The sequence below is a fragment of the Chiloscyllium plagiosum genome, unplaced genomic scaffold (assembly GCF_037043375.1).
Source record: "Chiloscyllium plagiosum isolate Xiang-an unplaced genomic scaffold, Cpla_swu_hap1 HiC_scaffold_23, whole genome shotgun sequence".
NCBI classification, from domain to species: domain Eukaryota; kingdom Metazoa; phylum Chordata; class Chondrichthyes; order Orectolobiformes; family Hemiscylliidae; genus Chiloscyllium; species Chiloscyllium plagiosum.
Window position 1 is genome coordinate 45182695 of NW_028270161.1, and position 132879 is coordinate 45315573.

Consider the following 132879-nt stretch of genomic DNA (forward strand, 5'->3'; position numbering starts at 1 on the left):
GGAATTCATTGCTGCAGAAAGCTGTGGAGGCCAAGACATTGAGTATTTAAGATAGAGATAGATAGGTTCTTGATTGGTAAGGGGATTAAGAGTTATGGAAATAAGGCAGGAGAATGGGGTGACAAACGTATCAGCCATGATCAAATGGTAGAGCAGAATCAATGGGCTGAATTGCTTCATTCTGCTCCTATATCTTATGGTCTTAGGCAGCTACCTTCGGGGTATTCTTCTGGGTGAAAAAGATTTTATTCAACTCTCCGCTTAGTCTTCTACCTCTGACCTTAAACCTATGTAGTCTGGTTATTGACCCCTCCTCTAATGGAAGAAAAACCTTCCTATTCACCCTATGTCCCTCATCATTTCTTAGCCCGCTGTTAACCTTCGCTGCACCAAGGAAGATGACCATACGTTATCCAATCTTTCCTCATAACTCAGGAACTCCAGCCCAGGCAGCATTCTGGTTCATCCATAGCTTTTAAACTTTGCAATTTATTCTTACTAGATCTGATTTTCAACTTGTGTTTAACATTTTGAGCAGAAGTATTCACTCAGATAACATTAATGTATTTATGCTCTGTCACACAAAGATAAAACCAAAGAAAATGAATTATGAATAAATTATGTGGAGGGATTGGGTGGCCTGGGTAGTTAGCACTACCATCATTTCTCCTGCAATATAATTCTGAGGCCAGAGGCCAGATTACATAGTGGAGGTTTTCTCTCTCTTTGCTGCCCATTAGGATATCTTGTGACTTGAAAATGATCATCTGACTTCAATTCATATTGCATGCAAGGCTTTGGCACAAATTAAAGTTACATGCAAAAAAAAAAAGCACAAGAAGGAAATCTGTTAGGAAATCACAGCAAACCTACAGCGCAGACAGAAGCCATTTGACCATTGAGTCTGTACCAACCCTCTAAAGTACATCCCAGCCTACCATTTCCCATGGCTAACTGACATAGAATGCACATCCTGGGACACTCCAGAGCAATTTAACATGGCCAATCCGCCTAACCAGCACACCTTTGGATAATGTCAGAATGCCAACTTGACTTTGTGTGTCCTAAACGAGACCCTGGCTCTCTGTATCATACTGTTACACCTTTTGGAAGGAGAGTTAAAGCAAAGAGCTATGTGTCTGCTCAAGCAGGTAGGGCAACCCCACTGAAGAGAATGAGTGCATTCTCCTCGTGTTTCAACTAATATTGCTTCTTGCATCAACACCACCAAAAAAGTAGATGATGTCAGATATTTGTTGCTTGCATAAACATCTTGTGCAAAGTTGTCTGATGATTGTCCAATAACAAAGAACTGATTTTCAAATTGGTAAAGATACTTCATAACTGCAAGTTCTTGTTTGTGACCTGGAGGATTAAGGAGAATTGTCAAGGCTGAAACAAGTATATATTTTTTCTTGAATCCAGCTGTAATTCTGTCCAAGCTTTGTAAATAAAGTCTAGATCACTTCACCTTATTAAGCAAAAGAAAACAAAGCACAATTTAAAAAAAAATAGAGTTAAGTGCCTAATTACTCAGTGTATCTTTTTTTACACTTGTCTTATTGAGATTGAAGAGGTTACTAATAAATAGAACATGGTTTTGCATGTGAATACGCACATGTTTTTATTTAACAAAAGGAAACCTTGTTATTTCTTGTTTCATTTTAATCACAGCCAAATAGTGAAGGCAATACATCTAGGATTAAATTCAATTGCAACACAAAAACTAAATTGTGGAATGTGTCTGCAATCCAGTCAAGCACCGTGAGACATAATAGCCAGCCACAGAATATAATTCTTGCACAGAACTTCTGGCTGTCATTCCTCTTAGTAAATCTCCTTTTAAGAATTTACCCCAGTGACTGAAGATCAGCAGCAAACACTGCATATATTTATAGCTCAGCAAGATATTTTTAGAAATTCCCATTTATGTTGATGAGCCACAAGCAGTCCTTTAGCAGGAATTTTCTGACCTTGATGAATTGATCACTATAATAATAAGTACCACGTCTACAAGTTGATTATTGTGTTGGAGCCTTGTTGCTTAAGGGCAGATGCTGAAATAGACTTGTACCATATTTAATATACTTACAACGTTAGATAAAGATGTACAAAATTACATGGTGTCCACTTGAACTGAGCAGCTACACGGCAGTTCGAAAGATCTGTCAGTTGCAATGGAAATTGTCGCTATTTACATTTCTTCAATATTGACAGAAATCCCAGTATGCAGCATTCCTTCTGTGCAGATTCTATTTTAAGTCAAGCTTACAGAGTGCACATAAGCATGAGGAACACAGTAATCCAAGACCACGTGATGTCATGGGTTGCAATGGTGTTTTGTGTTCTATTTTCAGATACCCATTACAGCCAGAACCTTGAATGAGAATCTATAGCTAAAATGTCACACATTTTGCAAATTATACCCAATGGAGTCTGGCAACTTCACATCGATAAGATCTGCTGACCATGCCAAAAAGCTATTGAAATGAAATTATTTTGTAAGTATTTTAAAACCTTTAACAAGTTAGAATTGTTTTAATTATCCATTTAGGGAATACTGCAAACAGGGGCACCAGCTTGTACTGAATATTGTGTACAAAAATATATGCAACTGTGGTAATGGCCCTTATTTTAAAAGAAGTTCATTGATGTCAGAATGGATATCTTTTCTCCCTGTGTTACTTTATTTTGCCATGATAAGCAGATTGCAAATGTTAATTACTTTGAATTAAATTTATGTTTGTTCTTTAAGCAATTTGTCAATGGAGTTTTCAAAAGTTCAGATGTGCAGTGCAACTAAGAGCTTTTTAATAGTTACAACATAACAACAATGTGGTATTGTCAAAAATTGCTTCTGTTTTTCTATGTTTGAATCCCCTCTTGTTTCTAATTGTACTTTCCAGTTAGGTTATGTGGTACAAAAGGCACAAAGTAAATGTTCAATACAAGTTTTTTTAATCCATAGGACACATCTTTAAAAAAATTTACTTGTGAAATGTTGCTGACCAGCATTTATTGCCCTTCCTGATTAGCGCTTGAGAAGATGGTGATGAATTGCCTTTTTGAACCATTGCTGAACACAGACCTTGGAGTGCAGGCTCATAGTTCCTTGAAAGTAGAGTCGCAGGTAGATAGGATAGTGAAGAAAGTGTTTGGTATGCTTTCCTTTGTTGGTCAGAGTATTGAGTAAGGAGTTGGGAGGTCATGTTGCAGCTGTTCAGGACATTGGTTAGACCACTGTTGGAATATTGCGTGCAATTCTGGTCTTCCTTCTATCGGAAAGATGTTGTGAAACTTGAAAGGGTTCAGAAAAGTCTACAAGGATATTGTCAGGGTTGGAGGGTTTGAGCTATAGGGAGAGGCTGAATAGGCTGGGACTGTTTTCCCTGGAGCGTTGGAGACTGAGGGGTAACCTTACAGAGGTTTATAAAATCATGAGCAGCACGGATAAATAGACAAAGTCTTTTCCCTGGGGTGGGGAAGTCCAAAACTCGAGGGCATAAGTGCATAAGTTTAGGGTAAGAGGAGAAAGATATAAAAGGACCTAAGGGGCAACCTTTTCACACAGAGGGTGGTGCGTGTATAGAATGAGCTGCCAGAGGAAGTGGTGGAGGCTTGTACAATTACAGCATTTAAAATGCATCTGGATGGGTATATGAATAGGAAGGGTTTAGAGGGATATGGGCTAAGTGCTGGCAAATATAACTAGATTAGGTTAGGATATCAGGTTGCATGGACAAGTTGGACTGAAGGGTCTGTTTCTGTGTTGTACATGTCTATGACTCTCAGTCCATGTGCTTTAAGTAAAACCACAATGCACTTAGGGAGGAAATTCCACCATTTTCACTCAGCGATTGTGAAGGAATGGCGATATATTTCCAAGTCAGGAGTAGCTTGAAGGAGAACTTGCAGGTGGTGATGTGTCCATGTTTGTCCTGTTCTTGTCTTTCCAGATTGAAGTAATTATGGGTTTGGAAAGTGCTGTCTAAGAAGTTTTGGTGATTTTCTGCAGTGCATCTTGTATGTCAGTGGCAGCGAGAGTGGATGCGGTACCAATCAAGCGGGCTGCTTTGGCCTGGATGGTGTCAAGTTTCTTGAGTGCTATTGGTGCTGCACCCATCCAGGCAAGTGCGTATGAGACAAGTCTAGTTGAGTTTCTGGTCAATGGTAACTCCCAGGATGTTGATAGCTGGGGAACTCAGTGCTGGTAATGTCATTGCATGCCCAGGATGGTGATTAGTTTGTTTCTTTTTGGAGATGTTTGTTGCCTGGCATTTGCATGGTGTGAATGTTACTTGCAACTTGTCAGCCCAAGCCTGAATATTGTCCAGTTCTTGTTGCATTTGAACAAGGACTGTTTAAGCATCTGAGCAGTTGCAAATGCTGCTGAATATTATGCAATCATCAGCGAACATCCATCTTTCTGACCTTATGATGGAGAGAAGATCATTGCTGAAGCAACTGAAAGTGGTTGGCCTGGGACACTACCCCGAGGAACTCCTGCAGAGAGATGTCCTGGAACTGAAATGACTGACCTCTGACAACCACGACCATCTTCCTGTGTGTCAGGTCTGATTCTAACCAATGGAGAGTGTGATTCCAGATTTGTTCAGGCTCCTTGATGCCACACTTGGTCAAATGCAGTGTTGATGTCCAGGTCTGTCACTTTCCTCTCACCTCTGGAATTCAGCTGTTTTGTCCAAATTTGAACCAAAGCTGTAATGAGGTCAGGAGATGAGTGGCCCTAGTGGAACGCAAACTGGGCATCACTAAGCAGATTATTGCTGAGTAGAAGCTATTTGAAAGCACTGTTGATGACATCTTCCATCATTTTACTGATGATTGAGAATGGACTGATGGGTAGTAATTGGTCAGGTTGGATTTTGACTTGTTTTTTTTGAGGAGAAAGTGAGGTCTGCAGATGCTGGAGATCAAAGTTGAAACTTTATTGCTGGAACAGCACAGCAGGTCAGGCAGCATCCAGGGAACAGGAGATTCGACGTTTCGGGCACAGGCCCTTCTTCAGGAATCATTCCTGAAGAAGGGCCTGTGCCCGAAACGTCGAATCTCCTGTTCCCTGGATGCTGCCTGACCTGCTGTGCTGTTCCAGCAATAAAGTTTCAACTTGTTTTTTTTGCAATCAGATCATACCTGGGCAATGTTCCCCATTGTTGGGTGGAAGCCAGTGATGTAGCTGTACTGGAAGAGTTTAGCTTGGGGAGCAGCAAGTTCTGAACCACAAGACTTCAGTATTATTAACAGAATGTTGCCAGGGCTCACAGCCTTTGCAGTATCCAGTGACTCCAAGCATTTTTTGATGTTCCATGGAGTGAATTGAATTAACTGAAGACTGGTATCTGTGATGCTGGGGACCAGTGGCAGAGGCTGAGGTGGATCATCGGCGTGGCTCTTCTGGCTGAAGATTGCTGCAAATGTTTCAGCCTTATCTTTTGCACTGATATGCTGGGCTCTTCCATCATTGTGGATGGGGCATTTGTGGAACCTCCTCCCCCAATGAGTTGTTTAATTATCCGTGACCATTATGAATGGATATGGCTGGAGTGCAGAGCTTAGATCTAGTCCATTGGTTGTGGGATCGCTTAGTTCTGTCTATCTCTTGCTGCTTGTGCTGTTTGGCATGCAGTTAACTTGACCAGGTTGTCAGCACATTGTAAGGTACGCCTGGTGCTGTGCCTGGCATACCCTCCTGCATTCTTCATTTATTTCACCTGAGCTATTTTGTGCGGAAGGAAAGGTTATGCAAACTTACTGTCTGATACCTGGATAAATCTAAACCACAAAAGCATGCACGGTTGAACATTCCACATCACAGAGCCTCAGTCATTTTTGTTCTTAACATACTATTACCTTGCTACAGCCCAAGAGGCATTAAACTGAGTTATAGCAGATTATGTTTGAATAAGATGTCAAAAAAATTGAAAACTAAACTCCAATCCCAACATGCCCCCTCTTGTGTTTCACAGAACAATGACAATGGGCAAGCAGTTATCCTACCGCCAGCAGATGGTTGCCAATTTCGATACGCTATTGAGATTGGCAACCTCGCACTTGATCTGCATTGCAGGTGTGACAGCAAGAGGTTTGGTTTCCCAGTCTCTGCAAATCCAGGAACTGAAGTGAGGTGAGGGTGGCCATTTGAAGGAGTTTGATGTTTTCAGAGCACTGGAGTTGTGAATCAAGAGCAGCTTCTGTGTTTCCCCCTTTGTCCATTGAGCATATCCTGATCACACCATCCTCGCTCAGTGCACTTCCCACCCCAAAATATGTGAAACCCAATAGAGTTAGTGATCAGACTCAGCATTTGGGTAAAATGTGTAATGACTAATGCATTTCAGTTTTCCAGAATGTTGCTTTTGTATCGGTTTTACAGGCATTTCTTTCTTCACTTAGAGCTTTAGTCTCCTGAATCATACTCATCACTATTGCTTAACCCTTTCCAATGTATGAGCAGGAGAAAGTGAGGACTGAAGATGCTGGAGATCAGAGCTGAAAATGTGTTGCTGGAAAAGTGCAGCAGGTCAGGCAGCATCCATGGAGCAGGAGAATCGACGTTTCAGGCATGAGCCCTTCTTCAGGAATGAGGAGAGTGTGCCAAGCAGGTTAAGATAAAAGGTAGGGAGGAGGGTCTTGGGGGAGGGGTGTTGGAAATGCGATAGGTGGAAGGAGGTCAAGGTGAGGGTGGTAGGCCGGAGTGGGGTGGGGGCGGAGAGGTCAGGAAGAAGATTGCAGGTTAGGAAGGCGGTGCTGAGTTCGAGGGATTTGACTGAGACAAGGTGGGGGGAGGGGAAATGAGGAAACTGGAGAAATCTGAGTTCATCCCTTGTGCTTGGAGGGTTCCTAGATGGAAGATGAGGTGCTCTTCCTCCAACCATCGTGTTGCTATGGTCTGGCGATGGAGGAGTCCAAGGACCTGCATGTCCTTGGTGGAGTGGGAGTGGGAGGGGGAGTTGAAGTGTTGAGCCACGGGGTGGTTGGGTTGGTTGGTCCGGGTGTCTCAGAGGTGTTCTCTGAAACGTTCCGCAAGTAGGCTGCCTATCGCCCCAATATAAAGGAGGCCACATCGGGTGCAGTGGATGCAATAAATGATGTGTGTGGAGGTGCAGGTGAATTTGCGGATATGGTTCGACTACCTTTCCACTGACACCCTCCTTCGACTACCCTTCCACTGACACCCTCCTTCGACTTCCTTTCCCGCCGTACCAACCAGTACCCTTCCACTGACACTCTCCTTCGACTTCCTTTCCCACTGTACCAACCAGTACCCTTCCACTGACACCCTCCTTCGACTTCCTTTCCCACCGTACCAACCAGTACCCTTCCACTGACACCCTTCTTCGACTGACTGAATTGGTCCTCACCTTGAACAACTTCACTTTCCAATCCTCCCACTTCCTTCAAACCAAAGGAGTAGCCATGGGCACCCGCATGGGCGCCAGCTCTGCCTGCCTCTTCGTAGGATATGTGGAACAGTCCATCTTCCGCAGCTACACTGGCACCACCCCCCGCCTTTTCCTCCGCTACATCAATGACTGTATCAGCGATGCCTCGTGCTCCCACGAGGAGATTGAACAGTTCATCCACTTTACCAACACCTTCCACCCCGACCTCAAATTCACCTGGACCGTCTCAGACTCTTCCCTCCCCTTCCTAGACCTTTCCATTTCTATCTCGGGCGACCAAATCAACACAGACATTTACTATAAACCGACCGACTCCCACAGCTACCTGGACTACACCTCCTTCCACCCTGCCCCCTGTAAGAACACCATCCCATATTCCCAATTCCTTCGTCTCCGCCGCATCTGCTCCCAGGAGGATCAGTTCCAATACCGTACAACGGAGATGGCCTCCTTCTTCAAAGACCGCAATTTCCCCCCCGACGTGATCGACGATGCCCTCCACTTCATCTCCTCCACTTCCCGCTGCTCTGCCCTTGAGCCCCGCCCCTCCAACCGCCACCAGGACAGAACCCCACTGGTCCTCACCTACCACCCCACCAAGCTCCATATACAGCGTATCATCCGCCGTCATTTCCGCCACCTCCAAACGGACCCCACCACCAGGGATATATTTCCCTCCCCTCCCCTATCAGCGTTCCGAAAAGACCACTCCCTCCGTGACTCCCTAGTCAGGTCCACACCCCCCACCAACCCAACCTCCACTCCTGGCACCTTTCCCTGCAACCGCAAGAAATGCAAAACTTGTGCCCACATCTCCCCCCTTACTTCCCTCCAAAGCCCCAAGGGATCCTTCCATATCCACCTCAAATTCACCTGCACCTCCACACACATCAATTATTGCATCTGCTGCACCCGATGTGGCCTCCTCTATACTGGGGAGACAGGCCGCCTACTTGCGGAACGTTTCAGAGAACACCTCTGGGACACCCGGACCAACCAACCCAACCACCCCATGGCTCAACACTTCAACTCCCCCTCCCACTCCTCATTTCCCCTCCCCCCACCTTGTCTCAGTCAAATCCCTCGAACTCAGCACCGCCTTTCTAACCTGCAATCTTCTTCCTGACCTCTCCGCCCCCACCCCCACTCCGGCCTATCACCCTCACCTTGACCTCCTTCCACCTATTGCATTTCCAACACCCCTCCCCCAAGTCCCTCCTCCCTACCTTTTATCTTAGCCTGTTTGGCACACTCTCCTCATTCCTGAAGAAGGGCTCATGCCCGAAACGTCGATTCTCCTGTTCCTTGGATGCTGCCTGACCTGCTGCGCTTTTCCAGCAACACATTTTCAGCAATGTATGAGCACCCTTCTTTTGGGTGCGACTGCATTCCAAATGTGCGATAACCAATGAATTCTAAAGACATACCCTTTCTCAGACTTCTGTTGAAAATACTGGCTGACAGTGACACTTCATTTCTTTGTTTTGCCTCCTACAGATAACCAGTTCTGTTTCTCTGAACTGTTCCAACTGATGACTTGCCCATTTATTGCAGAGATATAAGTATTATTGAGCAAAAGTAGTGGTTTGTGAGTGTACGTGATTTAGGTGCCTGAGCACTCAATAGGTTCAATTCAATGTGATATCTTTGTTTTTTTTAGCATATTTGATACTTCATTTCAATTCTCATCCATTACTGTCAGACAGGTTTAAAAATGGACATCAACTGTATATTCTGGGACACATTTCACAATAATGGCTCTTCCAAACAAACTGGACAGTAATGATTCTTTTTTACCGTGGCCAAGGAAACAGTAATATGTAGGTTTAGGGTCCACAGTCATTTCAAGTCAGTGGTTTCTTATGAATTAACAGAAACAAATTTGCATTTATATAGCCTTTTCAGTGTATTTAACCACACTAAGGCACTTCACAGGAGCATTATCAAACAATGCTTTACACTGAGCTACTTAAAGTAATATCAGGGAAAATGATCAAAAGCCTTGTCAAAGAGACGTGTTAAAAGTAGCATAAAAAGTGGAGAAATTTAGCAAAAGGAATTCCAGAGTCTAGGGTCTAGAGGGCATGATTGACAACGATGAAGCAATTAAAATCAGGGATGCGCAAGGAATTAACGTATGTAAACTATTCATGAGCGAGCTGAAGTTATTTTTGCTTAAAGACAAAGGCATATTTATCCAGTAGTGAGCAATGGAGGAGACAGACTGATTACCCAGATGTTTTCATCCACAATGATGCTTTCAATCCAAGTGATGCAATTTCTGACTGCAAGAAAAGTCCATTGGTTTGCTTGCATCACTAGTGATACAGTCACTTGATAATAACAAAGCCAGATTTGTGCCTGATTTAATCACTTCTATATTTTCAGACTGGAAAAAGGTTGCCAATTATCTTTCAACAGCTACTTGACAAGTCCAAAGCTAGGGACTCAACAGCAATTCTCAGTTTTCATACCAAGGTTTCTTTGCTGCCATCTTGTGGGTTGAAACAGAAACATTCAAACAATGTTGCTACGCCCAGAAACTGTTTACAATATTAGCAGATGAATATTAATCCACTGAGATATTAGAGAAGAAATACTGAATAAAATGCAAGATTAACAGGTAGACATTTGAATGCCTCCAATGCTTGTAACATTGAAATATTGTAGACGGCTGCTTGGCACATTGATATGGCATTGCTGTGTGCACTATTATGGTGGAGATGTTAACCCATTTAAAGAAAAGCAGGTCAAATCCCACATTAAAATAGCAGACAAGGGAATGTCACATGAATGTGTTAAGTCTTTATTTAATGTAGCAAATATTTTATAAGCTCATATCAATAGTTGAGAATGCATTTTATAATCAATTTTAAACATTCTGAACATTTAGCATGCAGGATGTGTAGTTATAAGTAATACAAATACCAAATACAAAGACAATAATGTATACATTTAAAAATATACCATTTTCAAATTGCATTTGTGGATGGGGGATAAAGCAATGTCTGAGTTGTACCTCATAGTAAAAATATTGATTGGTTTCCTTTTACTCACTGATGTTATACTATATTTGCTTGAAGATTTTCTGATCGTGCTGGTGACAATCTCAAGAAAAGGGCAGAAGAATAAATGAGGTAATTAAGTCACATGCTAACCTTAGCTAGAACTGAAAAAAAAGTTGATATGTTTATTAGTTGAATACTGAAATCCCCAGCAACACATCAGATTTTTCTTCTCAAATTTTTTCAACGACGCCCCTATTTTGACACGGTCACTTTAAATACATGATACATTTTTAACAAGGCTGTAGTAGCAGAAAAGAAACCATAAATGGGAGTGTCCGAATTGATGGTAGCCAGTTCTACAGAAAAAATTGTCATACACTTGAGTGCTACATTAGTGTCACAAATAGGAGATTTACAAAGATACAGTTGGTACTACATTTAATAACTACAGTAGATTTGCAATAACATTTTGGCAGCAAATTGTGGTGACATTTTTGTTTACTTGTTTATATTGAACAAGTTGAAGAACAAAATCTGTTCTGGAAGAAATATGCTGCACCACAACTTTGCACACTCAGGGGCAACATTTTACAGGGAGGCGGATAACACATGAGCTTGACTGACTTACTGTCAGATACAACCATGGCCATTAACAAAGCATGATATCTCTACTTGTAAAATAACAAGCATGAGAGGTAATAACATCATATTTAGATTAAAAGCTCACTCTCAACATTCTTCCAAAAACAATCAAAACAATACTGTTTTGGTTTCTTCATAATCTTTTCTTAGAATACTTAAGCTAATATAGGTATTTTTGCAACAATTTTTTTCAGAAACATAAAATCGACAAAGACAAGGTAGCCTCAAAAATAGAGAGGATTCCTAACAACACTGTTAACAGAGTTGAGCAACTGTATTTATCGCAACATGAGTGATAGATGCAAAGTATCACTTAGATATTAACCACCTTAAAATTGTTAACCAACAAGAACAGCTAGACTAGTTGGGCTTTTAACTGTGTTTCTTTCTGTTGCTGCTACGAGACCAATTGAGTATTTCCAGCATACTTCATTTTATTTTAGATTTCCAGCATCATGGGATATCATAGCAATTACAGAAATGTGGCTCAGAGATGGACAGGACTGGCAACTTAATGTTCCAGGATACAAATGCTATAGAGAGGATAGAAAAGGGGGCAAGAGAAGAGGGGGAGTGACATTTTTAATAAGGGATAGCATTACTGCTGTACTTAAGGAGGATATTCCTGGGAATACATCGAGGGAAGCTATTTGGGTGGAATTGAGAAGTAAGAAAGGGGTGATCGCCTTATTGGGATTGTATTATAGACGCCCTAATAGGCACCAGGAAATTTAGGAACAAATTTGTAAGGAGGTTTCAGTTATCTGTAAGAATAATATAGTGGTTATGGTAGGGGATTTTAACTTTCCAAATATAGACTGGGACTGCCATATTGTTAAAGGTTTAGATGGAGAGGAATTTGTTAAATATGTACAAGAAAATTTTCTGATTCAACATGTGGATTTACCTTTGAGAGAAGGTACAAAACTTGACCTACTCTTGGGAAATAAGGCAGGGCAAGTGACTGAGGTGTCAGTGGGGACCACTTTGGGGCCAGCAGCCATAATTCTATTAGTTTTAAAATAGTGATGGAAAAGGATAGACCAGATCTAAAAGTTGAAGTTCTAAATTGGAGGAAGGCTAATTTTGACGGTATTGGGAAAAAAACTTTCGAAAGCTGACTGAGGGACAGATGTTCGCAGGTAAGGGGACAACTCGAAATTGGGAAGTGTTCAAAAATGAGATAACAAGAGTCCAGAGACAGACTGAAAGGAAAGGCTGGTAGGTTTTGGGATTGCTGGATGGCTAGATAAGTTCAGGTTTTTGTTAAGAAAGAGAACGAAGCATATGTCAGGGATAGACATGAGAGATCGAGTGAATCCTGAGAAGCGTATAAAGGCAGTAGGTGTATACTTAAGACGGAAATCAGGAGGGCATAAAGGGGACATGAGATAGCTTTGGAAAGTAGGGTTAAGGAGAATCCAAAGAGGTTTTATAAATACATTAAGGACAAGATTGTACTAGGAATAGAATGGGATCAGCAAGGCAGCCTATGTGTTGAGCAATTAAATGAGTATTTTGCATCAGTGTTTACTGTGGAGAAGGACATGGAAGATATAGAATGTGGAGAAATAGATGGTGACATCTTGAAAAATGTCCACATTACAGAGGAAGAGGTGCTGCATGTCTTAAAATACATAAATGTAGATAAATCCCCAGGACCTGATCAGGTGTACCCTAGAATTCTGTGGGAAGTTAGGGGAGTGATTGCTGGACCATATTGCTGAGATATTTGTATCATCGATAGTCACAGGAGATGCTGGAAGACTGGAGGTTGGCTAACATGGTGCCACAATTTGAGAAAGGTGGTAAGGAAAAGCCAGGGAACTATAGACCAGTGAGCCTGACATCGGTGGTAGGCAAGTTGTTGGAGGGACTCCTGAGGGACAGGATTTACATGTAGTTGGAAGGGCAAGGACTGAGTAGGGATGGTCATCATGGCTTTGTGTTTGGGAAATCATGTCTCACGTTACTTCTTCAAAAAACTCAATCAAGTTCGAAGAGGATTGATGAGGGCAGAGTGGTGGACGTGATCGAGATGGACTTCAGTAAGGCATTCAACAAGATTCTTCATGGTAGACTGATTAGCAAGGTTACATCTTGAGGAATACAGGGAGAACTAACCATTTGGATACAGAACTGGCTTGAAGGTAGAGGGTGTTAATTAATTAATTAGAGGGTGTTAGTGGAGGGTTGCTTTTCAGATTGGAAACCTAAAGACCAGTGGTGTGCCACAAGGATAGGTGCTGGGTCCAATGTTTTTCGTCATTTATATAATTTATATTTGATGTGAACATAGGAGGTGTAGTTGGTAAGTTTGCAGATGACACCAAAATTGGAAATGTAGTGGACAATAAAGAAGGTTACCTCAGTACAACGGGATTATGATCAGGTGGGCCAATGGGCTGAGGAATGGCAGATGGAGTTTAATTTAGATAAATGTGAGGTGCTGTATTTTGGAAAAGCAAATCAGAACAGGACTTACATACTTAATGCTAAGGTCCTGGGGAGCGCTGCTAAACAAAGAGACCTTGGCATAGTTACTTGAAAGTGGAGTCGCAGGTAGATAGGATAGTGAAGAAGGTGTTTGGTATGCTTTCCTTTATTGGTCAGAGCATTGAGTGTAGGAGTTGGGAGTATTGTTGTGGCTGTACAGGACATTGGTTAGGCTACTTTTGGAATATTGTGTGCAATTCTGGTCTCCTTCCTATCGGAAAGATGTTGTGAAACTTGAAAGGGTTCAGAAACGACTTACAAGGATGTTGCCAGGGTTGGAGGATTTAAGCTAGAGGGGAAGGCTGAATTTGTAGAGACTGTTTTCCCTGGAGTGTCAAGGGGTGACCTTATAGAGTTTTATAAAATCATGAAGGGCATGGCCAGGATAAGTAGACAAGATCTTTTCCACTGGGATGGGGAGGGGTAGGATTCCAGAACTAGAGGGCAAGATGTACGCTGAGAGGGAACAGATTTAAAAGGGACCTAAGGGGCAATGTTTTCACGCAGAGGGTGGTGCATATGTGGAGTGAGCTGTCACAGGAAGTGGTGGAGGCTAGTATAATTACAACATTTAAAAGGCATCTGAATGGGTATATGAATAGGAAGAGTTTAGAGGGATATGGGCCAAGTGCTGGCAAATGGGACTAGATTAGGTTATGATATCTGGTTGGCATGGACGAGTTGGACCAAAGGGTCTGTTTCCGTGCTGTATATCTCTATGACTCCCTGATTCTATCTGCTTCATTAGTTTACATTGCTATGCATCCCACACTTCTGGAAGTGTTACAAGCCATTGGAAAAAGAGTCTCGCTATTCCTGGGTTGCAGCAAATGCTCGGATTTTATTTTATTTTATTTGCACAGTGCTCCATTTTACTTGAATTTCGGACCAACATTGATAGAAAACTCTGGACTGAACAACAATCATTATTTATTTGAATTAATTAGACTGCAGCTGCAGGTAAACAGATTTAACCCAATGGTATATAACACTACTAAATAAAACTCTAATCTCCTTATGAGCTCCCCTCACACACACAACAAAAAGAGAAGTAGGAAAAATAGATTATCAGCAGGTCAGGTCATGGTCTTTGCTTCTGCTTCTGAAGTTGAGATGATCCTTCTTCATCTGATCAGGCCCTTGGTGTTCAGTTCTACTTTGAAAAACCACCACTGATTTGTTAGAATTACAGAGTGATTGATTCACTAAGGAAATCTCTCTGATTTATCCATTCAAAAGTCACATCTTGCTGCAGTTCTGCAGGAAAGGTAACCACATTTTTCAAGTTCAAATTGAGTTTTTTTATTGCAGTGAACAGGGAGCTTCTGCTGGGGAGAACAATAGCACACCTTCCTGTGTGTCTCTCTCTCAATGTGTCCATGTCTGTGCAACCTGTTCAATTGGCTGCGAATCGATCAGCTTCACCTTTAAACAGCTCCTCATCAGCTGACAGGCTGTACATTTCAGGAACCCACAAGCACAAAACAGGGTTTACAAAAGGTATCAAATTTCTTGCTGTGAAATTATGCAGGCATCCTTGTAAGGGATAGGATTTATGAACATCTGGATAGGAATAATGTGATCAAGGATAGTCAGCATGGTTTTGTGAAGGGCAGGTAGTGCCTCACAAACCTTATTGAATTCTTTGAGAAGGTGACTAAGGAGGTGGATGAGGGGAAAGCGGTAGATGTGGTGTATATGGATTTTAGTAAGGCATTTGATAAGGTTCCCCATGGTAGACTACTGCAAAAAATACGGAGGTATGGCATTGAGGGTGAGTTGGAGGGTTGGATTAGGAGTTGGCTGGCTGGAAGAAGACAGAGGGTAGTAATTGATGGTAAAGGTTCATCTTGGAGTGCCGTCACTAGTGGTGTTCCGCAAGGATCTGTTTTGGGACCATTGCTGTTTGTCATTTTTATAAATGACCTGGAGGAGGGGTTAGAAGGTTGGGTGAGCAAGTTTGCGGATGATACGAAAGTCGGAGGAGTTGTAGACAGTGAGGAAGGATGTGGCAGGTTACAGCGGGATATAGATAAGCTGCAGAGCTGGGCAGAAAGGTGGCAAATGGAGTTCAATGTAGCTAAGTGTGAGGTGATTCACTTTGGTAAGAGTAACAAAAAGATGGGGTACTGGGCTAATGGTCGGATACTTGGTAGTGTGGATGAGCAGAGGGATCTTGGTGTCCATGTAAACAGATCTTTGAAAGTTGCCACCCAGGTAAATAGTGCGGTGAAGAAGGCATATGGCGTACTGGCTTTTATTGGTAGAGGAATTGAGTTCCGGAGGACTGAGGTCATGTTGCAGTTGTATAAGATTCTGGTGCGGCCACATCTGGAGTATTGTGTGCAGTTTTGGTCGCCATACTATAGGAAGGATGTGGAGGCACTGGAACGGATGCAGAGGAGGTTTACCAGGATGTTGCCTGGTATGGTAGGAAGATCGTATGAGGAAAGGCTGAGGCACTTGGGGTTGTTTTCATTGGAGAAAAGAAGGTTTGGGGGTGACTTGATAGAGGTGTACAAGATGATTAGGGGTTTAGATAGGGTTGACAGTGAGAATCTTTTTCCATGTATGGAGTCAGCTATAACAAGGGGGCATAGCTTTAAATTAAGGGGGGGTTAGGTATAGGACAGATGTTAGGGGTAGGTTCTTTACTCAGCGAGTCGTGAGTTCATGGAATGCCATACCAGTAGCAGTGGTGGACTCTCCCTCATTATGGGCATTTAAGCGGGCATTGGATAGGCATATGGAGGATAGTGGGCTAGTGTAGGTTAGGTGGGCTTGGATCGGCGCAACATCGAGGGCCGAAGGGCCTGTACTGCGCTGTATTCTTCTATGTTCTATGTTTTATAAATCCCTGTTTTTAACAATAGTTCTTTCTCATTGCAGCCACAGTTTATAATGACAGTTTATAAAGAGACATGATCCTTACAATCTTCAATTTTTAAGGAAAGAAATGCCATTTTGTAAAATGCATTCCATTATAAATATTTGCATCGATTCACTCTTCTTCTCCATTTTAAAAAATGTACACAATCTTAGAATTTCTGAAGTTTTAACTTATTCTAACATTTTATATTTGGCATAATGTATCTGCAATTATATTTTCTATCTGTAAATATGAACATTTTTACATTAGATGGTTGTTACAAACAGCTCCATCTGAATAGTCTCACATTCTGTTTCTTAAACTTTTCATTAAGGTTTGTGGATTATGTTGAGCATTAACAAGTGTTTTCTTGTGTGATATAGACTGCAAAGTGTTGAAGAGTTAATAACAAACCCAAAGTCTCTGTTCTGTGGTAGAGTACTACTTCTGATACTGGTTTAGTTTCTTAGAGGAATACCTCACTTCTGTATTCCTGACTTATCACCCTGTGTCCAGACTGAGCTGCTCTCAAATCAGTAGCATTAATTGTAATTTTGAAAGATTTGGAAAAATGAGGGGTGACTAACATTAGTTCATTTATTATAATTGTTTTCAGTTACTCAAAGTCTGCTCAGCATGCTGCTGATAATATTATTTTTGCTTGTTTGCTTAATAAATTTGTTAAAGGTACAGCTATCATACTGAAATAATACAGAAATCTCAGGTAAAATCCATACATTCCTCAAATCTTAATGATTTCTAATTCTATTAAAGCCTTCACTTTCACTGTCCTTGGCAGCATGTCTCAAGTAGGTCACTCCTGCTTTTGCAAATCCACTTTTGGCTAAATTTATCACTAACTAAGTGTTCAACTTGTTTTATGTGCTGATCCAAATGCTTCTATAAACCACAATATCATCCAAATACATGAAGTAGTTACGAACTTCAGCTACGACTTGATTCGTGACCCACTGGAATATAGTTGGATGTTCTATAACCCAAATGGCATCACCCAACAATGGTATAACCTATTTGCTGTAATAAAAGTGGAAGTTTCTTTAGCCCTTGATGTTAGTACTTCTTCAATAGATCAATCTTAGAAAGGAATGAGGCACTGCCAACTCTATCATTGCAGATTTCCAATCATGGAATTGAGCACAAGTCTATTCTCATGACCATGTTCACCTTCCTATTATCTAAACAAAGTCTATTTGATCCATCTGCTTTAGGAACTAATACTACTGGAGAATTCCAGCTGCTTTGGCATTAGATTCAATCAAGTGATTTAGCAGCATGTACTGAATCTGTGATTCCACCTGAACTAGTTTTTTCTCATCTCAAACCCGAATGATTCAATTTTATTGGTTCTGATTCTCCTAGGCCCACATCATTCCTAGCTAATGTAATACATCCAGGTGTCTTTCTACAGATTATTTTATATTTTCCCAGTAGTCTTACCATGTCCTGCTATTATCCTTTCGCTTCTGGAATCGGGTGATTGGGCCATGTTCAAACAGTCCGCAGGTACCTTGGATGAGTACGCCACCACCATCACAGACTCTATTAGCAAGTGTGTTGAGGACTGCATACCGAGGAAGTCAATCCGGGTGTTCCCCAATAGGAAACCCTGGATGAATCAGGACATACAGAAAATGCTGAAAATCAGGCGTAAGCCTTCAGATCAGAAGACCCACTCAAATATAAGGAATCCGAGTATGACCTTTACAGAGCCATTAAGACAGACAAGGACCAATACTGATCCAAGCCAGAGACCCAGACAGACACCCGGTGACTATGGCAAAGACTGAATGACATCACAGGTTCTAAAAAGAAAGAGTGCAAAATAGCAAACGATGATACATCCTTACCACATCGTCTCAATGCCTCCTATGCTCATTTTGAGCAGAATGTTGGCAGAGAGGTAACACCTATTCCAACCAATCCTGCTGAATCTATCCCAACAGCCAGTGCATCAGAGCTCAGATCAGTTTTCCCTCATGTGAATCCAAGGAAAGTAATGGGACCAGATGGTGTACAAGGCCATATACTCAGAGCATGTACAGATCAACTGGCAGAGGTCTTCTTGGACATCTTCAACCTTTCCTTGCAGCAGGCCACTGTCCCTGCCTGTTTCAAGAGCACCAACATCATCCCTGTGCCTAAGAAGGCTCATGCAGCATGTCTCAATGACTACCGCCCAGTGGCCCTAACTTCGGTGGTCATGAAATGCTTTGAAAGGTTGATCATGGCATTAATCAACTCCAGGCTCCCGACTACTCTTGGCCCACTCCAATTTGCCTATTGGACCAACAAATCCACGTCAGATGCCACATCACTTGCCTTCACTACTCTCTAGAACATCTTGACACCGAGAACAGCTACGTAAGAATCCTACTCATTGACTACAGTCCAGCCTTCAACACTATCACCCCCTCAAGACTGATTACTAAACTTAGTGATCTCGGACTAAGCTCCACGCTGCAAATGGATCCTCAGTTTCCTTACCCATAGGCTACAATCAGTGAAGACTGGGGACAATATTTCATCCTCACTAACACTCAACACTGGAGCTGCCCAGGGGTGGAATGAATGGAGACTGTCAAGCTCCTGGGAATGGTCATCTATAACAAGCTTTCTTGGACTCTTATGTAGATGTACTGGTTACAATGGCCCAACAATGTCTCTTCTTGCTCAGGCAGTTGAGGAAATTTGGCATGACTGTGAATACCCTTGCCAACTTTTATAGGTGCGCCATTAAGAGCATTCTGTCTGAATGTATTACTACCTGGTGTGGCAACTATACCATTCAAGATTGGAGATGGTTACAGACAGTGGTGAACTCGGCCCAGACAATCTCAAAGGCCAACCTCCCATTTATAGAATCCATCTACCAAGTCCGCTGTCAAGGAAAGGCCGCCAGCATTTTTAAAGATTCATCCCATCCTGGCAATGTTTTCCTACAACCTCTACCATCGGGGAGAAGGTACAGAAGCCTGAACACATGCACCAGCCAGTTTCGCAACAGTTTCTACCCTACTATTATTAGAATATTGAATGGACTCACAAACTCTTAACATTTGCCTGAATCTAAGTTTTTTGATTTGGCGCTGTTTACCTATTATTTATTGGTCAATGCTACTTAACTCTGTGATCTGCCTGTATTGCTCACAAGACAAAACATTTCGCTGTGCCTTCGGTACACGTGACAATAAATTCAATTCAATTCAATTCAACTGTCCCAGTATTTCTGCATTAGCTAGTCAAATTACAGGAGTTTCAATCTGAGAATGATCCACCCCTCTTTCTACCTCACTCTCATTATCTCTGTCACTTCCTCCTACTTTTACCACCTGCCACACTTGCTCCACTTCATCCTCTTCCCCATGATAATACCTTTTCACCATGTTTATATAACAGAACCGATTCTTCTTCCTCTGATCATGAGTGTGTATCAGTTATGTCACTTTACTGAATCTAATTACTTTACATAGACCACTGCATTTTGCTTTTAGAAGTGCACCTTGTAAAGGCAACAATACTAATACTTCATCTCCCAGCTGCAAAACTCTAGTTGCTGAATGTTTATCTGCCCATTCTTTCATTATTGCCTAAGAAACTTTTAAATGTTCCTGTGCTGCCCTACTTGCACCTGAGAGTCTTTCTAGAAACACGGACATGCAAACCAACATTGAGAACTTCATTCAAGAACTAGTAACTAATCAGTTCTAACGGACCTCTAATCTCATGACCATAAACCAATTCAAATGGACCAAATCCAGTCGATTCATTTTGGAAGTTTCTGGTAACAAATAATAAAATATCTAATTATTTGTATATTCATGACCGTGTGCCTTAATTGTGGTTTTGAGAGTCTGATGGCATTTCTATAAAACTTGTATTTGAGGATAATACACAGTTGACTTTAATTGTCTTATTCCTAAATTGTTAACACTTTCCTGGTAAACCTTAAACCTGAAGTTAGAACCCTGATCAGATTTTATCTCAATTCATTGTCCATAATGAGTTAAAAATTGCATTAACTATTCCACAACTCCTAGCTGTAATTGTGCTTCCTAATCCTTTGGAACTGAGGTTTTATATCCATAATTGTGAGGAAACCTTGATGTCCTGCTTTTATTTTTGGTGACAATCCATTAACACTCAACTAAATGGTTCTTGAAAAATTGCGATAGGTATCAAAGTACTGGTCTGATCACATGTTAAAGTTTTCCTACCATCTGAAGTGTATAATATATTTTAAAGATGTCCTAGCTATGTAAAATATCTGTCCTCTGATGCTGTGTTTTCCATGCTTCTTTATGCCTTGTCATAAGAATTTCATATCCTATTCGTCGCGTCTCCCTTTGATATCTGGGCAGTACCACTATTCGATGAACAATTACCCATTTTTCATCTGCAGCTCTGTGAGGATGTCTTCACTTCCCCATTAAAACTTTGGTTTTAATATAGGGCACTCTGTAACCCCTTCAGCCTCAGCTTCAGTGTGAGTTGATTTGGCTAACTTACTTAACTCTGAACCTGCTTCCTGAGCCTCAAAGAATGTAGTTGTGCCAAACACCTCTTTAAACTATTCTCATTCTTAAATGGAGTTTCAGCGACCCTAACATCAGCACGACGTATTACTGTTGGACTGGTTTGTCATCACTCTGGTCACTATGCATGATGGCAAAATATCCAAAACCTGTTCCTGCAATTGATTGATTAATTTAGCCTCAACTGAATTTTCCATAATTATAGACAAAACTGTGATCTTCACACCTGCCAAATCATTCCCAGAAGCAAATCAACTCACACTCCATTGTGGTATGAAACCTAATATGAAACCAAAGTACCAAACCATGCTACCTTGTACCTCTTCACCTATCCCATTTACCAACACCTTGGCTATTAATGAACCCTCTGAAAGGAAAACTAAACTCTTCTCCAGAAAGAGAGTTTGAGTCACCCTGTATCCCTTTGAATAGTTATGGGCTTTGATTCGTCCTTGTGATAAAAATCCTTCATAACCCTTATTTACCCTATTTACTTCATCTACACTCACAACAATGTCTACCTTTGTGCCTTAGTTGTAATTAAAGCTAGCATCTGATCTGCAGCTTTCTCATTCTGAGTCTCCTTTTCGCAGTCATTCTTATGAAATCCAATAAGTCCCATGAGTTCCTCTATTAAGTTCCAGCATTCTGAAAGAAGGTGTCCCACTTCATTACAATGGAAACATCTTGACTCCTAACTTTTGCCTCCACCCTCAGTGTTTTCCTTTCTAATTTGAAGAGGAGACCTTGGGCATTCCCAGCTATCTGTTCCTTACCTTGGCTACTTGCCTTCCTTTCACCCTATTTTCTATCCCTTTCGAATTTATGGGGGTGACAGAAAAATGTCTAGTGTTATGGAATAACTGGATATCATCAACTAATTTTGTTGTCTGTCTAGTAGTTACAATCCTTTGTTCCTCAACATGGGTAATTTCTTATTACAGAAGGTATTGGGATTTAAATTTTTGTTAAGCGAATAATCTCTCTAAGAGTTACATATGTTGTTTCAGGTTCCAATGTTGTTATCCACCTGTAAAACTACTTTGTTTAAAACTTTCAAATTCAATAAAGATTTACCCAAGTTGCTTTCTTAAATTCAGAAACACCTCCGGGACACCCGCACCAACCAACCCCACTGTCCTGTGGCCGAACACATAAAAAGACACGATTCTTACAGCAAAGTTATGATGAACAATACAAAAATGATTGCTCAGTACATTTTGTTTGAGAGGGAGATGTGATAACTCACAATTCAGATGTGGAGATTTACAGTATGACGGAAACAATTTAAATATACAATATATGCTTATGGAATGTCTCGGAGGAAGGACTAATTGTGTTTAAACTCAAGCAGTTAATATAGTTAAACTTTTAAAAAAGTATATTGTTAATTTAAAGCAGGGGATCGTTGCAAACTCCTCTTTTTTTTCCTTCTTTTTATTACTTGAAAACTTCTTTTGTTAAGTGCTATTAAAGTTTAATTCATAAGGATCAATTGTAAATGCAATCTCCACATGCCAAACAAATAATATATGAATGTTGCCATGTATACATCTTTGCACTGTTCTGTTCTCTGAGCATGTTCCAACATGAGCGATGACCTCATATCTCCTCCCACACTGCACCGTTTCTCTCAACAGCCCTGCCATGATGGGCCCTCCTCTCCTGTCCCAGCAGGTCCGGCACTTTATTGCCTGCTTCCCTGGCTTTCTGCCATTCACTATCCCTTAGACACCCTGAACAGTTTTGCTCCCTATCAGGTTCTTGAACTCCATTTCTGCTCCACCTAAGTTAATGCCATGAGCAAGGTTACTTACATAACTCTTTATATCGGAGTCATTAATAAATGCATGAAAAACTGAGGTACTCATCTATGTAGCTGGGGGCACAACTAGACTCAACCAAACGATCGACATCTACTTGTTATCTTTACTCTGTCTCCTACTTCTGAAACAATTCCCTAATCATGTCAATATTTTGCCTCCGTTCCTTGCACTTAAATTTATGCTAATAATCTTGTGCGGAATTTTGTTAGTTATCTTTTGAAAGTCTATTTAAATAACACTCATAGACATTACCTTATCAACCACTTAGTGACTTCCACAAAAATTCAACTGGATAATTCAGATACGACTTAGCTTTTACAAATACACTTTAGCTCTCTCTGATCAGTTCCTCTTTGTCCAAGTGCTTGGTCATGCTGTCTCTAATGACACATTTTAGCGTCTTTAAAACAATGCACGTAAATCAAACCTGTTATTTACTTTAAGAAGTAAATGTTGTTTTCATGGATGAACATATCTCACAATTCATCATGTGAACACACTAGAATAAATTCCATTGAAGAGTGATGGCTTAATAAAAAATAAATCACTGGCAATAGTGGATTATTTAAAATTTCAACATTAGGTAGGGACCTCTGATCTGAAACAAATAAAAATATTTTTCAAGCACCATATCAAAAAATCATATTGTTCAATACATATAATGAATAATAATATTATGGAGTTCAAATTTTTTAAGTCAATCTCACTAGTAATTGGATGGAATGGTGGGACAGATGGTACAATATGGTATTTACTGTTTGAGGATGAAGTTGGAAAGGATGACATTTGGGGAAAAATGTGCTCATACCAAAGATGTTTTTCATCCTTTTTCTGTGACAGTCATATATTAAAATTTAAGATGCAATCAATAAATTATATTGCAGTATTATTTACAATAAAAATATTCCCGGTCACACATTTGTGCATGACACCGCTGTCAGTCACACTTCAGTAAATGACCCAATCAGCAGTAAGTATAAAACTCTCAATCTAAATTACAAAGCCTTGGTACTCAGTCTCAAGCTTTCTCAGTCTTATCATAGCATTGCTTATTGCATGAGATGATTGATATTAGAATTATACCTTCAAAATGACTATTGATCAAGCACTTTTCAAATGTATTGGTTACATTCAAAGTTAAGTAGAAACAAGTGGCAAAGGGCATCTGAAGTGTAGTCTACTGGCAGTACAGAGCAGGGGGTGAAGGATAAGATGGCCAGTACAGAAATATGATCACATAGGAGGGGACAAGCCTGAAGAGCAGAGTACAGTGTTGCAGGCAAAGGACTTCCATACTGACCAGGTCATTGGATTGCAGAACAGACATCATTGACCGAAGGCCTGCATGGGCATGTAGAAAGCTGAAAAAAAAACAGTTGGCCACTCTGTGTAATAGATCACTGAAGATTGTAGATTTTTGTGCTCGGGAAAGAAAAGTACTCAGAAAGTCTGCCAGCATAAAGTGAAGTAACTCAGTATGGTCAACACCAGAAAAGAGTGGGAGATCTGCTCAGTCAGTATAACAGAGGGTTATCAATGCCAAGAGAGAGACTATTCCAAGTGCCACCATTGCCAAAGTCCCCAACACAGGATGGCACACTGGTTAGCACTGTTCCCCCACAGCACCAGGGAACGGGGTTTGATTCCAACTTTGAGTAACTGTCTATGTGATGTTTGCACGTTCCCTCTGAGTCTGCATGTGCTTCCTCCGGGTGTTCTCCCATAGTCCAAAGCTGTGCAGGTTAGGCAGACTGACCATGCTAAATTCCCTATGTTGTCCAGAGATGTGCTTGCTGGGTGGATTAACCATAGGAAATAGAAGGTTAGAGGGATGGGTAGGTCTGGTGAGATGCTCTTCAGAGGGCCAGCGTGTACTCGATAGGCCAAATGGCCTGCTTTCACATTGTGGGGATTTTATAACCAAACATTAAAAACATACTCATAAGTCTGTAAGTGCACACGGATTAGACAATGAGGAATGAGATGAATTCTCTTGGGGGCTTCAGGATTTCAGCTATCCTGATTACACAGGACGGATTTTATTCAATAGATGATTAGTAGTAATAAAATTGATTTTAAGTTGAATACAAGGTCTGATTCTTTAAGATACAACACCTTAGTTGAGGCCAAGACTTCACTGACCATCTTCTAGTCATCCTTGGGGCCCCACAGGTATAACAATCAAAGTGAGAGCAGATACAAGCTAAGTTTTGCTGTACTGGGAGAAGGATCACCAAAGATGTGTATATCATCCCCAATCATTACTATTCTTTATGAAATGGAGATGGCCTTGGGTCTTTAAATCTTCTTCACATAGCAGTTACAGAAGATGGAAATTGGCCCAGTGCATCAGTCTACACTACGGATACTCCATCACTGGAATCACAAGAAGATGGTACCAATGTATAATTCCACTCAGAGAAGCAGAAAATGGTGGATTTAAAGGAGCCAAAGATGAAGGGAAGCAAGCACAAAAGGACACACAGCACCAGGTTATAGTCCAACAGGTTTAATTGGAAGCACTAGCTTTCGGAGCATCACTCCTTCATCAGGTGGTTGTGGAGGGCACAATTGTAAGGCACAGAATTTATAGCAAAAGTTTACAGTGTGATGTAACTGAAATTATACATTGAAAAATACCTTGATTGTCTGTTGAGTCTTTCATCTGTTTAAGCACCATGATAGTTTCACTTCTTTCATGTGTAAATCACAAAACGTTTTTTTTAAAAGTTGCATTCTCAGGTTAACTGTAACAATTGGGCGGCACAGTGACACAGTGGCTAGCACTGCTGCCTCACAGCGCCAGAGACCCGGGTTCAATTCCCGCCTCAGGCAACTGACTGTGTGGAGTTTGCACGTTCTCCCCGTGTCTGCGTGGGTTTCCTCCAGGTGCTCCGGTTTCCTCCCACAGTCCAAAGATGTGCAGGTTAGGTGAATTGACCATGCTAAATTGTCCATAGTGTTAGGTGAAGGGGTAAATGTAGGGGAATGGGTCTGGGTGGGTTGCTCTTCGGAGGGTCGGTGTGGACTTGTTGGGCCAAAGTGCCTGTTTCCACACTGTAAGTAATCTAAAAAAAAATCAAATCTTAAAAAAAACAATGTAACTCTGCAAATACAAGTTCACTCCACAAATGTATATGTATATGTGTGCATGTGGGTCTTTGTGTCTGTGTGTGTGTCTGGATTGGAGGGTTGTGAGTGTGAAAAAGAGTGTATATGTGTGTGTATGTGAGTGTAGAGTGTCTTAAGACTGTGAGGAGGTGCATGTGTGAGTGTGTGTGTGTGTCTGAGGTGGGGGGTTGTGAGTGTCTGTGTGAGAGAGTGTATATGAGTGTGCGTGGTGTAGAGTTTAGTTTGTTAAAGATTGATAGAAGCTTGGGAAAGTTGAAGGAAACTCAACTGAAGGTAAATGAGTTGTCGGCATTTCAGGCTAGGTGCAATGATTAACCACCAAGTAACACCAGCAACTTTTCAGAATTTTCTCCAGGCAGCAACATGCTTAACAATAGCTGAAAAATCTTGGATCATGGAATCAGAAAGAGATCTTCATTCATACATGTAAAGTGTCTCTAGGCCTCACCCCAGATTTATGAGCATTGAAATTTCAGGCTGGATGGTTTGTACCTCATCTCTATTTCTATAAACAAAAATCAACTGTATGTGATACATTCTTATAATGCAATGCAAAGAATGTCAAGATGAATGTGATGCAGTTACAAAAAATCTACAAATCACAGGAACAATCCACGAGGAAATAATTCAATGACCGTCAGCAGCCAGTGAAAAGCTGCTTAGGACAAAGGATACACTTAAAGGGAAATTGAATCAAGCTATGTTGAATGTTCAGAAATTATTAACCTTCATATTTGGCAGCGGGAGTAAGCAATTGAGTCTCATCAGTCAGAAACATTAAAACAGGTCATTCAATAACCAAGGAGAGGCCCACAATACAATACTTCTGGAGCTTGGAAGAACCTTAAAAAAGCTTAAAGTCCTGCATCGAAAGAGCTTGAACATACTACAACTAAAACGTTGCAGAAGTCTAACTGCCTAAAAGTAACTGTTTAACTAAAAATTCAGATATTAGCAGTTAGGCAGCACTATCAAGCCCCAGAATGTAAGAACTACTTACACAACACTTCCAAAAGTCCTCGTAGTGCCAAACATTGTTATCAAGCAATTGCTAGATATGCTCCGAAGTTGGAAAAGATATTCACTTTTACTGAAATAGTCAGGACACAAAAATCATTGTAAATTATTAGTTGAGGAAAACATTTTGTTTCAATTAAGGAATGATTGTCTTATATTTGAAAATAAATCCATGAGAAAGAGAAAATAAGTTTTTGTTTAAGTTTGCAGAATGTTCTCACAGGAGAGCAATCCCTCATTAATTACAAGAGATCAACTACAGAATAATTATGAACTTTTGAAGAAGTAATTCAAAGAAAATGGGAATATAAATATAGAACTTAAGTCTTCAACATATAGCCAGTTCAGATACTTGGCTAAGATAGGTAGATGATGTCTACTGGCTATCCTCTGTTGTCCAAGTTTCCATCAAGTCTACAGACAAGAGTGCTAAGCAAAAACTTTCTTTAGATCCTGATCCAGAAGTTTATTTCCTTAATGTTGATGGTGCATTCCCACTTTCTGATGAAGTTCCTGAGATGCCATTGCAATTATCTGCCTCTTGCAGAAGCAAGTGCCAAACTGCTACAGAGAAATTCCTACTCTAGGAGAAGTCTTAATTTCCTTGCTCACAGAATTGCCCTCAGAATATTCAATATCTTTATTTAATCCATTGGATTCATCCCTGGATTGGAATGCAAAATAGAAGTACAGAAGAGAGGGAATTTCATTTAATTGGTTTCCTCTTGAGATAGTTCAAATTCTGGAGATTGTTCCCTCTTCGAGCAGTTTTGCCTTGTTTGCGTTTTACTACTCTTACATCCAGGTTGGCACAAATGCCATTGCCCAGGGACTAGTGCCATGGGAAGTTGTCATCCCATTCCACCAATGTGGTCACCTTTCCAAGGAAAGGATAAGCAAGCTGTCTCAAAGACAGCCAAGAATATTGTTGGAAGTTATTGCTTCAATGAGGCTTAATGGTAGAAATTTGGATGAAAACTGTAAATTGCTCTTGAAAGTAACAATATGTGACCAGAAAAAACTTGGAAGAAAATGTAAAGGAAAAGGTTAACTATTCCATTACATTAAAAATAACTACTGAGCATTGCACAAGCAACTATGTCATACAGATTACGTAGAACATGGACCTGAGTCTGCTGTGCTCCAAAAATGGTTCTTGCTTACCACTTCTGTATAAAGTTATGTTTAATTTAGGCAGTTTAATTATTTGAATGAAAACCAATGTTTTTCCACCAATGCAATATTGATAAAGAATATTTGGTTAAAATATTGTGCAATCCGCTGTTAGATGTTGGTGCTGTTCAGTAAAATTCAGACCTCAGCATAAAGCCTGTAATGGGTTTGATGATTGGTACCAGGTGTGGTGAAGCAACACTTTTAGATGAATCATGAAGTACACAGGTTATTATTCAGGTGCCATGGTGTTGCAACATTGTAACTCAGTGTGAGGGTGATCAGCATAAGCAGCAGTGATGCGTAATATTATTGAGTGATGCAGCTAACCTCTCTTGATTGTTCAAGATCATCTTGTTTCTGTGACCCACCTCCGCCACATTCCACCTGGGGACCCTGCAGCCTTCGCAAACCAATATCAAGTTCAATAGCTTTAGGGCCTGAGCTCTTTCATGTCCTTACCCCTACCCGCACAACCAGGCATTGTTGTCACATTAGTCTGCTAATACACACAATCCATTGTCAGCCACTAACAGTCCCCATTAACAGCTATTCACCCTCCAGTCAGATCACTACTGACTCATTGGTTCTCTCTCTTTGGGCTCTATTCCCCCCTTTTGTTTACTCCTCACCCCTTCCCCCGCCTATCTTCTGCGTATAAACCAACACATTTTCCTAGCTACCCGAAGGGAGGGTCGTTCAACCTGGAACTCTGATTTCTCTCCACAGATGCTACCAAGCTTTTCCAGCAATTTCTATTTTTGTCATCCTCTGCTTGTGACCCTTTTTCAATAAAACTATTAACCACTGGGCGGATATTGTTAATGGTTTTTCTACCTTGGTAACTATTCCCATTTCCTTCAAATGCCTCATGATTATCCATTTCCTCACCTTCAACATCCTTTTCCCCACCAAGTTTTTTGAACATGTTGCCAATTTCTAAAGTCATGTCCATTTTTCCCTGAACTCTAATGTTGAAACATAACATTACTCATAATTATAAGGCGTGAGTCCATCTGCAGTGCTATTACCCTTCACCAATATATTTGAACTCATCTTTATCCTGAATCATTTTGAAGCTAACAATATGATACATAAATAGTTTTGAGGAGCTTAAAAGGTAGTTGTATTAATCAGTCAAATGAATCAATCCTATACCCTATAGAATGCCACCTAAGAATTCACACTAAACACAGTACATAGGAAAGAGAATGAGCGTTTTATTGTGCTGACTTATTGATCCCTTTGCAGACCATGTAGAACATAATTATGCTTAATTTTCAATTAGTCTGGGAACACTAATGACTACAATGCTCCAGCTCATCTGTAGGTCTCTGTCTGAGGCAGAGAACAGCTGTGTTATCACATCTACATGAAATTAGTGTCATGCAGCAGGGTCAGAGAATATAACCTGATCCACAGGCAGGGCAGATTGCTCTCTTGATGTTGTCTAGTTTTTAAATTATTTTCATCAAACAACTGCATTCTATTTCACTTTGCCAGCGTGACTTCCTCTTATTCCAGATCTGCTTATCATCAAGACAGATACTCACATTCTGCTGGTATTCCTTCGATGTCTTCACTTCCTTTTGCTGTGCTTTCCTCTGAACATCTTGTGCTAATATCACATTCGACTAGGGAGCCATCCCTGTTTTATAAGTTATGCACTTCACAGGTAATTCTGTTTCTTCCCACATTTCTGTGTGTTCTTGCCTTCCCTCATTAGCTGCACCTTCTTAAACACTGGTCAATGATTTTTCACTTAGGATGAATAGCTAGCCCTGTCTGCTCTCTCCACTGATGTTGACTAACCTGCTAAGTGTTTCCAGTACTTGTTAAATTTGCAACAGCTTTGACACTATTCTGATCTCCAACTACTGTATTGTAGGGGGTGGTGGTGGACCAGTATGTGTTACTCATGAGTTTTACTGTTTTTTGCTTTTGGATCTTACTCTCCACTTAGACCAGCAACAAATCATATGACATTCTGCCAAACACATTCTTTAGATCAGTTTAACTGCTGGAACCTATCAGCCTGTTGTTACTGATAGGTTGTAAGACAAATTTGTTACCTTTCAATGCTTCTGGACACGTACAAACATTGGGCTACACTGATGGACGAAAGCCAGCTTGAAGTCCCTACACCTCCTGTTTTCTTTCTGTTATCTGTTGTAATTGTGATTTGACATTGTGTAATCTCCAATCTTCCTCTTGATTCAGAAATCCTTATTCGAGGAGCTGGCTACAGTAGAAAATTGTATATCATGTGGAACATATACAGGACCACAAGGAAAAATTAATCTGAATTTAGAATTTATTAGGCTTGTATATTATATTAGATATAAAATGCTTTTGTTGTTGGGTTGAAATCCTTCATCTCCTTACCAAAGCCGTGCAGGGTTAGTAGTGCAGGGGTTATTAGGGTCAATGAGAGTGAGTGCAGGCAACAGTGCAAATGGGAGAATATGAGCATTGGTGGAAATGGATGCAGTAGCAGAAATAGAGTGAGTGTGAGAGATGGTAGTGGCACTCACCCAGGGGAGTAAGAGCAGATCATTGACCTTCTTCCTATGCTGCTTGGCATTTCTAGTTGAGATCACAGAGACTGCTCTGACTTGAGCAGTGAACTCAGACTAAGCCAACAGGGTCTGATGTCATGGCCTCCTCTGCTGGTCCTGGGGAAGAGGACATTCCTCCTCTGTAGCAGCCCTGTCTACCATAGCCACCAGGTCCCTGTCCACAAAGCTCGATGACAATTTTTCCTTGTCTGCTGTGTCATGGGTAAATGTTGCTAACTGTGCAGAGCAACTACAGACTGCCAGAGCTTTACTGGAGACACAATGGAGTTTTAAACATGGTGCCAATGCCAGGATTCCTGGGATATCCTAGCAGTGGCAAGTATATCCATCTATAGATAGAGGGAGAAGCAGGTTAGCTTTAGGCAAGAGTGGAACCATCGAAGTGTGGTACATAGTTACTTAGGCTTGCTTCTTCATTCTTACTGTACATTCTGCAAGTTTCATCAATGCTTCATCTTCTTTCAAATACATAACAATTACAAGTTGCTTTATGATCAGCATTGAATTCACACTGGCTTCTTCTTGGTAGCCAAGCATATGGAGTAGATTATAACTCATACATATATTAATGTCATTATTTGTTTTCTATTTTTATTATTGTTCTAAGTGTATCTGCCTGCTGAATAAATATGTTCATCTAGAAAATCCATGGGCATTGTATTATTAAGGTGAAAGTATCTCACGGATTCTTCAAGGTTCGAGCAAAATTAATACAAGAAGACACATGCACTTCGAAAAGAAAAAAAAGTATTAGTTTAATCTACTTCTAAGATATTAGAGACATATGCAAACTAATGAGTGCATCAATTAGCTTAAACTACATAGTATATGTATACACATAAACAAGTGAGTCTAACAGTGCCTTCTGTCAGTTCATAGAATCCCGACAGTGTGGAAGCAGTCCATTCCACCTATTGAGTCCACACCGACCCTACCACCCAGACTTGGCACCCTACTCTATCCCTGTGATCCTGCATTTTTCACAGCTAACCCACCCAGCCTGCACATCTTGGATGCCACAGGGCAATTTAGCATGGCAATCCATCTAACCTGCAAATTTTCAGACTTTGGGAGAAAACCAGAGCAAACCCACACAGACACGGGGAGAATGTCTAAACTCCATGCAAACAGTCACGTGAGTGTGGAATTGGGTCCATGGCGCTGTGAGACATCAGTGCCAACCACTGTGCTATCTTGTGTTGGGGATATTGGTGATGGTGGTACTTGTAGCTCTATCTCAAATTTCACGGCCTGATCTCACAAACCTCCAGCCCAATGTGAAAAGCCCATGATCCCTGTCTCATAAACCCAGTCTGATGTGGAATGTCCCTGTTATTAATACCATTGAGAATCTAAGCTTGTGTGCTGAATCCCCATTTTGTAATAACGTCTGTACTTTTCCAATCCACAAGCGGACTGTTCCCATCAACCCTTAAGGTCAGAAGATTCCAACTTCACTCCCTGCCAAAGAAAATCAAACAAGCTGTTTTTGCATCAGGCCTGTGTTCCATTTTATTTCAATTGCTCATTGCCAAGCCCAAATAACTCTTAATGGTCTGGTTTGATGCTATCATTTTTAAGTCCAACTTTACAAGCCAGTCATCAAACTCCTATTTAAACTCTACTGGAAGAGTGATAGAAACCTAAGACAAACAGAGCTATAGTTAACATCCACCATTATCCAGTCAGAGTTACAACTGATGGCAGCCCTGTGGAATCTATTGGCTATTAAATTTCCTGAGAAATGAGTGCAGTTGATGTTTTGACCAGACGTTGTGCATATTGATCATGTTTTCCTGCGGGCACTCCATTTTTTGTTGTTATGAATGGCACATTCACTCTTGGCCTGTCCCATCTATTGACCCCCATATGAAGAAGTTTCATTAACAGATAGGAAGGAACTGAGAAGGAACAAAAACAAAATGAGTGGACCTGGATCAGTTTTGAACCTTCCAACAAGCTATAAAAAAGGTGCAAAACATCTGGTGAAAGCAGATAGATTGGGCTGCCTCTCAGTCCTGGGATGGACACTGAGAAACAAGATGTATAGTAAATAGATTTTATTCTCTAACTACATTCTAATCTTGACGTGAAAAAACCCGTTCATTTGTAAATTAATATGACTCTCAGTGCTCAATTTTAAGAATTCTATCTGTTTAAATATTTCACATCGTAAGCTTGGTTGAAATTGCACCAATTATTTCCTCAGGCAAATTTGTAAATTTAGAAAAATCCATCTGGAATACAGAAAGGAGCAGTAATGTTTCTTCCAGCAGATCTGTACTGTATAAGACATCTTCTCTGTTCAGTGTAATGAAGTCTGGGGAGAGCTGGAGTGATTGGAAGTGATAAAATCAACGTTGAAAATGCACTCACCATTCTGAAACCGTTAGCAAATGCAACCTGTTATGTGGGAAATTGGTTTCCAGACGTGAATACAGTGCTTCCTCTTAAAGGGAGCTATAAAAGCTTTAATCAATTTAGTGCCTTGTTTCATTTGGCATTTTAGCTACTGTGCACCTTAAAATCTTAGCTAACTCTCCACTTTCAAATTTTACAAACTGACCTCACAATTGAAAGCATTTTCCTGCGTTCATCTGAAAAATTTACTTATTTATGTCTTATGTTCTTAGCTTCATATTCCAGCTAAATTGGGATAAATTAAATAAAAGTGCTGTATAATTAATGCTTAAACATACTTAGAATTATAGTGATAAGGTCAGAAATCCCAAGAAAGTGATTCACTTTAACAAAATGTGGACATCTTTTAGCACAATTCAAGTGACAGCCACAAAAAAAATCCTCATCTATTCAAAGCCCCGACAGATTCCTGGGAAATTGAAGACAATAAAACACTTTGATCATTGAGCTTTGTTAAAAGTGTCTGAAAAGGTCTCCAAAGATTAATACTGAGGAAGAACATAACAATCACCAACCACAATAATATAATCTTCGAGGAGAAAGTGAGGACTGCAGATGCTGGAGATCAGAGCTGAAAATGTGTTGCTGGAAAAGCGCAGCAGGTCAGGCAGCATCCAAGGAGCAGGAGAATCGACGTTTCGGGCATGAGCCCTTCTTCAGGAATGAGGAAAGTGTGTCCAGCAGGCTAAGATAAAAGGTAGGGAGGAGGGACTTGGGGGATGGACGTTGGAAATGTGATAGGTGGAAGGAGGTCAAGGTGAGGGTGATAGGCTGGAGTGGGGGTGGGGGCGGAGAGGTCAGGAAGAAGATTGCAGGTTAGGAATACCGTACAACCCAGATGTCCTCCTTCATCAAAGACCGCAATTCCCCCCCAGACGTGATCGATAATGCCCTCCACCGCATCTCCTCCACTTCCCGCTCCTCTGCCCTTGAGCCCGCCTCTCCAATCACCACCAGGACAGAACCCCACTGGTCCTCACATACCACCCCACCAACCTCCATATACAGTGTATCATCAGCTATCATTTCCGCCACCTCCAAACGGACTGCACCACCAGGGATATATTTTCCTCCCCTCCCCTATCAGTGTTCCGAAAAGACCACGCCCTCCATGATTCCCTCGTCAGGTCCACACCCCCCACTAACACAACCTCCACTCTCGGCACCTTCCCCTGCAACTGCAAGAAATGCAAAACTTGTGCCCACACCTCCCCCCTTACTTCCCTCCAAGGCCCCAAGGGATCCTTCCATATCCGCCACAAATTCACCTGCACCTCCACGCACATCTGGGACACCCGGACCAACCAACCCAACCACCCCGTGGCTCAACACTTCAACTCCCCCTCCCACCCCACCAAGGACATGCAGGTCCTTGGACTCCTCCAACGCCAGACCATAGCAACACGACGGTTGGAGGAAGAGCGCCTCATTTTCCGTCTAGGAACCCTCCAAGCACAAGGGATGAACTCAGATTACTCCAGTTTCCTCATTTCCCCTCTCCTCACCTTGTCTCAGTCAAATCCCTCGAACTCAGCACTGCCTTCCTAACCTGCAATCTTCTTCCTGACCTCTCCGCCCCCACCCCCACTCTGGCCTACCACCCTCACCTTGACTTCCTTCCACCTATCGCATTTCCAACGCCCCTCCCCCAAGTCCCTCCTCCATACCTTTTATCTTAGCCTGGTGGGCACACTTTCCTCATTCCTGAAGAAGGGCTCATGCCCGAAACATCGATTCTCCTGCTCCTTGGATGCTGCCTGACCTGCTGCGCTTTTCCAGCAACACATTTTCAACAATAATATAATATAGACTAGTGGAAAGAACAGCTTAAGATCTCAAAGGAGTAAGACTTAATGTCTGATCATCCGCAAAGTCACTTAAATCAATGTTTATCCTATCAATGTAACCTGTAAATGGTTGCTGCCATGCAATAAACTTGATATCTGAAGGAGAGTCTTCTGGTTAAACCAGGAAGTGTTTGTTTTGCTCTCAGACTAACCTAGGTAGACTCTAAGCCATTCTACACCTGACGGGGATGATGGCAGGGTTCTGTAAGGTATAGTGAGCCATCATGACAATACGATATGCACACATGGTGAGCAGCAGTGTATGATCTTCAGACTCAACTTTGTGTTGAGTGCTCATACAGTACAATCAGTAGCAGGGAAGAGCTGAAGAAACCCTCAACAAGGACAAATACTGCTTTGAATGGTAAAAGCATGTTAGATCAATTATCGGTTGTGTTGCAAGAGGAGAGCATGTAAGTTGCTGAAGAAGGAGAATTAGTCATCCCAAAGCAGATACAGGCAACAATATGAGATATTGGTCTTTAAGGACAGTCCCAGTTTGGTGTTCAGTGATGAACCAGCCGACATCAGGGGCTCAAGAGCAAAGTGTAGAGCTTCTATGGCCAATATAAAGCTTTGAAAATGACAAGAATATGTGTCTGACTGTTCCCTCAAATCTTACTACTGGAGCACTCTCGCATATGTAGCAGTTTGAGAGGGAAAGGTCTTACAAAGCTGGCTACTGAGGGATAAGGGTTATCCACTCTGACCATGTCTCATGACACCATTGTACAATCCTGGACTGATGGTGTGGAGCAAGGAAACAGTGCTGCTCATATCTTGAGCAAAGCCAAGGTGGGGCAGACAATAGAACTGCTGAAGGTGTGGTTCCACTGCTTGAACCCTCCAGTATAGATGAAACATAATGTGCCCTGTCATCCTGGCTAGCAGTGTCCTGCCAACTGAAACAAATAAAGAGGCGATGAGCTGGATGCTGAGAACTGGGAGATTGGGAACAGTATTTTGAAGAGGAGAACAAAGACATTGCAAAGGGGCCATGCTAAATTTTCTTATAGTGTTAGGTCCACTAGTCAGGGGTAAATGTTGGGGAATCGGTCTGAGTGGGTTACTCTTTGGAGGGTCGGTGTGGATTTGTTGGGCTGAAGGGCCTATTTCCACACTGTACGGAATCTAATCTTATCTAATCTAATCTAATCTAATCTAATCTATCAATGATAGAGCTCATCTGTATCAGGCATTAACAAGCCAGAGAGGATCTGGTAGACACCCCACTCCAGTAGATGGGAGCTGGGTGCAGCAACTATTAGGGAATGTCGAATAGTTATTGGTCACAATGCCAGAATGTGGTTTGTATTTTTTTGTGTGTGTGTTTGCTGTAAGTGGCTGTAAATAAAAACTTATGTTTGAAATTATCTGACTGCAATGTGATGTTCCCCCACTCACCAATGACAAGATGCAGGTCTCCAGGGGACAGAGTAGTGGGGTCTTAGAGAGGATGTCAGACAAGATGTACCTATGGACAGGTAAAGTGTATGGCCTGTTGATTAAATAGCCACTAGAGTGAGAGAATAGGGTTGTACATGCGAATGAGTGTCAGCCAACATTTCTCCACCCTCACTAACCTGCCGTGGCAGGTGGTGAACGTTAAGTTCACTTAATAAATCTGGAATAGAAAGAGAATCTCAGCAATGAGCATGTGACATAAATATAGTAAGATGTAGTGAAGGACAGGGACTGCAAACTATTCAGAGGCTCCAAAAGAAGCACTGAAGGTCAGAAACGAAGGGCATAAGTATTTCAGAATAACAGAATTTTTACAGTGTCAAAGGAGGCCGTTCAGTCCATCATACCTGCACGGGCTTGTTAAATCAGCATCATTACCCTTTTAGTGCAATTTTTCTGCTTTTACCCCATATCCTTGCACATTATTTTTATCCATTGTCCTTTTGCATTTTCAATTGAACCTGCCTCTACTACATGTCAAGGTATTCCATGCCCTAACTGGGTGGAAAATGATTTGTTTTTCATCACTTTGTGTTTCTTTTGCAGATCACTTTAATCTATGCCTGCTTGTCCTTTTTCCTTTTACAAGCGGCAATAGTTTGTCCCCATCTACTTGATCAAACCTGTTCATGGTTTTGAAACCATCTTAGTCTCCTTCTTTCCAAAGGAGAACAGTTCTAACTTCTTCAATCTATCTTCATAATATCTCTAATGTATTCACAACCTTCCTGTAATGTAGTACTCAGAACTCTGCACAGTATTCCAGCTGGGGTTTAATTAACCTAAATGCTCTCGTACTCTCTGCCCCAATTAATAAAGCTGAGTCTCCTGAATGCTTTACTTACTGTTCTCTCTAAGTATCCTTCCACTTTCAATGATCCATATATATATATATACATACATACACATACACCCATATTCTTTGGTCCTGCAAAACCCTCTTAGAATTGTAGCCCCTATTTTATATTGGCTTTACGTGTTCTTCTTACACCTCACATCACCTCACATTTCTCTGCATTGAAATGATCTGCCACCCATCTACCCAGACCACTAACTTAGAACATAGAACATAGAAAATGACAGGACAGTACAGGCTCTTCGACCCTCAATGTTGAGCTGACCTGTGGAACCAATCTGAAACCTATCTATCCTACACTATTCCATTTTCATCCATTTGTTTATCCAATGCCCTTAAAGTTGGCAAGTCTACTACTGTTGCAGGCAGTGCGTTCCATGCCCCCACGACTCTCTGACTAAAGAAACTACCTTTAACATCTGTCCTATATCTATCACCCCTCAATTTAAAGCTATGACCCCTCGTGCTAGCCATCACCATCGAGAAAACAGGCTGTCACTGCCCACCCTATCTAACCCTATGATTATCTTGTATGTCTCAATTAATTTATCTCTCAACCTTCTTCTCTAACGAAAACAGCCTGAAGTCCCTCAGCTTTCCCTCATAAGACCTTCCCTTCATACCAGGCAGCATCATGGTAAATCGCCTCTGAACCCATTTGCAAACTTTGAAAATGTCCCCTGCACAGCTAGATTTGGATCATTCCTGGTCTAACTAGAAGTATCTCCTGTAGATAGCGGGGGCTGAACCTTCCTTTTTTTGACTAAGTGTAAGTTGGGCTGAATTTTGTGGAGAAATCCCCACCACAAGGTCCAGTGAGATTTCTCGCCGTATCTTACCAATTTTCCCTCATTGACTACCCACCTCACCCCATGGCATCCCTCACAGATGAATCTAATCCCATCTTACCATGAGCTTTTCCCAGGACAACTCATTACTTAGCGACTTGCTGAAAGACTGCGTCCCTTGCTCATTTGGAAGGCCACATGCATATCGAAACACGTTGGCAATTCAGTTTTGGCTCAACACCATCAACATAATGGCCCAGTAGCCCCACTATTCTCTGTTCCTTTGAAGTCTCTGAATGCCCTTTGCTACACTATTATATTTAGATCACATGTTCATTCCCAACACTCATTTTCAATTCTGAATGTGCTAATTGAATTCAAATATCACCAGCTGCTACAATAGGATTTGAACCCATGTCCACAATATGTGAACCTGGGCCTCAACAAATCCAGTGATATTAACACTGCCTTACTCTGTATACTTGATTAGATTAGATTCCCTACAATATGGAAGCCGATCATTTGGCCCAACAAGTCCACACCGACCCCACCGTACTCTCTCCCCCTCAGTGTCACAGCTGGCCTGGGCTTTTGGTAAGTTTCTCTGATGGTGTTACTTTGGATTCTGATATAGCACAGAACAGAGAAGGGAAAACACCAAGTCATTAGATAGCTGGAGATTGCATATGAAATAGTACTTAGGAGCTAAGCAGCAATGTTCGCTCTTAGCAACTCACAGTAGAATTAGACGGGAGAGTAGATCAATTTCCTTGTTTACCTCATACTGCAAGCAAACAGGCAAAAGAGACACAAACTTTATGAGACTGATGGCCACTCCAAGAAATTTCAGGTGCAATATATTCAGAAGCAACTTGAAGAAAGCAGCTGACCCTGAGCAGCCACTGAATGCAGTTGATTTACATACATTTCAGAAAAATGTTTCGCACAATCAAAACCCCAGCAGGCTGTGTATAGTCAGACAGTACACTTACTCTTTTAACCACGTTAAAAATCATACAACACCAGGTTGTAGTCCCACAGGTTTGTTTGGAAGCACTAGCTTTCGGAGCACTGCTCCTTCATCAGGTGGTTGTGGAGTATAAGATTGTTGGACCCAAAATTTATAGTAAGGTTTATAGTGTGGTCTAACTGAAACTATATATTGAAAAAGACCTGGAATGTCTGTTAAGACTCTCATCTTTTAGAAAGAACACGTTGGTTTCAGTTCTTTCATATGTAAATCGCAGAACATTAAAAATTACATTCTCAAGTGAACTTTAACAATTGGTGTCATGTCGGCCCAGATAATGCATTGAAGGTGTGAGGTGCCCTGTGTGAGACTGCCTGTGCCACAATGGTCAGACTGATTCTAATCTAAAAAAATGGATTTACAGAATCTTACATAGATTCATGCAGTTTTTGATCAAAGTAAAATGTAATTCTGCAAATACAAATTCACCCCACAAACTTATATGTGTATGTGGAGGTGTGCGTGTTTGGGAGGGGGCGCGGGTTATGAGTGTCTGTGGAAGAGTGTGTGTATGTGTGTGAGTATGACTGTAAAGGGGTATAAATCTGTGAGGGGGTGTGTGTGTGAATGTGGGAGTGAATGTGTGATTGTATGAGATCAGTGTCAACGACTCTTCACATTGGGTCTGCGTGAGTGTATGGGTCTGTAGGAGTGTGTGTGTGTGTCTGTAGGAGTGTCTGTGTGTATGTGTGTATAGTGCAATGGGGTCACTTGTAGTGTGACATGAACCAAAGGTCCCGGTTGCTGCCATCTCCATGGGTACCACACTTTTTTAACTACACTCTAAATACATGGCTTACATGAATGGACAACCATTACCCATTACCTGAAAATCAATGTTGGAAGATTGACTTTTAGATCTGCTTGCCATCAAATCAGTATTCAGAGTCAATGCTCTGTGTCCTGGGCTAATGCCCAAAACCATCATTTTAACTCAGAGACGGAAATGTTACCATGAGTTTGCTCACACTCAATACACCCTGTGCTGGTCTGTTTCCAGTCACCACTTACTCAGGACTGTCTGGAGCAAGGGCATATCTTTGCAATTTTCTGAGTCAGATAGAATGCCAATTCCTAAGCCAAAGACATGCTGTGCTCAGCGTAACCTTCAGCACCCTAATGTTGAAAAGGTCAGTTTACCACCTTTTTAAATACTTTCATTGATCTAGTCTCCACAGTTCTCAGGGTAGAGAATTCACTCCCCTATGCGAGAAGAAATTCCTTTGCATCTCAGTTGGAAATGAATGTCTCCTTCTTAAATGATGAGCTGCATTAATGATTTTTCAATCTGAAATAACTCCATAGAGGCCAGTATCCTGTCATCCCAGCACCAAGTCACTCTTTATTATCACGTGGAAAATCCTTGACACTGATCCAGCTCCCACAGAGCCAGGTCTCAGAGTGAACAGAACCTCTGATACTCCTCTTTATATCTGTCAGCCAGGGCTCTCTGATTGGGACAGATTAACAGCCCCAAATGAGTGAATTCATATTCTCTGAAGTCCATCTGGCTGACCTTGTTACAGTCACTACACAATCTATTGACTTCCCAGTATACAATGCATTCTGGAATATTTCAAATGAAAGGTTCAAATTGCTTAATCAAGCCTCTTCTTTGTTTTTAATCTTCTTAAACCCTTACTGGACATGCAATCTGTGATTGGATCATCAGGCTGTGGTCACAATGAAGACCAGCCCAGTCATGTTATATACTGTTGTCTGTGGTTGTGTTGAATATTGTCCTGAAAGAAAGATCAAAGTGACTGTAGTGCAATGTGCTAAGTTTTTGAGGCTGTTGTTGTTGAATAGATGGCAGCGTGTGTAAAGTGTGAGATGTGGGTGTAGGCTGCCAGCAGTGTGGTGCGTGAAGGTGAGGATGAAGCTTGGTAGGTGAATGCAGCAGTGTGTAAGTCTAATGGCCTCTTTGTAAGGATAAAATATATGACCCTGATCACTTGTATGAGGCCATTGACTTCCTTGTAGCACTACATTCAAATCATTCGGACAACACAGATGCCATTGACCATTGTCTACAATGCCTTCTAGTTTTGGTCATCATCTGCACCAAGGCCTCCAATACTACATTGTTGAAACTTGGAGGATGCTTCCTTCCCTGCTGTGCCATTTCTTACTGCTATTCTTGGACAGATATGTTCTCCAACTCCTTCAAATTCCTGTTCAATTTAGAATTCCTTTAAGAGAGAAGTGAATGGATGCATGAATGAATGAATAAATGAATGAATAAATGAATGAATGATTTCATTGTCACACGTACTTCAGAGTGAGAAAAACAGTAAACTACTGTGAACAGCTTTTCTATTGTAACCATGGTCCAGTGCCATTTTGAATATTTTAAAAATAAAAAAAAGATATAGCTTAAAGTTTGAAATGGTGCAGGACAACTAAAGTGGCGTCAACCTCTCATGATTTTGTGCCTTGTTCAGATGTGCAGTCATTCAATGGCATGTCTATCATGGGTTACATGCTACAATCCAAGTAATGACCAGACACCACAACCTTTACATGTTACCAAACATGACTAATCATACACCGAAGACCACATTCTCATTTCCTGGTCTTTCTGAACTTCAAGGCAAAGTCTTTCATCTGTGTACTTCTGTACCTCCTGCCTTACTCTTTTTAAAATAATTGATTAGTAATGTTTTTTCTCAAAGATTAGGACATGCACAGCAAGATTAATAACAACTGTAGGTGCTTCTCGTTTGCAAAGTAACAGAAGCAAACAAAAACAGAAAGTACATGAGAAACTCAGCAGGTCCAGCAGAGAAAAGAGTTAACATGTCGAGTCCAGTGACCCTTCTTCAGAATTGGACTCAATGCATTATTTATTTTCTCTTCATCGATGCTGCCAGACCTGCTGAGTTTCTTGTGTACTTTCTGTTTTTCTTTGCTTCTGCTACTTTGCAAACTAGAAGCACCTACAGTTGTTATAAATCTTGCTGTGCATGTCCTAATCTTTCAGAAAAAACATTACTAAACCATTATTTAGGAGGCTCAGAAATACACAGATGAAAGACTTTACATTGAAGTTCAGAAAGCTATGGAGAAACTCAGCAGGTTCAGCAGAGGAAATGGAGTTAACTTGTCGAGTCCAGTGATGCTTCTTCAGAATTGGACTCAATACATTAATCATTTTCTCTCCAGCGATGCTGCCAGACCTGCTGAGTTTCTCCATAGCTTTCAGTTTTTGTTTGTTTCAAATTTCCAGCATTCATAGTTCTGTTTTATTGTAATGTAACAGGTTCACCAATTGCCTTGAGCTCTGACTGCCCAAGTTAAAATTGAGTCTCAATGTCTCCCTGACCCTGCTTTCCTGGTTCCTGTTTAATGAACTGCTTTTGAACATACCTTTCCATATTACAGCTCATTTACTAACTGCAGAGCTTTATAAAAGCTTGACAGAACCATTATACTGTCAAGAGAAAGCAGACATGTGAACGGACTTGGATAAGATGTTGCAAAAGTTTAGACTTCAATCTCTGTATTAAACTAGGCTTCTACTGCCTTTAAAAGTCTCATTGCCTTTTTTTGGCTAGCTTGAGAGTGAAGGTTGGTTAACTGTTGAAGGAGGGTGCAAGCAGAGAGTTAGATTGGGGTGGTTTCCATATACTCTTGATTAACATTTGAATTATTCTCTACTTTTATTGATTATATTCTCTAATCCTAATCTTTAGGTTTCCGACTGCAGCCTGACATGTTTGTCTAAAATAAAAATAGCTGTTACATCTTATCACACCCACCAAACTCAGAGGTTGGAAAGTTACCTGCAACTTTCCAAAAGGAGACAGGAAAGGCAGCAGATACCCAGATAATCATTGAATTGAGTCTTTCTGTACTTGTGGTTACAAAATAAAATACAAGACTGCCACTACAGAAAGCCACGGGCAAAGGATATTGTCAAATCAAAACAGTGAGTGCATAGCAAACTACTGCAGATATTAGCATTTTAAATAAGTATTATATACAAGAGGGAAAGTTCTCCAAAATCAGCAGGTGTTTGTATGAAAAGATTCTTTGACTGGAAGTAGGACTCCAATAGGGTAACATTGCTGACTGTCTGCCATACGGTACCTTTGAACAGAGTCATAGAATCATAGAGATGTACAGCATGGAAACAGACCCTTCGGTCCAACCTGTCCATGCCGACCAGACATCCCAACCCAATCTAGACCCACCTGCCAGCACCCAGCCCATATCCCCTCCAAACCCTTCCTATTTATATAACCATCCAAATACTCCACTTTCAAGGAGCTATGAACCTGCACTAAAAGGTCTCTTTGTTCAGCAACACTCTCTAGAACCTTAGCATTAAGTGTATCGCCACAGTGGGAGAGCAGGATTAGTGACCTTGCCTTTGCATTTCAAGTGATTGACAAGAATGGAAGATTAAATAGCTGGGTTTGCTCCTGTAATAGCAGAGAACAAAATATTAATGTATGAATAATAACGGTGATGTCTCTCTGCAACAACTGCACTGATCAGGTCATATTCGAGCACACCATCCAACTAATCAGAACACTCATCACAATTGGAGTAATGCACTGGAGCACACAGGCGGGAGAAAGAGTCTTAGCACAAGAGATAAGAGTAGACTTTTCTTGTGGAATCTGTCATCTTTCAGACAATCATATAGTGTTATTCAGGGATTTGCTACAGTGATGATATCTACTATCAAATCACTACACTTAAGTTAGGTTGCCAACACATTCTATTATCTCTTACCAATATCGTGCAACTACCCTCCACACCTTCCCCAACACACACACACACTTTCCAGTCTTTTAATGACAGACTGCAGAGCTCAGGAATCTGGCCAGATTTTTTTCATTTCTGTCTCTATATCTCCAGTGGAGGAGGGAAAAGTTAGAAGAAATGGTCAAATTGGATCCAGGGGAACGAACCATCTCCTCCCAAATTGTTCCAATAGCTCATCATTATCCTATAGCTGTTTCTGAGACTCTACTGTGTGAAAATTTGTTTCTGATTTCCTCCATGATAAATGTAGCCATACTTCAGAATTATCTCATCAGCTGAAAACACTTTAACCATTCCAAGGCTGTAAGTGAAATGCCGTATTATTTTGAAGTTGGAATTTATTTATGGTGTACACTTAAAGCTGCCATACAGAACAACATTAGTAGATTGAGGTGTTAAAAGGTTAGAGGGGAAAGAATAAAAGGAACCTGAGGGGTAACTTTTTTACACAGAGGGTGGTCCGCATATGGAATGAACTGCTAGTGGAAGTGGTTGAGGCGGGTACAGTAACAACATTTAAAAGGCATTTGGACAAGTATGTGGATAGGAAGGGCTTAGAAGATATGGACCAAGTGCAGGGAAATGGGGTTAGCATGAATGGTCATTTTGGTCGGCATGGACCAGTTTGGGCCAAAGGGCCTATTTCCGTACTGTAGGGCTCTATGACTCTATGTAGCACAAATCATGGAGTCAGTTGTGTTGGTAAAAACAGCTACAACTGTGTTCTCGCTTGTTTGTAGCTATTTCTACATTGAAGACCCACATATCCAGCCAAGAGCACAGAGTGAGTCAAATCTGTGCTGTTTATTTCTTTTGTTTGCGGAGCTGAATAAAGATCTGGAGTTTGCTGCCAGGAATTTCTCATTCTGATCATGTGAGCATAAATAGAGGAGGAGAAGTTTCTATCATTGCATATCATGGCCATCCAAATCAATAAGGGTACATCTTGGAAACCTGTCCCTTGGGAAAGATCAATAAATCCAAGAAGGATACCTGTTTTGAGGTTGGTCAATACTTAGAACACCATTAGAAACAAGCTGAAAAGTGCCACCGATGAAGAATTTCAGGATGTTTGGAGGAAGATCCATGAGACCTCTCCTCTGTCTTCTTTGAAAGCTCCTCCTGAAATAAAATTGACAACTATGCTCTCTTCATTGCCATCCCCTTCAGTCAAGTGAAATAATTAACCTTCCTGCACAGTGATGTCATGCAGTATGTGACAAGATACACGTTTTGCACATTTTTATTACATTGCATTACAAATTTCTGCCAGATTTGTTCGGGGTCAGAAAATGAGACTGCTCCATCATCCTAGTCCTGTAGATACATTTGCCACCACCCCCCCCACCCCCATTTGCAAATGCCATACTGAAACTCATTATCTAATCATCAATCACTAATCGCTTTATGTCCTCTGATCTCATTATGAATGCAGCATGTGAGCTTCCTGGATAGTAAGCAATAACAAGCTGAATAAAATGATCAGCATTGCACACTGCAGGCGATTGATAGGAACCTGTTCACAGTATCAAAATCACAGGGATTTACGTAAGAAGGAGCCATCACATGTACATTTCACCAATTCTCCTCTGTTTCCCTGAGAAATCCCTCCAGAATTAAAGTGTACACATTCTTGGAGTTGTAGGTTCCATTGAAAGGGTTATGATCTTGTAACCTGGCCTGAATAGAGCATGAGTAATCTTTGCTCTACAGCAATAAACTGCCGGCAAATTCATGCAACAAAGCTAATCTAAAATCAACCAGCAGCAAATAGGTTAATGGTAGCTTTAATTTGTCACAGATAATACTGGCTCTGTCAGTGTTTATTGGAGATTACATCATTTAAGGCATTGATGGAGAAATAAACTTTAAGATCTATAAACGATGCAGAGGTGATGTCTACTTCCTAGTGACAAACGGCTTTAATTCAAAACATTAAAATCCTCAGTGTTCCTTTAAAATGATAGGACAACCAAAAACTTCATTCTAGAAAAATTATAAAAGGGTGCAATAATTTAATGGAAGACAATCGCCTCCTCGCAGTGTCTGCTTGAATGATACCATCATGTTGCTCATCCTTCCATTCATATTGTAATGTTGTTTCTCAAAGTTGAGTTTGGCGTCCTTATTGAGGAAAAGTAGTGGGGATGATCTGGCTGTATGTCCATTTGAACTTATTACATGTGGCTGAGTAGGCTCAAGTCAGACAGTTATCAGGAGTGGAAATCCTGTAACAGTTGAATGGTCACCTTTTAAGTGGGAATGTTATGGTAGGTCACTTTATCCCGTTCAGTCTTTATTCAGATCCAGAATCACCTGTGCCTCTGCAAACAGGCAGTATTTCAAAGCAATATCCAGCACTAAGCCTTCAAGGCCATAAGGTTATAGAAACAAGTTGCATAAACAAAGGACACATTCCACTTATAGCATCTATTGTCAAGCGGTTTGAATAAGAATGTTCTGTCAGAATTCTAACAATGAGAAAATGGAACACCATGTGAAATCTGTTCAATTCTTTCTTTTATAATTCTTCAGTCATTTGTATAGCAGCTTCCATTGGATCTATTCTACAGTGTAATACACCACATATCAAATCATAGTGGTGTTAATAAAGAACCTGCAGTTCTTTATTATTTTTGAAAGAATAAAGCTTTTGAACATTTACAATAAGTGACTGATCCTTGGACTTGAAACATAGATGGATGTGGATTTGTATTGCCAAATGTTTCATTTGGGTGGATGTTACGGTCCCCTCTTGACATGGTTTCAGTGGGGGAAAGGGAAGCACAGAAAAAAAGTGTGGAGTGGTTACCTATGTAAGGGTCATTTTCTTTTAAACTGCTTTGTTGAAAAGGCAGGAAAGAAATGGGTAGGGAGAGATGAAGGGTTCCTGATGAAGGGTTTTTGTTTGAAACACTGATTCTCCTGCTCCTTGGATGCTGCCTGACCTGCTGTGATTTTCCAGCACTACACTCTCGACTCTGATCTTCAGCATCCGCGGTCCTCACTTTCGCCTGAGTGGAGAGAGACGTCATTCCCCCAGAAGGAAGAAAACAGTAAAACTTGCAAATGGTCCAACTCATCTCATATACCTCAATATGGAACTCCAGTAAAACCTGTGTACTCATTTCAAAGTATTATTGTTTATTTTTTTTCTCCTAGCTGGAGTGTGCCCTAAACAGATTGGGATTAATCCTGGTATCAAGGTTAACATTTCAGTTGTCCTTCCCTGTCTGGCCTCAAAAATCCTTCACCCTCCTTCATTAGGTAGCCTAATTCCTACTCTTAAAACCCAAGACTGACCTCACTCCAGTCACCATCTCCTATGTGGAAATGCTTACAAACCCTGCAGTTTCCCACTACTGAGTTCTAGTGTTACTGAGACTGCTAGAGTGGTCAGCCAAACAGATTGGGCACAAGCTCTCAGGAATTACAGGAATGCAGGAAAGGTTCCAGCGGATTGGAAAAAATGCCCTTATTCAAAAACAGGAGGGGCCAGAATGTAGGAAACTATAGTTCAGTTTGCTTAACATCTATTATTGCGAACTGTTTAGTATCCATAACGTAGGAAGCAATAACAGGCTATTTGAAAAGATCAAAGCATAATCCATCAGAGTCAGTATGGCTTTATAAAGGGTAAATCATATTTGATTAATTTGCTAGAGGTCTTCAAACTTGAAGCAAGCAAAGTGGATAATGGGGATCCTGTAGATGCAGCATATTTGGATTTCCAGAAGACATTTAAAAAGGTGCCGCACAAAAATGTTAATACACAAGGTAGAATTAGGGGTAATTTATTAATTTGGATAGAAGGTTGGCTAATAAATAGAAAACAGAGAGTAATGATAAATGAGCCTTTTTCTGGTTGGCAAGATGTAACTAGGTTCTGGATTAGTGGTGCTGGAAGAGCACAGCAGTTCAGGCAGCATCCGAGGAGCAGTAAAATCAATGTTTCGGGCAAAAGCCCTTCATCAGGAATAAAGGCAGAGAGCCTGAAGGGTGGAGAGATAAGCTAGAGGAGGGTGGGGGTGGGGAGGAAGTAGCATAGAGTACAATAGCTGAGTGGGGGAGGGGATGAAGGTGATAGGTCAGGGAGGAGGGTGGAGTGGATAGGTGGAAAAGGAGATAGGCAGGTAGGACAAGTCCGGACAAGTCATGGGGACAGTGCTGAGCTGGACATTTGGAACTAGCGTGAGGTGGGGGAAGGGGAAATGAAGAAACTGGTGAAGTCCACATTGATGCCCTGGGGTTGAAGTGTTCCGAGGCGGAAGATGAGGCGTTCTTCCTCCAGGCATTTGGTGGTGAGGGAGTGGCGGTGAAGGAGGCCCAGGACCTCCATGTCTTCGGCAGAGTGGGAGGGGGAGTTGAAATGTTGGGCCACAGGGCGGTGTGGTTGATTGGTGCGGGTGTCCCGGAGATATTCCCTAAAGCGCTCTGCTAGGAGGCGTCCAGTCTCCCCAATGTAGAGGAGACCGCATCGGGAGCAACGGATACAATAAATGATATTGGTGGATATGTAGGTAAAACTTGTCCTACCTGCCTACCTTCTTTTCCACCTATCCACTCTACCTATCACCTTCATCCCCTCCCCCACTCACCTATTGTACTCTATGCTACTTTCTCCCCACCCCCACCCTCCTCTAGCTTATCTCTCCACCCTTTAGGCTCTCTGCCTTTATTCCTGATGAAGGACTTTTGCCCGAAACGTCGATTTTACTGCTCCTCGGATGCTGCCTGAACTGCTGTGCTCGTCTAGCACCACTAATCCAGAATCTGGTTTCCAGCAACTGCAGTCATTGTTTTTACCAAGATGTAACTAGGGTTCAGTCTCTAGGCCATAACTATTTACAATCTATATTAATAACTTGGATACAGGGATTGAAGGTACTATAGTCAAGTTTGCAGATGATACTAAAATAGGTGGGCATATAAGTTGCAACAAAGAAATAAGGTTAAGTGACTGGGCCAAAGTTTGCTGGATGGAGTTTAATGTGGACAAGTGTGAGGTTATCTATTTTGGTCAGAAGAATAGAAAAGCAACTTATTATTTAAATGGAGAGGAACCCCAGCGTGAAGAGGGATCTGGGTGTCCTCATGGTATTTAAATACAGCAGTTAGTAAGGAAGTCAAATGGAATTTTTGGATGTATTGCTAAAGGAACAGAGTATAGAAGTAGGGAAATGTTGCAACAATTGTACAAGGCATTTCTGGGACTGCAACTGGAATATTGTATACAATTTTTGTCCTCTGACTTGAGAAGGGACATAATTGCATTGGAGGCAGTTCAGGGGAAGTCATTGATTGATTCCAGAGAGGGAGGATTTGTCTTATGAAGCAACAAGTGAGCCCATTCTCTCTGGAGTTTAAAAGAATGAGAGGAAGTCTAATTGAGGTATATAAGATGCTAAAGGGGATTGACCAAATAGATGTAGAGAGTATGTTTCCTCTTGTTGGGCAATCTAGAATGAGTGATCATAGTTGTGGGATCATGGTGGCAGATTTGAAGCTGAGGTGAGGAGAAATTAATTATCTCATATGATCATGTATCTGTGGAACTTACTAACCCAGTGTGGTGGATGCCAGTAAATTTAAAGAGGGGCTGGACAGTTTCTAATTAGCATTGGGTTGAAGAATTATGGACAATGGGCAGAAAGGTGGCATTGAAGCCAAGATGAGATCAACTATGATCACATTGAATGGCAGATCAGGCTTGAGGGGATGAATTGCCAACTCCTACTGTTGCTCCTACTTCTTATGTTCTTATATTCTTCCTGCCCATTGAATGGGTTGAAGGTCAACCCTCAGTCTGTTATCCCTGTCTCCTGTGTCTTATTGCTGCAGGACTGGCTTCTTAAAAGTGAGACTGTTGGATCTGACTTTCCTGTTGGGCTTGGGGTGAGTGAGGTGAGAAGTGTTCCCCCTTACCTCACATCATGAGAAGTCATTTTTTCTGCCCTCATTTGTCTGAATCATTTAACTGTGTCAAACTGAGAACTCTACACTTGTGTTAAATGATGATTAAAATGTTCTAACATTAAAATTTTAAAATGCGTTAAGTGGAAATGAGACTTTCAGTAGTTTTTATCTCCAGTTTATAGAAATCCTAATTTATGATAAAGGAGTGAAATACCTAAAATCTCAATTCACTGACTCAGTTAGATTGACCAATTGTATCATAATTTCAAAATAATACCAATGGCCCTGATAAGAATTGGGTTTACTTGTGAACTCAATTCTTATCAGGGCCATTGGTATTATTTTTATAAAAATGACCAACCAGGATTAAATGGACACACTGCCACTAACTGATTTCTGGTGATAACAGAAGATAGTAACCATAAGGTAACAAGTCCATTCGTTAGGCTTTTGGATACAAACATTCAAAGCTCATTACTTAAAAATAGCATTTTCAACAAGCAGCATTATTTATGCTGGTCTAAGTATCCAATTCTGCTAGTGTATTGACTCTAAATTATCTAAACGTGAATCACACTACACATACTGTCCTTCCCTCCATTGTCAGTTGTGACCATTTCTAGACATTCTTGGTAATCCAGGGACATACACTTTGTGGAAAGTAAAATTTGGCTGGTTTTACTTTTTGCCTGTATTTCGAAATATCCATTCATGTTTTGTAGCCCATTTATTTCAAGGAACGTCACTGTAGTAGTCAATATTCCTTCTTAAATGTACATGAATAAGCACATATTGCCATTTTATATGATTTGATAAAATATTGTTGAATCCAGTTACAGAGATTTTGCATGTTTTATCTTCATTTTGACATGTTCATGAACTCTGAAAATGGAGAGGTAGGGATAATATTTGTTTACTAAGAATTGTCTACTATTGATTGACCTGGAGTACCTGCATAACCATGGGGTCCTACAGTCCATTGACCAAACACTAATGGGACTTGTTCCTCAAAGAGATTTCATCACTTTTCTTGAATTTTGACTCTTTCTTCACCTATCATGACAGTTCATCATGACCTCTCACTGAGTCTAACCAGACTCTATGGGTCTTAGAGTGTGAACTCCAGGAATGAAGATGTGAAATCTAGATATTGTTTAATTGATAATGTGTAGACTAAATGCATTCTTCCCGAAGAAGGACTAATGCCCGAAATGTCGATTCTCCTGCTCATCGGATGCTGCCTGGCCTGCTGTGTTTTCCCAGCACCATATTTTTCAACTCTGGTACTCCAGCATCTGCAGTCCTCACTTTCTCCTAAATGCATTAGCACTGTAAAGATTTCCAAAACATCCAACTGTTAACCTTATTGTGTTGAGTAGTCAATCATTTTGATATCCTATCGTCAATATAAAAGCTGCTCAGTGGCCTGAGCTCATTTAATTGTCATTTTAGTTTTTTCATAATTATTCTACACTGACTTATACAAACATGCAAATTCCTGCTCCCCAATTCCAACATTAACTTTTGCTTCAAAGAGATTGAACTACCCCCCTAGTCTCTGGATTTATGCTGAAAGTATGGACCTTGAACAACTGTGGGCATGGACTTACCAGTTAAGGGAGACAGTGCATAGAGGTAGTGTTAATGTGCCTTCATCCAGAATTCCAAGTAACTATGTAACCATTGTCAGTTGTCATAAAAACCTGTTTGGTTCACTATTATTCTTATCTGGCCTAGTGTACATGTGACTTCAACACCACAGGTCCTTAACTGCCCTCTTAAATGAATGTACCAAAACACACAGTCAATTGGCTTCCAGAGGTTCTTTAGCAGACCAGATTAAAGAATATAGAAAATAGGAACAGAAGAGGCCATACAGACCCATCAAGCCCGCTCCATCATTCGATACAATCACGGTTGATCTTGGATTTTAACTCCACCCACTGCCCAGATTCTTTGAGAGACCAAAAATCTGTCTATCCCAGTCATAAATGGTGATGCATCCACAATTCAATGGGGCAGAGAATTCCAAAGTTTCATGATCCTTTTGGTGAAGAATTTTCCCTCCATTTCAATCCAAAATCTTAACATGCAGTTGTGCTCCTTAGTTCTGTGCTCCCCAGTGAAGGGAAGCTCCGGATGGAGTTTTCCCAGCCACTGAAAGGTGTGGACAATTACGAGTCAGTTGGCAAAATATGGCAGCACAGAAAAATTAGATTGCGACATCGATAATAAAGGCTTGATTTACCACCCATACAATGAGATGAGCATTGTGCTCGTGAGCGGCAATAGAAATATTTTCATGCATAAAGATCTCACCTCATTTATTCTCTGCCCCATTGAGTTATGGATGCATCACCATTTATGACTAGAATAGACAGATTTTTGGTCTCTCAAAGAATCTGGGCAGTGGGCGGAGTTAAAATCCAAGATCAACCGTGATTGTATCGAATCATGGAGTGGGCTTGATGGTCTGTATGGCCTCTTCTGTTCCTATTTTCTATATTCTTTAATCTGGTCTGCTATTTCCCCAGGCAGTGGAGATAAACTAGGTGCCAACAATTCCCATCAGGAAAATCTAGACTGCAGCTTGCCAGTCTCTTCTCTGAGCCAGAATTCCTCAACACCTCAGGCAAACTCCATGGGTAGTGACCATTAACACCCTCTGTCCTTGGAGCTTGACAATGGCAAAGCACCAGCCTTACCGCCTATCACAGCATATCTGGGACTCACTTTTAACATGGTTCAGCATTTCAGTACTGCACTTTGGAGCTTATGTTGCAATTCTCCTGCCATCCTGCTTTGCATATGACAGCTGGAACCCATCACATGCACTGGAACAGAGTGCATCTTAACCTGCTAACTTGCTTTCTTCATCCTCAGTCATTTTGCACCTACTTGGATGCTCACAGCATTCCTGCCATGCCTCGCTGTGCCTTTCGTGCAAACAGATAGTTTTGGCAATGATGAATGGTCAAAGGGGACTATGATCAGTCAGAAGGCTAGTCAGGAAAGCTGACAACAGGTCCCAGGTTGTGAGTAGGATGGACAGAGGGCAGGAAGGTTGAGTAGTTTGGGAGATGAGGTGGATGAGAACTATTGAGAGATGGTGTATGCAATACTGAGTATGGTGGATGCTGGTCTTTGGTGGGAGATGGGTGCTGTAACAGAATTAGTAATCAAATTCATGAGTATCAAGTTATAGAGGGAAGTTTTTTATGGGATATGGCCATCGCTGACTAGGCCAGCATTTATTGACCATCCCGAATTGCCCAAAAGGCAGTCAAGAGTCAACCACATCGCTGTGGGTCCAGTATCACATGTTGGCCAGACCAGGTAAGGATAACAGTTTCCTTCCCTAAGGGCATTACTGAACCAGATGGGGTTTTCAGATATCCAGCAATGGCTTCATGGTCATCATTAGAACTCTTAACTTCAAACCTTTCTTAATGGAATTCCATCTGCCATGGTGAGAGTTGAACAGGCCCTCAGGACATTACCTGGATTTCCAGATTAACGATCTAGCAATAATACCACTAGGCCATTGCCTCCCATTCAGTTGGTGGCACTTAGCCTTGCGGTGGCTGGAAGTCATCAACTTTCTTGCAGCATTCCAGCACACATCTGCAAATCATGGAAATCACACTGACCCACATGGCTACTTCACACACACTTTGACATAATGTACATTGGAGTTTAAATATAGCAGAGCAGCTGCAGTGTGAATTACCGAGAGATCCCAGTGGGCCTTTCACTGCCGCTGAAAAAGTTGATTGATTGTGTGGCATTGGCATCATAGAGGCCTGGTGCATACCTAATGAGATGAGTCATGCAGAATGGCATGAACTAACTCGCTAGAGTTCAGGAACAGAATCCCTACCTGATACAATCCAAAATCAAAATGCGAAAATGCAGCCTGATGTCTCAGTATCTGCCTTCAAGGCAGGCAAAAGTGAGGACAGCAAATGCTGGAAACCAGAGTTTAGATCAGCGTGGTGCTGGAAAAGCACAGCAGGTCAGGCAGCATCCGAGGAGCAGGAAAATCGATGTTTCGGGCAAAAGCCCTTCAACAGGAACCTCAAGCCTTCTCAAGCCAGTTCACAATCTTAACTGTTTCAGTGACATCACATCTTGTTTTTGTAAACTTTGGAGACTACAGACCCAATTTACTCAGCATCTCATTATACGACCTTCTCATTCTAAGCAACAATTCTAATGAATCTTCGCTGTACTGCCTCCAAATTAAGGATATCCTGAGGTAAATATCGAAACCAAAATTGCGTACAATTTTCCAGGTATGGTCTTATCAAATATTTGCACAACTGGAGCAAGACTTCATTATTCTTGGACTTTAATCCACTTGCACAGAAGTCCAACGTGTTGCTTGCTTTCCTAAATGTTGCTGTCTGCAGGCTAACATTTTCTTTTCCTTGTACAAGTACACCCAAATCTCTCTGATCTTCAATGTTTAAACTTTTAACACCTTTGAAAAAAATTCTGCTTTTCTATTTTTAAGACCAAAGGTGAATAACCTCAGACTTACGCACATTAGACTCCATCTGTTCACTTTGTCACCCATTCACTTACCCTGTTGGTATCTTTTTGCAACCTCTTTAAATTATTTAGTTTGAATTATTTTCACTAGAAATAAAAATGAATTGCCATTTGAAAAAACATGGATTCATACGTTAATGCAAGCACTGATTTAATAAACACATAACAGAATGCATGTTAACACCCTAAAACTATCTTCATTTACCTTGCAAAATGTGCATTGCCTTGCCAGTACTGTCAGTGATGTCACACTGTCCCAATTGCTCACAGTTATTGTGCTTATTTGGATGTCAACATATTTTTAATTGGCAGGCCGTTTCACAAAGTGTGCATACTTTATGCTTGCACAATATGAACTTTTTGGGGGTGTCAGACCACAGCCAATGGAAAAAAATGATTTAATAAATGAGAACCAGCGCAGATTTGATAAAGGCAAAATGTGTTTCACCAGCTTGATTGACTTCTTTGATGAGCTAATGGAGAGGGGGTATAAATGTTGAGCAGTGTGTACTACCTACAAAATGCATTGCCAAGATTCACCAAAGATCCTTAGACAGCACCATCCAAACCATGACCACTTTCATCTAGAAGGACAAGGTCAGCAAATACATGGGAACACCATGTCCTGCAAGATCCTCTCCAAGTCGTTCATTATTTTGACCTGGAAATATATTGCCATTCCTTCACTATCACTGGGTCAAAATCCTGGAATTTCCTCCCTAGTGGGGTTATGGGCTTATACATCACATGGGCTGCAGCAACTCAAGAAGGCAGTTCACCACCTTCTCAATGAGCAACAAGGGACAGGCAATAAACGTTGGCCAACCAGTGATGCTGACATTCCATGAGTGAATAAGAATTGTGCAGAGGAATTTTGAAAAGTTCATTTATAAGGATTCACATAATAGACTTGCTAGCAACGTCTGGTGATTTCTGTCAGTTGTATTTTCAAAAGGATTTGTATTAATTTTTATCTTTTTCTTCTTTCTTGGTATTGATATGTCTTATGCACTTTAAGATAACAGCACCTTTATGTTTATTGAGAAGCAACATCCTGACAACAGATTGGCTTTTGAATTGTCCTAATTGTTTGCATTAATGAGTAGCCTGTGGGAATTTCAATGACTGTGTTTATAGGCATCATTTTCTACAGGATCTGAGATTTTGATATTTTCTTATTATTTAGGATCAAGAGGTAAGGCAAAAGCTTTTGAACCAGAAAGTAAGTAAGCTTTCTATTGGCACCTGTGCTAAAATATTTTCTGTTTTCAGAAAGCATCATAAATTGAACCTTTCAGGTATGGCAGTAAGCCACAGATTATGATCAATTATGTTATTGTAAAATTACTTAAGATCCCTTCGTCAACTTGCATCCCCTTTATGGAAGTTTAGTCATCAACTTGCTTATTCAGATTAACTTCTGTTAAAATATGGAAGTGGATCTTTTAATAATGCATTATGCATTTATACATTCACACTTTCAATTATTCCATCTGTGGAATAAAAATATTCAAAAACCAATAGTAATATATTGCTGACTTTGATAAATTATGATCCTAACTGACAAAGTAAAATCCTTTAATTTTCTTAAAATATTCTGCTTATAATTTAAATAAACTTTAACAATTTAAATGCTAACTAATTCCTATCACATCTTTCAAATATCAGTTGCATTTTTAAAAGGTTACACTATCATTTTGTTCCAGAAGGTTGTAAGTTTATTTGTCACTGCAGAGACTTAAAAACATAATTGATGTTTCAGTAAAGGACTGAGTGAGTGCTGCACTGTCAGAAGAGATATTAAACTGAGGGTCTTGAGCTAATGCAGCTATTCATTTACATATGAGCACAAATTGTCACAGTTTGCAAGAATGACCTCATATGAATTGGCTGACATCATTCTCTATCCAACAGTGACTCCAAAAGGAATCCCTTGTTTTTAAAAATCCTAAAGATGTGAATGATGATATCTAAATGATCTATTCTTTACTACGGAAAAAAAGAACAATCAGTATAAAAATGACAAGGAAAATGAATGAGAAACAAGAAAGCAACATATTTATGTTCAAAAAGCAAAGTATGGATATGTGATTCCTGAGATTACTTCCATAAATTCTCTTAACAATATGGATATTTCTGATGCTTACAGGACAGAAAATTAAAAATGCTCCTCTGTCTATTTTGTACTTTCTTACTTTGTTCAATTTGTTCTTTGCATTATGGTTTTATTTCCTTATTACTGCATCACCAAAAAAAAGCATAATCTGAAATAATTTTTAGCTAATTCACAATACTGAGGAAGCATTCAGCTTCGGTATCATGCAGTTTCAGTAAAATAATCACAATTTTCTTGTTCTAATCCAAGTCAGACTGGCAAGTGGCATTGATGCTTCCCAAGAGCATCACACTCAGTGTGATGCATTCAGACAATCTGAAATCACTTGCCAGTCTATGTATCTACAGCGGGAAACTACTCCTAATTCAGCTCTTAGTTGACAATGCCATTGACACAAAGGATAGAAAAAGAAAGCATGGGGAATTGAAATGTCACATTGTTAAAGTGGGCGTTTGGAGTGATATAGGTTGTACCTGGCTATACATATACAATTATGAAGACAAGTTGAAAACAAAAGAGGAGATATGTTCAGAACAGAAAGAAAGGAAAGATGAACTTTGTTAATTTTTTGAGACAATGCGGAGATTTAACTTGCAGATTTAAGGAAGTCGCCATCAGACTCGTGTGTGGAGAGCAATCATAGGACTGTAATTTTCCCTGAATTGGTCAATTGCATGTAATGGCCTCCTGCTGCTCCCCACCTGATCCACGAGTTTTTGCTCTGACCCCACAGGGGTCTAATCACTCTGCTCAAGACAGGGGATTGGAGGCTTACTGAAAGAACGCTGAATAGCTGGCCTTTTTTTAATCAAAGCACAAATAATTTTTTTTTAAAGTTATGGAATAAGCTGCTACATGTTGCTTTCCAACGTAAAGTTTCCTCCAAAAGCCAGAATTTGTTTTTCCCCATGTGAAGTTTTCTAGAAGTGTAAGCTTAAATCTAAAACAAGACTCTGATGGTTAACAGTGGTGAGTTAAGTCTAGGATGAGACAAGTCATGATTTTATTGAAACCAAAACAGAAATTGCTGGCAGCATCTGTGGAGTCAAATCAGAGTTAATGCTTCTGAAGAAGGGTCACTGCTCCCGAAATGTTAACTCTGCTTTCTCTCCACAGATCCTGCCAGACCTGCTGACATTTTCCAGCAATTTCTGTTTTTGTTTCAGATACCTGGCATCGCAGTTGTTTCTTTTTTTTTGTCTATGATTTTATTAAATTTTGGAGCAGGCCCAGGGGATAAATGTGTACTCTTGCTCATTTCAATCATGTTCATAGAATCGTAGAATCCCTACAATATGGAAGCAGGCTATTTAACCCATTGTGTTCACCCCTCCACTCTATCCCTGTAACCCTGAATTTCCTATGGCTAATCCACCTAGTCTGCATATTCCCAGACACTATGGGTAATTTAGCATGGCCAAGCCACCTAACCTACACATCTTTGGACTGTGGGAGGAAACCGGAGCACCTGGAGGAAACCCATGCAGACACGGGGAGAATGTGCAAACTCCACACAGACAGTTGTCTGAGGGTGAAATGAGCAGATGAATTCCTAAGGTATGCAGCAATGTAACAGCATTTTCAGAGTCATATGAGAGTTGCTGCTCTTGGAAGTTGAACTAAGAGTGGATTAGGACAAGTACGTAATTAATGTAATTAAATACTGTTTGAAGAAACACCATGAAAACTGGCCTAAATTAATCTGAATAGATGAAGCCAGTCCAAACCAATCAGCTTCTTTTATATGGGAAATCCCTTATTTTGAAACTAGCATCCCTTAGTCTAGACTGCCCCTTGAGAAGAAATAACCAGCATGTTAACCCCCCTCAGAATCATTTTTTATATATAAGATGATTTTGCATTCTTCCAATGTCCAATGAGTATAGGTCCAAACTACTTGATCTCTCCTAGTAAGAAAAAAAACCCCATCTCAGGAATCAGCCTCATGAACCCACTCTGAATTGCTTCCAATGTATATTGTCCGGAGATAAGGTGACCTAAAATGCACACAATACTCAGAGTACAGTCTCATCAATACCCTTTATAACTGCAGCAACTCCATACCTTTATTCTCCATTCCCCTTGCTGTATTAGGCCATTCCCCTTGCTGTATGTTGATTTTCCTAATCACTTGTACTTGTTAGATGTGTTAGGACATCTAGTTCCTTCTATACAACAGCATTCCACAATCTTTGTGCATTTAAATAATATTCTGCTGTTCATTTCTTTCTGACAAAGTGGAGAACTTCAGGTTTTCCCACATTATGTTCCATCTGACAGATTTTTGCCCACTTTTTTGGGCTATGTCTCTTTGTGGACTCTTTGTATTTTCCTCATAACTTGATTTCTCACCTACCGTCATATCATTAGCAACATTAAAGAATGCCCCTTGACTAAAGTCATTATTAAAACTCAAAAATATGTGCCTAAGGCCTAAAAATTCTATCCTGTTTCATGATCATCACTTTACAAATATGCATTAAAATAAATCCATTATTATAATAATGGCAAATATGGATGATCAATATTCAACTACCATCTTCTGAAGTTAATGTCTGAAACCTTTATGGACTAAAGCTGTAATCACTAGATCAAGTACAGCCAAGCTCTTAAAACTATCAATAAACAAAAAAAAATGTCTGAGTCAGAATTATCCTAATTAAAAATAGCACTGAAAGACAAATCCAAATCTCCTGGTTGTTTCATATCTTCCTGGTAAGTTACACACCACGATGAAAGCAGATCACCCAGATAGGAAAAGAGAATAGTGCCAGACACTGGATTCCACAAATTTCAGGCAAAAGTTCTTGAACAACAAGGCAAAGAGGGAAAAAGAAAATGAATTGATAAGAGGAAGAAGCTGGAAACCTCGCTCTCGTGGCTCTCTTTACCACAAAGTCAATCAACTTGGAATAATGACCGTATATTGAGAAGTTAAGGTCTACAAAGTTTTCCACTGCTGCAGAACATGAGTCAACAATTAAACCATTAACCTCAGACTCTGCCACCTCAATAACCCTAAGGACAATTAAGCTGAGTCTTATTCCTCTCTGCTTGTACCAGGCATTCTCCCTTTTAAATTTACAACCTTAACTTTTTGTTTGTATGTGTGTGTTCATTGTCACACTTTTATTAGTTTTGGGTGAGTAGGAAAAAGAATCCTCTCTGTTACACTCGAGGAAACATTGTAATTTGACTCCTTCATTTTGATTTAATTAATTACTTTTAAATGGTGTGTGACAGCTAAAAAAGAAACAAAACTATTCGGTGTGAAGAGCGAGATTGGATCCAAAAGAGAGGAGACGTAAGTGTCTCATATTGTTGTAAGGCTATAATGAAAAAGACCTGGAATAGTGGAAGAGGGGGGTAAAAAGTTGTTATTGTTATTATCATTTCAGTTTTTGCAGGAAATCCCTGAATCCATATCATAGCTGCTGATTTTGTTTTGTTGGAACACAAGAGAATGAATGCAAACCCATTTCAACCAAATACAGGTAATCTTTTGAAAACAATTACACTTTAAAAGTATCAATTAGCTGCAAAACAGTTCAAGATGTCTTGAGATTGCCGATGAAGCTAGATGCAACAAGAAGTTGTCTGCTAAAAATGCCTTTAAAATAAGGAAATGAGGAAAATGCTTTCTAGGAGTATTATAAAGCAGACTCTGAGCCCCTTCCTGAAGAAGGGCCTGTGCCCGAAACGTCGAATCTCCTGTTCCCTGGATGCTGCCTGACCTGCTGTGCTGTTCCAGCAATAAAGTTTCAACTCTGAGCCCCATAAGGAAATATTCAGTCAGAATACTAAAAGGATGGTCAAACAGATATGTTTTAGGGAATACTTTAAAGGAACAAAATGAGTTATCAACCTGGATCAGGATAGAAAACAAAATCCAGAGTTTATGGTCACCAAATGACATAACAATTATAATTCTGGCACACCTAGAGAGAATTAGAGAAACAGAGATATTTTAGACTATTGTGGGTTAGAGAGATTACAGAGATACAGAGAGGCAAGGCCATGAAGGAATATTCCATGAAGGCCTGAAAACAAAAGATTCAGTCTCTCCCATATTTAAATAAAGAAAACTTCTGCTACTCCAGTATTGGATGTTGGATGAACATGCTGACAAGTTAGAAATAAAAATCCTTTCTGTAACTGGACAGCAGATGGTACTAAACGGTTCATTAAAAGTAGGAATATCTATATTTCTCTTGTATGCATGTTGGATTGTAAGTCAGACATTGAAAAACACAATTGCCATTAAGTTATTAGGGTAGCTCCTCCTATATTGCTTCACTGCATGTAAAATCACTAGCTCTATGGTTGTGTCTCATGTGGGGCATTCCTGGCCTCTGCTTTCCTAACAAGATCAATTATGTCTGAATGAGTGATGCAGAAAGAGAAAGAGCGGGAGCAGCAGGAGGAAGTGACGACGACCAGAGGGGCAGCCGGGAAGGAAAGCAGTGAGTATAAATACTCACCCTTCGACGCCAACGGTCATTTTGAGTACGAGCAGCAGCTGAGTTTAAATGAACCCAGAAGGCTACAGCTAAGGTGAGACAGTTTGTTTTAAAATTACTTACCGGTAGCGGGCAGCGGTGTTTTTTTCTCTTCACTGAAAGAGCGGGAGCAGCAGGGGGAAGTGACGACGACCAGAGGGGCAGCCGGAAGCTGGTGTAGCGTAAGCTTACCTGGGTAGGTTTTTTTATCCTATAAAAGCGCGCAGGAGAGGAACCCGAGGCACTACAGAGGTGGTCAGTAGGTAAGTGCTGTGTTTTGCTTGTTCTATTCTTTAGATCTAGTTTTTTTTTTAAAAGGTTACTTTTAGAGGGATGGCAGTGAAGGCAGTGCAATGTTCCTCTTGCAACATGTTTGAGGTGAGGGATGCCATGGTCATCCCTGCTGATTGCATTTGCAGGAAGTGCACCCATCTCCAGCTCCTCCAAGACCGTGTTAGGGAACTGGAGCTGGAGTTGGATGAACTTAGGATCATTCGGGAGGCAGAGGGGGTCATAGACTGGAGCTTTAGGGAAGTAGTAACTCCAAAGATTGCAGATAGATGGGTGACAGTGAGGGGACTGGGAAGAAGCAGCCAGTGCAGGGACCCCCTGCGGTTGTTCCCCTCAAGAACAAGTATACCGTTTTGGATACTTGTGGAGGGGACGACTTACCAGGGGTAAGCAATGGGGTTCAGGCCTCTGGCACGGAGCCTGTCCCCGTTGCTTTGAAGGGAAGGGTGGAGAAGAGCAGAGCAACAGTTACTGGGGACTCAATAGTTCGGGGCACAGATAGGCGGTTCTGTGGGGGCGAGAGAGACTCACGTTTGGTATGTTGCCTCCCAGATGCAAGGGTATGTGACGTCTCTGATCGTGTTTTCCGGGTCCTTAAGGGGGAGGGGGAGCAGCCCGAAGTCATGGTCCACATTGGCACCAACGACATAGGTAGGAGGAGGGCTGCGGATGTTAGGCAGGCTTTCAGGGAGCTAGGTTGGAAGCTCAGAGTTAGAACAAACAGAGTTGTTGTCTCTGGTTTGTTACCCATGCCACGTGATAGAGAGTCGAGGAATAGGGAGAGAGAACAGTTAAATGCATGGCGACAGGGATGGTGCAGGAGGGAGGGATTCCAGTATCTGGATAACTGGGGTTCTTTCTGTGGAAGGTGGGACCTCTATAAACAGGATGGTTTACACCTGAACCTGAGGGGCACCAGTATCCTTGGGGGGAGGTTTGCGAGTGCTCTTGGGCGGCGTTTAAACTAACTCTGCAGGGGCATGGGAACCTAGACTGTAGCTTTAGGCTGCAGGACCTGGAGTGTAGGGAGGTTAGGAACATGGCATCAATCTCAAAGGAGGGTGCCTGTAAACAGGAAAGTGGCTTGAAGTGTGTATACTTCAATGCAAGAAGTATACGAAACAAGGTAGGTGAACTTGCAGCGTGGGTTGGTACCTGGGACTTCGATGTTGTAGCTATTACGGAGACATGGGTAGAACAGGGACAGGATTGGCTGTTGCAGGTTCCAGGGTTTAAATGTTTTAGTAGGGTCAGAGGTGGGGGTAAAAGAGGGGGAGGTGTGGCATTGCTTGTCAAAGATAGTATTACAGCGGTGGAAAGGACGATGGATGAAGACTCGCCATCTGAGGTATTTGGGCTGAGGTTAGGAATAGGAAAGGTGAGGTCACCCTGTTAGGAGTTTTCTACAGGCCTCCAAATAGTCCTAGAGGCGTAGAAGAAAGGATTGCGAGATTATTCAGGAGAAGAGTGAAAGTAATAGGGTGGTTGTTATGGGGGACTTTAACTTTCCAGATATTGACTGGGAAAGCTATACCTCGAGTTCGTTAGATGGGTCAGTGTTTGTCCAATGTATGCAGGAGGGTTTCCTGATACAATATGTAGACAGGCCAACAAGAGGTGAGGCCATACTGGATTTGGTTCTGGGTAACGAACCAGGCCAGGTGTTAGAATTGGAGGTAGGTGAGCACTTTGGGGACAGTGACCACAATTCGGTGACTTTTACTCTAGTGATGGAGAGGGATAAGTGTGCACTGCAGGGCAAGAGTTATAGCTGGGGGCAGGGAAATTATGATGCAGTGAGGCACGACTTAGGATGCATGGCTTGGAAAAGTAGGCTTCAAGGCATGGGCACAATTGATATGTGGAGCTTGTTCAAGGAGCAACTATTGAGTGTCCTTGATAAGTATGTACCTGTCAGGCAGGGAGGAAAGGGTCGTGTGAGGGAGCCGTGGTTTAATAAGGAATTGGAATCCCTTGTTAAATGGAAGAGGCCTATGTAAAGATGAGGCATGAAGGTTCAATTGGGGTGATTGAGAGTTATAAGGTAGCCAGGAAGGATCTGAAGAGAGAGCTAAGAGCAGCAAGGTGGGGACCTGAAAAGTCCTTAGTTGGTAGGATTAGGGAAATCCCTAAGGCTTTCTATAGGTTTGTCAGGAATAAAAGAATGACTAGGGTAGAAATAGGTCCAGTCAAGGATAGTAGTGGGAAGTTGCGTGTGGAGGCTGAAGAGATTGGGGAGATACTGAATGAATACTTTTCGTCAGTATTCACTCAGGAACAGGACATTGTTGCCGATGTGAATATTGAGTCACAATTAATTAGAATGGACGGCTTTGAGGTATGTAGGGAAGAGGTGTTGAAATTCTGGAAAGGGTGAAAATAGTGCCAGAAGACTGGAGGATAGCAAATGTGGTTCCCTTGTTCAAGAAGGGGAGTAGGGATAACCCTAGTAACTATAGGCCGGTGAGTCTCACTTCTGTTGTGGGCAAAGTCTTAGAGAGAATTGTAAGGGATAGGATTTATGAACATCTGGATAGGAATAATGTGATCAAGGATAGTCAGCATGGTTTTGTGAAGGGCAGGTCGTGCCTCACAAACCTTATTGAATTCTTTGAGAAGGTGACTAAGGAGGTAGACGAGGGTAAAGCGGTAGATGTGGTGTATATGGATTTTAGTAAGGCATTTGATAAGGTTCCCCATGGTCGGCTACAGCAAAAAATACGGAGGTATGGCATTGAGGGTGAGTTGGAGGTTTGGATTAGGAATTGGCTGGCTGGAAGAAGACAGAGCGTAGTAGTTGATGGTAAAGGTTCATCTTGGAGTGCAGTTACTAGCGGTTTTCCGCAAGGATCTGTTTTGGGACCATTGCTGTTTGTCATTTTTATAAATGACCTGGAGGAGGGGCTAGAAGGTTGGGTGAGCAAGTTTGCGGATGATACAAAAGTCGGTGGAGTTGTTGACAGTGAGGAAGGATGTGTCAGGTTACAGCAGGATATAGATAAGTTGCAGAGCTGGGCAGAAAGATGGCAAATGGAGTTCAATGTAGGTAAGTGTGAGGTGATTCACTTTGGTAAGAGTAACAAAAAGATGGGGTACTGGGCTAATGGTCGGATACTTGGTAGTGTGGATGAGCAGAGGGATCTTGGTGTCCATGTACACAGATCTCTGAAAGTTGCCACCCAGGTGAATAGTGCAGTGAAGAAGGCATATGGCGTACTGGCTTTTATTGGTAGAGGAATTGAGTTCCAGAGCCCTGAAGTCATGTTGCAGTTGTATAAGACTCTGGTGCAGCCGCATCTGGAGTGTTGTGTGCAGTTTTGGTCGCCATACTATAGGAAGGATGTGGAGGCACTGGAACGGGTGCAGAGGAGGTTTACCAGGATGTTGCCTGGTATGGTAGGAAGATCGTATGAGGAAAGACTGAGGCACTTGGGGCTGTTTTCATTGGAGAAAAGAAGGTTTAGGGGTGACTTGATAGAGGTGTACAAGATGATTAGGGGTTTAGATAGGGTTGACCATGAGAACCTTTTTCCACGTATGGAGTCAGCTATTACGAGGGGGCATAGCTTTAAATTAAGGGGTGGTAGGTATAGGACAGATGTTAGGGGTAGATTCTTTACTCAGTGAGTCGTGAGTTCATGGAATGCCCTGCCAGTAGCAGTGGTGGACTCTCCCTCTTTATGGGCATTTAAACGGGCATTGGATAGGCATATGGAGGATAGTGGGCTAGTGTAGGTTAGGTGGGCTTGGATCGGCGCAACATCGAGGGCCAAAGGGCCTGTACTGCGCTGTATTTTTCTATGTTCTATGTTCTATGCATGGCTTTCTGCTAGACTCCATCATCCATTTCTAATCACTTTTCTGGCTAAGGAGCGACTCAGTCATTTATAAGGATCATTTCTATGTAACACTGTTTCAGAAAGTGTCTGAGAAAATTTTATCTAATAAGCATTATGATTAATAGCTATGTACTCTTTATTTGTGTTAATGAACCATTTAGTGATAGGTTTGCTGCCTTGTGTAGTTAATTCCATCTCTGTTAGCTGCTCCATCAATCTAGAATTATACCCAGGGGACTTAATTTCTTCAAAATTAGGTATTAATTTATTAGTTTGTGTGGTCTCTAATCCCACTGAATATTAAATGTCTATTTTTGGTAACAAATATTACACATTATTCCAAATTTTCAATATGAAATGGGATTGGAGTCCACAAAACAAGCAAAATCTTTAATTTTGAATTTTTTTTGTGAGCAGACAAACAAGTCCCTTAAGAATCCTGTATGTTTCAATATGTCAGAAACAATTGCTTATCATAACTTCTGCTCAGTTCTCCCAAGTAGTGTCAGAATAGTTATTGAGTATGTAGTGCAATACATTTTTTTTTAATAATTGTGCAGTTGGCATTCTTCTGCATATATTGGTGGAACTGCTGGATTCTCAGTTTTATTCAGTTGCTGTGATGTGCTGTATAATTTCCTGAATACTGTGACCACTTGCCTGGAAGTCAAACATTGACCCCTATATATCATCTCTGATTCCTCCAAGCAGCATCTTGATATGGTACAACTGTTTCCATGTATGCCACTGACTGGCAAGAAGGAAGCAAATGTACTGTAGCCAAATTTGCAGACTAGAAAAAAGGTGGAAAGGCAAGCTGTGAGAGGGATAAACTCTCAGAGTTTACTGAGAGATTAAGTAAATGGGCCAACAATTGGCAAACAGAGTATAATGTGGGAAAATGTGAAGTTGTTCATTTTAAAAGAGAGAACAAAATAACAGTATTATTTAAATGGCAAAAAACCATAACACAAAGGGGCTTGTGCACAAAACACAAACAGCTGGCATACAGGTACAATCGATAATCAGGAAGTCTAATAGAATGTTGGCCCTTATTTTAAGGTGGCTGGAGTATCAGTGCAAGGAAATCTTATTACAACTGTACATGGTCCTAGGGAGACCACATCCGCAGTGATGTAAGCAGTTCTGGGCCCTTATTTAAGGAAAACTATCTGTTAATTGGAAGTAGTTCAGAGAAGGTACATGAGGATGACCTCTGCTATGTAGAGACTGTTTTATGAGCAACAACTAAACAGGTTGGAACACAACTCACTGCAACTTAGAAGAATGAGAGTTGACTCATTGAAACATATAGGATTCTTAAGGGGCTTTTCAATGAAATGCTGACAGGATGTGACTCAGGACAGAGGATGTATTCTCAAAATAAAGGAATGTCAGTTTATAGTGAGATAAGGAGCACGTTCTTCTTTCAGAAGGTGAATCTTGGAATTCCTTGCTACAGAGAGCTTGCGTATGTTTAAGGCTAAGATAAATAGATTCTTGATCAGTAGGGGAATCAGAATTATGGAGAAAGGGCATGAAGATGGATGTGATGAGCGTTGGATCAGTAGGGCAGAGCAGGCTCAAGGGGCTGAACTGCCTACTCCTGTTCCTATGATTATATGGATACCGAAACTCAGCTCCAGCGAAAGCTGCAAATTGGCATTGATCAGGCTGCAATGGGTAAAACTTGGTTCAGAGTATTACTTTGATTTTAAGGTGAAATTAGGATCCATCGGAACTTTGAAAATATGGATCTTGAGCCTAAAACCTTTCGGAATCTTCTGAGAATTTTCCATGTTGCTTGCCCAGTTTGAGAATATGGAACCCTACCAATATGACTTTAGAAAACATTTGATATCCACACCATTAAAAGTCTAAAAAAAAACTATGCCTGACTCAATTAAGTAATCTCTGTCCAGTGACAAAATGTTAAATCCAAATATTAACCAATGTTAGTTATTAACATGAACAATATACATTATATTCAGATGAAAATCACTCTGCTGTAGAATGTTAGAGGAGAATGGCTGCAAGATCTCTTGTACAAGCACACAATCAAGGACCAATACTTGTTTCATCATTTTCTTCTCACCATTTGCAATCTTGAGTACAATGAAAATCTTTTATGGTGAAACTGTGTTTGGTGCATAAGACATAACTGTGACAGGAACCAGCAGATTCCCCGTTACTGACAGTTGAAGAAAATGATAAAGACAGCAAGTTAAAGTGCAATCATGGTAAATGCACAGCTCATCTTGAATCTGGTGCACCTTTGACATTAATTTCCAGGACTTCCTAATCTTACTGCTGCAGAATGCAGCTCCTGTAATAAGGAAACTATAATGCAAAGATGACGCATTATCAACTTCAGGTTGCAAACCTTGATCTTAAACCGATTATACACACCATAAAAATATATGTTTAAATACAATTATTAGATTCAGTCAATGCATAAAGAATTAAAACCTCCACCCATGTAGGTTGATTGATCTATTAAGGGCAATCCACATTACATGTTAATAATTGAGGGCAAATTTAACCTCAGCTGTCATTGGCAGTATCAAATTAGTTACACATTTTCCATTTCGTTATATATTTTCCACTCATTTCGAAGTGGATAGCAGATACAATCCCACAAATTTCTTATTGGGAAGCTTATGTTAAAGCAGTCCTAGCAGTTCTGATCACATAGCATTAATGACAACATATGTAGCAAGTTATGTTTTCAGATATACATTTTTGGTGAAGAAAATGCAAGATCAACCAATGTCTTTGGTTGTATATCCTATTACCTTGAAACCTGAGGAATTATCATTAAATTGCTGGGCTAAAAGTGAGTTCCAAAGATTTCTGGTTAGCAAGTGTACATGACTGTCATTATTGAAAGGATAATTATCATCAGATAACTTTACTTGTAGTGAGATTATTATATCCACCCATGTTAGTGAAAATGTGCACAACACCCTAGAATGCAGACAGTGTTAAAGTGAGTTAAAAAAGATTGTCATTTATCTAAATTGCCTGCTACTCTGCAGGACCATATGTTTTTCAGCAGTCATCAGTGGTGATAGCTCAGTGTGTAGCAGGTGGGTGTGGGAAAGCCAAACATGAAGGATGATTTCACTGGCAAGACCACAATATCACTATTGTTCTCCTACAGTCTTTGTGGTTTCTGCACTATTAATGAGTATCACTATTATTGAGTTAGGTTGAGCTATGACAAAGGTGTCCATGGATATAATATTACTATCAAGAGCTATCCAATTAGTCCCACTCAGGTGCTCTTTCCCCACATATCTGCAACCTTTTAATCTTTCAAAGGAACAAAGCCACATATTCTTAACACAAGCAGAGCCAGACTGTAGTTATGTATTCTGAATTTTTCCTTTTTCCTCTTGTCATCCAAACACAACAAAAACAACGGAGAAACTTTGCATCTGTGGAGAAACAGAGTTAACATTTTGAGTCCAGTGATCCTTCGAAATGTAACAATGGATTCACCGGCTTGATCAATCAATCTAGATACTGCATGCTTGGGTGAGCCAAGACAAAATTGCCATCTGCTGGAAACATAGTGTCAGGTTTATTTGCAAATAATTGCAGCATTATAAGAAAATAAAGATACACCAAGTATTGCAGATTTACCTGGTCAAGTGACTATTAATATCTAATGCTCTTTGAAATGTAAAGCTTCCTTACCATCACAAAGCAAACAGATGTGCACACACCCCAAAATGTTTCGTACAATCTTCTTATTGACTTCTACAGATTTTCTGATACTCAGAATGTCATTTAAATTAGATAGTCAACTGGAATGTCCAGCGGAAAACTTAATTGCAAAAGTGTTTGACTTTAATTTTATGTCTTCTCTTTACTAAAATGACTCATTTATTTCCATCTTTGAATATGAATGTCTGCTTTCAGGTTCTCAGATAATTAAGGTGAGAAATTGCCTTGCAGATGTTGCTGCTTAAAAAGAGTTATACACTACATGATCTGAAAGATCATGAATTGATATTGTCTTGATGTCAAACAATCCAACCAGATGTAATGCCATGATTCTAAATGTATCAAAATAGCCTCTTCCCTTGATCACTCTGCTAACAAGTGGCAAGCTGCAAGATGGACCTTGTGCTATTGTTAAATTAACAGCCGGGCATCCAATATGATTTAAGGTCAGCTCGTCAGTACTTGTTCAATTGCATTGTTATGGAAGTACCCTGGAGTGTTCTTGTAGATGTGAATTCCTGGGTTTTCAGATTGTGTTATGTTATCCTCAGTGGTGAGGATGGCACAGTTTTGTGAAAGAAGTCGGACTTTGTCTATACAAAGGGAATGGTAGGTTTAGGTACAGCTGTGGCACTATGATGGAGTCTCTGGGTCAGCAACTGGACAGAGAGATAGAACTGTGCCTGAGAAGAGGGCAATCTTTTCTTTTAATTTCAAAAATAAACTTTATTCATAAAATTATTTGGGTTTCTTTACAATTGGTCATGCCATTCTTGTGCACACATTAAATTGCTTTACATACAGACATCAACATTTATTTTTCCTATATACAAGTCTGTACATTTACTATCCAGCTCTTCTGCTGAGGCTTCAGCGAAGCCCAAATGACTGCGTGGGCCCCCTGTTCTTCTTAGGCAGGCAGACATTACACGGTGGTCTTTCCCCTCCGTGCCTTGGCGGCAGCTGCCCCAAGCTTCAGCGCATCCCTCAACACGTAGTCCTGAACCTTGGAATGTACCAGTCTGCAACACTCAGTCAGAGTCAACTCCTTCAGCTGGAAGATCAACAGGTTTCGGTCCGCCCAGAGAGCGTCCTTCACCGATTTGATGATCCTCCAGGCATAGTTGATGTTCGTCTCGATGTGCGTCCTGGGGGACAGATCGTAGAGCACGGAGTCCTGCGTCACGGCACTGCTCGGGACGAACCTCAACAAACACCACTGCATTCCTCTCCAGACTTCTTCTGCGTAGGCACATTCCAGAAGGAGGTGTGTGACAGTCTCGTCTCCCCCGCAGCCGCTTCGAGGGCAGCGTGCGATGCGGCTGAGAATCCGGGCGTGCATAAAGGATCTCACAGGCAGAGCCCTTCTCACCACCAGCCAAGCCATGTCTTGGTGCTTGTTGGAAAGTTCTGGCGATGAGGCATTCTGCCAAATGGCTTTGACAGTCTGCTCAGGGAACCGCTCGATAGGATCCGCCCTCTCCTTTTCCCGAAGGGTCTCAAGGACACTACGTGCTGACTTGTGGTCAAAGGTGTTTTTCTTCATAAATTTCTCCACGAAGGACAGGTGATACGGAACGGTCCAACTACTCGGAGCGTTCCGCGGCAGCGAGGCCAGGCCCATCCTTCGCAACACCGGGGACAGGTAGAACCTCAGTACGTAGTGACACTTGGTGTTTGCGTACCGGGGATCCACGCACAGCTTGATGCAGCCAAAGACAAAGGTGGCCATCAGGGTGAGGGTGGCATTGGATGTATTTTTTCCCCCGTTGCCCAGATCTTTGTACAGCGAGTCCCTTCGGACCCGGTCCATCTTTGACCTCCATATGAACTGGAAGATGGCCCGGGTGATTGCAGCGGCACAGGTTCTGGGAATAGGCCAGACCTGTGCCACGTATAACAGCAATGACAATTCCTCACACCTGATGACCAGGTTTTTTCCTGCGATGGAGAGCGACTGTAGCTTCCATCTGCCCAGTTTCTGCCTCACTTTGCTGATACGCTCCTCCCAAGACTTGGCGCATGCCCCAGCCCCTCCGAACCAAATACCCAGCAGCTTCAGGTGGTCGGTCCTGACCGTGAAGGGGATCGAGGATTGGTCGGCTCAGTTCCCGAAGAGCAAGGCCTCGCTCTTGCCTCGCTCTTGCCTCGCTCTTGCCTCGGTTTACCTTGGCCCTCGAGGCCCGTTCGAACTGGTCACAAATGCACATGAGTCTGCGCACGGACAGCGGATCCGAGCAGAAAACGGCGACGTCATCCATGTACAGGGAGGCCTTAACCTGCAGACCCCCGCTGCCAGGAATAGTCACCCCTCTCAGCCTCGCATCCTTCCTGATGGACTCGGCAAATGGCTCTATGCAGCACACAAACAAGGCAGGAGAGAGGGGGCAGCCCTGCCTGACTCCAGATCTGACTGGGAAGCTATCTGATTCCCACCCGTTGATTGAGACTGCACTACAATGTTGGTGTAGAGCAGTCTGATCCAATTGCAGATTCCCTCCCCAAAGCCCATTTTGGAGAGAACATCTCTCATATACGTGTGTGATATCCTGTCAAAGGCTTTCTCCTGGTCCAGGCTGATCAGGCAGGTGTCCAACCCTCTGTCCTGCACGTAGGTGATCGTATCCCTGAGGAGTGCGAGACTCTCAGCGATCATCCTGCCCGGCACAGCACAGGTTTGGTCAGGGTGAATCACCGACCCTAGAGCAGACCTGACCCGGTAATCTGCATTCAACAGTGAGATTGGTCTCCAATTTTTGAGTTCCTCCCTCTCCCCCTTCCGCTTGTAGACGAGGGTGATGATGTCTTTCCTCATGGATTCACTCATGGTACCTGCCCGAAGCATACTGACATACACCTCCAGCAGGTCCTGGCCAATCAAGTCCCACAGAGTGGAATAGAGCTCGACCGGTAAGCCGTCGCTTCCGGGAGTTTTATTCTTTTCGAAGGACTCGAGGGCCTTGGTCAGCTCGTCCAGAGATAGCGGCTGGTCCAGCCTCTCCCGTGTTCTGTCGTCTAAGACCTCCGTGATAGAGGACAGGAACGACTGGGAGGTCGCGCTGTCGGTCGGCTTTGCGTCATACAGACTGGCGTAGAAGGATTTACTGTGCATGTCTGCTGCTTCAAACCCACCAGAAGCAGGTCAGCACAACCAAATGAACCTCCAATGTCCTACCACGATCCAGCGATAATCTCCAGCAGCTCTGACGACTTGCAACTCGACCCCTGTGGTTTCTCCCCTGCCAGCACACGTCTGCTGCATTGAACCTGCAGCACTCGAGCAGAATCTCTTCCTCTGGTCCTCAGGAACTACACATATTCCGAGCCAAAAGGCCGAGATTTGAAGAAGAGGGCAATCATTATACCACATTCTCCGCCAGCCAGAACCAGAACCCTCTATGCTCCTCAAAAGGAAAATAAGACTGCCTGGCAGGTCAGCCAAGGCATCCACCATCACAGTGCAAATGTCCATCAGTGCTCTCCCTGTATGCTGTCTCATTAAGCCTTCATCTGAATCCTCCACAGCTGTCCTTGTCTGCTCTCTCACCCTCCAATAAACTGGGAAATGAACAATCTTTTACTCAATCTGGGCATACGGCATGCATGCCCAGATGATTTACCATCTGAGCCTAATTGTAGACTAGACTCTGGGTTACGTGCAGTGCCAGTGTCTGAGCTGGTGACAATAGACAATAGGTGCAGGAGTAGGCCATTCTACCCTTCAAGCCTGCACCACCATTCAATATGATCATGGCTGATCATCCTTAATCAGTATCCTGTTCCTGCCTTATCTCCATAACCCTTGATTCCATTATCCTTGAGAGCTCTATCCAACTCTTTCTTAAATGAATCCAGAGACTGGGCCTCCATTGCCCTCTGGGGCAGAGCATTCCACACAGCCACCACCCTCTGGGTGAAGATGTTTCTCCTCATCTCTGTCCTAAATGGTCTACCCCGTATTTTTAAGCTGTGTCCTCTGGTTCAGGACTCACCCATCAGCGGAAACATGTTTCCTGCCTCCAGAGAGTCCAATCTTTTAATAATATTATATGTCTCAATCAGATCCCCTCTCAGTCTTCTAAACTCAAGGGTATACAAGCCCAGTTGCTCCAGTCTTTCAGCGTAAGGTAGTCCCGCCATTCCAGGAATTGACCTCGTGAACCTACGCTGCACCCCCTCAATAGCCAGAATGTCTTTCCTCAAATTTGGAGACCAGAACTGCACACAATACTCCAGGTGTGGTCTCATCAGGACCCTGTACAGCTGCAGAATAACCTCTTTGCTTCTATATTCAATCCCTCTTGTTATGAAGGCCAGCATGCTATTAGCCTTCTTCACTACCTGCTGTACCTGCATGCTTACCTTCCTTGACTGGTGTACAAGAACACCCAGACCTCTCTGTACTGCCCCTTTACCTAAATTGATTCCATTTAGGTAGTAATCTGCCTTCCTGTTCTTGCCACCAAAGTGGATAACCATACATTTATCCACATCTGCCATGCATCTGACCACTCACCTAACCTGTCCAGGTCACCCTGTAATCTCCTAACATCCTCCTCACATTTCATCCTGCCACCCAGCTTAGTATCATCAGCAAATTTGCTAATGTTATTACTAATACTGCAAGTACCTGATCAAGTGAGGAGACCCTTACTGTTGGGGCAGGTGATAGTTCTTAAGGTAACAGAAAACAGGAAATCAGAAGGAGATGGAGGGAATCAAGGAAAGAATGATGAGGTGGGAAGCAAGAGGTCCATTTCCACACGATCAGAAACTAGTTCATCATCGCAGACAAGAGGGTAAAGTTGGACAGGGGTGTGACTAGGGACATGGATCAGAAATATACATCATCCTCATGTCTCAGTGATCTTGGGCTCTAATGCAGCTAGTGCCTTGATCTGGACAACTATCTCCACCTTAGAGATTCAGAGATGCAGTCAACTTCATCTCCCACCAATCTTGACTTTCAATTGTGTTCGCTTGATTGCTGGTGAAATAGTGGAAAATCAGTGGCTGTGTAGTATATTACACTTGCATTGGATTGACCAGTGAGAAAACTCGGTGCTTTGGTGGGTGGGAGATGTAATATGGAAATGTATTCAATGAAAGTGTTCCTTTTTGTAAGATGATTAGAATTCATGTTGCATTGCTGCCAGGCTCAGAGAACTGATATCCCTGGCTAGCTGCTCCCAGTCCCTTCTGGGATTGATCCAAACATGTGGAATCGTAACCTTTTTCTTCCTGTTCACTTACATCTCTAATATCTCCGATATCACATCTGCCGCTATGCAACAGAAGAAGGTAAATCAGTAACTACTGTTGTTAGAAACTGTAAGTTTTATCAGTATTGTTTGGTGTGACAAGTGGCTTTTGGCCAACTCACAAGCTTCGATTAGTTTCTTATGAGAATTTGATACATAGGACAGAAACGTCATCTCTCCATTTTTCTTTATTATATTTTTCCTTAACCAGTTTCAGAAGCGCAATTGGAATTCTCACTCACCATTTCCTCTAAATACAAATAAGATATCTGGAATGTTGTGTTCCATAAGTGTTTTTCTTGAGTTCACTGAAACTGTGTAAAAGTACTTTTTCATGTTATCATGTTTGGGCACCATGTACCTAGTTACAAAACCAAGGTGGGTGGATAGAGTCAAGATACAAAAAAAACAAAAAAACAGACATTGCTGGAGAAATTCAGCATTTCAGGTCCAGTGACCCTTCTTCAGAAACATTGACCGCTTTCTCTCCATAGATGCTGCCAGACATGCTGGGTTTCTCCAGCAATTTCTGTTTTTGAAGCATATACTATGGATAAGACAGGAAGATACAGTATTTTGTGTGAAGGCAGGGTAAGAAAGGTTTTCCTATCCCTTACTTTATTTTCAAATAGGCCAATGGGGGAGAAAGGCTTCTTAGGAGATGAAGGAATTCTCAAAACTACCTGAATTTAAAACATTGAGACTAGCTTCACGGGAATGAACAAGTAATGAAACCTCTTACTCCTCAACAGGCTGTAAAAACTAACAAGAACAGAGGTAGAGGGGAACAATATTGAATCGAAGTAATATAAACCTTTGGTCTAGAATCTATGATACACTAAAGAACCTAAAAAAGGAACTAAAGGAGCAGGGAGTGCATTAAGTCAAAGGACAAAAAAAACTAGGACAAGCTCCTGAAGCTCTGTTATACAAAAAAGAGCTTAACTTGAACAGAAAATTATTGTTCCACAGCCAAAAACCAACTAGACATTTGTAAAAAAAACTTACAACTCCCTGCTGTTCAAAATCTACCCACTGAATGGATAGGCTTTTTCACTTTTGGAGATGACCAGACAAGGATTCTCCTTTAGGTAAAAACAATGACTGCAGATGCTGGAAACCAGATTCTGGATCAGTGGTGCTGGAAGAGCACAGCAATTCAGGCAGCATCCGAGGACAGGCAAAATCGACGTTTCGGGCAAAAGCCCTTCATCAGGAATAAAGGCAGAGAGACTGAAGCGTGGAGAGATAAGCTAGAGGAGGGTGGGGGTGGGGAGAGAGTAGCATAGAGTAGAATAGGTCAGTGGGGAAGGAGGTGAAGGTGATAGGTCAGGGAGGAGAGGGTGGAGTGGATAGGTGGAAAAGGAGCTAGGCAGGTCGGACAAGTCCGGACACGTCAGGGAATCGTGTTGCTGGAGGTTAGAAACTAGGATGCGGTGGGGGAAGGGGAAATGAGGAAACTGTTGAAATCCACATTGATGCCCTGGGGTTGAAGTGTTCCGAGGCGGAAGATGAGGCGTTCTTCTTCCATGCGTCTGGTGGTGAGGGAGCGGCGATGGAGGAGGCCCAGCACCTCCATATCCTCCGCAGAGTGGGAGGGGGAGTTGAAATGTTGAGCCACGGGGCGATTTGGTTGATTGGTGCGGGTGTCCCAGAGATGTTCCCTAAAGCGCCCCTGGTGCTCACCTTCCACCCTACCAACCTTCGCATAAACCAAATCATCCGCCGACATTTCCGCCACCTCCAAACAGACCCCACCACCAGGGATATATTTCCCTCCCCACCCCTCTCCGCCTTCCGCAAAGGCCGTTCCCTCCGTGACTACCTGGTCAGGTCCATGCCCCCCTACGACCCACCCTCCCATCCTGGCACTTTCCCCTGCCACCGCAGGAACTGTAAAACCTGTGCCCACACCTCCTCCCTCACCTCCATCCAAGGCCCTAAAGGAGCCTCCCACATCCATCAAAGTTTTACCTGCACATCCACTAATATCATTTATTGTATCCGTTGCTCCCGATGCGGTCTCCTCTACATTGGGGAGACTGGGCGCCTCCTAGCAGAGCGCTTTAGGGAACATCTCTGGGACACCCGCACCAATCAACCAAATCGCCCCGTGGCTCAACATTTCAACTCCCCCTCCCACTCTGCGGAGGACATGGAGGTGCTGGGCCTCCTCCATCGCTGCTCCCTCACCACTAGACGCATGGAAGAAGAACGCCTCATCTTCTGCCTCGGAACACTTCAACCCCAGGGCATCAATGTGGATTTCAACAGTTTCCTCATTTCCCCTTCCCCCACCGCATCCTTGTTTCTAACCTCCAGCAACACGATCCCCTGACGTGTCCGGACTTGTCCGACCTGCCTAGCTCCTTTTCCACCTATCCACTCCACCCTCTCCTCCCTGACCTATCACCTTCATCTCCTTCCCCACTGACCTATTGTACTCTATGCTACTCTATCCCCACCCCCACCCTCCTCTAGTTTATCTCTCCACGCTTCAGTCTCTCTGCCTTTATTCCTGATGAAGGGCTTTTGCCCGAATCGTCGATTTTGCCTGTCCTCGGATGCTGCCTGAATTGCTGTGCTCTTCCAGCACCACTGATCCAGAATAAGGATTCTCCTTTAGTTTTATTGTATTTGTTATGAATATCACAACAATAGTAAAGGCGATTATCCGTCAAGGTACACAGATTGACAGAAGACAAACTATGTGCTTTGTCAACTGATGGTGGAAACCTTTAAACAGAGATCCTTTGTATAGAGAACTCCTTTGAAATCCTTTCCACCCTGTCAGAAAATGAATAGCTCATTTATCTCAGTCCAGTATCTTGCGCACCAACAAGCAATGGGAACTACCATGAGCATGAAATGTAAATGGTGAATTGCTTAAAGTTCTTTTTCTATGTGAGTGAGAAATGCCGCAAAGTAAATTCCAGTGCTGTTGCATATTAAATTACCCTTGGGAAAGGGACAAACTGTCTACTGATAGTTGCAAGTTTGAATAAATAAAATAAGACAAAGACAATAATTTAGGAGGTTTGTTTCTGAGGTTCCTTCTTCTGCTACAACATTTCTATGAACTCCATGTAACATAACACAAATATTTTTAGTGTCCTGGGAGTGCATTTCCCCTTTTTTTTGGCAGTGTTTTTCTTATCGAGACTCATGATGAGTGATTGCCTAAGGCCCTTGACAACCTTTCTCACACAATTGTCTATCCCTCAGCTCGTTAACTACAAATTCAGCCTCTATGGTGCCCAGCTCATGCAGTTGTGCAGTAGGAAAGGCAGGAGGGTTTGCTGCAATATTCACACCGCTGGTCCCATGGTTAAAACACAGTTCCACAGCACTTCATACTTGGCTAGCCCATTCTTACATCATCTTCCTTCTCACCTATCTGCTCCACCCTCCTCACCGACCTATCATAATCAACCCCAACTGCATCTACCTATCGCCTTCCCAGCTACCTTCCCCCAGACTCACCACCCTCTTATTTATCTCTCAGCCCCCTACCATCGTCTCCTGTTTCTTGATGCTGCCTGACCTGCTGTACTTTTCCAGTGCCATAGTTTTCACTCTGACTCTCCAGCATCTGCAGTCTTCACTTTCTCTCGCTCCTACAACTGAGTAACAGCCCCGAAACGGAAATGTACCCCAGTTTGCTGACCGAGATGAAGAGGTGCTGGTGGACAGGGTGGTCAGAAGAACGACAGAGATTGTGGGCAAGGTCAATGTGGTATCTTCTGGGATCCACAAGGGTAAGGCCATTACTTTTGTCTGCCACTCACAGGGACACCACTACTCTCTAACTTTGCCACTGCACAACCTTTCACCAAGTCTCATGTACTGCACTCTCACTTTTGCCTGCATCAAGTTTGCACCATGGCTTTCCCCCAATTTAATCCTCCCAAATTACTACCTTCTGCACCTTGAATTCACTCAGTGGGGCCTCCTCAACAGCTCTCCTGCCACTGCATCTCTAGCAATTGCTCTTCCATCCAGTCACATCATACTCAGTCCCTCCTGTTGTGGCATGGTAAGAAAACATGTCACATAGCCAGGCCGTGAGAGTCAAGGCACTAGACCCCTCACTTCCTCCAAGGAGTTGGCTGGGGTAAAGGTTACCATTCATGAAGGGATGTAGAGATCTTCACGAGAAACCGACCAAGTGAGCTTCCTGTGCTGCACTGCTTTGCCTGCCTCTTTACAACACTGCTAACTTGCTCTTAGCCTAAACAAATGTCCATCTCTTTTTCACAACTAGTTCCCTCTCTTCTATTGTGCAGGTAATAGTAAGACTCAGTGTGAATGATTGCAGGAAAGGGGCAGGATGCTGCCTATTCTGAGATCTATGTCTACTGCTGAGATGAAGGCACTTCACCCTCTGTGAATACCCTGGCAAGCCTTTCACCTGCACCCTTCACCATATCAAAGACTTCCTCCTCAGTGGGTTCCCTATCTAGATTAGACTGAGGAAGAAATGCCCCAGATTGCTGACACTCAGAGGATTGTGGAAACTAGGCACTTCCTCAGCTCCAGGAAGAAGTTGATTCCATGGTCTAGGCCATTCGTGATTTCATCAAAATGCTTAGACAAGTTATAGGAGTAACGGGCAGGTTTGTTAGAGGCAATCAGTAAACTGGATTGAGAGGGAGGAGCCCCCCAATGTTATCAGTTCCATGTTGATTCTGTCTTGCATGCATTTCACTGCCTCCTTGGACAGGTTGGTCACTGCCATGAAGGCCCAGTCCAGCATACTCAGCGTCTGCCGGATACCTACAAAGACCTGCACTCTTTCTGTTTAGCCATTCATACACAGCACCAATGACAAGGCAAGAAGGGGTTGAGGGACCTTGAATTCTCAAAACTTGCCACTTCCTCATGCACTATGGTGGAATGGTGTTGGAAAATCCAGATCAATATTATACAACATGGGACACACTGTTTGACTTGGTTGCTTGTAATGGTTGGCAAATTTGCAGATTCTGAAGGAGTTGTAGAAAATAATGAGGAGCCTGGAACTTCTCATACCCAAATGGTGCCCACCTATGAGGATAAAACTGCTATAATTAACAGCTTGACTAATGATGAGGCCAGTACTAACAGTCAATGTGAAGGCATTAGTCCCAAAGGACAACTTTATTTATTCATGCATGGGATATGGGCATTGCTGCCTGTCCCTAGTTGCCCTTGAGAAGGTGGTGGTGAGCTGCCTTCTTGAGCCGCTACAGCCCACCTGCTGCAGGTTGACCTACAATGTCCTTAGGGAGGTAATTTCAAGATTTTGACCAAGCGACTGTGAAGGAATGGCAATATATTTTCAAGTCAAGATGGTGAGTGGCTTGGAGTGGAACTTCAAAGTAGTGGTGTTCCCATGTATCTACTGCCCTTGTCCTTGTAGATGGAAGTTGTCTTGGGTTTGGAAGGTGCTGTCTGAGGATGTTTGGTGAATATCTGCAGCACATTTTGTGGATATTACGCACTGCTGCTACTCAGTGTTGGTGCTGGAGGGAATGGATGCCAAAATTGGGTACTATAATTTACAAGAATGGTTTAATCATTGGAGAAAATGTGACTATTATAAGGAGAGCAGGGGAGGCTATGATGAAATATAAAACCTGCAGAAACGTATACCTTGAGTTCATTGATTGGTGGTTAGATACGTCAAATGGGCTCATGAAGTACAAAACTGGAAGACAAGAAAACACTGTGAAGGCTCAAACAGTAGAAAGAGGATAAATCAGTAGGGAAAAATTAAAAGAGAAGTAAGTTTGTATTGTTTATTGCCCATTTAAATCATAGGTAATGGGGCCATGGAAATATTTTTATGGTTGAGACAGGGGTAGATTCTTGTTATGCAAGGGAATGGAAATATAGTGGGAATGTGGAATTCAGAAACAAGCAGATCTGCCGTGATTTTATTGAATGGCAGAGCAGGGTAGAAAGGCTAAATGGCCTATTTCTGTTCCTCATTCATATGTTTCAACATAGAAAAGATACCTTCCTTAATTCAGAAAATCATGTTTTTCAAAAATCTGATTTTTGCACAGGAATATAAATGTCATAATGTTACTTTCTTTAGTTCTGCGTGTGAATATTACCTTAGAATTTATTGGCAAAAATAGAAGGAATGTATAATTTTTAATCATTAACTTCACTATATTTTGGTTAGACATCTCCAATTTGTATGATGGTTGAGTAAGTATCATGTTATTTCAGGGCCATTAAAACAGTCAAGTAAATTCAATTTATTGCTTTTGCTTGTTGCAGGTTATGGTGAATATTATGACTGTTTACAACTTAAACTCTTCATTATGACAGGTTTATGGCACTTACGTATTATTATTATTGAACATAGACTTGATGGGAAAATCTTATCATTAATTGAAGAATAGTTTCTGCATGACAGTGATTGTTACAATAACATTCTGAACATCCTTTAACTCGGACACCTCCTTAAACACAAAAATCAGAGCACTTACCTCCAAAATCAAAAACACGATTCCTCAGAGGATATCTGCTCGTTAACAAATACATGGCAATCAAATATTCCATGCTCAATTTTATGGCATCATAATCCTGGAATGTTTGCAAATCTATACAGTATTGTCATTAATCAAAGGGTGGTATACAAAGTCATCACAATAATTTGAGAGCACTGCTCAACACAGGCAAACACTAATGTTTCAGCTTTGATTTTTGTGGTCAAGCCCTGGTGTGGAATAGTAGAATCTAGAATCTTCTGATTTAGAGCTGAGTGTGCAGCTAACTAAGTCATAGTTAGTATAATGGATTATCCTCTTTGAATGTATTAATATGATGCCTAAAACTTTCATATACCTTCTCATCAAACTCGTCACTGACATTTTTGGTTATGAGGTCAAACTTCACAGACCATAAGTAGCTGCTAGTGTTTGATACCTAAAAAGGTAAGTAGATACTTTAAAAATAGTTTTTATGTAGGACTTTCAAAAGCTGATTGGGTGCAGATGTTCACAGGTAAAGGGACGGCTGAAAACTGGGAAGCTTTCAGAAATGGGATAATAGGAGTCCAGAGACAGTATATTCCTGTTGGGGTGAAAGGAAAGGCTGGTAGGTGTAGGGAATGCTGAATGACAAGAGAAATTGAGGGCTTGGTTAAGGAAAAGAAGGAAGCATATGTCAGGTATAGACAGGATAGATGGAATGAATCCTTAGAAGAATGTAAAGGCATAGGAGTACACTTAAGAGGGAAATCAGGAGGGCAAAAAGAGGACATGAGATAGCTTTGGCAAATAGAGTTAAGGAGAATCCAAAAGGTTTTTACAAATACATTAAGGACAAAAGGGTAACTGAGGAGAGAATACGGCCCCTGAAAGATCAGCAAAGTGGCCTTTATATGGAGCTGCAGGAGATGGGGCAGATACTAAACGAGTATTTTGCATCAGTGGTTACTGTGGAGAAGCACATGGAAGATATAGAATGTAGGGAAATTGATGGTGACATCTTGAAAAATGTCCATATTACAGAGGAGGAAGTGCTGGATGTCTTGAAACGCATAAAGTTGAATAACTCCCCAGAACTTGATCAGGTATACCCTAGATCTCTGTGGGAAGCTAGAGAAGTATTTGCTGGGCCCCTTGCTGAGATACTTGTAGCGTCAATAGTCACAGGTGAGGTGCCAGAAGACTGGAGGTTGGCTAATGTGGTGTCACTATTTAAGAAAGGTGGTAAGGACAAGACAGGGAACTATAGACCAGTGAGCCTGACGGCAGTGGTGGGCATGTTGTTGGAGTGAATCCTGAGGGACAGGATTTACATGTATTTGGAAAGGCAAGAACTGATTAAGGATAGTCAACATGGCTTTGTGCATGGGAAATCATGTCTCACTAACTTAATTGAGTATTTTGAAGAAGTAACAAAGAGGATTGATGAGGGCAGAGTGGTAGGCGTGATCTATTTGGACTTCAGTAAGGTGTTCGACAAGGTTCCCCACGGGAGACTGGTTAGCAAGGTTAGATCTCATGGAATACAGGGAGAACTAGCCATTTGGATACAGAACTGGCTCAAACATAGAAGGGTTGTTTTTCTGACTGGAGGCCTGTGACCAGTGGACTGCCACAAGGATCGGTGCTGGGTCCACTACTTTTTGTCATTTATATAAATGATTTGAATGTGAACGTAGGAGGTATAGTTAGTAAGTTTACAGATGACACCAAAGTGCACGTGAAGAAGGTTACCTCAGATGACAATGGGATCTTGATCAGATGGGCCAATGGGCTGAGGAGTGGCAGATGGAGTTTAATTTAGATAAATGCGAGGTGCTGCATTTTTAGAAAGCAGATCTTAGCAGGACTTATACACTTCATGGTAAGGTCCTGGGGAGTGTTGCTGAACAAAGAGACCTTAGAGTGCAGTTTCATAGCTCCTTGAAAATGGAGTCGCAGGTAGATAGGATAGTGAAGAAGGCGTTTGGTATGCTTTCCTTTATTGGTCAGAGCACTGAGTATAGGAGTTGGGAGGTCATGTTGCGGCTGTACAGGACATTGGTTAGGCCACTGTTGGAATATTACATGCAATTCTGGTCTCCTTTGATTAGATTACATTACATTACATTACAGTGTGGAAACAGGCCCTTCGGCCCAACAAGTCCACACCAACCCGCTGAAGCGCAACCCACCTATATTCCTACATTTACCCCTTACCTAACACTACGGGCAATTTAGCATGGCCAATTCACCTAACCTGCACATCTTTGGACTGTGGGAGGAAACCGGAGCACCCGGAGGAAACCCACGCAGACACAGGGAGAACGTGCAAACTCCACACAGTCAGTCGCCTGAGGCGGGAATTGAACCCGGGTCTCTGGCGCTGTGAGGCAGCAGCATTTCCTATTGGAAAGATGTTGTGAAACTTGAAAGGGTTCAGAAAAGATTTACAAGGATGTTGCCAAGGTTGGAAGATTTGAGCTATAGGGAGCGATTGAATAGGCTGGGGCTGTTTTCCCTGGAACGTCGGAGGCTGAGGGGTGACGTTATAGAGGTTTACAAAATCATGAGGGACATGAATAGGATAAATAGACAAAGTCTTTTCCCTGGGGTGGGGGAATCCAGAACTAGAGGGCATAGGTTCAGGGTGAGAGGGGAAAGATATAAAAGGGACCTGAGGGGCAATGTTTTTATGCAGAGGGTGGTGCGTGTATGGAATGAGCTGCCAGAGGAAGTGGTGGAGGCTGGTACAATTGCAACATTTAAAAGCCATCTGGATGGTTTTATGAATAGGAAGGGTTTGGAGGGATATGGGCTGGGTAAGTGGGACTATGTTATGTTGAGATATCTGGTCGGCATGGACGAGTTGGACCGAAGGGTCTGTTTCCATGCTGTACATCTCTATGACTCTATGTGGAAGTGGTTGGGAGCACTTCAAAGGATTGTTGCTGACTGTTGTCCCATACCTGACCCACATTATCTCCACAACCTCTTCCAGGATATGCAAGTTAAATTGGACCCATAGTGACTAGAGACTGTCTCTGGAGGCACACAGTGCATCACTGTGGTTATTAAAATGATTTAAGATTGGCTAAATTAGCCAAGCCATGGCTTCTGATCCTTGTTGCAAGAACACTAACGTTTTCAGGCCTGAAAACAGATAGACACCAATTTCTATTCTCTTGAATATAAAGATTCATTGGGATAAGGGTGAAGATGAACAGCTTGTGGATGTGTGTGACATGGAGTTAGGAGAAACTGACATCAAGAAGATTAGAGTGGGAAAGGCAAGTCCAGGTCTAGTTATACCCATATTTAGTACACTGCCAGGCAGAGAGAGAGAGAGGTGAGTGAAAAACAGAAGATTTAAGGCTTAGCAGTGTATCCATTTAGCCTAGTTTGCATCCATAATGAATCTAATCAGCACAGACTGAACCTCAATGACAAATCAGATCAGCTCTGACTGAGATTTGCCCATGAACTAACATAGCCGAGTCTGAAAACCACTGTGAACTCAATCAATCTAAACTGTGAGTTAAGAGCCGAGGTTAAGATTTAGCAAAAGCAATTTGCACTTACAGAACACCTGTAACATAGCAATCCTGTCCTGAAGAGTATAGATAAAATGGGTTTAACAATTTGAGGCCGCACTGCTACAGCAGATTGAGGAAATCTGGATTAAAACACAGTCCTGAATCTCAGCCCTACATTGTGAGACTCAAGGGCTGGGAGACGTAATAAGCTATATCTGAGATTCCACGGCAATTATAATAGAATGGATTAAGATGAATGGCAAAAAGGTTAAACTCAAAAACATAGTAAAGATATTGAGACACTTATCTATATGCTACAGACAAAACAGCAGCTGGCCCTCAGACAAAAGCAAGGGAATGCAAAGATAGCTGAAATGGTAAAGCAGGAAATATATCTGACTCAAGTGAAAACAATCCAACTTTACTGGAAGTGAGGCCAGACTAGAAAGCTTCAGGTTTGTGTTCATTCTCAAGAACGCTTATTCAGAGCTCTGTGGATGAGAGGATACCTCAGAAACATTGGTTGGTGCTGAAACACGAGACAGAGTATCCTTTGTAAATTACACTTTCTGATTTGTGTATTGTGAATGTGAGACAAGAAACAAGGAGAGAACACGCGCAAAAGTTTGGAAGCAGGGTCATGAGTTTTAGAAATATTCTTGGAAATGTTGCTTATTGTCAAGGTTTTGCTACACTTGCCAACAAAACAGAAAACACATTATTTCACAATTCCCAGGACACCAGAACCAGAAATTCATGAACTTTGGGAATTGAGGGCAGACGATTAGCACTAAGACCTACTCACAGTGGGGAAGGCCAGCAGTGGTCAGGAATCGAGAATTTGTTGGAGTTGTCTTGACTTTGACACTATAATTGCAATTACATTAGCACAACAGCTGCAGATTTCCAAATCCTTTGAACCAGGCAGAAGTATTGACGACCTCAGCTGGATATAGCAAAACTTTTATAGAGTCACGGGTGAAGATCAGAATGGATCTCCTAAAGAAATGTCAGAAACAAAACAAGCATAATGATGGAGGCTCCACATGAGAAGACTTACCCTCCCCTCACCACCACGCAACCCCACCCTTCCCCAGCACCCCCAATTCTCAATTAAAGTATTCCTAAAGGTCATCATGCTAGCTGTTAGGATTTGTCAAGAAACATTGATGGGAGGAAAAGGCCAGCCTCTAAAACCAATGTGGCCTGGATCAAAGTGACTGAGGAAGTGAGAGACAGAATTGCAAGACATTGAATGTGGATAGAGCACTAAAAACAGTTTTGGACTCTTAACATGGACACACTGGTTACAAAGGCCCAACAACGTCTCTTCTTCCTCAGGCAGCTGAGGAAACTTGGCATGATGACAAATACCCTTGCCAACCTTTATAGGTGTGCCATCGAGAGCATTCTGTCTGGATGTATCATTACCTGGCATGGCAACTGTACCATTCAAGATCAGAGACGGTTATAGAGAGTGGTGAATGTGGCCCGGACAATCACAAAGGCCAACCTCCCATCTATGGAATCCATCTACCAGGCCCACTGTCAAGGAAAGGCTGCCAGTATTCTCAAAGATCCATCCCACTCTGGCAATGTTTTTCTACAACCTCTACCATTGGGGAGAAGGTACAGAAGCCTGAACACATGCACCAGCTGGTTTTGAAACAGTTTCTACCCAACTGTTGTTAGAATACTGAATGGACTCACAAACTCTTAACATTCACCCGTACCTGTGTTTTTATTTTTTGCTGCTGTTTACCTATTATTTACTTATCTCTGCTACTTAACTCGGTGATTTGGCTGTATTGCTTGCAAGACAAAGCTTGTCACTGTACCTCGGTACACATGACAATAAATTCAATTCAATTCAAAAGAGTTTTGATGCCCTCGGCAACGCAGAGGCAATGCTACATTCTGAATTCTCCAATATCTGCAGCATAGCACACCTCAGATCAATCAATAAAGCTTTCAGATTGACCTTGTCCTCCGTCTTGAAATAGATCTATGTCTTCTCCTGAGCAGCTGATACATTTTATTGACATGTCATACCCATACCTCACAACCACTGTCCACAAATGTTATTATACTCTCTTCTACACAGAATGTACTTTTCACTCATAACTCTCTGTTCTCTCTCTTTGCAGAATGGGGAAAGCAGTTGTGTAGTGTTTTGACAATAGTCTTGTAGTTCAAAGAGTGAGGATAAGCTTGTGGGAATGTGGGTTTGAATCCCCCCCCCATTTGTATTCAATTAATATATCTGGAATTAAAATCATCTAATGGTGACAGCAAAGCTGTTGTCACCTGGTTCACTAACATCTTTTAAGGAGGGAAATCTGCTATCCTTACCTAGTCTGGTGTACATGTGGCTTCAGTTCCTCAGCAACATGGTTGATTCATAAATGGTCTCAGCAAGCCATTCATTTGAATCTAATCACTCAAAGTCTCAGATAGACCATCTAGCAAGGCACCAGAATTAGCAATGGCATACACAGTTTGACTAACTGTACAAAGACCTCCTTGTGAACCTCTAGGGACTTGTATAAAACTTAAAAGAGTTTTTCCACAAACTGGATAAACAAGAATCTGATATAGTCATACCAGTTGGGTTCAATCTTACGTTTTTCTAGTTGCATTGATCTTGCTGGAGGGTTATATGTCATGAAGCCTAGCAAACTTGCTCATCTCCGCTTAGCAAAATCTGCCACATTAATTACTTAGCTGTCCTTAGATACAAAGAATTTGGTTAGAAAGGTGTGCCAATATAAGCCTTTCCTGTTAATTTACTGTTAAATTAGTACTCCCTCTCTCTCTTTCCTATCATGGCCTATTTATTATTTCCCATATTAATGTATTTTTTCCTTTTCCTTGTCTCTATTCTTTTATTTATTGGATTTCTCTTGGTCCCTGGTCCCCACTGTTTAATTTAAAAGTTTCTCGACTTTACTAGTTATGCAGCTTGCTAGAGCACCAGCCGAGCACGGATCAAGTGTAAACTGTCAAATAACCATCAGGTAACTACCAGGGAACCAGTTTTAATGATGTTCGCTGAATGATAAATATTGGAAAGATGTTAGGAGTTGAAAGCTCCTGAGTAGTTGTATGATTTGTGCCCATGAACTCTTTTCCATCCACAAATGAAGGCAGATAAGACTTTGGATAAATGGCACATTAAAAGATTGATATTCCTCAGTATTAGGCTGAAGTCTCAGGAGTGGATCCTCAACACTCAAATTTCTGATGCAGAGATGAGAAAGCTAAAATAGAGTCAACATCAACATCTAGATACTTTGGTCCATGATATCATATTGATATGTTCTTGCAAATTCATTTTAACAATCATATTTTTACTGCAGGTATTGATTGTTGACAAGATGCACTGTAGTAATACATCAAGCCTACTTGAACAGCACATTGCAAACCCAGGATCTCTACCGAGGACAAGGGCAGAATATGCATTGAAGCACCATCACATGCAAGTTCCTTCCATATCATACCCCATTCTGAATTGGAACTGTACTGCCATTCCTTCACTTTTGCTGGGTCAAAATCCTGGAGCTCCCTTCCAAACAGCACTGTGCATGGACATAACCACCACGGACTGCAATGGTTCAGAAAGGCAGATCAGCATCACCTTCTCAAGGACAATTAGGGGTAGCCATAAAAATGCAGGACTGGCCAGAGACATCCAAAGGCAGTGAATGAACAAGAAAAATCCAAAAATATTACAGGGGTATTTTATTGTTAAAGTAGCATAAAAATATTTTGTAATCATTGGAACAGATTACTTTTGGAGCTACCATAGATAACATTTTAATTGTGTTTTGCCATCTAACTCAATTATGCTTTATTGGTTTATTAATTATCTTCTTGAGGTTTAGCAGTATTCAAAGTAATTTGCCTTTTTTTTAGGCTTGATTTCTTCCCATTCCTTTTCTTCTAAGTTTTAATTATATATAAAAAAAGAAACATTAACATCACTTTTGATTGTCAGTTTTTTTAAAGTCCATTAATGAACTAGTCTGGGACATTAACTTGCTTTGAGATGGCCACAATAATAGCATTCTGTATAGTGTGTGTGAACTTTCTGTCCATTCCCCAGCATTTTACTGTTGCCATAAGTTTAATATCCTATTCACCCAAATTTCCGTTTACTAACCACATGATATATTGCCTCTGCAGTTAGAATCTTTTCAAATAACTCTAAGAATTTAAGCTCAAGAGACTTGGAATGTTGATTTTCGGTCAACATTCCTTTCAATTATGCATGCATGGATCTATCTGAAGGTGAATACCTTTCAAACTCCTTAATCTTTCATCTAGATTTTTGTAAGATACCATGGTTTATTCTTGAATGTAACAGCTGATAGACATGATCTGTTTCCCTAAACTCAGGAAACAATGTGAAACTTGTTAGGTTATGAGTGCAACTAATTTTTAAGAAGCAAATGTCAGACTTGAAGATGAGAATGCAATTTGTAAGATTTGACTTGTAATTAGAATGTAACACATACCTATTGGCCAAATATTGTTTAGAAGTCAGAATGTCTAAGAAAATAGTTCTACAATACTAAGTGGCAGGCTTTTAAAATGAATTAGTATTCATTATAAGAGTAAATTCGTCAACGACAGCGCATCGAGACAATCATTAGTTAACAACTTTCAACATAAAGATGGAACTAATATGCAGCAATGAGGAAGCCGCACCATTACATTAACACCTGCTCTGAAATTCTGATGGTATGTTATTTACTTGTAATTAAAAGTGAAATTACATCCACCTTTGAAAAGGGAAAATGATTTATAGAATGTATTAATGAGTGTGAAACACCAGTCTGGCAGAGATGGAATGGTACTGCAGACCTGTTGAAAATGTTAATTTATATGTTGTAACAAACCTCCTTGAAGTGGGTAGCAACTCTATCTCCAAGATAGAAGCGCTGGGTTCAAATCCCACTTCTGGATTTAATAGATGAGGGAAATGTGTCTTTAACATGGCCAAACATGGAGTGCCATCTTGCAATTCCTTCCAACACACACCAATTGCTGCTGATAATAGCAGGAAAGATACCATAACTATCCATAGCTCCAAGGTAAAGTAAAGTTGAGTATAGTCTTAGCAAACAATAGGGCTACTCTCTCATTAGACAGAGGTAATTGGTGGTGGTTTAACCTAAGGATCACCATTCTTCAGAGATTCAGGACAGTCCTTTAATGGTAACCTCAGCTGATGTGGAAATTGAATCCATGCTGCTTCTGTCACTCTGTATCAGCCAACTGAGTTAACTCGCTCCTGCCCCAACATCCCCATCCCAGCTACAGGGAACAACATATATATGAAGATTAATACTGTCATAGTAATTTGAACACCTTGGTTGGATGGAAGAGACCACTGCTGGTTGAATCAACTGGCTGGGTAGTGAATGTGGATCACAATGATGCTGGCAGCATTGGGTTCAATCCCCATTCCAGCTAGGTTGGTTTTGGAAGCTGCCTCTTTGCCATACCCATGATGGAGGTCATAAGATTGTGGTGTTGGGATTCACGTTTGTCTTTCATTATAGAACAAAAGAAGCAGAAAAAGCCTATTTACTTTTGGTCATGGATCAGAAAGTTACCTTGAGAAAATACAATTTAAAGATACCTTAAATTACATGAATTGAAAAGTAATGGAATGTTTTCACTGATACAAATCACAAATACAAGGAATATTTTTTATAAACTGCTGAATGGATACATTATTCTGAGTGGTTAAATAAATTCTTGTTATATATTACTTTTAAGAAGAAGCACAATTCTAGAAAGGTAAGGAACAATCATGGAAAGTGTCCTGGCAATTGGACAAGAAATCTGATGTATGAAATCATGAAGATTGTCCTCCTTCAAAAAGACTAACTTGATACTGAATATTTCAGGCATGACTTCAAAGGGAGAAAGTGAGGACTGAAGATGCTGGAGATTAGTGTGATGCTGGAAAAGCACAGCAGGTCAGGCAGCATCCGACAAGCAGGAAAATCGACGTTTCGGGCAAAAGCCTTCATCAGGAATGAGGCTGGGAGCCGAGGGGGTGGTGAGATAAATGGGAGGGGTAGTTAGTCCGGGGGGGGGGGGAAGGTGGTTAAGCGTGCGATAGGTGGATGGAGGTGGGGGTAACGGTGATAGGTCAGACAGAGAGGTGGAGCAGATAGGTGGAAAGGAAGATTGTCAGGTAGTACAGGTCATGAGGGCAGTGCCGAGTTGGAAGGTTGGAACTGGGATAAGGTGGGGGAGGGAAATGAGGAAACTAGTGAAATCCACATTGATGCCATTGGGTTGGAGGGTCCCAAGGTGGAAGGTTAGATTAGATTACTTACAGTGTGGAAACAGGCCCTTTGGCCCAACAAGTCCACACCGACCCACCGAAGCACAACCCACCCAGACCCATTCCCCTACACCTAACACTACAGGCAATTTAGCATGGCCAATTCCCCTGACCTGCACATTTTTGGACTGTGGGAGGAAACCGGAGCACCCGGAGGAAACCCACGCAGACACGGGGAGAATGTGCAAACTCCACACAGTCAGTCGCCTGAGGCGGGAATTGAACCCGGGTCTCTGGCGCTGTGAGGCAGCAGTGCTAACATTCTTTCTTCAGGTGTCGGGTACTAAGGGAGTGGCGATGGAGGAGGCCCAAGACCTGCATATGCTTGGCAGAGTGGGAGGGGAAGTTGAAGTGGTCGGCCATGGGACAGTTGGGTTGGTTGGTGCAGGTGTCCTGGAGATGTTCTCTGCAAGTAGGCGTTGTGTCTCCCCAATGTAGAAGAGACCGCATTGGGAGCAACGGATACATTAAATGACACATGTGGATGCGCAGGTAAAACTCTGATGGAGGTGGAAGGCTCCTTTGGGGCCATGGACAGAAGTTGGGGGGGGAGGTGTGGGTATAGGTTTTGCAATTCCTGCGGTGGCAGGGGAAGGTGCCGGAAGGGGAGTGTGGGTTGGTGGAGGGCCTGGACCCAATGGGAGAGTTGCAGAGGGAATAGTCTTTACGGAAAGCAGATAGGGGTGGGGAGGGAAATATCTCTGGTGGTGGGGTCTGTTTGTAGGTGGCAGAAATGGCAGAGGATGATGCGACGTATACGGAAGTTGTTGGGGTGGAAGGTGAGAACCGGGGGGGTTCTATCCTTGTTGCTGTTGGAGGGGTGGGGTTTGAGGGCGGAGGGGCGGGAAGTGGATGAGATGCGTTGGAGGGCATCATCAACCATGAGGGAGGGAAAATTGCGGTCTTTAAAGAAGGAGGTCATCTGGTCTGTTCTATAGTGGAAATGGTCTTCCTGGGAGCAGAGGCAGCAGAGATGGAGGAATTGGGGATAAGGGATAACATTTTTACTGGAGGCAGGGTGGGAGGAGGTGTAGTCCAGGTAGATGTGGGAGTCGCTGGGTTTGTAGAAGATGTCAGTGTTGAGTCGGTCACTGATGATGGACAGAGAGATCCAGGAAGGAGAGGGAGGTGTCTGAGATGGTCCAGGTGACTTAAGGTCAGGGTGGAATGTGTTGGTGAAGTTGATGAACAGTTCAACCTCTTCATGGGAGCACAAAGTGGCACTGATACAGTCGGTGTAAGAGAGGAAAATGTGGGGAATGGTGCCAGTATAACTGTGGAAGATGGACTGTTCCACATAACCGACAAAAAGGACAGGGATAGTTAGGGCCCTTGCAGATTCCCATGGCTACAACTTTCGTCTGGAGGAACTGGGAGGATTCAAAGGATAAATTATTGAAGGTGAGGACCAGTTCAGCCAAATGAATGAGAGTCTCAGTGGAAGGGTACTGGTAGAGATGTCGGGAGAGGAAGAAATGGTGGGCTTGGAGGCCCTGGTCATGGCAGGTTGAAGTGCATAGGGACTGGATGTCCATGGTGAAGAAGAGGTGTTGGGGGCCAGGGAAACAAAAGGTTTGGAGATATAGAGGATGTGTGTCGTGTCCTGAACATATGTGCGGAGTTCCTGGAGCAGGGGGATAGTACAGTATCAAGGTATGTGGAGATCAGTTTGGTAGGGCAGGAGCAGGCCAAGACGATGGGTCAGCCAGGGTAGTCAGGCTTGTGGATCTTGGGTAAGAGATAGAAATGGGTGGTGCAGGGTTCCCAAACTATGAGGTTGGAAGCTATGGGTGTGAGATCCCCTGTGATGATAAGATTGTGTATGGTCTGGGAGATGATAGTTTGGTGATGGGAGGTGAGGTCGTGATCGAGGGGGCAGTAGGAGGAGGAGTCTTCGAGTTGGTGTCGGGCTTCAGCGGTGTAGAGGTCAGAGCGCCAAACTACCACTGTGCCCTCCCTTGTCCGCTGGTTTGCTGGTGAGGTTGGGGTTGGAGCGGAGGGAGTGGAGAGCTGTGTGTTGTGAGGGTGAGAGCTTGGAGTGGGGGAGTGGTGGGGTAGACAGGTTTAGATGCTCAATGTCCCAGTGACAGTTGGAAATAAAGAGATCAAGGGTGGGTAACTGACCAGCACTGGGTATCCATGCAGATGGGGTATGTTGGAAGTAGGCAAAGGGGTCCTTGGAAGGTGGGCGGGAGTCTTGGTGGAAAGAGTAAGCTCGGAGGTGGAGGCAGTGGAAAAAGTGTTCGATGTCACAATGCACGTTGAATTCGTTGATCCAGGAGCAGAGCAGGATGAAGATAAGGCCTTTGCTGTGGACTGATCGTTCATCCTCAGTGAAGGGGAGGTCTTGGGGGATGATGAAAACTCAGCAAAGCTGGGAGCTAGGACTGGTATAGGGCTGGAGCTGGGAGTGGGGGGCGGAGACTGTAATTGGAATGGGCTTGGTAGCAGTGGGACCGGGGGTGACATGATTTACGGAAGTGATAGTCCATCCTTGGACCTCTGTCCAAGGCCCCAAAGGAGCCTTTCACATCCATCAGAGTTTTACCTGCACTTCCACACATGTCATTTACTATATCAATTACTTGAGAGCAATGGACACAGTAAATGACATGTGTGGGTCTCCTCTACACTGGGGAGACAGGATGCCTACTCGCAGAGTGCTTCAGAGAACATCTTTGGGACACCCGCACCAACCAACTCCACCACGCCATAGCTGACTACTTCAACTCCCCCTCCCACTCCACCAAGGACATGCAGGTCCTGGACCTCCTCCATCGCCACTCCCTTACCGCCCAACGCCTGGAGGGAGAATGCCTCATCTTCTGCCTCAGGACCCTCCAACCCCACGACATCAATGTGAATTTCACCAGTTTCCTCAATTCCATGCCCCCCCCCCCACCTTATCCGAGATCCAACCTTCCAACTCGGCACCGCCCTCATGACCTGTCCTTCCTGTCCATCTTCCTTCCCACCCATCCACACCACCCTCCTCCCCGATCTATCACCGTTACCCCCACCTCCATCTACCTATCATACTCTCAGCCACCTTCCCTCCAGCCCCACCCCCTCCCATTTATCTCACCACCCCCTCGCTCACAGCCTCATTCCTGATGAAGGGCTTTTGCCCGAAACGCCGATTCTCCTGCTCCTCGGATGCTGCCTGACCAGCTGCGCTTTTCCAGCGTCACACTCATGACTTCAAAGGGGTCAACCGCTCCTACATGTAAAGATAAAGTTGATTACTTTCTGTTGATAGATGATCTCACATTAGCTCACATTGAAAGTCATTTGCCGAAAATGTTATGATTTACTTCATCTATTAATAGTCATGCATCTGCATCTAATAGTCTTACCAGACCAGATGGCTAATCTCTGATTAGAGAGAGACAAATGGTGTTGGTTTAACCGAACAGTCACCAAGCCTCAGGTGAGAGGAGAGGTTGAAAAGGTAACCTCAGCCCTCTGAATATCTAAATATGATTAGGTGATGCCAAATATCAAACCCCACTTCTGGCAGGTTTTAACTATTATACATCTTCCATGCCATAGGAACTTGTAATATTTATATTAACCAATCAAACAAATTCTACTTAGATTTGACTGCTTCAACATACTGCTTTTCCAGATCGCTAATTTTCAGTAATTTTAGGAATATTGGCTGCGATATATTTCTATTCCCATCAAGCCTTTTCCATTATTTGGTGAGGTCGTGTAGTATGGCCTATCCCCATATCATTGCCTTTGCCCATAACCCTTAACACCTTTGGTTGACAAAAATCTAACATTACACGTTTAAAATGAACAATTAATCTAGAATTGCAATCTTTGTGTGTGGAAACAATCCCTAAATTTTCTCCAGAAAGTTCATGCAGTAATTGTTAAACTGTACCCCTGGTCCATGACGTTCCAACCAGCAGAAATAATTTCTCTTTATGTATTGTGTCTGCACTCCTTTTGAAAACTGGGATCAAACTAACCCCCAAATACTCTGGTTTCTCTGATCTGTCCGTTTAATTTATCCATTGGCATCCAGTTCTCATTTGCTAATCTATACTGCACTTGCAAGATTCTCAATATATATTTTCTATGGCCTGGTGTCCAGATTGTTTGCAACATGAGAGACATAGTCAAACCAAGTTTGTATTGGAGTAGTATGATTTCTACTCCCTTGTATTCTAGTTCTGTAGATACAATGCTGAGCCACCCATTAGATTTTTTGATTATTTTCTGTTGATAGATGATCTCACATTAGCTCACATTGAAAGTCATTTGCCGAAAATGTTATCATTCACTTCATCTATTTATAGCATTTACATCTAACCACTTAAAATGTTGCCCACCTTAGTGTCTGATTTCTGATAACATACAAAGCAGCTCCTTACCCTAGAACAATTATTTATATATTGGCTGAAGATCCTGTCAATGGTGATAAATGAAAGATACATTAACTCTTGGATCCTTTCTTAGGTCATTCAATATTTCTTGGCTGCATTAAATTATCCAAGAAGCAGAGATTAAATGAATTTTTAAGATCAATTTTACTTTAGCTTGCAGGCTACTTAGAAGAGCAAATTTAATTTTTAATGAGCATTTTATAATTCTAGATTCTAGCATTAATTGAAAGATGTTCCAAATACTGTTGGCAGCAAAAAAAAACTTGAATGATGAGCTTAGAAGCCTAAGGCCAACGTCTGTACTCACAGAGACAGAACACTGGTGTAAATCACGTATATTATACTTGACAACTATAGGCCATTTTCATTAAGAACATTAAGCAAAGGGTCATGAATCTGATCATGTTTTAAAACTTAATGTAAAAATATTCCAAGTAGAGTGTAACTTAGGTTTGAAAGAAATGCTTAAGCTTTTAAATAGATTTCAAAAAAATAACTCACATTCAACTCAGTGGATATGTGCACAAAAAGGTGACGTAAAATGTAGTGTAATATGCAGCTAATCTTAACAATTAACCAATGCAGCACAAAGACTGCCTATTTCAATCTACATAGCATCATTAGTTTATGCGCTACTTACATGCTGCTGAAACCGTCATCCACACACTTGCATGGATTCACAATTCTAATGCATTTCCTGCAGCATTTCTTAAATCTGTAAACTTGACATTATCCAAAGCTCTGCTGCCTGTATCCTAACTAGCATCAGTAATCTTGCTCACATATTACCCTTGTGCTCACTGATTCACACCAACTCTCAACATGATTTTTTTTAAATTTTAAATTTCCAGTTTTGTTTTCAATTCCCTCCACAGCTCATTCTTCCCTGTCCCTGCAGTCTCCTATGCTCCACTATAAATGGTCATGTTTTCAGCTTCTTGGAAGTTTAGCTCCGGAATGCCCTTCCTAAATCTGCCATGTTAAGGATATGGTCTAATAATTAAAAGCTCATTATGGATCAATTAATTCCATGGGTTAGTTTATTTTAAACAATAAAACACATTATTAGCAATGAAGCAAACATTATAGGAACTAACTGGTTTCTGTGTGTGCAACTTGCAAGCCAGAACAGAGTAAGGCAAGTGGGACTAGTTTAGTTTGGGAAACTTGGTTGGCAGGGTCAAGTTGGTCCGAAGGGTCAGACTCTATGACTCCATTACTGGCAGGCAGAGTTGCAGCATTGTATACACAGAGCATATGGAGACCTTAAAGGTGAATTCTTTTAAAGGCAAGGTACATGTAGAACATAGAATACATAAAATCCCTACAGTGTGGAAACAAGCCATTCAGCCCAACAAATCCACACTGACTGTCTGAAGAGCATCCCACCCAGACTCACACCCCTACCCTATCCATGTAACTCTGAACTTTCCATGGCCAATCCACCTAACTTAATCATCCCTGTACACTTTGGGCAATTTAGCATGGCCAATCCACCTAACCTACACATCTTTTGACTGTAGGAGGATACCGATGCAGACACAGGGAGAATGTGCAAACTCTACGTGGTCACCGAGGGTGGAATTGAAACTGGGTCTTGGCTCTGTGAGGCTGAGCCACCGTGCTGCTCCAAAAATGTTTCCAGAGAATTTTGAATTCGAATTTCTACAGCGTAGAAGCAGTTCATTCAGCCCTTTGTGTTCACGCTGAACTTCTGGGAGAATCCTGCCCAAATCCACTTCATTCCTGTATCTTCTATGGCTAGTCCATCTAACTTGTACACCCCTGGACACTATAGCATGGCAAATCCACCTAACCTTTCCTCTGAGGAAACACACACAGACACAGGGAGAATGTGCAAACTTCACACACCATCACCTAAGGAATTGAACCTGGATCTCTGGTGCTGTGAGGCAGCAGTGCTGACCACTGAACCACTGTGCCATTTCCTTGCCATGTCTGTGTTCTTATTTTCCAAAAGAAAGTTTAACTATTTACAATAACAGGTGAGACTATGGGCTGAATCTTATTTTTTTGGAGTCCAAATTGTGTTGAGATCTTTGGAGGGATTTCAGTCACCCTAGTGAGCTTTCTCACCATATCTCACCAAATGCACATCATTAACTACCCACCCTATCTGGGTGGCATCACTCATGTCGGATTCTAGCCCCACCTTACCACATTCCATTCCCAAAACAACTCACCGCTCAGCGGATATTCATTGAGAAACATGAACTTACATCCGTGCCATTATTCAAAGACCGCAATCTACTTGGGCAAGCATTGGCAAGCCAGCTTTGTCCCTCAGTGACACCATCATGGCACAGCAGCCAAGAAGCAATGCTGCCTTTGGCACATTGCTAGCATGATTGACACTCCCTCACACATACATCCTCATTCTCTCATCCTTGTCCCTACTTAACCACCACTCCGCACACTATACCTATCTGTAGCTACATCCTGTCTAAATGCACTCTCCACTTCTGCTCTACTCTGTCTCACTATAGACCCAGAGCTTGTCATTATCTAGTAGAGGAATATCAGACTGGCATGCAAAATAGCAATGTAAACAAAAGCTTTGATTTACAGAAAGCAAAAGGGGATATAAACTAAAACAATAGACACTGAGGTTTGCCCAGAAAATGTAACCCAGATTTCAGCCTCATGATCAATGAGTATTTTATAGTCCATAAGTGTCTGTTGCACCCAAATCTCATCTATTAGAAGGGGATGTCAACAAGGTCCTGTCTGGCTTAGAGTCATAGAGTCATAAAGCATGGAACAGACCCTTAGGTGCAACTCATCCTCACCGACCAAGTTTCCCAAACTAAACTAGTCCCATTTGCCTGTGCTTGGCCCATATCCCCCCAAATCTTTCCTATTCATGTACCTGTCCGAATATCTTTTAAATGTTGTAACTGTACTTCTATCCACCTCTTCCTCTGACAATTCATTCCACATAGGAACCACCCTCTGTGTTAAAAAGTTGCCCTTCAGGTCCCTATTAAATCTTTCTCATCTCACCTTAAAAATATGCCGTCCAGTCTTGAACTCCCTCACCCTAGGGAAAAGGCATTTGCTATTAACTCTATCTATGCTGCTCATGATTTTATAAACCTCTATCAGGTTACCCCTCAACCTGCTATGCTCCAGTGAACAAAGTGCCAGCCTATTCAGCCTCTTCTAATGATTCAAACCTTCCAGTCTCAGTAACATCCTTGTAAATTTTTTCTGCATCTTCTCCAATTTAATAATATCCTTCCTACAGCAGGGCGACCAATATTGTACATACTCCCAGCACAGCTTCCTCCATTCCCAATGGCCTTGTCCCCCTCCTTTAGAAGTGTTTTCCCATTGCCCCAGTTCTTCAGCATCCTGCACATCTTTTTCTTAGCATGTACTGCTTTGGTCCTTAACAGCTTTCAGTCATTTTGAAGCTTTTTGTTTTATACTCTTGATTCTCCCAATGTGATCAAAGGTTTAGCCTTCCATTCATCCAGTATATTTGTCTTCTTCAAAACCTCCTGTAAGAACTGTTCAGCATTTCTTTTATTATTCTTTTGAAACCTGGAGCTTTTCCACTTTCTGCTTCAGTGATACTGTGGTTTCCTTTATTTTCTATGAATCCTTTCAATAAAGCTTCATTGCTGGCATTTATTTCTGAAAGGACAGTCTGTTTCATTATTTGCAGTTACATGTTGCATCGCCACTTTCTTTTTCAGGCCTGTTATTTTCTCCAGCATTACTTTGGGCTCGAATTAATATTGCTATAGCTTCTCCTGATGACCAAAACTTGTTGAATGGGTGAGTTACTCCATATCATCCTGTAAACCATCAATCTTTTTGTTGATAAAACAGAGCTTGTTGTTCATGCTGCTTCCATTGTTCCTCTTTGTTAGATGAGCAAAGGTATCCCCCAAAAGATTGTGACATACCAGAGTTAATATTCTCAAGTTTGGATTTATCCTGAGTTATCTGTTCAGGCTTTTCCTTTTAAACATTTATTTTTCTCTCCACAGAACAGAACTGAGATTTTAGCTCCAATGATTCAGAAGGAAATGAAATGTCCAGTTCTTTCATGATCAATTCTGTAAATGTTTCTTGAATAATTTGCTGTAGTTTATCTTGTCTGTTTGATGTCTGACTGATTCCATGGATTAATACTATTGCAAGGTCAGGGGAAGCAGCATACCTACAGTTGTTAGTTCAGTACTGTTTTGGATATAGACATCTATTCAGATTGTATTTGTACTCCAGCACCAAAGATCTTGCATGTGGAATGGGTGAACTATCGTAATCTGAATATTGCATAGTTGCAGATTTCATCATGGCTTCACATGTTTGTGGGTGCAATGTTAGTATTCACAGGCGTAAATACACACCTTTGTCCCTGTGACAACCATAACCAATAACAAACTGACCCCAGTTTTCTGAGGACAGAATTTAAATTTTTGTGAACATGTCAGTGTGGCAACATTTATATTTTCCACAGGATTAACAGTGTAAACATGCGTGAGCCACTTCTTGTCTAGTCCCGTACATTGTCAAATTATGGTTTGCGAATCATTTCATGTATAAACCTATGATGAGATACAAGATGGTCTTTCTTCAAATCTGAAAATACTCTTTTTGTGGGTTGTGTGTGTTTGGTGCATGGATCTTTGTAGCTTCATCAGCCATTGCTCTAGTGCACTGCCTCTGCCAATGGCATTTTTAGCCACATGTCTTGAAAAATCAATTTAAAAATGGGCATTTTGAAAGCTGGCTACATCTCATGCTATTCTTGTGAGTGTGTTAAGTTTGTACATAGGACATGGAAAAGCTTTGTCAATGTGTGAGGGTTGCTTCCTGCTTGAATCCATCATTCAGCAGTTAAAAATCACACAATACCAAGTTATAGTCAACAGATTTAATTGGAAGCACTAGCTTTTGGAACACTGCTCCTTGATGACAACCACCTGATGAAGGAGCAGTACTCTGAAAGCTAATGCTTCTAATTAAACCTGTTGACTAAAACTTGATGTTGTGTGATTTTTAACTTTGTACACCCCAGTACAACACTGGCACCTCCAAGTCATCATTCAGTAGATTTTTGATTCTATAAGTCTTTAGTTTGTCAAGTAAATCTTTCTGGCAAGCATTCATGGTGTAGATACAATCACCTTTCTCAACAATTCTGTTTCCCATCTTGAAGTCATACAATGATCCCGACTACCTGCCTGCACATGAAGTGGTCAATGACTACCGTAAACGCTCACCTAAATGATATGACTTCCAATCAATTTACATCACGGAATATTAAGGTAACGCTGAGTTGGTCTTCTACTATAGTTCATATGTTTTTGTGAGCTCTTCACTCTTCAGCTATTAATCTTGATATGTTTAGCTTGTGTGGGCCTTCATTCCCAAAAGGCACAGCACTCAAGAAAGTTCAAAAATATTAAAAGTACGCAAAATTCCCCAATTACCTATCAAAAAACACTGACCAGCCTTTGTACTTAACAAGAATTACTCTTTAATCCAAGCAATTTGATTCTAGCTCCAGGTAAACAAGTATGAATGTGAAAAAAAATTCCAGAGTGACTGGTATTCCATCACCAAGGTCACCTTTTGTTAACACATGGACTGTCCTTCACACAGATCCAGCTCCATCATAGCCAGCTCTCACTTCTATTTTTTGTTTTTGTTCTTTTTTTTAACCCCCACACTATCACCTAAATGCGGTAGTGCTTATTTTTTCCCCAGCACCCATGGTGTGTGTGTGTGCAGGTGTGACACAGCGAAAGACACAAAGTGCACGAATCTTTATTCAAATTCCACCACCAGGAAGATAGGAAAACACCCGGGTGGCCCTCACTCCTATTTATTTTTTTATTTTTTTTATTTTTTTCTATATTTTGTTTTTTTTTAAAACACCCAGGTGGCCAGTGACAAGCACTGCCCTTAACACTCCTGTCTATTTTTTTTTTTTAATTTAACCCCCACACTACCACCTAAGTGCGGTAGTGCTTATTTTATCCCCAGCACCCATGGTGTGTGTGTGCAGGTGTGAGACACAGTGGAAGACACAAAGTGCACGAATCTTTATTCAAATTCCACCACCAGGAAGATAGGAAAACACCCGGGTGGCCCTCACTCCTATTTATATCTGTCAACCAGGGCTCCCTGATTGGACTAGGTTAACAACCCCAATTAGGGAACTCATATTCTGAGGTCCACCTGGCTGACCTTGTTACAATCACCATAGAACCTTCAGCATTTAATGTTACTAATTCCAATTTTAATCCCTATATATATTCGCTCTTAAACATATATAGTCTGGGAAAAAAAAGGATCCTATGGATGGAGGGAAATACTGGGATACCAGTTGTTTATGAGATGATTCTTATGATTCTTGTGCTGGTCAGAATGCTGCTTTTTGATCATCCTTCTCTGAATGTTCCACTAGTTTGCAACAAAGTGGCACGGTGGCACAGTGGTTTGCGTTGCTGCCTCACAGTGTCAGCGACCCAGGTTCAATTCCATCCTTGGGCAACTATCTGTGTAAAGTTTGCATGTTCTCCCCGTGTCTGCATGGGTTTCCTCCCACAGTCTAAAGATGTGTTGGATTGGCCATGATAAATTAACCATAATGCTCATGGATGTGTATGTTAGGTGTGTTGGCCATGGGAATGCAGGGAGATAGGTCTGCATGGGAGGGTCAGTGTGGCCTTATTGGGCTGAATGGCCTGTTTCCACTCTGTAGGGATTCTATGGACATACTGGGTGGCGTGTTCACTTAATGAAAGGTTTCTAACTTATCAATTAAAAGTCATGGCTTATTGCTGAAGGACAGGAAAACTGACTTTCTTCAGGATTCAAGTCGCTTTTACTGCAAAGAATAGAGAGACCTCCTGAGATAGTGGAGATCTGATAATGTTACTGTACATAGTTCACAAGTCCCAAGCTGTTTAGGTACCCTGAGAACGAATCATATAATTGTTGACATGTAGAACACCTTTGCTACTAATAACTGATTATTAGTGTAAAGACCAATAAGCTACTTGTGCCAATCAAAGCCCAGCTTGTACACAACCCCTTAGTTCCAGTTTGTCTACAACCACAGTTTAACCATTGCTTGAAGCAGCTGTGTGAATGATGCTGGCAATGATGGCAGGTTTACATACTTTTGAAACATGCAGCAATCCTTTGTTTTTAAAATACTAAAGTAAGGTATGATCAGTACACTATACAGATTTTGATTGTTTTTTTTAACTGCATTGGAAACATTTAAATCTGGAAAGCTCTGAATATTCTCTAAGTATAAACATTTCTGTTAGAAGGTCTGCTGTGTCCCAATTAGACTCCGGCATCTTTCTTGAATTCTGACAATGTGCTTTTGACCTTCCCTTGCTTGACATTGACCTGACAAATGTGTGGTTGTGAAGGGTTGCTTTTCAGACTGGAGGCCTATGACCAGTGGTGTGCCACAAGGATCACTGCTAGGTCCATTGCTTTTCGTCATTTATATACAGTACAACCTCGATTATCCAAAGATCGATTATCCAAATTTGGGATTATCTAGACAAGATCTCAAGGTCCAGCTGAAAGGGTAAACTGTGTTATCCAAACATTTAATTATCCAAACATTTGACTATCTGAACAAAATATTCTCCGCCAGTGTCTTTTGGATAATCAAGGTTGCCCTGTAAATGGCTGCGAACATAGGATGTATAGTTGGTAAGTTTGTAAATGACACCAAAATTGGAGGTGTACAGGACAGCAAAGAACATCAAATGGACTGAGGAGTGGCAGATGGAGTTTAGATAAATGCAAGGAGCTGCATTTTGGAAAAGCAAATCAGAGCAGGGCTTATACACTTAATAGTAAGATCCTGGGGAGTGTTGCTGAACAGAGACCTTGGAGTGCAGGTTCATAGCTCCTTGAAAGTGGAGTCGCAGGTAGATAGGAAAGTCAGGCCAACGAGTATGGGAGTTGGGAGATCATGTTGTGGCTGTACAGGACATTGGTTAGGCCACTTTTGGAATATTGTGTGCAATTCTGGTCTCCTTCCTATGGGAAAGATGTTATGAATCTTGAAAGGGTTCAGAAAACATTCACAAGGATGTTGCCAACATTGGAGGATTTGAGCTATAAGGAGAGACTGAATAGGTTGGGGCTGTTTTCTTTGGAGCGTCAGAGGCTGAAGGGTGACCTTTTAGTAATTTATAAAATCATTAGGGACATAAACAGGATAAATAGACAAAGTATTTTCCCTGGGTTTGGGGAGTTCAGAACGAGAGGGCATTGGTTTAGGGAAAGAGGGGAAAGATATAAAAGAGACCCAAGGGGCAACTTTTTCATGCAGAGGGTAGTACGTATATGGAATGAGCTGCCAGAGGAAGTGGAAGCATCTGGATGGGTATATGAATCAGAAGGGTTTGGAGGGATATTGGCCAAGTGCTGGCAAATGGAACTAGATTAGGTTAGGATATCTGGTTGGCATGGACGAGTTGGACCAAAGGGTCAGTTTCCATGCTATATATTTCTATGACAGTGTGGCTTCTTTCTCAAGTGAGTTAAACAGGTCTCTCAATTGCGATGCATCTGAATTTCAGGATATTGATGCTGCGGCTGACAAAGAAATCAAGGTTTGTCTAATGCACTTTCCTCTGATTTAAGATTGTTGACTATGCATTTCATCTTGTTTGCTGACTGTTCAAGAGCAATAGGCCTTACCCGCCTGACTTTGTCTATCCCTGTTCATGAAGTCACATTATTGATAATTATCTAATAATCAATCATTCATCAGGGATTGATTAACTCCATTGGTTAGATTATTTAAACTAGAAAATCATTATAAGTTATGAAGCAGAAATGACAGCAACCAAACAATTTCTGTCTGTGCTGCTTGCAAACCAAACCAGACTAACTGGCAGGCAGAGTCACAATATTGTGCACACAAAGCACAGTAAGTCCTTATACACCCGTGAACTCTCCTAAAGGAACTCTTCACCTTACCCTCCTCCTTTAAGACCCTTATTGAAGACAATGTCTTTGACCAACACCTCGGCCACCTGCACTAATACCTCCTTACATGATTTGGTCTTATATTTTGTTTTGTGATGCCCCTATGAAGGACTTATGACATTTTTCTACTTTCAAGATGCTACATAAATACAAGTTGTTGTTGATTAGATTCTGGTTGCTGCTGTGCCCTTTATTTAGCTCATGTCAACAAGATTTCAGAGGAAGTGTACACCATGGCTAGATGGAATTCATATTAGCTACATTGAAAAAGATGAATAATTCCTGAAGTGAAATATGCAGGAGTCCCGAGGAATTCATTATTTGCAATGTTAATCATAGGGTTGGCTATCATTACGTACTGACCTGCATGATTAAGAGAAGTTCAGTTTCTGGAGTGGATTAGATTAATAAATAAGGAGGATCTAAGAACTCAGGATCACATTTTAGAGAATTGGCATCAAATCAGCAATCGTATCCTTGACTCATTGCATCATTCTCATCTTTTATGTATTAAACCTATTTCTGAAGTAATTCAATTCAATTGAATCAGTCATATTAAGATTTAAAAGAAACAAGCAAATAAAATTTCTTGATGTTTTACATTCATGTGATGTACTGCAAGTGATGCACAGTTTGGTAAAACACATTTTCTTTGGACTTAGTGTTTTATAGAATGCAGTACATGAAGACATATCAGAGAATATGGATATTGTAGACAACTTAAAATTACCTGGTGTAAGCTGGAATAGAAATACACTAGAGTTAGAATGTGTGAATGCAGTATAGGAATATGTTTTGAATTAGTGTATTTCAGAATCCACTGAAAGCAATTTGTATCCAGACCGAACTTTAAACAATGGAGCAGACAGGGAAAAAGCCTGAGAAGAAAAAATGTTTGATGGACAATGGGAGATGTTTAATATAATAGTTCTTGACCCACATGAAAGATATATCTCTGTGAGAAACATGAATTCAAGAAATGGTTAACAAAGGAAGTTAAAGACGCTATAAAATTGAAAACTACACTGTGGCAAAGATTAATGTAAACCAGAGGATAAAAACCATCAAAAGATGAACCAAAATTAATAAAGAGGGAGAAAATAAAACTTTGAGGATAAACTTGTAAGTAATATAAAAACTGGATGGTATGAAATTTGGTAAATACATAAGAAGGAAAAGAGAAGCCGAAGTGAAAATTAAAGAAGATGGCGGAGACGGCGGCAGGGGAAATAATGATGGGGAGTCAACATCTGCAGTCCTAACTTTCTCCTAGAAAATAATGATGGGGAGCCAAGAGATGGCAGAGGAGTTGATGAAGTGCTTTGCATTAATCTTCGCAGTAGAAGACACTAATAACATTTCAAAACCATGGGACAAAAGTAAGTGAGGATATCAGTACAAGAAGCATTACCAGAGGAGAAGTACTTGGGAAACTGGTCGGGCTTAGGTCCTCAAGGTACATTTTATTATTCATTCACAGGATGAGGGTACTCCTGGTTAGGAACAGTATTTATTGTCCATCCCTATTGCCATGGATGAGGACGGTGAATGTACCACAGCCAAATGTGTCATAGAATCCCAACAGTATGAAAACAGGCCCTTTGGCCCAATAAGTCCACACTGACCCTCCAAAGAGTACCTCAAACCAGACCCATTCTCCTACATTTACCCCTGACTAATGCACCTAACCTACACATCGCTGAACACTATGCGTTAATTTAGCATGGCCAATTCACCTGACCCGCCATCTTTTGAGCTGTGAGAGGAAACCGATGCACCCGGAGGAAACCCACACAGACACAGGGAAAATGTACAAACAACACACAGACAGTCGCCCAAGGCTGGAATCAAACCCAGGTTCCTAGTGCTGTGAGGCAGCAGTGCTAACCACTAAGCCACTGTGTTGTGTATGGGTGACACCAACTAGGTGAGAAGAGAAGGTGGTGAGGATGATAGAAAAAGTCTGCACAGGGATACTGACAGGTTAAATGGTGGGCAAAAACTTGGCAGACGAAACATAATGGGAAAATGTGAGTTTAAGCACTTTGGCAGGAAGACGAGAGATGATATTAATTTTAAAGGGGAAAGATGTGGATAGCTACAGCATAAAAGGATTGGAGAGACCTTGTGCATTTTAGAAACAAAATCATTCATGGGATGTAATTGTCACTGTATGTATTCCAATCCCATTGTCCAGTTAAGGGGGAAGTTAAGAGCCAACTACTTTGATGTGGATCTGGAGTCAGTCAATCCAGGTGAGAATGGCAGATTTCCTTCCCATTAGTGAACCAGATGACTTTTTATGACAATTGACAATGATTCCATGATCACCATTGGACCAACCTTCTATCCCAGATTTTTGTTAAGTTCAAATTTCACCATATACCATGGTTGGATTCAAACCCATATCCCCATAACATTAGTCCAGGGCTCTGAGATTACTCATCCAATGACATTACTGCTACATCACCACCTCCCCTTGAATTAATCAGCAAATGCTAGCATCCAATTTTAATGAGTAAGAGGGAAGACAAATGGATCATTGGCCTTTATTACAAGGTTAATGAGATATAAAGATAGACTAGAAAAGGTCTTGCTAAAACTATAGAAGACATTATTCAGACTACAGCTGTCACACTGTGACTACTTTTGGTTTACTTATCAAAGGAAAGATTTACTGACATTAGAGACAGTCTAGAGAGTATTCACTACGTTGATCCTGGCAGTGGAGAAATGTTGTTGTGAAGACAGGTTGAGTTGGTTAGACTTGTACGCATTGGAATTTAGAGAGATGAGGGGAGAACGTATTGAAACTAATAAGATACTTAATGACAGGTAGAAGCAGAAAAGTTGTTTTCCCTTTCAGGAGACTCTCAGGCCAGAGGGTATAATCTCAGAGCTGGAAATGTGTTGCTGGAAAAGTGCAGCAGGTCAGGCAGCATCCAGGGAACAGGAGAATCGACGTTTCGGGCATAAGCCCTTCTTCAGGAACACATTTCCAACTCTGATCTCCAGCATCTGCAGACCTCACTTTCTCCCGGTATAATCTCAGAGCAAGGTGTTACCCACTTAATACAGAAATGAGAAGGAATGTCTTCCTTTAGTAGCTGGTGAATCTGTGGAATGCTTGACCTCATGATCTATAGAGGTTGGGAAATTAAACACATTCAATGTTGAGATAGACATATATAATTAGTACAGGAACAAAGGGTTATGGGAAAAGGCTGGAAAGTGGAGATGAGGATAATCAGATTAGCCATGATCACATTAGATGGTGGGGCACACTCAATGGGCCAAAGGGCCTACTTCTGTTCCTGTGTCTTATGGTTTTATATGGTGGAACCTTTCAGAGGCCTAAATGATGTGGGCTAAGGTGAGATTTGTGGAAGAAATGCATGAGAAGTCTGGAGAAGCCAATCTCTACTTCAGAACCAATTCTCTGCATCTTTTATAACAAACAAAGGGAGCAGATTCTCCGGAATAACTTCATACATTGTAAAGGCCAAGATCCTGCAGAAAGGCCTTGGGAGCCATAAGGATTAACTCCTTGCTTGGGTGGATGGCAATATATCCACAACTGGATACATCTGTTCATTGTATTATTATGTACTCACAAGGTTACAATTCAAATAACAGACTATGCATATTTTACCAAATGTGTATAAGAGTAATAGCTTTCCAGTAGTCAGCAGATTTCTGGTTTTAGAACTGACTCTCCCTGGTGTTTGCTTGAATAAGTGATCGTAAACCTATACTCAATATTCCTGTGGTCGATCATGATAAGTGACTACAACAGTGAGTCGATGGTTAATCCTGTGGCATCCAACCCTCACTCCCTTACCCTAAGCCAATGGGATCCACTGCAGAGCAGGCTTCCTTCACCCCACTGAAGAGGGGGGGGGGGGGGGAGAGGGAAAGCAAAGAAAACCTTGTCAGGGCACTATGATGGCACAGGATATGACAATAATATGGACTAGTCATATCAATACTGTGGCTACCAGTGAAGGTCAAAGGCTGGGAGGTTTGTAGCAAATGACTCACATTCTGAGTCCTCAAAGCTCGTCCATCACCTACAAGGCACAATTCAGGAGTATGCTAGGATGCTATCCACTTTCCTAGATGAGTGCAGAACTCCAACCAGAACAAAACAGCCTGCTTGATCAGAATCCCATCCACACCTTAAAACATCAATTCATTCCACCCCGGGTGCACAGTGTGTTCCATTTACAATGATCATTGGAGCAACGCTTCACGGTCCTTTGATAGCACCTTCCAAACCCATGATATCTGCCGCCTCGAAAAAGGGCATCAGAGGCAAGAGAACACCACCATTTGTAAGTTCCTCTCCAAGCCACATACAATCCTAACTTGGAATGAGATTATCATTCCTTCACTGACTCAAAATCCTGGAACTCCCTTTCAAAGATCACTACATCATGCATGCTACAGTGATTCACAAACGCTGCTCACCGCCACCTTTTCACAGATAACTGGGGATCAACAAATAATGGTGGCTTCACCAGGGTGTTCACCTCTAATGAACAAGCTGATAAAAACAGGGGTAAGCAAGGTTACAGCACTGAAACAAGATGCATCAAGTTTGTCACAGAATTTCTCTATATGAGCCATACAACCTATTCGTTACTCTAATCATTCTCACACATTCTTCCCTTTCAAACAAAACACATCAAATTCTGTTTTTAAGGAGTCTTTACAGTGTTTGTCCACAATGTTTTGGGATGGAGATTTCCCCATTTCTATCATTCTCTGTGTAAAGGAGTTTTTTGCCACTCTTCACTAATCAATTTTTGCCGTTGGTTAACATTTGTACCCATCTGATAAACCACCAGTCTCTGGAACCAGTCAGTTGATATTTATCTCATCAGAGCCCTCTGTAACTTAGCTGAGGTCTGCTTTTTTGCTCTAATGAAGAAAAGCTCTATTTTCTCAAAACTGTCTTCCCAACTTCTCATTCTTAGTAATATTGTGATTTTGTGTTGTACATTTTTATTGGTATCCAAGATGTGTTCAAAAGAATTTACTAAAAAGGTGACGAATGCTAGGAACAATAAAATGAAGTAACCAAATGAATACCAAAAAAAAATTAGCTTTCACATTCTAACAACATCACAAGTCATTCTGTAATATCTGTTGATGGATGAATGTTGGCTGAGACACTGGGAGAACTTTCTGTTCTTCAGGTTATGACCTGGCATTCTTAACATGGACTTTGACAAGCAGATGGGACTTTAGATTGATAATTCACCCAAACTTTCCAACAATATCACACAATCTGTCAGGAAAACTAACAGCTGCCTCACAAGTATCTGCATCGCCTTGGAGCCAGATAGAATAAATGTAAGAATATTTGGGAGGCTGAAGTGGAAATGGGACTGTTTAGGTCTTAGTAAAATGGGCCTTTGTTGATCATTGACATTTTCATGTCCTTGACTTTGTTAAATCTAATTGCAACATTTACAGAGTGAATAAATTATCTTTATTTTATACAAGGTCAACTTTTTTTGGAAGTATTCCTTTAAGTGAATCCTGGTTTTGTCGAAGATTAAAATTCAGTGACAAAACTAATAGAATGAAGTGTGCATTTTCCTTATCGCCTGAAGCAATATCCATCTGACAAATAACGAGTCAGACCCTGTGACAGTAGCATTAAACTGTTGCATGTAATATTGGCTGACTGTTGGTAAAAGTATGACAAATTTATTATTTATATGACTCTACTAGCAGCCAGTGCTTATTTTTTCAGACAAGCAGAGGCAATCTTTAATATTTTATGAAACCCTTACCCATTATCTGGTGCTTATACTTTTAAAAGAAAAAAGTTCATGCATCAAAGTTTATGTCACTCACCAACAACAGAAGGCAAGTTTAGAAAAGGCTGTGCAATCTTCTTACCACAAATATGAACTATCCACCACTTTGTTACTGTGGCAAGATAACCAGTGCTTTGTTCAGCTGGACACTCTGAACCACACAGCACAGAACAAGCCCGTTATGCCAACATTAGCTCTTTGAATGACCAAGCCAATTTTTCCGACAATCTCACTCTTTCCTGTCGTCCTCCAAATATCGTCTTTTCAAGTTTTTAAAATAAATGCATTCTGTCTTGGGATCTCAACACCATTGTCTTCCTCAATAAAACCTTGCAAGGGCGGTGATGAATTGCCCTCTTGAATTGTGCAGTGCTTGTACTATTCAGAAGGAAGTTTCAGGACTTTGGCCCCAGTGACAGACAAGAAATGGCAGTACCATTCCACATTAGGATGGTTGGAGCTTGGAGGGGACCTTACAGGTGCTGGCTTCAAGAGGTGCCAAGGAAGGTTCCTCGGTGATTTGCTGTGGTACATATGGCAGATGGTACACACCACTGCCAACTGTGACAGTGCTAATGGAAGGAGCAGATGCTTAAGGTGGTGGATGAGCTGCCAATTACATGGGGTGCTTTGTCCTAGATGGCATTGAGCTTCTTGAGTGTTGTTGTCGCTGCAACCAGCCAAGTGAAAAGTATTCCACCACTCACCTAACTGCATAGATGGTTCATGCTGTAGAGAATGAGGAGATGGGTATACTTCATAGAACCCAGCCTCTGGCCTGCTTTGCTGCACAGTAATTATATGGCTTGTTCAGTTTAGCTTCTGGTCAGTGATAACCTCCAGAATGTTGATAGCAGGAGATTAGGTGATGCTAATGTCATTGAATGAAAGGGAAGCTAATTAGATTCACTTTTGGTGATGATAAGTTGTGAAAAAGACCAGAGACGTAGCACGGAAATGCATGTGGAACAATGCACGATCATTTGCAAATATTCCCACTTCCAACCTTAGAATGGGGGGGGGTGGCACTGATACAACAGCTGATTGGGCCCAGGCCACTAACCTGAAGGACTCCTGCAGCAGTTGCTTTGCATTGTGCTTTAGGTCAATACTGCTACCTGCATATTCTTTAGATGTGTTAGGGCTGCCACAAGGCTTCAGTTTTATTGTCAGTGAGAGCCTTTGGTTTTTCCAGTGTCTAGTGTATTCAGCCATTACTTGATATTAGGTGGAGGGAATCAAATTGGCTGAAGACTGATATCCATGATGTTTGGCACTTCTGGAGGAAGACAAAATGATCACCCAATCAGCACTTCTAACTGAAGTGGAAATACCTAATTTCCTTTTGAAAGTTACTCAACAACTTGTATCAACAGCCCTTTCAAAAAATATGTTCCAGATTGATTCTCCTCCGTCTCCCAGATTTTTTGGCAAATGACTTTAAAGAAAGTGTCTCTCCTGTCCTGTGCATGTTTCCCATTAATTATATTTGTGCTTTGAGTCATGTTTCTCTTCTAATTTTATCTCTGTCTTACTTTGACAGATTACTATCTGTGTGATGCCTGTTTAAATCTCTCTCATCACTCAGAATTTCTGTTTTACGTTTGGAATACTAATTTGGGAATTCGGGTCAGGTATCTGACCTGTGGTAGCATTTTGATGGAGATGGTGATGGGCAATGAGTGTCTAAAGCGAGCACTTACTTCCCATTTAAATTTGGTGCATCTTCCAATAGGATTGCTCCAACGCTCAGACAACAGCAACACCAGAGTCAGACTGGGCATTGCTCCAAGACAGAAACTTCTTCAGAACAATCTATCATTATCTTGTAGAAGGGGGTTGAAAATGATGTTGGTATGTTGGCTTTCCTCATCTGCTCCTGAGAGGTCTTCTCCATGCATTTGGGGTAGCACGGTGCCTCAGTGGTTAGCACTGCTGCCTCACAGCGTCAGGGACACAGGTTCAATTCCAGCCTCGGGTGACTATCTGTGTGGAGATTGTACATTTTTGCCATGTCTGCCTGAGTTTCCTTGGGTGCTCTGGTTTCCTTCCATAAATCAAAGATGTGCAGGTTAGGTAAATTAGCCAGGCTAAATTGCCCATAGTGTTGAGGGATATGTAGGTAAGGTGCATTAATCAGGGGATAAAATGTAGGTTAATAGGGTGGGGGAATTGAGCTGGGTGGGCTACTCTTCAGAAGGTCAGTGTGGACTTGTTTGGCCAAAGGGCCTGTTTTCACACTGTAGGGATCCTATGATCTATGCATTGTCTGGACTTTGGCTGCTGTGGGAAGGAAGGGGAGAGCACCATCTTCCACTCTACCTCAGATTCACTTTGACTAACCTTTATTACAGGTCCCATCTGGCCAATCCTGCCTCTATCAAATGGGTCAGAAACACAGCTCCAGATGATTCAAAAACTCTGCTCGTGGTTTCTGATCTTTTTATCCTCATCTTCTCTGGCTCATCATTCCATGTTCTGTGTTTCTCCCAATCTTTTCACATGGCTGTACATTGTTTCTTTACTGATGTAGTCAACAGTGTTGTATCTTTGTGTGAGTTTACAGTATGCAGAAAGGAAACAGCCAAGACAAGGCCTGCCTCTACAGGAGCTGGTGCTGGGTGTGTGAGCAAAACTCTGCAAGGCCAGTGTTGCTTTCAGAGGCTTGTCCCATAAAAATGTAATGTCTGAGTTGAAGAGTTGGCATGAAGGAGAAACAGGGAAGACAGAGTATGAAAGTTAATAGCCGGTCTAGGGTTCTGACACAGATTGAGAGGGCTAAAATTGAACTTACAGAGTAAGATGCAGTATTGGCAAATAAAGAGGACAAATAAATAGGAAGAGTCATCTGGACTGAAAATGGTTTAAGAAACACACAACACCAGGTTATAGTCCAACAGGTGTATTTGGAAGTACAAGCTGTCGGAGCACTGCTCCTTCATCAGGTAATGTCCTGAAAGCTTGTACATCCACATAAACCTGTTGGACTATAACCTGGTGTTATGTGATTTGTAACTTTGTCCACCCCAGTCCAACACCAGCTCCTCCACATCATTGGCTGAAAATGTTAGCCTGCTCTCTCTACATGGATGCTGCCAAACACGTTGTGATTTCCAGCATTTTCTTTTGTTTGCAATCAAAATTCCAGCACCTGCAGTAATTTGCTCTGAATAAAGCGAACATTCCTGAGCTCATGAGCACTTGGTTGAAATGCTGCGATTACGAGGACTGACCAGAATTTGGGGCTGGAGATATTGAATATCCCTGCAGAAAGGAGATCCTCGGGAGTAGTAAAATCTGGATTACTCCCGGTACTGCGAGCTAGTGAGGGTAGGAATAGGAGGATAGAGCAGATGAATGCATGGCTGAGGAGCTGGTGTACAGGAGAAGGATTCACATTTCTAGATCATTGGAATCTCTTCTGGGGTACAAGTGACCTGTACAAGAAGGACGGATTGCACCTAAAGTGAAAGGAGACTAATATACTGGCAGGGAGATTTGCTAGTGCTGCTTGGGAGGATTTAAACTATAAGGGTAGGGGGATGGGATGCAGGGGAGATAGTGAGGAAAGTGATCAATCTGAGACTGGTACAGTTGAGAAAAGAAGCAAGTCAGTCAGGGCAGGCAGGAACAAAGTAGGACTGATAAATTAAACTGCATTTATTTCAATGCAAGAGATCTAACAGGGAAGGCAGATGAACTCAGGGCATGGCTAGGAATATGGGACTTGGATATCATAGCAATCAAGGATGGACAGGACTGGCAGCTTAATGTTCCAGGATACAAATGTTACGGGAAGGACAGAAAGGGAGGCAGGGGAGGAGGAAGAGTGGCGTTTTTGATAAGGGATAGCATTACAGCTGTGCAGAGGGAGGATATTCCCAGAAATACATCCAGGGAAGTTACTTGGGTTGAACTAAGAAATAAAAAAGGGATGATCACCTTATCGGGATTGTATTATAGACCTCCTAATAGTCAGAGGGAAATTGAGAAACAAACTTGTAAGGAGATCGAAGTTACCTGCAAGAATAATGGGGTAGTTATGGTAGATTTTAACTTTCCAAATATAGACTAGGACTGCCATAGTGTTAAGGGTTTAGATGGAGAGGAATTTGTTATGTGTGTACAGGAAAATGTTTTGATTCAGTATGTGGATGTATCTACTAGAGAAGGTGCAAAACTTGACCTACTCTTGAGAAATAAGGCAGGGCAGGTGACTGAGGTATCAGTGGGGGAGCACTTTGGGTTTTAAAATAGTGATGGAAAAGGATAGACTGGATCTGAAAGTTGAAGTTCTAAATTGGGGAAGGCTAATTTTGACGCTATTAGGCAAGAACTTTCAAAAGCTGATTGGGAGCAGATGTTCGCAGGTAAAGGGACGGCTGGAAAATGGGAAGCCTTCAGAAATGAGATAACGAGAATCCAGAGAAAGTATGTTCCTGTTAGGGTGAAAGGAAAGGCTGGTAGGTGTTGGGAATGCTGGATGACTAAAGAAATGAGGGTTTGGTTAAGAAAAAGAAGGAAGCATATATCAGGTATAGACAGGATAGATCGAGTGAATCCTTAGAAGAGTATAACAGAAGTAGGAGTATACTTAAGGGAGAAATCAGGAGGGCAAAAAGGGGACATGAGATAGCATTGGCAAATAGAATTAAGGAGAATCCAAAGGGTTTTTACAAATACATTAAGGACAAAAGGATAACCAGGGAGAGAATAGGGCCTCTCAAAGATCATCAAGGTGGCCTTTGTGTGGAGCTGCAGGAGATGGGGGAAGATACTAAATGAGTATTCAAACTTTGTGAGAAGATTTGTAGCTCGGGTGCTCGTTGTTGTGGTTCTGTTCGCCGAGCTGGGAATTTGTGTTGCAGACATTTCGTCCCCTGTCTAGGTGACATCCTCAGTGCTTGGGAGCCGTCTGTGAAGCGCTTCTGATTTCCTCCGGCATTTGTAGTGGTTTGAATCTGCTGCTTCCGGTTGTCAGTTCCAGCTGTCTGCTGCAGTGGTCGGTATATTGGGTCCAGGTCGATGTGCTTGTTGATTGAATCAGTGGATGAGTGCCATGCCTCTAGGAATTCCCTGGTTGTTCTCTGTTTGGCTTGTCCTATAATAGTAGCATTATAGGATGAGGCATGGCACTCATCCACAGATTCAATCAATAAGCACATCGACCTGGACCCAATATACCAGCCACTGCAGCGGACAGCTGGAACTGACAACCAGAAGTGGCAGATACAAATCACTATAAATGCTGGAGGAAAGATCACAGAAGCGCTTCACAGGAGGCTCCCAAGCACTGAGGATGTCACCTAGACAGGGGACGAAACGTCTGCAACACGAATTCCCAGCTCGGCGAACAGAACCACAACTAAATGAGTATATTGCATCAGTGTTTACTGTGGAAAAGGACATGGAAGATATAGAATGTAGGGAAATAGATTGTGACATCTTACAAAATGTCCATATTACAGAGGAGGAAGTGCTGGATGTCTTGAAATGCATAAAGGTGGATAAATCCCCAGGACCTGATCAGGTGTACCCTAGATCCCTGTGGGAAGCGAGGGAACTGATTTCTGGGCCCTCTGCTGAGATATTTGTATCATTGATAGTCACAGGTGAGGTGCTGGAAGACTGGAGGGTGGCTAACGTGGTGCCACTGATTAAGAAAGGTGGTAAGGACAAGCCAGGGAACTGTAGACCAGTGAGCCCGACATCGGTGGTGGGCAAGTTGTTGGAAGGTATCCTGAGGGTATTTAGAAAAGCAAGGACTGATTAGGGATAGTCAACATGGCTTTGTGCGTGGGAAATCGTGTCTCACAAACTTGATTGAGTTTTTTGAGGAAGTAACAAAGAGGATTGCTGAGGACAGAGTGGCGGACGTGATCTGTATGGACTTCAATAAGGTGTTCGACAAGGTTCCCCATGGAAGACTGATTAGCAAGGTTAGATCTCATGGAATACAGGGAGAACTAGCCATTTGGATACAGAACTGGCTCAAAGGTAGAAGACAGAGGGTGGTGGTGGAGGGTTGTTTTTCAGACTGGAGGCCTGTGACCAGTGAAGTCCCACAAGGATTGGTGCTGGTTCCACTACTTTTCGTCATTTATATAAATGATTTGGATGTGAGCATGAGACGTATAGTTTGTACGTTTGGAGGCATAGTGGACAGTGAAGAAGGTTACCTCAGAATACAACAGGATCTTGATCAGATGGGTCAATGGGCTGAGAAGTGGTCGATGAAGTTTGATTCAGGTAATTGCAAGGTGCTGCATGGAAAAGCAAATCTTAGCAGGACTTATAAACTTAATGGTAAGGTCCTTGGGAGTGTAGCTGAACAAAGAGACCTAGGAGTGCAGATTCATAGCTCCTTGAAAGTGGAGTCACAGGTAGATAGGATAGTGAATAATGCATTTTGTATGCTTTCCTTTATTGAGTACAAGAGTTGGGAGGTCATGTTGCAGCTTGACAAGACATTGGTTAGACCACTTTTGGAATATTGCATGCAATTCTGGTTCTCCGTCCTATCGGAAAGATGTTGTGAAACTTGAAAGGCTCAGAAAAGGTTTACAAGGACGTTGCCCGGGTTGGGGAGGATTTGAGCTACAGGGAGAGGTTGAATTCCCTGGAGCATTGGAGGCTGAGGGGTGACCTCATAGAAGTTTACAAAATTATGAGGGAATGGATAGGATAAGAAGACAAAGTCTCTTCCCTGGGGTGGGGGAGTCCAGGACCAGAGGGCATAGGTTTAGGGTGAGAGGGGAAAGATATAAAAGAGACCTAACGGGCAACTTTTTCACACAGAAGGTGTGTGAAAGACACTCCTTAAAACCTTTAGCATAACCATCTAAAAATATTCTTAAGCCTTTGGAGTTCAATATTATTTGGAGCACAGTTGTAAGACACCTTGCAATGTCTTGCTATGTTATATATATAAATGCTAGTCATTGAACTTTTGTGTTATATCAGCTACACCAAAGCCTAATATTGTTACCAGCATTGTGATGAAGCAAAGACTCATTTTCACTTTACTTAAGAATGATGGCAATATTGTGGTGATCCCACAACAGCAAATAGGAGAACTTAAATTCAATTAATTTCTAAATCTGGGGTGAAATCTTATCCTCAACTGTGATAATTGATAACTATTGGATTATTGTAAAAGTCCATCTGTTTCACTCATGTCCTTTCGGGAAGGAAATCTGTCATCCTTATCTGGTGTAGTTTAAATATGTCTCCAAATCCACAACCATGTAATTGACTGTTAGCCACCTGAAGGGAGTGAATACTTTTCAGAGTTAATTTTCAATCATTAGAGTAAGAGAAAATGGGACCCACAGATGTGAAAAGGCAGGCTCAAAGTGCAGCAGCTGTGTTACCAGCAAGATAGCACCAGCCTTGGGTGAAATGCACACAATGCTTTTGAAAACTGTGAGAAAACAGTAGATAATGTAATATGTATGTTGCATTGTTTGAAAGAAACTTAGGGGTGTTTGTAACCCAGCACAGTTTAGTGTCACAAAGGTGTTCGAAGTGTTAAGACTGGGTTTCCTTGCATACGCATGAAAATAAACTAATTTTCAGAGTCCTCCTGTCAATTCGTAGAGTAATCCAAAAACACCAACCCAGAACAAAAGCACTAGTAAGAAGATACAGTGCATGTACCTCCACAGCGTTTCAAAAAGGGGGCTCACCAGCCCTTTCTCAAGACCTGTCAGGTGTGGGTAACAAATGGTGGCCTGGATAGCGATCCTCACATCCCAGAATTTAAAAAAAAAGGCAGTCTCATATGGCTCATTATGCATCTTATGTGTAATAATTCTCATTTACAACTCCACAAAGAAAATCACACAATGATAATGGCTTAAAAAAAAAGACCTGAAGAAGGGCTTATGCCCGAAACGTCGATTCTCCTGTTCCCTGGATGCTGCCTGACCTGCTGCGCTGTTCCAGCAACACATTTTCAGCTTAAAAAAAAGACCATCAACTTGAAATGTTGCTGCTGTCAGACCATGATGTTCAGACTCGACAGTGGAACAACATTGCCACCTAGTGGAGAAAATTTGATAGGGGTTCAGCAATTCAGACTCTGGATTGAAGAGATGCTGATGTGCAAATAAAGGGACTATAGAAAATGTTCTAAATTGTCATTTGGTGGAACTGTACACTGCTGAGATGATGTTGAAAATATACTTTATTTAATGTTGATTCAAAAATATATTAAATATTGCTTTAAACTTCAGAACCAATGAAATTATTAAACTCAATAGAGTATTAAATATGCTCCACAGAATTAAACACACAAGATGTAGATCTCTTCGTAAATCTAATTTTAACTGAAAAATCTTCAGTCTTCCACCATTTCCACCCACCTACAAACAGACCCCACCACCAGTGATATATTTCCCTCCCCACCCCTATCTGCTATCCGTAACAACGCTGTCGGTGACTGTCTTGTCAGGTCCACGCTGTCCCCTCCACCAACCCAGGCTCAGAAAAGAACGAGTGCAGAATTATTTCATTCCCTAAATATCACAGGTAAAGCTGGGAAGTTATGATGAGATCAGAAAAATTAGATTCTGACACCAAAATAAAGTTTGATGTTACACCCAAGAATTGGATGGCAAGATGAGAACCTTATTAGTGAACAGTGAGAGGCCTATTTGCATGCATTAATAACTCATTCCGATCCATTCCCTTCCAATTTATGCATAGTTTGCTATTCTCCTGCCCATCCATCAGAGAGAAACTAGACTGTGGCAATTCTGACATGAAAGTCTGAGTGGGTACCTGGTGATGTCTGCTCACTGTTTACCCCTTTAGACCCCCATCCTGGCCAGCAGTCTCCAATGTCTCAGGGTAGATGCCATGGGCAGTAACCACTTGCATTCTTTGTCCACAGAGGTTGGTACTGGACATGCACCAGCGTGGTCACATAACTCTGGCACACCCCAGACTCACTTGAAATAGTTATCCACGTTGATGCTGCATTTTGGAGCAGATCAGCACCCAGCAGTGTAAAGCTGCTTCCAGGCCATACCATGTAGAGGGCAGATACCCACCTCACACATCGGAACAGGGTGCACCTTACTTGCTTTCTTGCTGCATAATTGACTTCACATCTACTGGGATGCTCACAGTATCTCTGCCTTGCTTTGCCTTGCCCTTTTTTGTGTACTTTCAGCCTCTTTCAACAACTTAAAAGCTCTAAAAACATTTGCCTTGCCTTGACTTGCAGCACAGATACAGAGGCAGGTAGCTTGTCATTGTTTTCAGCAGGGATCAGTCATAGGGTATGCACATGTTACTGCGTGATACAGATAGACAACCCTTTATCAGAAATTCCAAAATCTGAAAAGCTCCAAAGTACGAAGGCTTTTTTGTGAAGTTTTTTTTCTCATTAACAAGGTTGTTTGGCGTGAAAACAGTTACACCCAAGTTGACAGCCACTCGATGCATGTCACTCAGATGTGAGGTGTGCGGCCGTGGCCCAGCAATGGCAGGCCTCAATTCTCTCTCAAGGCCCGTTTTACCGAGTGAGTCTGATCCTCCGGTAAGATTTTTAAAAATTTCACCATCAAAGTGTCACCTGTTCTGAAATTCAAAGAATTCTGAATTCCGAAAACCAGCTGGTCCTGACCATTTCGAATAAAGGATTGTGCACCTGTACAATGCTACATCAATGTCACACCTACGGCATGTGCTAGCACTTTCACATGGCAAATATAATGTGCATATGTCAGCCAAATTACCATGTCTGAGAGACTACAGGGGAGTAATCCTCCATCAAATCAAGGTGGATTGTTGTCAGTTACCGATCCTGCCACAATCGGTGAAGGGCAGTGTTCAATCTCAGTCTTGGACACGCTCAATCGGCCACTTGGCACAGTTCCATATCCCTACAGTTTGGAGAGTGAGTCACAGTCAGTTCTGCAGGTCAGAGCAACCTGTCGGGGGATGAGATGTAAGGCAAAGAGGTCATTTCTTTGACAGCACACAAACATGGAAATATTTTGCTTCTCCCAAATTCCCAATAGAAACAGTTGACAGACTACTGCCTCTGCAGCACAGCTGCAGTTGAAAAGTGCTTGCAAATAGAATTGCTGTATTAAGTGAGGGTACCTGGATCAGATGCTAATAATGCTTCCAAGCAGTTCATTTTTCTTTAGATATCTGGAAAAGAAAATCTTCGAAGCAAAGACAAGTAGGGAAGACGCACAGAGATCTATCAGGGATCCTGTCATTCATCAGTCTGGGCTGTCCTCCCAAGTTGTTCGGGCGAGTTGGTCATGGTCAATCCTGGGGTCCATTCACTGAAATCAAGGTGGGTTATCAGGGGTCACTGCCGTGACAGGAAATTTGGGGAAGTCGATTGTGAGGATTCGAGGCAGCATATTGGGAAGCAAAGGAGACAATAACTGTAAAAGAGGGACATGACTACATACGGATGGAGATGATAATTCCTTGAAGACCATTGGTTACCATGGGAGAGGTATCATTGACAGTCACCACCATCCTGACTGTGACAGGGTGTATGACTGAACTATAGGTCTAGGGTTCAGGGGGTAATGTTGGGAGCTGAAGAGTTAAATGGAAGAGTTGAGTGCAAACATTGGAAGCCCAGAACTGTGAGGGTTGACAGGGAGTGCAAAGAGGGAAGGAACATGATGGTTTGAGAGGGTCCCTTAGATGATCAAACTGAGTGCAGAACTCACTTGGTGAAGCGTAATATGCATTGTCTGCCATCCTCATTCAAATCACAAACACAATGAAAATACACCCATAATGGGCAGGTAAGTGGTTGAGCTGTCTGAGCACATGGGCTCTCCTTGTGGTATTGGGGCCTTCAAAGGGCCAATTGCATTAATCAGGCACTTACACAGTACAGGCAAAAGACATTTGGTTCTTGTGTCGCAGCTAGGGTTGCCATATCCCTCCCTCTGCACCAGGAGACCCAGGTTTAAGTCCCACCTGCTCCAGAGATGTGTAATAAAATCCCTGAACAGACTGATTAAAAAATAATCAAGGGTCACATTCTCCAGGATATGGGGTAGACCATTTCAGACAGAGATGAGGAACCATTTCTTCACTCAGATGGTGGTCAATCCTGGAATTCTCAACCACAGAAGGTTATGGAAATCAGGGGACTGAGCATATTCAAGAAAGATATGAAGTCATTTGACATATTAAAGGCATCAAACGATACAGAGAGAGAGCAGGAATATGACATTGAGATAGAGGATCAACCATGATCCTACTGAATGAGAGCGCTGGCTCTGAGGGCTGAATGGCCTATTCCTAGTACTTGTTTCTATGGTGTTATCTGTAACCATGGTGTCCTGCACGTGAAAAGCATGCAGTGTCCTACTGTATGGGATATAAATCCTTGTCAGAACCAATCTTGACCATGTCATTGGTCATTTTGCACATTCTCTCTGTGTTTGCATGGGTTTCCTCCGGGTGCTCTGGTTCCCTCCCACAGTCCAAAGATGTGCAGGTTAGGTGGATTGGCCATGCTAAATTGCCCATAGTGTTCAGGGATGTGTAGGCTGGGTGCATTAGCCATGGGAAATGCAGGGCCATAGGGATGGTGTAGGTGGGACTGGGTGTGATGCTCTTCAAAAGGCTAGTGTTAAATCGATGGGCCGAATGGCCTCTATCTGCACGTCAAGGATCCTATGATTCACCTCTGTGAAGTAGGAGTAATCACAAACAAACTTCAAATTATACATTTTTTAAGGGTTTCAGTTTACAAAGACAATCCAGGATCTCAGAGAATGCACAAGGGCAAGGAGATGATTCCCTCTCGCCTTGAACTGTAACCATTTTCCAACATGCTGGAATATGCAGTGTTGCCTTTTAGTTAATTTAGGATATCTGGTCCTTTTTCTCTCTCTCTTTCTCTCTTTTTCTCTCTCTTTTTCTCTTTCTCTCTCTCTTTTTCTCTTTTTTCTTTCTCTTTTCTCTCTTTTTCTCTCATTTTCTTTCTCTTTTCTCTCTTTTTCTCTCTATTTTTCTCTCCCTTTTTCTATCTCTTTTCTCTCTCGTTTTCTCGCTTTTTCTCTCACTTTTTCACTCTTTTTCTCTCTCTTTTCTCTCTTGTTCTCTCTCATTTTCTCTCTCTTTCTCTTTCTCTATCTCTTTTCTCTCTCGTTTTCTCGCTTTTTCTCTCTCTTTTTCTTTCTCTTTTTCTCTCTCTTTTCTCTCTTGTTCTCTCTCATTTTCTCTCTCTTTCTCTCTTTTTCTCTCTCTTTTTCTCTCTCTTTTTCTCGTTTTATCTTTTTCTCTCTTTTTGTCTCTCTTTTTCTGTCTCATTTTCTCTTTTCTCTCTTTTTCTCTTTTGCTCTTTCTCTCTCTTTTTCTCTTTCTCTCTTTTTCTCTATCTTTTTCACTTTTTCTCTCACTTTTTCACGCTATTTCTCTTTTTCTTTCACCTCTTTTCTCTTTTTCTCTCTCTTCTTCTCCCTCTTATCCCCATTCTTTTTTCTCTTTTTCTCTCACTTTTTCTCTACTTTTCTTTCTGTTTCTCTCTCTTTTACTCTTTTTCTCTCTTTTTCTCTCTATTTACCTCTTTTTATCTCTTGTTCTCTCTTTTTCTTTTTCTCTCTCTTTTTCTCTCTCTTTTTCTTTCTATTTCTCTCTCTCTTTTTCACTATCTTTTTCTCTCTTTTTCTATTTTTATCTCTCTTTTTCTCTCTTTTTCTCGCTTTTTCTATTTTTCTCTCTTTTTCTCTTCTTCTCTCTCTTTTTCTCTCTCTATTTTCTCTCTTTTTGTCTCTTTTTTCTTTCTCTTTTTCTTTCTCTTCTTCTCTCTCTTTTTCACTCACTTTTTCTCTCTTTTGCTCTCTCTTTTTCTCTCTTTATTCTCTCTTTTTCTCTCTCCTTTTCTCACTCTTTTTCTCTCTCATTTTCTCTCTTTTTCTCTTTCTCTCTCTATTTTTCTCTCTCTTTTTCTCTCTTTCTTTCTCTCACTTATTATCTCTTTTGCTCTCACTTTTTCTCTCTATTTTTCTCTCTTTTTCTGTCTCTTTCCTTCTCTCTTTTTCCCTGTTTTTCTCCCTCTTTTTCACTCTCTTTTTCTCTCTCTTTTTCACTTTCTCTCTCTTTGTCTCTCTTTCTCTCTCTCTTTTTCTCTCTTTTTTCTCTTTTTCTCTCTTTTTCTCTCTATTTTTCTCTCCCTTTTTCTCTCTCTTTTCTCTCTCGTTTTCTCTCTTTTTCTCTCTCTTTTTCACTCTCGTTTTCTCTCTCTCACGTCTTCTCTCTTTTTTCTCTCTTTTTCTCTTCTTCTCTCTCTTTTTCTCTCTCTTTTTCTCTATCTTTTTCTCTCTCTTTTTCTCTCTTTTTCTGTCTCCTTTTCTTTCTCTTTTTCTCTCTCTTTTTCACTATTTTTCTCTCTTTTTCTCTCTCCTTTTCTCTCTCTTTTTCTCTCTTTTTTCTCCCTTTTTCTATCCATTTTCTCTCTTGTTTTCTCGCTTTTTCTCTCTCTTTTTCACTCTTTTTCTCTCTCATTTTCTCTCTCTTTCTCTCTTTTTCTCGTTTTATCTTTTTCTGTCTCCTTTTCTCTTTTGCTCTTTCTCTCTCTTTTTCTCTTTTTCACTCTCTTTTTCTCTCCCTTTTTCTCTTTTTCTCTCTCTATTTCTCTTTTTCACTCACTGTTTCTCTCTCTTTTCATCCCTTTTTGTCTCTCTTTTTCTCTTTCTCTTTTTTCTCTTTTTCTCTCTCTTCTTCTCTTTTTCTCTTTTTCTCTATCTTTTTTCTGTTTTTCAATCACTTTTCCTCTCTTTTTCTCTCTGTTTTTCTCTTTTTCTTTCTCTTTCTATTATTCTAACTTTTTCTCTCCCTTTTTCTTTTTTTCTCTCTCTTTCGATTATTCTCACTTTTTCTCTCTCTTTTTCTCTTTCTCTTTTTTCTCTTTTTCTCTCTCTTCTTCTCTTTTTCTCTTTTTCTCTATCTTTTTTCTGTTTTTCAATCACTTTTTCTCTCTTTTTCTCTCTGTTTTTCTCTTTTTCTTTCTCTTTCTATTATTCTAACTTTTTCTCTCCCTTTTTCTCTTTTTCTCTCTCTTTCGATTATTCTCACTTTTTCTCTCTCTTTTTCTCTCTCTTTTTCTCTCCCTTTTTATCTTGTTCTCTCTCTTTTTCTTTTGCTCCCTCTTTTTCTCTCTCTTTTTCTCTTTTTTCTTGCTCTTTTGGTCTTTTTCTCTCTCTTTTTCTCTCTTTTTCTCTCTGCTTTTTTCTCTTTTTCTCTCTTTTTCTCTCTCTTTTTCCTCTCTTTTTCTCTTTCACTCTCTCTTTTTCTCTCTCATTTTCTCTCTCGTTCGCTCTCATTTTCTATTTTTCTCTTTTTCTCTCTCTTTTTCACTCTCTTTTTCTCTCTTTTTCTCCTTTTCTCTCTCTTTTTCTCTATTTCTCTCTTTTTCTCTCTCTTTTTCTCTCCTTTTCTCTTTTTCTCTATCATTTTCTGTTTTTCAATCTCTTTTTCTCTCTCTTTTTCTCTCTGTTTTTCTCTTTTTCTCTCCTTTTCTCTTTTTCTCTATCATTTTCTGCTTTTCAATCTCTTTTCTCTCTCTTTTTCTCTCTCATTTTCTCTTTCTCTAACTCTTTCTATTATTCTCAATTTTTCTCTCTTTTTATCTCTCTTTTCCCTCTCTTTTTCTCTCTCTCGTTCACTCTCATTTTCTGTTTTTCTCTTTTTCTCTCTCTTTTTCTCCCTTTTCTCTCTGTTTTTCTCTTTTTTCTCTCGCTTTTTGTCTATTTCGTTCTCTTTATCTCTCTTTTTTCTCTTTCACTCTTTCTTTTTCTCTCTGTTTTTCTCTCTTTTTTCTCTTTTTCTCTCTCTTTTTCTCTTTTTTCTCTCTTCTCTCTCTTTTTCTCTTTTTCTCTCTCTTTCTATTTTTCTCACTTTTACTCTCTGTTTTTCTCTGTTTTTGTCTCTTTTTCTCTCTCCTTTCTCTCTCTCTCTTTCTCTCTCTTTTTATCTTGTTCTCTCTCTTTCTCTTTTCTCTTTCTCTCTTTTTCTCTCTCTTTTTCTCTCACTTTTTCTCTCTTTTTCTCTCTCTTCTCCCTCTCTTTTTCCCTGTCTTTTTCACTCTCATTTTGTCTTTTTCTCTCTCTGTCTCTTTTTCTGTTTCCCTATTTTTCTCTCTCTTTTTCTCTCTATTTCTCTCTTTTTCTCTTTTTTCTCTCTCTTTTTGTCTTTTTCTCTCTCTTTTTCTCTCTTTTTCTATCTCCTTTTCTCATTTTCTCTCATTTTTCTCTTTTCCTGTCTCTTTTCTCTCTCTATTTCTGTCTTTTCTCTCTCTTTTTCTCTGTGTTTTTCTCTCTCTTTTGTCTTTTTGTCTCTCTCTTTCTCTCTTTTTCTCTCTCTTTTTTCTCATTTTCTCTCTCTTTTTCTCTATTTCTCTCGCTTTTTCTCTCTTTTTTGTTCTTTTTCTCTCTCTTTTTCTCATTTTCAATTTTTCTCCTTTTCTCTCTTTTTTCTCTTTTTCTCTATCTTTTTCTTTTTCTCTCTCTATTTCTCTTTTTCACTCTCCCTTTCTCTCTCTTTTCATCCCTTTCTCTCTCTCTTTTTCTCTCTCTTTTTCTCTTTTTCTCTCTCTTCTTCTATTTCTCTTTTTCTCTATCTTTTTCTGTTTTTCAATCACTTTTTCTCTCTCTTTTTCTCTCTGTTTTCTCTTTTCTCTCTTTTTCTCTTATCTCTCTCTATTTCTCTCTCTTTTTCTCTTTCTTTCTATTATTCTCACTTTTTCTCTCTGTTTCTCTCTCTCTTTTTCTCTCCCTTTTCCCTCTCTTTTTCTCTCACTTTTTATCTTGTTCTCTCTCTTTTTCTCTTTTTCTCTTTCTCTTTTTCTCACTCTTTTTCTCTCTCTTTTTCTCACTCTCTCCGTCTCTTTTTCTCTCTCTCGTTCGCTCGCATTTTCTATTTCTATCTTTTTCTCTCTCTTTTTCGCTTTTTTCTCTCTTTTTCTCTTTTTCTCTATCTTTTTCAGTTTATCAATCTCTTTCTCTCTCTCTTTTCTCTCTGTTTTTCTCTCTTCTCTCTCATTTTCTCTTTTTCTAACTCTTTCTATTATTCTCACTTTCTCTCTCTCTTTTTCTCTATTTTTCTCTCTCTTTTCCCTCTCTTCTTCTCTCTCTTTTTCTCTCTCGTTCTCTCTCATTTTCTGTTTTTCTCCTTTTCTCTCTCTTTTTCTCCCTTTTCTCTCTTTCTTTTTCTCTTTTTTCTCTCTCTTTTTGTCTTTTTCTCTCTCATTTTCTCATTTTCTCTCTTTTTCTCTTCTACTCTCTGTTTTTCTCTCTCTTTATCTCTCTCTTTTTCTCTTTCTCTCTCTATCTCTCTCTTTTTCTCTCTCTTTTTCACTCTCGTTTTCTCTCTCTCTCTTCTTCTCTCTCTTTTTCTCTCTTTTTCTCTTTTTCTCTCTCTTTTTCTCTCTCTTTTTATCTTCTCTCTCTTTCTCCTTTTCACTTTCTCTCTTTTCTGTCTCTTTTTCTCTCTCTTTCTTTCCCTTTTTTTCTCTCTTTTTCACTTTTTCACTCTCTTATTCTCTCTTTTGCTCTCTCTTTTTCTATCTTTATTCTCTCTCTTTTTTCTCTCTTTTTCTCTCTCCTTTTCTCACTCTTTTTCTCTCTCTTTTTCTCTCTCTTTTTCTCTTTCTCTCTCTCTATCTCACTCTCTTTTTCTCTCTTCTTTTGTCTCACTTTTTATCTCTTTTGCTTTCACTTTATCTCTCTATTTTCTTTCCCTTTTTTTCTCTCTTTTTCACTTTTTCACTCTCTTATTCTCTCTTTTGCTCTCTCTTTTTCTCTCTCTATCTCTCTCTTTTTCTCTCTCTTTTTCTCATCTTTTCTCTCACTTTTTCCTCTCTTTCTCTCTCTCTCTTTATCTTTTTCTCTCTCTTTTTCTTTCTCTTTTTCTCTCTCTTTTTCACTCTCTTTTTCTCTCTCTTTTTCTCTCTTTTTCTATATTTATCTCTCTTTTTCTCTCTCTTTTTCTCTCTTTTTCTATTTTTCTCTCTCTTTTTCACTTCTTCTCTCTCTTTTTCACTCTCTATTTTCTCTCTTTTCTCTCTATTTTCTTTCTCTTTTTCTCTCTTCTCTCTCTCTCTTTTTCTCGCTCCTTTTCTCTCTCTTTTTCTCTTTCTCTCTCTATTTCTCTCTCTCTTTTTCTCTCTTTCTTTCTCTCACTTATTATCTCTTTTGCTCTCACTTTCTCTCTCTATTCTTCTCTCTTTTTCTCTTTTTTTCTCTCTCCTTTTCTGTCTCTTTCTTTCTCTCTTTTTCTCTGTTTTTCTCCCACTTTTTCACTCTCTTTTTCTCTCTTTTTTCTCTTTTTCTATCTTTTTCTCTCTTTCTCTCTCTCCATTTTTCTCACATTTTTCTTTCTTTTTCTCTCTTTTTCTCTCTATTTTCTCTCCCTTTTCTCTCTCTTTTCTCGCTCGTTTTTTTCTCTTTTTCTCTCTCTTTTTCACTCTCGTTTTCTTTCTTTCTTCTTCTCTCCCTTTTTCTCTCTTTTTCTCTTCTTCTCTCTCTTTTTTCTCTCTTTTTATCTTCTTCTCTCTCTTTCTCTTTTTCACTTTCTCTCTTTTTCTCTCTCTTTTTCTCTCTTTTTCTCTCTCTTCTCCCTCTCTTTTTCTCTGTCTTTTTCACTGTCTTTTTATCTTTTTCTCTCTTTCTGTCTCTTTTTCTTTTTCTCTCTTTTTCTCTCTTTTTCTCTCTCTTTTTCTCTCTCCTTTTCTCCCTTTTTCTCTTTTTCTCTCTCTTTTTCTCAACTCTCTCTTTTTCTCTCTTTTCCTCTCTCATTCTATTATTCTCACTTTTTCTCTCTCTTTTTCTCACCTTTTCTCTCCCTTTTTCCTCTCTTTCTCTCTCTCTTTTTATCTTGTTCTCTCTCTTTATCTTTTTCTCTTTCTCTCTTTTCCTCTCTTTTTCTCTCTTTTTCTCTCTCTCCTCCCTCTCTTTTTCTCTGTCTTTTTCTCTCTCTTTTTATCTTTTTCTCTCTTTTTCTCTTTTTCTCTTTTTCTCTCTCTTTTTCTGTCTCTTTCTTTCTCTCTTTTTCTCTGTTTTTCTCCCTTTATTTCACTCTCTTTATCTCTCTCTTTTTCTCTTTTTCTCTTTCTCTCTCTTTCTCTCTCTTTCTCTCTTTCTTTTTCTCTCTTTTCTATCTTTTTCTCTCTATTTTACACTCCTTTTTCTCTCTCTTTTCTGACTCGTTTTTCTTTTTCTCCCTCTTTTTCACTCTCGTTTTCTCTCTCTCTCTTCTTCTCTCTCTTTTTCTCTCTCTTTTTCTCTCTCTTTTGATCTTCTTCTCTCTCTTTCTCTTTTTCTCTTTCTCTCTTTTCCTCTCTTTTTCTCTCTTTTCTCTCTCTTCACCCTCTCTTTTTCTCTGTCTTTTTTGCTCTCTTCTTATCTTTTTCTCTCTTTCTGTCTCTTTTTCTCTTTCTCTCTTTTTCTCAGTCTTCTTCTCTCTCTTTCTCTCTCTCTTTCTCTTTCTCTCTCTCTTTTTTCTCCTTTTTCTCTTTGTCTCTCTTTTTCGCTCTCTTTTTCTCTTCTCTCTTTTTCTCTCTTTTCTCTCTACTTTTCTCACTCTTTTTCTCTCTTTTTCTCTTTTTCTCTCTCTTTTCCTTATCTTTTTCTCTCTCATTTTTACTTTTTCACTCTCTTTTTCTCTCTTTTGCTCTCTCCTTTTCTCTCTTTGTTCTCTCTATTCTCTCTCTTGTTGTCTCTCATTTTCTCGCTCATTTTCTCTCTCGTTTTCTCTCTCTTTTTCTCTTTCTCACTCTCTTTTTCTCTCTCTTTTTCTCAACTCTCTCTTTTCTCTCTTTTTCTCTCTCATTCTATAATTCTCACTTTTTCTCTCTCTCTTTCTCTTTTTCTCTCTTTTTCTTTCTCTTTTTCACTTTTTCACTCTCTTATTCTCTCTTTTGCTCTCTCTTTTTCTCTCTTTTTTCTCTCTCTTTTTCTCTCTCTTTTTCTCTCTCCTTTTCTCACTCTTTTCCTCTCTCTTTTTCTCTTTCTCTCTCTCTCTCTCTCTCTTTTTCTCTCTTCTTTTCTCTCACTTTTTAATCTCATTTGCTCTCACTTTTTCTCTCTATTTTTCTCCCTTTTTCTCTCTTTTTCTCTCTTTTTCTGTCTCTTTCTTTCTCTCTTTTTTGCTGTTTTTCTCCCTCTTTTTCACACTCTTTATCTCTCTTTTTTCTCTTTCTCGCCCTTTTTCTCTCTTTCTCTCTCTCTTTTTTCTCTCTTTCTCTCTCTCTTTTTCTCTCTTTTCTCTCTTTTTCTCTCTATTTTTCTCTCCCTTTCTCTCTGTTTTCTCGCTTGTTTTTTTCTTTTTCTCCCTCTTTTTCACTCTCGTTTTCTCTCTCTCTTCTTCTCTCTCTTTTTCTCTCTTTTTCTCTTCTTCTCTCCCTTTTTCTCTCTCTCTTTCTCTCTCTGTTTTGATCTTCTTCTCTCTCTTTCTCTTTTTCTCTTTCTCTCTTTTCCTCTCTTTTTCTCTCTTTTTCTCCCTTTCTCTCTCTCTTCTCCCACTCTTTTTCTCTGTCTTTTTCGCTCTCTTCTTATCTTTTTCTCTCTTTCTGTCTCTTTTTCTCTTTCTCTCTTTTTCTCACTCTTTATCTCTCTCTCCTTCTCTTTCTCTCTCTCTTTTTGTCTCCTTTGTCTCTCTTTTTCGCTCTCTTTTTCGCTCTCTTTTTCTCTTCTTCTCTCTCTTTTTCTCTCTCTTTTCTCTCTCTTTTTCTCTCTACTTTTCTCACTCATTTTCTCTCTTTTTCTCTTTTTCTCTCTCTTTTCTTTATCTTTTTCTCTCTCATTTTTACTTTTTCACTCTCTTTTTCTCTCTTTTGCACTCTCCTTTTCTCTCTTTGTTCTCTCTATTTTCTCTCTCTTTTTCTCTCTCCTTTTCTCACTCTTTTTCTCTCTCTTTTTCTCTCTCTTTTTCTCTTTCTCTCTCTCTTTTCCTCTCTCTTTTCTGTCTCTTTTTCTCCCTTTTTTCTCTCACTTTTTATCTCTTTATCTCTCTCTTTTCTCTCTATTTTTCTCTCTTCTTCTCTCCTTTTCTCTCTTTTTCTCTTTCTTTTGTCTCTCGTTTTCTCTCTTTTACTCTCAGTTTTTATTCTCATTTGCTCTCTCTCTTTTTGCTCTCTTTTTCTCTCTATTTCTATTTTTCTCTCTTTTTCTTTCTCTTCTCTCTCTTTTTCTCTTTTTTATCTCTTTATTTCTCTCTCTTTCTCTCTCTTTTTCTTTCTCTTTTTCTCTCTTTTTCTATATTTATCTCTCTTTTTCTCTCTCTTTTTCACTTCTTCTCTCTCTTTTTCACTCTCTATTTTCTCTCTTTTCTCTCTATTTTCTTTCTCTTTTTCTCTCTTTAGCTGTCTCTTTTTCTGTCTTTTTTCTCTCTTTTTCTCGCTCCTTTTCTCTCTCTTTTTCTCTTTCTCGCTCTATTTTTCTCTCTCTTTTTCTCTCTTTCTTTCTCTCACTTATTATCTCTTCTGCTCTCACTTTTTCTCTCTATTTTTCTCTCTTTTTCTCTCTCCTTTTCTCACTCTTTTTCTCTCTCTTTTTCTCTCTCTTTTTCTCTTTCTCTCTCTCTTTTCCTCTCTCTTTTCTGTCTCTTTTTCTCCCTTTTTTCTCTCACTTTTTATCTCTTTATCTCTCTCTTTTCTCTATTTTTCTCTCTTCTTCTCTCCTTTTCTCTCTTTTTCTCTTTCTTTTGTCTCTCGTTTTCTCTCTTTTTCTCTCAGTTTTTATTCTCATTTGCTCTCTCTCTTTTTGCTCTCTTTTTCTCTCTATTTCTATTTTTCTCTCTTTTTCTTTCTCTTCTCTCTCTTTTTCTCTTTTTTATCTCTTTATTTCTCTCTCTTTCTCTCTCTTTTTCTTTCTCTTTTTCTCTCTTTTTCTATATTTATCTCTCTTTTTCTCTCTCTTTTTCACTTCTTCTCTCTCTTTTTCACTCTCTATTTTCTCTCTTTTCTCTCTATTTTCTTTCTCTTTTTCTCTCTTTAGCTGTCTCTTTTTCTGTCTTTTTTCTCTCTTTTTCTCGCTCCTTTTCTCTCTCTTCTTCTCTTTCTCTCTCTATTTTTCTCTCTCTTTTTCTCTCTTTCTTTCTCTCACTTATTATCTCTTCTGCTCTCACTTTTTCTCTCTATTTTTCTCTCTTTTTCTCTCTCCTTTTCTGTCTCTTTCTTTCTCTCTTTTTCTCTGTTTTCTCCCTCTTTTTCACTCTCTTTTTCTCTCTCTTTTTCTCTTTTTCTATCTTTTTCTCTCTTTCTCTCTCTCCATTTTCCTCACTTTTTTCTTTCTTTTTCTCTCTTTTTCTCTCTATTTTCTCTCCCTTTTTCTCTCTCTTTTCTCGCTCGTTTTTTTCTCTTTTTCTCTCTCTTTTTCACTCTCGTTTTCTTTCTTTCTTCTTCTCTCCCTTTTTCTCTCTTTTTCTCTTCTTCTCTATATTTTTCTCTCTCTTTTTCTCTCTCTTCTCCCTCTCTTTTTCTCTGTCTTTTTCGCTGTCTTTTTATCTTTTTCTCTCTTTCTGTCTCTTTTGCTTTTTCTCTCTTTTTCTCTCTTTTTCTCTCTCTTTTTCTCTCTCCTTTTCTCTCTTTTTCTCTTTTTCTCTCTCTTTCTCTCAACTCTCTCTTTTTCTCTCTTTTCCTCTCTCGTTCTATTATTCTCACTTTTTCTCTCTCTTTTTCCTCTCTTTCTCTCTCTCTTTTTATCTTGTTCTCTCTCTTTATCTTTTTCTCTTTATCTCTTTTCCTCTCTTTTTCTCTCTTTTTCTCTCTCTCCTCCCTCTCTTTTTCTCTGTCTTTTTCTCTCTCTTTTTATCTTTTTCTCTCTTTCTCTATCTATTTCTCTTTCTCTCTTTTTCTCTCTCTTTTTCTGTTATTTTTCTCTTTCTTTTTGTCTTTTCCTCTCTCTTTTTCTCTCGTTTTTCTCTTTTTGTCTCTCTTTTTCTCTTTTTCTCTCTATTTTCTCTTTTTCTTTCTCTTTTTCTCTCTCTTGTTCTCTCTTTCTCTCTCTCTTTTCTCTCTTTTTTCTTCCACTTCTGTCGTTTACTCTCTCTTTTTCTCTCTATTTACCTCTTTTTATCTCTTTTTATCTCTCTTTTTCACTTTTTCACTCTCTTTTTCTCTCTTTTGCTCTCTCTTTCTTCTCTCTCTTTTCTCTGTTCTTTTTCTCTCTCTTTTTCTCTCTCTTTTTCTCTCTTTTTCTATTTTTCTCTCCATTTTCTCTTCTTCTGTCTCGTTTTCTCTCTTTTTTCTCTCTTTTTCTAACTTTTTCACTCTCTTATTCTCTCTTTTGCTCTCTCTTTTTCTCTCTTTTTTCACTCTTTTTCTCTCTCTTTTTCTCTCTCCTTTTCTCACACTTTTTTCTCTCTTTTTCTCTCTTTTTTTTCTCTTTCTCTCTCTATCTCTCTCTTTTTCTTTCTCCTTTTCTCTCATTTTTTATCTCTTTTGCTCTTACTTTTTCTCTCTATTTTTCTCTCTTTTTCTCTCTCTTTTCTTCTTTCTTTCTCTCTTTTTCTCTGTTTTTCATCCTCTTTTTCACTCTCTTTTTCTCTATCTTTTTCATTCTCTTTTTCTCTCTCTTTCTGTCTCTTTTTCTCTCTTTCTCTCTCTCTTTCTCTCTTTTGTCTCTTTTCTCTCTATTTCTCTTTTACTCTCTATTTTTTTCTCTCTTTTTCTCTCCCCTTTTCTGTCTCTTTTCTCTCTCGTATTCCCTCTTTTTCTGTCTCTTTTTCACTCTCATTTTCTCTCTCTCTTCTTCTCTCTCTTTTGATCTCTTATTTCTCTCTTTTTCTATCTCTTTTTCTCTCTCTTTTTCACTTTTTCACTGTTTTTTTCTCTCTTTTGCTCTCTCTTTTTCTCTCTTTCTTCTCTCTCTTTTCTCTGGCCTTTTCTCTCTCCTTTTCTCACTATTTTTCTCTGGCTTTTTCTCTCTCTCTTTCTCTCACTCTTTTTCTCTCTTTGTCTCTCTTTTTCGTTCTCTTTTTCTCTTCTTCTCGCTCTTTTTCTGTCTCTTTTCTCTCTCTTTTTTTCTCTCTTTTTCTCTCTCTTTTCTTTATCTTTTTCTCTCCCATTTTTACTTTTTCACTCTCTTTTTCTCTCTTTTGCTCTCTCTTTTTCTCTCTTTTTTCTCTCTCTTTCGCTCTCTCTTTTTCTCTCTCTTTTCTGTCTCTTTTCCTCCC

The 132879-nt window shown here is 41.1% G+C and overlaps 1 long non-coding RNA gene across 1 annotated transcript; it reads left to right on the forward strand.

The window, feature by feature from the left end:
- Positions 1-2363: 2363 nt before the first annotated feature.
- On the forward strand, positions 2364-89848 carry LOC148145885 (uncharacterized). The gene is made up of 5 exons (XR_015761221.1): positions 2364-2501; positions 55558-55593; positions 59886-59981; positions 60884-61041; positions 87469-89848. It is a non-coding gene; the product is annotated as an uncharacterized LOC148145885 (long non-coding RNA).
- The last annotated feature ends 43031 nt before the right edge of the window (positions 89849-132879 follow it).